The following is a 144,179-nucleotide window of genomic DNA, read 5'->3' as shown; positions in this document are numbered from 1 at the left end:
AGAGACAGTATAATACTTGGTATATCAGATAAATCACTCCAAGAAAGGATGCTTAGAGAAATAGACTTAAGCCTAGAAAAGATGATCAAGCTGTGCAGAGCTACGGAGATGGGCCGGGAGCAAGCTAAGGAACAACAAGGAGGTGGAAAAACAGTTGCAGTGGATTGTCATCAAGGTCAGATTGACACAGTGGATCAAGTGTATCGTCACCAAGGACAATCGTCCAACTGGAAAACAAGTAGGCCTAGAATCAAGATCTTTATTAGTCTTTAAACACAGTACACATATGCAATTGACTTCGTCAAAATACTTATCAGTAATAATTACAGTTATTTTATACAACCACTCTAAAGTTTAAAATATTAACAAAATAAAAGATTTAACAAGGATAATAAATTAATAAATAATTAACAACAAATACATTACAAATAACAATAACAAGAGAATAAAAACAACGAAAGAATGAAACGTGTCTAAAAACTTATATCACTAGTATCACAGGCAAAGTATTCATTGACACAATAAAATGCTTTTTCTTTTAACCAGCTATTAATTACAGACTTAAACCTACCAGTACTAACTAACCAAGCTCCTTCTGGCAATTTAATAAAAAGTTTTATTTCCATATAAATGTGACTTTTCTTAGTTTTTTCTAGTCTAATTGGTGGTAAGTCAAGCTTATATAAGTTTCTTGTATTATAATCGTGAGTATTTCCTCTGATTTGATATTCATTTAAATTTTCTTTAACTTTTATGAGACAATAAAAAATATATATACAAGGCAATGTCATAATGTGAAATTCTTTAAAAATTGGCAAACACGTCTCTCTGTCTGGTACTCCTTTAATTATTCTAAGAGCTTTCTTCTGCCATATAAAAGCTTTATTAGATACTCTACTGTTACCCCATAAATTGACACCATATATCAAATGTGTGTGAAAAAAAGCATAGTAAGATATAATGAGCATTTCATTACTAACACAGAACTTAAGCTTACGAAGTAAAAATACAACTCTTGCTAACTTTTTACAAACATTTTGTACATGGCAATCCCAATTTAACTTACTATCTAAATAAATACCAAGCAGTTTAACAGTTTTAAAATTTTCAAACATATTATTCATTGTAAAACAAATTTTTTCAGTTTTATTTTCATTTACTACTAAAAAGTTAGCTTGAAACCACTTAGCAGCCATTTTTAACATTGCATCTTGTTCTAATAAAAGATTTTCAATAACATAATTACTATGTAAAAGTGTGGTGTCGTCAGCATAAAGGACAGATTTACATGGAACATTACAGGAAAAGTCATTGACAGCTATAGTAAAAAGAAATGGGCCAAGTATTGAACCTTGAGGCACTCCATTTTTAGTTTCATTAAAGTTAGACTTATCATCACCTTGAACAACCATCTGTTTCCTACAGCTAAGATATGATGATAAAAGATTCAGTTCAATTCCTGTAATACCATAACGAGTCAGTTTATCCAAGATCAAAGTATGTGAAATACAATCGAAAGCCTTGGACAAATCAATTAAAGTTGCAGACTGTACAGCTTTATTTTCAAAACTTAAGATTATGTCATTAACGACAGATTCAACTGCCATTACAGTGTTACAACCAGGCATGAAACCAAACTGTTCATTACACAAAAGATAATTAAGTGAGAAATAATCATACAGTTGCTCCTTAATACAATACTCGAAGATTTTACCAATGATGGGTACCAAAGATATGGGGCGGTAGCTAGATGGATCTAACCTGTCTCCCTTTTTATATATAGGAATTATTTTTACCAGCTTGAGAGCATTTGGAAAAACACCTTGTTCTAACATCTTATTATATAAATATACTAGAGGATCTATAATAACAAAAATGATTTTTGTATCCAAAAAATTAGAAAACCCATAAAAATCTTCACTCTTGGATGAACTAAGTTTAGATATACACAGTTTAATGTCCTGTTTTACAATTTTTCTCCATGTAAATTTTTCTCTTAAAAAACACTTATCAAGAAAATTATTTAATAGTTGTAAAGCCTCACCATTATTTTTAGTAATATTCTTATTGAGCTCATCTGACACACCCACAAAATAGTCATTAAACTTTTGAGAATTTATATTAGGTTGCTGACTCAGGGTCAAACTCTCTAAATTAGTTTTTATAATACTCCATGTAGCTTTACACTTAGTTTTGGAATTTTTAATGAAATTATCATTTGCAGTTTTTTTAGCTTGGTCTATTTTGTATCTATATATTTTCTTAGCATGGATATAATCTTTTTTGTATGTAGCTTTATTTTCTACATTTACACAGTTCTTAAAATTATCATATATAACCATTAAAATATCTCTCATTTGCTTTAGTTCTGGAGTAAACCAGTTTATTTTTTTTCCAGATTTGGTTGATTTTCTTTTTACAAGTTTAGTAGGACAATGCAAATTAAATGTATCTGTTAAATATTCTATAAATAAAGTAAATGCATCATCTATATTTGAGAATTCTGTTAAATAATTCCAATCAGTTAAAAATAATTCATCCTTAAAATTATTAACATTATCTAACCTTAGGGTTCTAACAGTACTAAAGTATACATTGTCATTCTTGACACCACTATTGTCAATAAATTTTGCCAAAATTCCAGCATGGTCTGATAAGTTTGGCTGATATATAATACAATCCCTGTTCTCCACTCCATGGTTAGTGATTACATTATCCAGACACGCACTCTTTCGAGTCGAATGTGAATTGAGACAAAATAAATCATGAGACCTCAATAAATTTTGAAAACTTTCGGCTTGCTGAGTATTTTATTGATATCAATATTAAAATCGCCACAGATAATTAGTTTACCCTTATGTTTATTTTTCGCAAATTTAATAAAATGTTCAAGTTGATAAAGAAAAAACATACATCAGAGTCAGGAGTACGATAGATGCTAGCAATAACAGTACTATTATTAATCACAGCTGCAGTAATTTCAAATACTTTTTCCATACAAAAACTATTTACATTGAAACTTTTAAATTCTATACTATCCTTCACAAATATACAAGAACCCCCTCTAGTTAGGGCAGGACATCTACAATAAATGTCGGCTATTTTGTAACCAGTCGGAACATATAATAAACTTTCATCTTGGTGCAACCAATGTTCATTTAAGGTTATGACATCACAATTTAACTTACCTAATATTAGTTCTAAGGGTAAAATTTTACTTCTCAAGGACTGAATGTTGAGATGAAACACTTTCAGGAGCCTGAAGTCTTCTGTGATGACTGATGGTGGTTTGCCACAGTCGTCAGCTGATCGTTTCCCGCAGGTGTAGCTACACTTGCAGGTTGACCTTCACCAACATCCAGTGCTTCGCAGATCCTCTCCGCCAGCCACCGTTTACCATTCAGATTGAAATGCATTCCATGAGCAGTATGCAAATGTCGTTCCGCACTACTGGATTCCACAAAGATCACGTTTGAGTAGTCCTTGCTCATGATTTTTAGGGCAGTATTTGTTTTTCTTATCTCAACATTAATACAAGACCATTCTAATAAATCATACCTGTTTGGGATGTCGACCAGTACTACTCTTTTGTCCCTAACTTGGTCTAAAGTTGTTTTAATACCTGAAAGAGCCTTGTCTGCCTCATTCTTCGACACGTCATTTGTGCCACAAATTATGACCAGAACATCCTGATTTTGTGTTAGTTCTTCTTTAATGTTTCTTTCATTTAATACACGATCCGTTCTGCCACCCGGATTCACAAAACCGACTGGTGTAAATTTCTTAGAGTTTTTTTTTGAGTTCCGCAATTTCTGCCTTAGATACCAGGCCAAGTCTCTACCATGGCTATCTGCGCATATTAACAATTTGTTTTCCTCTTGCTCTTCATTTTGGCATTCATTGCTTTTATCTTCCTCCTCGTTGTCAACAGGTCTTAAGACTTGATAAGGATTGTTACAAATAAAACTATTTTGTATTGTAGGCCTATGTTGAGCACAAGGAGTTGGTATAGGTGTAGGCAGTTGTTTGGATTTTCCAAGAACTACAGATGAAAATAGTCTTTCTTGGGTTGTTTTTAATGTTGAATGCTTAGCCCTTGATATGTTGCTATTGATTGGTGTAGAGTAAAGAGGTAAGCTAATCTGGTGGCGCGATCTCTTATGTGAGACAGTGATAAAAGAAGAGTCAGTTTCCTTTTTATTGTTTTTGTATTTCTCAAGTTCTTCTCTAAGGTTAATGATTTCTTCTTCCTTTTTCAATACTATTGTTTCTAGGTTTATTTTTTGATTCCGTAAATTTTTAATTTCTTCACGAGCTTCAGACAGATCTTTATCTAATGTACTTAAGATGTAGTTGACATTTTCAAGTTGTTCTCTTAAAATCTCTTGATTACTTGTATTAATATCAGATTCATCATCACTGCAATCTAAGTAATTTATTGAGCTACATATGTCCTTTTCATCAATTTTTGTCATACATGTATTGCAAGACCATTGTACGTTTGATTTGTCAAGTTTATTAAATTCTTTAGCAGTGAGGGTTGTACATCGAAGATGAAACCAAAACGAACAATTTTTACACTGTACTGCTTTAGAATTACCAGTACTCTTTTTACATTTCCCACAAGGATATTTACCCTTCACCATAATAAGAAAGGATCAGAAAAATACTTAAATATTATTCAAAAAATAACAGTTCACTTTTTATAAATATTTAATAAATACCCTTTTTTATAATTTCCAATTAAAATTTGTTCATACAGAAGAGTCCTAATAATATGAGAAGAGAAAAAAAACCAAATAAATAAAAAGTTTTTATGCAGCAAAAATATTAAGTCTCTGTCAGGATTTGAACCACTGATCCTTGACTTATGAGGAAGTCACCTTATCCACTTAGCTATCAGAACTGTTGAATAAAGAGTTCAAAGAGCAGTTCATACATGGTCACTGCCTAGTATGAAAATAGCAAACTTTCAGTTCTCAGCAGGAAACAGTAAAACATGTACCATAAAAATATAAAACTTTGTGTAACTGATAAAAGCTTCCTCGAGATTTATTGCTAATATATTAATTAAATTTAGTTCTCTAATAAACAAGCTTTTATCATTATTTTCTAATTAAAGTTCATTAGTGTTTATTAAAAATATAGGTTATGGTAACTGCAAAAATGTTTTTTTTAAGTTACAATTTAATTTTACTTTAGAAAAGATAAACTTCAAAGTTTTTTGGGCTAACTATGTATTTATAATTACCACTGGATGTAACTTTCACCTCACACTACTATAAAATCAAACATCCAAGGTGCTAGCTTTCATAGTAAGTAACAGTCTAATTTTAAGTATGAAAAGGACAAGTTTAATAATGTAAATAAAGATAATAAGTACTCATGTAAAAAATGTGGAAAAACACATGGCAAAAAAGAATGTCCAGCCTATGGAAAGAAATGTAATGTCTGTAGTAACATGAATCATTTTGCTATAGGATGTAAACATAGGTCTAAAGCTAATCATGTGGCCAGTGTAGGTTCAAGAAAATCAAGTAGGCCAAGATACTAAAAGTAATGAAAAATGTTATAAGCTGTATTTTTTAGATACAATTCAAAATTCTAAGCATATTCCAAAAGCCAATCAATGGTACGAGACACTTGTTCTCAATGATAGGGAAAAAGTTTTGTTTAAATTAGACTCTGGAGCAGAGGTAAAAAAAATACATGCTCTCTTGAATTATTTGAAAAGTTAAAGCGTAATGATATATCAGTTAAGCTTGAAAGAACCTCTGTAATTCTTGAAGCTTATGGTGGCTCTAAAATAGACTGTGAAGGGGTAGTAAAACTAAAATGTAGGCCTATAACCAGAAATAATGAAATTGTAGAGTTTGTTGTAACTAAAACCAAAAGTGACAGAGGTATTTTAGGCCTAGATAGCTGCAAAAGGTTTGATTTGATTAAAAAAGTAGATGATGTTTCAGTAAATAAAATTCAGACTGATCTGACCAAACAAGAGTTTGTTAATTCTAATATTGATGTGTTTGATGACACTGGAAAGTTCAAGGTTAAATATCATTTTGATATCGATCCTAGTGTTAAGGTAACAGTTAAGCCACTTAAACGAATCCCTTTGACAATTCAGCCCAAAGTACAATATGCTCTAAATGAACTAAAAAAAACAAAATATTATTTGTAAGTTAGATAATCCTAAAAGCTTTGTAAGTAATCTTGTGGTGGTTGAGGAACCTAATGGAAATATTAGGCTATGTATTGACCCGACTGATCTAAATCAAGCAACTAAAAGATTGCCACACTTAATACCGTCTATGGTAGACATTTCTCATAAACTGAGTAATAAGTCTGTCTTTTCAGTACTTGATCTTAAAGAAGGTTTTTATAACATTGAGTTGGATGAAGAATCCTCTCAACACTGTGCTTTTAGTACGCCCTTTGGTACATATAAATTCTTACGTTTACCATTCAAATTGAATCTGGCACCTGAAATTTTTAAAAAATTTACTCAGCAGATTTTTGAAAATATTAAAGGTGTTATGGTATACTTTGATGATATCTTAATTGCTGGTAAGGTGGTGAAAAAGAACATGATGAAATACTCAAGCAAGTAATTGAGAAGGCTAGGGAAAGTAATGACAAGTTTAATAAATCTAAGTTCCAATACAAAGTTAAAAGTTTAAATACTTTGGTGAAATTTATTCACAAGAAGGACACACTTCTGACCCGGACTGTGTTAAGAGCTATCAGTGGGCTTCAAAACCCCAAAAACAAAAATTAATTGTAAAGATTATTGGGGCTTTTCAATTTTGTTCGTGATTTTATTCCAAACATGGCAGAAGTAACGAGTCCTCTAAGAGAGTTACTAAGGAAAGATGTTGCGTTTTTGTGGATGCCGAAGCATCAAAAAGCTTTGAATAACTTAAAAGTACTGATCAGTAGTGCACCGGTACTAGCCCATTTTGATGAAAACAAACCAATTGTGTTACAATGCGATAGCTCAAAAGACGGAATGGGTTTCGCTCTTATGCAAAACTAGCAGAATACCCATGCTTCACTACCGGAAAATTATTGATGAATCTTACTGCAGGATTTCAGGAGTTCTATAAATGCAATTTAATTAAATGAGTTTTCATATTATTAACTCGCCGATTTTCTCATTACTTTTGCTTCAATGTTTTCAACTCCTCCTTTTTAAATTTTCTTGTACTGATTTTACCTAATTCAATACTTTAACAGTCACTGGATTATATCACAACAGTTATTAAATCATAAGCTGGATTGCTTTACGGAACTTACAATACTTCTTTGTAGACAACATTCTTTGTTTTTCCACGAGGCTGAAGGATAGTTAAACTATCAGCAGAGCTAACTCGTGAGCAAGCGACATATAACTGACCATGAGAGAAGCAGTCTTCCCTTAGATCAACACCGGCCATTTTTAAGGACTGCCCTTGCGATTTATTTATCGTCATAGCAAAGCAGAGTTTGACAGGGAACTGTAGTCTTTTAAACTGAAAATGGTAATCCGATGGAATTAAGGGAATGCTTAAGATAAAAACCTCTTCCCCCTGGCCGCATCCAGTGTATATTACGGCTTGTATAACGTGTCTGCGCAACGCTTTGATTTGTAGCCTAGTTCCGTTGCAGAGCTTAGGTGGAACCAGGTTCCTAAGCAACATTATTGGAGCTCCAACTTTGAGGTAAATATGATGTGGTGGAATGCCTGGAGGATTAAGCGTGTGCAAGAACTCTACTGGGTAGTGTACCGCATCTTCTATTTCCACCACAAAATCTATCGACTGGTAATGGACAATCTCAGATACATAGCCATCCTGTCGTACCTCCACCCCAACCCCCCTGTCAGATCACTGATTGTGTTCAAAAGTCACCTTTGATTTGGTCCGCTCTGTTAAAATGAGACTTCCTTGCCATTTAATTTGGTACCTTTATGAAAACCAGGATTATTAAGCATTTATAGATTATAGAAAGGTAAATTTCAATAGTAAACTGTGTAAAGGTCGTGAATGAGAGCATTGTTATTGGACGGTTTTTTAAGCAAATAGTCATAACTATGACTTATTTCTTAGTACTTTATATATTATCGAATGAATCTAATTTATTCCGATAGAGATGTCAATTTCATAATGCAATGGGCCCAGACAAATTTATTTTCAGAGGGTATAAAGTAGCATATTTTAACAGAGCGTATCGGGCGAACATGTTTATTTTGCCACACTTATCGATATTTTACAACATAATTAAAATCCAAAAACCCTGATGAGCTTACTTTCAGAGGCCAAAAAGTACAACATTCAAATAAAGCGTATTCAACTAACATTTTATTTGGCAGCATTCAGTTATCTACATCAACATAAATAGCATTCTTATTAACATATTTTCTAAAATTTCCCATCTATAATATAAAAATGAAACTGTTCGTGTGTAACAGCATCACTCACAAACGGCTGGACGGATTCGCCTAATTTTTTTTTTTTAATTTGTTCGTCTTGATCTGTAGAAGGTTATAGGATACTTTTTATCCCTTTCCCGATTCAGGATTCCGCCCCACTGGTTACAGAAATACCCGTAAGAAATGCATTGCAGCAAACATATGTTATTAAGTGAAAGAGTCTTTTCAAATTTTTACTCAGCTGTTCTTTGTAAACATATATAATGCGACAAAAAATATATTTATATATAAATTTCTTTACACTTATAGTTTTAAAGCATAGAGTAAGCTTAAGAGAAACGACAAATTTTGTTTAAACTGTTTCTGCAATCATAATATATAAAAATGAATGTTTGTGTGTTTGTCCTTTATAGACTCAGAAACTATTGGACCGATCACTATGAAAATTTGTATTTTTCTATGTAGAAGGTTTATACGCAATGCCCATTGATGTAACTAACCACCAGGCTGTACTGCAAGATATAAAAGTTATCAAAGCGCCTGCACATTATAAACTGCAATTACAACACAGTAGTTACGTATATTAAAAATATCCAAACACTATTTGAAGGCAAAGAAATATACGGGCAAAGCTTAAGAGACGCGTGCGAAGCCGCGGGAAACAGCTAGTGGCTTCCTATTTATTCTAGTAGATTTTAAAGTTGCATGGTAAAAAATAGCCACACCAATATTATCCAACTAACGTTTATTTGGCTACTTTTAGCGATGTTTTACAACACTAATATTGCCTTTCCTAAGTATTTCTTTAACTTTTACTGTAGTATACTGTTTATTTTAGTAGGTTTTACAGTTCCAAACTCGAGAAATAACTATAAAAGTACTTTGGAAGTGCTCAAAGTGGCTAAATAGAGTCCAAAAATTCGTTTGCAAACTATCCACGTTTAAACCATTTAAAAGACGAATTTTTTAAAACCCAGCCTTAATGCACATCTACATCATAAGTACGACCACCATGCCAAATTTCAGGATTCTGGGTCTTGTCGTTGTTGAGATAGAGCGATGAGTGAGTGAGTGGATCAGTCAGTGGTATTTGGATTTTATAGGTATAGAAGATAGCAAACCGATAATGTACGGTTCAAAAAGTTTAACGGATACTCAAATAATAAGTTATTGTCAAACTGAGAAAGAAATGTTGGCAATTTGTGAAGCTGTGAAAAAGTATCACCATTTTCTCTATGGTAGGTCTGAGATTGAAGTACAAACGGACCACAAGCCGTTAGTGTCAATACTGTCAAAGAATGTTGCAAACATTCACAATAATAGATTGCAAAGAATGAGACTTAAGTAATTTATGTTCCTGGTAAACATATGTATGTTTCTGATTGTCTCTCTAGGTCATATTTAAAAGATAAAGTTTATGATGATCCTGAATTAGTACAAGTAGTTCACACGTTAAGTAAAAATGACCGAGCTTCAGAAAGTAGGAAATCTGAAATCCGCAATGAAACTAAAAATGATGAAACTCTAAAAGATGTAATTAAGTTTATTCAAGAAGGTTGGCCTAGCAAACAATGTACACCTAACCATGTAAAATTTTACTATCAGTTGCAAGATAGGCTATCTGTTGATGATGGTTTATTGTTTTTAGATCATCGAATTGTGATACCTATGTCATTAAGGAGTAAAATGTTAAGTCCTTTACATGAATCACATATGGGTATAGAAAAAAACTAAAAATAAAGCAAGAATGACTGTTTATTGGCCAAATATAAATGTGGATATCAAACAAGTTATAAATAAGTGTACAGTGTGTGAAAAAAAAGGCTAATAACATTAAAGGACCTATGATGTGTCATTTAATACCTGATTTGCCATTTGAAAAAGTTGCTATAGATCTTTTAGATTGTAAAGGTAGACCCTACCTTGTTTTAATTGACTATTACTCTAAATGGCTAGAATTTAAGTCGCTTAAAAACAAGCAAGCATCTGAAGTTGTCTTAAAGTTAAAGTCTATATTTTCAGTTCATGGTGTTCCAAAACAAATCTATAGTGACAACATGCCGTTTAACTCCTATGAGTTTATAAAGTTCATTAAAGAATGGGACATAGAATGTATTTATAGTAGTCCTAGGTATCCTAGATCCAATGGTATGGCTGAACGAGCAGTTCAGATAGCTAGGAGCATTCTCAAAAAATCAAATAATGAAAGTGAAGTATTTGTTTCACTCCTAGAGTATAGATCTACTCCTGTAAAAGGAACAGGTCTAGCACCTTGTCAAGTTTTAATGAGTAGAGTATTAATATAAAAAATTCCAGTAAGTACAGATGTTTTGAAACCAGAAGTTCAAATTGATGTTAAAGGAAGAATTGTAAAATCACAAAATAAATCTAAAAGTTACTATGATAAGAGTTCTAAAGAAAGACATAGTTTCATAAGTCCAAATGTAGTATATAGAAAAGATGGTGTTTGGAAACCTGCTAAAATTCTGGGTAAAGCTAAAGGTCCGAGGTCTTACTTAATAAGAGATGAAGATGGTAGAATTCTAACAAGAAATTCTATTCATCTTAGACAATCATTCAATGTACCTGTTTGTAGGTATGATTATAATGATCTTTTTGATGAAGAAATTGTAGGCCTAAACCAAAATGTTAATAGGCCTAACCCAGCTCAACCAAATGTAAATAACCAGCCTAACCCAAATGTACAAAACCAACCCAATCCAATCCCACAAAATGTAATAAATCCAAACGATGAAAACATTATCTATCATTCAAGAAGTGGTAGACCAATCAGGCTTCCAGAAAGGTACCAATAGGCTAAGATCTTTGATAAGTAAGACAAACAGAATTTGAAATTCAATTAAAATTAAAGGAAAAGGGAGATGTTGTATATTTAATATAATAAAATATTTGTAAACCCTAGTTAATTAAGGTATCACGTTGGTATCACTGACATACTAACAGATATGAAAAGGACTGTTAGAAGAGATCTGGTTGTCGATGCACAAGTGTGAGATATACAATATGTAGTGTGCTATCCTAATAAATCAGTTATTCTTAAATGTGTGTGTTATTTAATAAATCGTTAATCCCATAATAGAAGAAGGAATCTAACAATATTTATCTTAAGGCCAACATAATAAGAAATCTATGGATGGTTCCATAGCTAAAACACATGAATTGGCCTTGATAAAACCTTGCACACACATTCTAGACATAGTCTACTATACTGAAATAAAATCAAATAATATTTTATTGCATTTACACAATTATACATTCCATCACAAACATCAGTAAAGATGAAATGAAATGAAAGAAAGTTTTTTTCTGTTATAATTACAATACTATTACAGTTATTATTAATATATAAATTGATAATTAATATATGTACAATAAATTACTAAAAGTATTATATATAGCGTTTGGAAATTAGCCTACATGGGCAAGCTGTAGCAGACCCGATTCACTCAGCCTAGGGCGGGGTCTATAAATCTTACCAAACAGATCAGAATCTCTGGGGAACCTTTATTCATTAAAAAAAAGAAAAAAGGGGCCCCACTGTTTTCCTCAATTTGGGGTAAAAGACCCGTTACTGAATTTGCCGAGATGGGATGTTAAAGACCAACCAACATGAAATGAAAAAAAAAAAATATAATAGGTATAACCATTAATAATAATTACTAACATGAACTATAAGCATAAAAAAATTAATTAATAAATACTAAGTTAAACTATTAACCTTTAAGTAAAATTACGAACAAATGCATTGGCTGATAAATGAAAGGCGACGTATAACGAGCTTGGTTTATTATCCCCAACAGGAAACTCAGTGTTCCAACAAGTACAAGACAAATCAAATGCGAGACAATAAATTTCTTAATACTAAACCAGATCTGAAGAATAGAATATAAATAGTAATACCTTGGCCGGCCGCTAAAGCTATTGAAATGGTTACACAATTACAAATAAGTCAATAACTACACATACATAACAGATGTAATATATATAAAGGTAAACCTGAATGGCATTAACTAATTATTAAAAAACTACGCCTGCGCAAAAGCTCCTTGTAGCCGAAGTCCAGTTATGCACAAATATGTCCTTCACCAACGCTAACACTGTACAATAAAGTTTGTAGCGACAATTTTGCAAAGACAGGTTTGTGTTGCCTCAATTATATAATCAAGAAAAACATCCTTGAGGTAGTGCCTAAATTCGAGCTCAGATCACCTCAGTACCTACCCAAAATTCGCTAATCGTAACCGACAGAAAAGTAGCTACACGGGTGCCAACTAGCCAACACAAGAATTAAGTAATAAAATTTCAAACTAAATAAAAATATTTAATGAAAAGATGGATACAACTTCTCAGATGCTCTGGGAAAGTTATGAAGCTGGCCTAAAACAACGAAATGACTGTGCATCCTCAGGAGAATGGCCACCACATCTATCACACATAGAAAACCCGGGTATCAATTTACAAAATCGTGACCATGGAAAGGTATGTTCATTTTTTTTTCCTGAAAACTACAATTTTTCCTGAAAACAATAGTGAAGAAAAAATTCGTCGGCAACGAAAATCAAAGGAGTTACGATTTTTTGAAATCCTCTGAAAACTCTGTTTTTGACAGTACCTCTGGCAATTTTACTGAAATGATGACGTTAATCCTGTCAACGATGCCTGCCCGCTGCGCAGTGCTGCGCACTGCTTGCTCTTTTAGAAAAAAAATTACCTCGAGCTTGCAAAAGTCGAATCCCAGATCACGTGATGCCCCTGATCCTTAACCCTTCAAGTGTTGTTCGACAAAATTTTGTCGGTTATTTTCCATCTTTAATGCAATAATGCCCGAAAGGCATCAATATAATACAATGATATACTTTCCCCCCGGTTTATATGCACCTGTGATAATAACACTTGGCTATAAATGCCCAACCCATGAAAAAAAAGTCCATTTTTCATGGTCACGGTATTGTAAATAAATACCAAAACCCGTTTAAAACTCAATGTTGGATCAAAAAGGAAACAATTTCAGAATTATCCATCGTAGTGCTGTCGAACAACTAAGGGAATAGTGGCAGTAAAGTAAAGGGAATACTCACTGCGACTCGTTGACGGTAAATCCATTGTTCCAGGAGAAGTGAAGGAAGTGAAAATGGCTGATGTTTGGGCGTTAACATTTTTTTTTCTTCTGGTTTGTTTAAAAGAGCAGGCTTCGTAAAAAATATGCAACCTCGTAGTTCCATAATATATGTTATGTCCAATTTTTTCAATGTTAATGGAGTGGGATTTCCATTAATGTTGTGTGTTTGTTAGTTTTAAAAGAGGAATGTGATAATTAAGGGAGTGGTTTTACAGGACAGGGCTTCTTTTGGAATCTTCATGGCCAGGGGTCCATCAGGCCAGCTTCCTAATCCGAAAAGATTTGGACCTCGGTTTTTTTTAACTCCCAGGTAGGGTAACAATTATGTGACAGAATGGAAGAGATGATTGTTTTTATGTTTAAATGTCTTTTTTAATTTTAACAAAAAATGTTGCTAGTTCCTTTTATATATATATATATATATATATATATATATATATATATATATATATATATATATATATATATTCAAATCATCGGTTTTAAAAACATCCCTTATGTCATAGTCTACATGTTTGAACTTACCTGATATTAGTTTAAAACATTCTTTTCTGGTACATTCATAATGTGGACATTGTATTACTACATAGTTTATTGTTTCTTCTACACCTAAAGAACAGTTTAAGCATAATGGAGTAAAGTATTTTTTAATTGCAAACAACTTACTGTTAACTCTGGCATGACCCAGTCTCAAACGAGATATTGTGACGATTTCCTTTCTTAATATTTTACTATTTTTAAACCAAGGAACATAACTGACCTTTTTACAATATTTTTATACCAGTGAGCTTTTGGAGTGTTCCATCCCCTTTCTTTTTTTTGCTACTTTAGTCCTCCAAAGGGACATTAATTTCTGGAATTTTTACACCTGTCGTTATTGCATCCCTGGCTAAATTGTCTACTCTTTCATTAAAGTCCAGTGAGACATGTCCTGGAATCTATACGAATACTATATTTTTATTCAAGGCTTTCAACTCGTATACTATGCTTATAATTAATTGGTTTTTACTCTTACCTTTGCTATAATTATACATTGCTGTAACAGCAGCTTGAGAATCTGTACATATAACTACGTTATCATATAGGGTTTTATTGATAAATTGCACTGCTATATATATAGCTATTAATTCGGAACTATAACTAGACATATATTTGCTAAAAGAATACAACGCAGTGGTATTGGTCCGAGGAATCAGGAAGGCAGCGCCACAACCATCGTCAGTTTTGGATCTATATAAACATAACCTAAATATGATAGTGACATTTTTTCTACGCTGTGGCTATATGGCCGGCTACTGTCTGTAGATTAGACAGACGGACGATGAGTGGTGACGTCAACCGTGACGTAACGAAAGGGCAACCATAACTGTCACCTTTACACCACTGCCTTAGAAATATAAAAAAACACAATTTGTAGACTATTTTATTAATTGCATAATTGCATTGGTAATGTATTGAACGGTAATGTAATAAAAGTGTACGCTTAAATAAATTAAAAAGAAGAAACATACAACTAAAAAAATTATGGTTGCCTGTAAAGTCGGTTTTACGGGCGAAGATTTTACGTGACAACGTCTTTTTCTCGGTAGAATATTTATTGATATGAATATTATTAAATTGAACAATAGGAACAAGGAATTGAATGAAAATAAGAATTGCACAAATTTTAACTATAGAAATATATTTTGTTTACTAAAACATTGTACATAATTTGAAATTAATTAAAATTTGTTATTGTAAATGGTAAAGTTGAATAAAACATTTACTAAAATTGGAATTTGAAATTCTTGCTAAACACAGTTAAATTCTAACTCCGCGCGTGGTGATTGGTCGGTTTAGTTCGTTTGTTTGGTCGCACTGTTATGACAGGTTAGAGGTTATAATTTGTTATTTTAAATGTTTGACTAGCAATACGCGCTGTTTCTTCTCAATCGACTGAATTACGATTGATTGCAGAGTGATTTAAACTAATAATTTACTTAACACTATCAACATTTGTCAATAGTATGACATAACCTATAGACTCAGTTTCTCAACTTTTGTGTCAATCTAACAATTAATCAATCAATCATAGTTTACGATAATGAAATATCAGTGTACAATTATTTACCTTTATTGTTGTAGTTGTTGTAAATGACGAATCTAAGCACTCCACATTTTCACGAATAAACATAGTTATCTGCTTTATCCCGTGCGGCGGACCCACAGTTATCTGCTTTATCCCGTGCGGATCCCGTGCGGCGGACCCACTGGACGGGCATCGTAACGTTACCGGGCGTTACACTTTTTCATGAGTGACTCCGAGCCGCAACCTAATTTAAGACGTTGTCACGTCAAAATGAACCATGTACAGTACCAGAATCTACACTTCGTACTAGTTTATTAAGATATAGTTTTGTTTCTCTCAATTTTACTGGAATGTTTCAATTAATAGTCATTAAGAGAAATCATAATTAATTATAAATAATTGTTTTCATATTAAATATGTATGTCATTTAATAGCATAAAATAACTGGAACATTTGTTTTATTTACTAATAACACTCAAATGGTTATGATTTCATTGTATATTGTATGTAAGTGGTAAGAGGGAAATTAGTCTCTCGTCTTGAGATATTTGACAATAAATTCTTCCATTATTTACCGATTAAAAATAGTTTTATTATTAATCACTTGTGTATTATCGGACTTTAGCAGGACTATAAGTTCTTATAAAAGGGATATTGGTACAGTTTAAAGTATATAGCATATCTCGAATCACTTATTCTTAATTGAATATGGTCCGTATTTTCTTTATTATTGATAAAAATTTTCAACTGGTCAAAAGAACTAAACTTTCTACAACCCGCCATTTTAATAACAATGCACAGTGCTAGAGCTACTGTACTTCAAAACCTTTGGCGTCACAGTCTGTGACGTCATAGTCTTTCCCGTTCTTTGAAACCAAGACCAGTGACCGGGCATATAGCCACTCCGTTTTTCCTAACCACAATTGTCTTAGAGTTTCTTTACTCGTATTCTTTTTACTTACTTCTAAATTTGTTAATCTAGTATCGCCTTTTATACTATTTTCTTCCATAAATAAAGGTAATTCAAAATCCCAGTCATTTTAAAATCCTTTAGTTTCCATAATGTTAGGCATCATTTTAGTTACATTATTGAATGACTTTATAAATAAGGGTAACTTTTTCTTTTGCCAATAATCATTATTTTGACTTATCATATTTAAGTAACACATATCTCTAAATACTGGATGACTGTTTTCTAAGAGTATCTTATATACTAAGTTATCTGTAAGAATACTTCTTCTGATTCCCAATGGCATCACAGCGGCTTCAGCTTGTAGGGCTATAACTGGTGTGGAGCAAAAGGAGCCTAAGGCAAGTCTGAGTGTCTGATTTTGAATTAAATCTAGTTTACCCAAATTACTTTTTGATACATGACCAAACAATGCACAACAATAATCTAATTTTGATTTTATTAGGCTTTTATATACTTGTATGGCGAAATTAGGGTTGCACCCCTTTGTTCCACAAATAATAGACTTAATAATATTAAGATCTTTAGAGCCTCTATTTACTACGTCCATAATATGTTGTTTAAAGGTTAATTTATGATCCAGTATAACCCCTAAGATCCTAACGTTATCTCTAATTGGAACCAGGTGACCATCAATTGTAACTTGTTCAATATTGTCTTGTCTTTTCCTTGAAAAACATATAGTGTTGCATTTTGATTCAATCTATATGTTACGAGTAATAAATATATGAAATTACATTTTTAAATTACTCACAATAAAGGAGAGGGGCTTTTATCTTTTAGCTAAAAGTAGTTCAAGATTTTGTCAAATCTTGACCACAGTAGGAAACAGTAGACTTTTTTTTATGTCAAGACAAAAAGTCGATTAGTTTTCACGACTAGTCTAGTCGGCTAATCACTAGTCGGTTGTCAAAAGTAGTTAACAGTCGCATCACTAAAACGAGATGGGGTGATCTTTTTTTCCGAAGGCTAAAAGGCTTCGGGGAAACTCATGCCTCGTAGCACAGATATTTTATTGTGGTTGTCCCTTTATTATTACACAGTCACTGAACATTTTATTTATTTAATAAAATATTTAATTTTTTAAAAGATTAGTGGTATGTACATATATGTTTTGAATATTCTAAATGTTTTGTATTTTATGTTAATTAGATTAAAAAAGGAATAAGATTAAATGGTTATAGGCGGGATAAAGGATATTGTGAAGGTGTTTGGTTGCTTTCTCGCCAGGGGCCTTTCAGGCATTCCTATCCCGAAAAGGAGGGCCTCGGATGTACATAAACAACCCATTTCCAGGATACATACATGTATAGTGTAGTGTTAGATAGGCTTAAGTTTAAATGTGTTTTTTAATTAGGTTTAAAAATTTATTAATTTCTTTAAATACTTGAATATTGTTGGATTGTAAAATTTTGATCAAATTCTGCTCTCTGTTTTCAAAATTGTTTAAAATTTTAATTTCTTGCATATTCGTATTCGGGGCAAATAAAAAATATGTATTCTAATGTTTCTTCCTGACCTAGAGTACATTTCAAACATAGAGGTGTGAAGTATTGTCCTATTCTAAAAAGATTACTATTTGTTTTTGCATGACCTAATCTTATTCTACATATATTTTTTATTTCTAGTCTTTTGAATTTTACATGTTTTAAACCAAGGATATTTTGGTATTGAATGTACAATATTTTGTACCATTTAGTTTTATTTTGATTCAGAAAGAAAGCATTAAATTTTGAGAAATAAATTTGTTTTTGATATGTTTAAAATCGTCTAATGGAATGTGTAACTGTTCATGTTTCGTAACCTTCCAGAATAGCTTCTTTGGCAAACTTGTCCACTTTTTCGTTGCCCGCAATGCCTATGTGTCCTGGAATCCATTGTAAAATTGTATTTTTATTCGATAAAGCTAGTTCGAAGGCTATTGATAAAACAATACTCTGAGTTGCCAAACCTTCATAGCTATTCTCAATAGTTATTATTGATGCCTGAGAGTCTGTAAAAATAACAAAATCCGAATAACTGTCTAGTTTGTTAATACATTATATACATTTTAATATTGTAAACAATTCTGCAGTATAGCTTGAGTTAAATTTATTCAAAGAGTATTTTGAGACGATGTTGTGTTGAGGTATATAGAAGGCAGCGCCAACTCCATTTGTTGATTTAGAACCGTCTGTATAAGCATGTGTCCAAGTTGCGAGTGCGTGCTGATAGAGTTAACAGTGTTTCGTTGTAAACTTTCTAGTTTCGTTGCAGTCTCGTGTTTTTTCAAATTTTATTTTCCTGGCAAATGTGGTAAACTTGTCATTATGTAAATAACAATTAACCTTTTTTCATACTTGTTACATTAGATTTACTTGTATACCCTAACATTAATTATTAATTAACTGTGAACAAATTAATATTGTAACTTTTGTCCATTACCTTACATGTTTCGGCTGGACCTGACATGGCTTCAGGTCTAGCCAACCCTGAAAGCATGGAGAGTAGGCCTACTCAACATCAAACTGATGAAACTGCGGCTGCAGTTTCCTCTATATTAGATCATTCCTATGCGGATAATAACATGGAAACTAATGAAATCAGACATAAACGCAATAGGGAGGAAATGGAATCTCTCGCTGATCCTAGTAATAATACCCTAGATGAGATAGAAAAATTACAATACCCATCTGAACATAAGAAACCACACATAGTTAGATTATATAGTGAATGGAATGAAGGACCCTTTGAAGTCATTGTACAGGATAAAAATAAACAAAAAATAAATCCTTTTAGGGTTGGTAAACTGTTACACAGTCACCACACTGATGTAGAATTCATCACTAGAGCAGGTAAGAACCTAGTAGTAAACTGTAAATCTTACACAGCAGCTAATAACCTAGTAACTTCATCCCATTTAACTCAATACAATGTCTTTGTGCCAACCATCAGAATACACTCAGTAGGCGTAGCCTATGTAGAAAGTGAGATTTCCCAAGAAGAGATCCTGGCGGAAGCGTCATGTGAGTATCCAATATTAGAGGTAAATAGAATTAAAAAAATGGTAAAAAACACACTAGTAGACACTCAATTTGTAAAGATGACTTTTGAGTCAGACAAGTTACCTAAAGTAGTCTATTTGAATTATATAAGATTGCCAATAGAACCATACATGATCCCGGTGAAGCAGTGTTTCCGCTGTTTTTCATTCGGGCATGTCATGAATTCTCCGTGTAACAAAACCCGGATATGTAGAGACTGTGGAGAAAATTATCACTCTGAGGAGTGTTCTAAACCTAAAAAATGTGTCCATTGTTACGCGTCACATAGCAGTAACTCCAGACAGTGTCCTGAATACCTCAGACAAAAATCAATTAAAGAACGCATGAGCCTAATGAGGGAAGATTACTTTACAGCATGTAAATACTTCCCCATTACTTACAAAAAACAAAAGTTCTCTAAAATTCAAACATACACTGAGGAAGCTAAAACCAATTTAAATTTAAGTAATGAAACCATTTATCCGAGTTTGCAAACTCCCGAAAAGAGACATTCATATAGTAAGTACAATACTATAACTAATAATAAATTTAGTATCTTGAGGGAAATGGCCGATCTTGAGGACAACACTTCATATAGAAGTTCCCCAGAATATCCCGGCCCTAAACAGGTCACAGGTACTGGTAGTTTCAGACCCACTAAAGTCAACACCAATGGAACACCTGCTTATAAACAATTACAAGGTAAGTCTAGTAATTCTGGAAATAGACAAACACATACCCCCTTCTCATCTAATCGGGATCTTGCGCCCAGGTTAAATTTGCAAGAACAAACTAAGCTAAAAGCAGCAGTACGTGAAAAAATACTTGAAATCAGGAAAAAAATTCAAAGTGTAGAGATAAAAACAAAGGGGCAAATAGACGAGGTCCTGATGTCATTTCTAAGTGATGATGTGTCCTCCAAAACAAAAATTACTCGTAAATCTAACACATCTACAGATAAACAAGGAAGTAGTGCCCACCTCACAACCCAAGTAGTGCTATTAAAAAATCTAGCAGTACATAACAAGTAAAGAGATAGGCCACACATTATAATGTCCATAGAAGTAATTGGTAATGAGTTAAAAATAATACAATTCAACGTTAGATCTCTGAAGCCTAAATGGCCAGAGATCATGCATTATTTTAATAATAACAAAATCCATATAGGTATTTTACAGGAAACTTGGTTACAGGATAAAGATATAGTAATAGACAAGAACTATAACATTATTAGAGTTGACAGACATGATGGCTATGGAGGTGTCGCTTTTGTCCTCCACAAGTCTATACTATTCAAAGAAGTGGTTAGATATAACAGTAGTAGCACTCAGGTACATGCAATAATTATAAATAATTTTAATGTTCCCATAACTATATACAATATTTATTGTACAAAAGCTAAAATTGACAAAATGTTTTGGCAAAACATATTTTCAAATGAACCTGGATTGTTTCTAATGTGTGGCGACTGGAATGCACACCACCCATACTGGGGAGCTACCAATGCCGACACAAGAGGTAACGATATTTTTAAGGCCTACTCTGATTCCGAATATATCTTATTAAATGACAATAAAGCTACTACCGTCCCGACACTTTTTCACCAGCCATCCACTATAGACTTATCTTTTGCAACACCAAGTCTCCATAATCTGCTTACATCTTGGGAGGTAAGTGAAGATTGTATGGGTAGTGACCACTTACCTATTTATATAACATTTGACACCAGTAGTATTAACAAAGAATCTTATCTAGGTATCAATTTTAATCAGGATAGTTTTATTGGAAGAAATTATAAAAAGCAAATTGGTCACAATATACTTCTTTAATAGAGAAAAAATTAAACTCAACACAGTTATTAACAACAGAAAGTAAAATTAAAGTATTATATAATGCTATAGGTTTAGCAATAGATGGTGCAATACCTAAGTATAAGTTACCAGGTAAGAATGTAACAGGCTTTACTCCCAAAACCTGGTGGTCTGAAAATTGTTCAAGAGCTGTAGCTTATCGTCGGCTGGCTTTTACTAAATTTAAACACCATATGACTGCTGAAAATTATCATGCTTTTCAACAGGCCCAGTTTAAAGCTAGAAATGTAATTCTTTTAGCTAAAAAACAAGGTTGGGAATCTTTGTGTAATGAAATAGACAATAAGAACAATACTAGTTTTGCATGGAGAGTTATAAAAAAAATGCGTAATAATAATTGTTTGACAGAAAAAAATGAGATACAAAATAATAATGAACTCTGTGAGAAATTTATGAAACAAATAGTTCCTGATTATGTGCCTCACACGAATGAAATACTTAGACCTTCCATACCATTGACAAATAGTCCACTAGAAAAAGATTTCTCCATGAAAGAACTCAAATTAGTAATAAAATCCAAAACAAAAAATACATCTCCTGGTTTGGACGGTATAACATATAATATGATTAAATATTTACCAGAATGTGCATTAGAACTTATGTTAAGCATTTACAATGACATTTGGAATGGTGTCTCAGATATTCCGGACGAGTGGAAAAATGTTAAGGTAATTGCTCTGCTTAAGCCAAATAAGGATAAAGAAAACGAAACATCATATAGGCCTATCTCTCTAATTAGTTGCATTGTTAAGGTTATGAATTCCATGATCAAAAATAGGTTGGAATGGATTATTGAAAGCCAGCAGTTAATTCCAGCAACACAGTACGGATTTAGGAGTAAGCGTGGATGCAATGATTATTTAGTAAATTTTTTATCTGATATTTTTACAGCTATCTCCTACAATGAAACGGCTATGGTTGCATCACTCGATATTACAGGTGCTTATGATAATGTGTATATTCCTGAACTGTGCAAAAAAATGGTTAATCTCAAAATTCCCAGTAAATTTATTATTTACCTTCCCAGGTGGCTCACTAATAGGCACCTTACTATGTCAAATAGGCAAATATCTATAACAAGAACCACAACAAGAGGTATTCCGCAAGGAAGTGTTTTATCGCCACTATTATTTGCTATTTACATATCACAAATAAATTTAACTTTGCCTTTGCAAATTAAATCCTTGCAATATGCAGATGATATTGTAGTGTATCATTCTGATAAAAATCTTAATGTATTAAGTCATAAATTACAGGCAGCACTAAACAATCTCATAACAACATTTAATATTCTCCAGCTACAGCTAAATGAAAACAAATGCAATACAATTATCTTTTCAAGAAAAAGACAAGTAAACATGAATCCGTTATCAATCAGTGGACAGGTACACTCTCTCAAAGATAATATAAAGATTTTAGGGGTAATACTAGATAATAAGCTAACATTTAAGACTCACATCAATAACCTGGTAAGTAGATGTACTAAAGATCTCAATATTATCAAATCAATCACTTGTGGGAGTAAAGGTTGTAACCCACAATTTGCCATACAAATTTACAAAAGCTTAATAAGATCTAAGTTGGATTACTGCTGTGCAATCTATGGCCATGTCTCAAAAAATGATTTGGGTAAATTGGATTTAATCCAAAATCAGGCGTTAAGGTTAGCCTTGGGTTCCTTTTGTAGTACACCAGTGATAGCCCTACAAGCCGAAGCTGCAGTACTGCCACTGCGGGTTAGGAGAAGTATTCTAACAAACAACCTAGTCTACAAGATATTGTTAGAAAATAATCACCCTGCTTTTAAAAATCTTAGCTATTTTAATTTTGTTTGTGAAAATATTAAATACTGGCAAAATAGGAAGTTACCATTATTTGTTAAGGCATACAATAATATATATAATATATTAGGACCAGTCTTGATATTTTTTCTGTCCGAGCTCTGAACATCCTCTACGTCCACCTTGTTCGACCCATACTTGAATATTCTTCTACTGTCTGGAACCCTTACCTTGTTGGTCACATTGATAGGCTTGAGAACATACAGAACCGCTTCATTCGTTTGATTGGGCTGCGGCTGGGCTTTGAGTACCGTAATGTGCCGATTGATGACCTTCGAGTTCAGTTTAACTTGGAACCTCTCCATTCAAGACGTATAGTTCATGATCTGCTTTTCTTGAAGAAGTTGATCTGCTCTGTCATTGATGCACCTGATCTGCTCGAATTGCTGGACTTCCGGGCATCACGTTATCTTCGTCACCCCCAGCTGTTTGCAAGGCGGCACTACACCACACAGTACATGTTCCACAGTGCTTTTCCACGTCTTCAACGCCTGGCAAACAACCTCCCCAGACATCTGGAGTTCTTTGGTATGAGCTGTGATGCCTTCAGGAGAGAGTTGAGACTAGCCTGTCATGACTTGCATATCGTCTGATAACTTTTCTCCCATTATTCTTGTTGTGTTACTCTGTTATTGTTTCTATATATATATTTTACTCTTGTTATTTATTTACAGTATTTTCCCCATTGTTATTTACTTTATATAGTTTATTTGCACTGTTATTATTTATCTCTTTATTTATTCATATGTCAGGTCTTAGACAGTAATGTGCATGCATTTAAGTTAAATATTTTGTATTTTTTCAGTGTTTTATTTACCACTACCAGTCATTAAAGTTAATATTTTTTTACTCTTGTTATTCATTTAAAGTTTATCTTTCATTGTTGTTGATTATTGTATAGTTTATTTGCATTGTTATCATTTGTCTGTTTGTTTCTCCATATTGTATCACACCTTACAGTAGTGTATTAAGTTAATATTATCACTAATTTATTATATACTTTCACTAATTTTTAATATAATTTATACTTTCTTATTACATTATTTATACGTTAACTATGCCTAAATCTGATTTAGAGTCCAGTTGCATGTTTGGTTTGGCCCTTTTGTTTAAGTATGTTTTAATCATCTATTATAAGTTAATAAATGTAAATTGGTTTTTGACCGTTGGAAGGAAATAAATAAATAAATATAATTGAAGTAATGCCTAACCTGTTGGAAAACGCTGGTTATAAAAGCCATTGGGATTTTGACCTACCCGTGTTTATTAAAGACACCGGTATTAAATGTACTACACATCTCACAAATTACCCATTTACAAAAAAGAATACAAATAATAGTATTCTAAGACAAATATGGCTAAACAATCTGTCGCAAACATACTCAGGTTATGTTTATGTTTACACTGACGGATCGAAAACAAACCAAGGGTGTGGCGCTGCCTTCTTGATTCCTCAGACTAACACAGCTGGCCATTTCTCTTCTCTCTTAGTAAGTATTTCTCTAGTTATAGTGCAGAACTTATAGCCATATACAAAACAGTTAAGTACGTAAATAATACTAATTTAAACAATGTACTCATATGCACGGACTCCCAAGCGGCTGTGAAGGCAATATACAATTTTGACACCGGTAAAAAAGCACACCAGTTAATAGTAAGTATAGTCTATGAAATCTTAGCTTCAAATAAGAATATTGCATTTACTTGGATTCCAGGATATATTTCACTTCAACACAATGAAACAGTCGACAAAATGGCGAGAGATGCCATTCTTTCTGGTGTAAGTACAGCTGATATAAATATTCCTCTAGAAGATTTTAATAGCCCAAAAAAGAAAGGGTCTCAAAGAGTTTCAGGATGTTTTTCAATCAGCTTAATTCAGTTTTTCAATTTTAGCTTAATTAAGTTATTTGACGATTGCATAACATGTAATATGTTCACGCAATAAAACATTATTATAATCAACCCCCAAAGCTCAGTGGTATAAGCAAATCGTAGATAAGGTATCAACAATTCCTTGGTTTCAGAATTCTAATTTAAAACGAAAAGAAATTATGACGATCTCACGGATGAGAGTGGGACATGCAAAGGTAAACAGCAAGCTATTCATGATCAAACGATTTTTCACACCTCTATGTCTTAATTGCACATTAGGTGTGAATGAAAGTATAAATCACATCTTTTTACAGTGCCCGAATTATGAATATGCTAGATGTCAGTGTTTTAAAGAAATTACAGGTAAGTTCAAGAACGGAGATTATGATATAAGAGACATTTTGAAGACAACAGATTTAACATTGTATAAAGAACTTCTCAATTTTCTCTCTACAATTAAGAAAGACTTATAAACAAAAACAAACTATTTCTTCCCACTCTATCAACATTAATGTTACCTTTCTTGGGAGTGTTAACAAAATAAATCCGTGGCCCATACCTTTTCGGGTTAGGAAGTTGGCCTGACGGGTCCTTGGCCATGAAGACAGTAAACCCTACCTTGATCCTATTCGCATCCTGCCATTATTTTACAATCCTAATCCTCTTTAATTTAACAATACACAATCATATTTGTTTCCCCCGATTCCACTAACAAAATTAGGGAAAATTTTTATAGAATATTGAACAACGAGGCTGCATGTTATACGAAGCCTGCTTTAAAAAGCTAAACTAGAAGGAAAAAAAAGAAAAACAAGCATGTGTATGCAATTTTAGGTTATGTTCATGTTTTCTATTACATTTAGTTTTATTATGTCAATGTTTTGGGATTTCTTAGACATTTCAGTATTAGCCTACCTATATCTGATATGCAAATTGGTTTATTTCTGTCACTAATAAGAAAAGGTGGTTCTTTAAACTCCCATTGATTTTTGGGTTCAGAACTATTAGCAAAGTTAGGATTCATATGAGTTATAGTTTTAAAAGCTTCTAGAAATAAAGGTTTATTCCTATGTTTCCAATATTGCATATCGTTGTATATTGAATTGAGATACATTAAACTTAAAAAAGCTGGGTGATTACTTTGGGTAGCTATTTTATATACTAATCTTTCTGTTATTAAGTTTCTTCTTAAATTTAAGGGCATAATTGATGTTTCTGCATGTAGAGCAACTATAATAGGAGTTGATCTAAAGGCTCCCAGGGAAATTCTTAAAGCTTGATTTTGGATATAGTCAATTTTCTTTATGTTAATCTTTGTACAGTGTCCATACAGAAAACAACCATAATCTAATTTACTTCTTATGAGACTTTTGTAAATTTGTAAAATAAAATCTGGATGTGCTCCTTTATTTCTACAACTTAGAGATTTTAGGATATTTAAATCCTTTATACATTGTTGCAATATATAGTTAATATAATGTTTTATAATGTTTAAATGTTAACTTATTATATATATATATATATGTATATATATATTATAATAATATATATAATTATATTATATATATATATTTATATATATATATATATATATATATATATATATATATATATATATATATATATATATATATAATTTCAATAAACATTGAATCACAAAAAGTACTTGCTCCGCCGGGAGCAATGTATGTATATATATGTATACCTATTACTCTAACTATATCTACAATAGGTAAACTTTGGTTATGCATATAGTATTGAAAGTTAGGTTCGATATGTCTTTTCCTAGAGAATATTATTATATTACTCTTGCTAGGATTTAATTCTAAGTGTAGAAGTTGAAGAGAATTAACTAATTTATTAATAGCTTGTTGCATGTCTTTGTGCACTGTTTCATAGTTTTTATGTGCGGAATATAAAAGTATGTCATCTGCATATTGTACAGATTTTATTTGAGGTGGTAGGATATGCTGTATATTATATATATTTAGTGAAAATAATATAGGACTGAGAATACAGCCTTGAGATAAGCCCCTGTTGGTTATTCTTGTGATGGTATCCTTTAGATGAACAAAACTTAATTTCTTATTAATAAGCTAGTTATGGCAATAGGCTATGACTTTAGTTGGGATGCCTAAGCTAGACATTCTATCCATTAGAACTGGTATTGAAACATTTTCATAAGCACTGGAGATATCTAATGTTGTAGTAACTGTTGTTTTATTGTAAGTTAAGGCAGTTAAGGTGTCAGTTATAAAGTTCATGAGATAATCATTACATCCTTTCATTTTTCTGAATCCATATTGAGTGTCTGGAATTAAACTAAATTTCTCTACCATCCATTCTAACCTATTTTCAACCATACAATTCATAACCTTGGCAAGACAAGGTATCAGTGATATTGGTCTGTAAGATTCTTGTAAATGTTTATCTTTAGTTGGTTTGAGTAGTGCAATACTCCGGAAATATTTCCATGTTAATGGTATGTCAGTGTACCGATTCCAAATATTATTAAAAATTTCCAGGATCATATTTAGAGCATTTGCAGGAAGGTATTTGATCATTTTATAAGTTATACCAATGAGGCCAGGGAATGTATCTTTTTTTTTTAATAGCAATTATTAATTCCTTAAAGTAAAGTTTTGTTCTATCGGATCCTTTACAGGTTCATGTTTTATGTTTATACATTCTACTTCATTAGCCTGAGGTACATAGTCTGGTATTATATGTTTCATGAAATTTTCACTTAATTCCTTGTTATTTATAAATGTTTCATTACCATTAGTGTAATGATTGCCTTTCAATTTTCTTACTATGTTCCAAGCATATGAACTAAAATTTTTGTGTCCTATATCCTGACATGTTTTTTCCCAACCTAATTTTTTTGCTAACTGAATTTCTTTTCTTGCTTTTTCTGCGGTTATTTGATATGTCCGGTAGTTTACTGCACTCATATGTTTTTTAAAATAGGTAAATGATAGTCTTCTTTCTGCTATAACTCGAGAACAGTTATTTGTCCACCATATTTTTGGAGAAAACCCTTTTTTATAATTTAATGGTGCTTTAATTTTAGGTATTGATAGCTCACAGGGGAAAGTAATAGCAACACAGAACACCTGCAACCGCACAATGGTCTAAAATCCACTGAAGTAACCTGCATCTTGGATCTCACTTCAAGCTCCGAGCCACTACCAGTTGAAGAGAAGGAGAAACAAACATCTTCGGATAGGCTCTCTAGTGTCAGTGATATCAATCAAACCAACCCTTTAAACCTAAATGTTTGGCCCCCTTTAAAACAAAAATGATGAGTAGCGATAGTAATAAAATTATTTTAAATAGTATTACAGAGTTGAAGTTGGTTTTAGACAAAATGTATAATGTAGATGATTATGAGAATTATATTGATAACTTAGACATATTAGAAAATACTTTTGTTAATAGAAATAACTGGTTACTTCATTACAATGTTCAAGGTCTTCTGTCCTTTACAAAGTTAACAGAATTACAAATGTTTGTAAATAAATTTCCCATTAAAGTCATTAGTCTCAATGAGCACTGGTTGAACAGCTCTCAGCTATCAAATTTGAATACTTTTGAATGTTTTGTATTGGCTTCTCACTATATTAGGGTAAGTAGTACTAGAGGAGGTTCCTGTATTTTAGTTAAAAAAGGTACACAGTTTATTGAAAGAAATGATTTGATTGTTTCTCTCAAAGAAGATTTCGTTTTTGAGAGTTGTTGTATAGCAATCCCTAATGAGAGCCAACTTGTTATTTCAATTTATCATAACACAAATAAGTCCAATGTAGATGGCTTTTTGATTAAACTTGAAAAACTATTTAAGGCACTAAAAAGAGAATCTAAAAGAAACCATGTTTATATAACATCAGACTTTAATATTGATATTTTGGAGTCATGCAGAGATTACAATTTACGAAATAGGTTTTTAAATTTACTGATTTCATATGGGTATACTTACAATTTTAAAATGCCAACTAGAGTAACTAAAGAAACTATGTCATGTATAGACAACATTATTACCAATAATAGAGTTAAGCAAAGTAAACTATTAAATATTGAGCTAGGTTTATCTGACCATAGAGCCTTATTAATATCAGTTGATTGTAAGAATGATTTTACAGCACAAAAAGGTTCCACTAGAAAAAGGATATTTACAGCTCAGAATATTGCTGGTATGGTTGACTGTATTAGTAATACATCATGGAATGTTTGTCAATTAAGCACTGTGCAGGAAAATTTCAATAGTTTTCTTAGCAGTTTTAAGACATGTTTTGAATCTTCTTTCCCTTATAAATCTGTCAAAGCTAAATGTGGATCTAAAAATATTTTAAAAAACAAGAGATGGATTACAAATGGTATAATCGAGTCAAGTAAGAAAAAAAGGGAACTACATAAAATAGCAAAATCTAGCAATGATGTAAATTTTATTCAGTATGTAAAAGATTACAAACACATTTTTAAAAAAGTTTGTACTGCTGCTAAAAGAATGTATAACTGTAAATATATCAGTGATTCCAAAAACAAAAGTAAAGCTGTGTGGCATGTAGTGAAGTCAGAGTTAGGTATTAGTACGACTAAAAAACAAGACTGTACAAGACTCAAAATAAAAGATGAAATTTGTGTAGACACTAAGCACATTGCTCATCACCTCAATATTATGTTTGTAAATACTACTTATAAAATTAGTGCAAACCCACAGATCAACTCTGCGATTCAACTTTTAAGTAACTTTAATTGTAATAAGCAAGCCTCATTTGTCTTTAAAAATGTTAGTGCACAAGAAGTCCATAGAGTAATAATGAGTCTGAGGAACACAAAATCCGTTGCGTGGGATGAGATCCCAGTGCAAGTGCTGAAGGCTTCTGCGCTTTACATCTCACAACCTCTGGCTTTAATTGTTAACCACTCTTTCATGTGCGGTCAATTTCCCTCGCAACTTAAATATGCAGATGTAATACCAGTTTTTAAAAAAGGGGAAAGGCAAGACCCTAACAACTACAGGCCAGTGTCAATATTACCTAGCATATCAAAAGTCTTTGAAAAGATAGCCCACAAGCAATTATGTACATATTTAGAAAACAATGGTTTCCTCTGTAAAAATCAGTATGGCTTTCGCTCTGGCCACAGCACTATTGAGGCAGCATCTGAAATGATTGAGCAGATTCTAGAGGCCTTGGATGGGTCGCAGGATACTGCTGGTATTTTCTGTGACCTATCCAAGGCCTTTGACTGTGTAAATCACTCATTACTTGTAAGTAAACTTAAATTTTATGGAATCTTAGGTAAGCCTTTGGAATGGTTCCAATCATTCCTTACTGATAGGAAGCAAAGAATATTACTCAACAATAATGGCATAAACATACATCATCATGGGCAAACATATGTAGTGGTGTACCACAAGGATCTATTTTGGGTCCTTTATTATTTATTATTTTTAAAAATGATCTGCCTTATAATGTTAAAAATAATTTGATATTGTATGCAGATGATACTACATCCCTAGTAAAATGTAACCGAGGACAACATATTAAATCAGAAATTGTTAATTCGCTCATAGATTTAGAAAAATGGTTTACATATAATGGGCTTGTACTAAATAGTGATAAAACTCAAATTGTAAAATTCCAAACATTGCAAAGCAAGACCCTGTCAAATTTTCAGATAAATTTCAGGAATACAACTCTGACTGCTGTAGATTTTAGTAAATTTTTGGGGCTCCTTATTGATAAAAATTTGTCCTGGAGACCATACATAGATGTCTTAAACAAAAAACTGAGTTCAGCTTGCTACCAAATGTTTACATTAAGGGAGTTGGTAGACATTAAGACTAGGATTATAGTTTATTATTCTTGCTTTTATTCACTAGCACAGTATGGAATACAAATATGGGGCAGCTGCTCTGGCATTATCTCTGTCCTCAAAATTCAAAAGAGATACATAAGAACCATGTATCTCTTGAATATAAGAACCTCATGTAAAAAAATATTTACAGATTTAGAAATATTGACAATTCCATCATTGTATATTTATAGTTGTTTAATTTTTATTCATAATCGTCTAAATTCAGGAAATATAAAGCAACATGAGCACCAGTATAACACCCGTTTTAAAGATAGACTGCAATTTCCTGTACACAAATTAACATTATTTGAAAGTTCACCAAGTTATATGGGAACTAAATTTTATAATAAGCTTCCTCCTCATTTAAAACAGCTTAAAATGTCTTGTTTTAAGAACTCAGTTAAAAGTCTACTAATTAGTAAAGCTTACTATAGCATAACTGAGTTTTTACATGACAGTCTTTACGATCACATGTTTTAATGTTTGTAATATTTTAGTGTAATGTAAGTTTTATTCTGATGTAATTGTATTACAGATTTAGTATTTATTATTGACAAGCAACCTGTTCACACAACATCTGAAGTTGTAAAATCTGTGAATGTTTTGTTGCAATAAACTTCTTGATTCTTGATTCACAGGCCTCTGTGATTATTCTATATAGTGCCTATAGTTTATTTTGGGGGTTAATGTTTTGTGACATACGTATTTTGCTTTCTATGTTACTAGTATATAATGGCCAGTTGGCATTTTTAAGGTTTAATTTATTGTTATTAATGTTAATAAAATCTAGGTTGGTATTATGCATTAGGCTTGTAATATTAAGCTTTATATAAATAAGTAAATGATCACTTCCCATAGCATCCATACCTACTTCCCACGATTGTAATAATGAGTGGATATTGGGTGTAACAAAAGACAAATCAATGGCTGATGATTGTTGATACAGAGTAGGTATTGTGGTGTGGCTATAATCATTGATTAAGATAAATGAAAATCCCTGCAGCTGTTTCCATCTCGCTGGTAGGAGTTCACGAAGAACCCTAAGTTCAGAAAAAGTTAATTTAAACAAATATCCTTTTCTTCAAAACTTTGTAACGATTAACTAGTTCTTTACACGTTCGAAACAATTTGTCTTCTTTTACTGCTTTTAGCTCTTTGACATGATACAAAAAACCAAACATAGAATCGTAATTGGCAATTTGTTCAAACCTTCTTTTCAAGGACTGTGCTGCAGTATCTGCTGTAACAAAAAAAACACTCCAACCTTAAACGTTTGCTCTGCAGATTCTGCTGTAGGATCATCTTCTCCCTCGTTCTCAAACATTTGTCTTTTCTTTCTCTGCCTTACTTCTTTGAAATTTGTAACCGAGGACAACATATTAAATCAGAAATTGTTAATTCGCTCATAGATTTAGAAAAATGGTTTACATATAATGGGCTTGTACTAAATAGTGATAAAACTCAAATTGTAAAATTCCAAACATTGCAAAGCAAGACCCTGTCAAATTTTCAGATAAATTTCAGGAATACAACTCTGACTGCTGTAGATTTTAGTAAATTTTTGGGGCTCCTTATTGATAAAAATTTGTCCTGGAGACCATACATAGATGTCTTAAACAAAAAACTGAGTTCAGCTTGCTACCAAATGTTTACATTAAGGGAGTTGGTAGACATTAAGACTAGGATTATAGTTTATTATTCTTGCTTTTATTCACTAGCACAGTATGGAATACAAATATGGGGCAGCTGCTCTGGCATTATCTCTGTCCTCAAAATTCAAAAGAGATACATAAGAACCATGTATCTCTTGAATATAAGAACCTCATGTAAAAAAATATTTACAGATTTAGAAATATTGACAATTCCATCATTGTATATTTATAGTTGTTTAATTTTTATTCATAATCGTCTAAATTCAGGAAATATAAAGCAACATGAGCACCAGTATAACACCCGTTTTAAAGATAGACTGCAATTTCCTGTACACAAATTAACATTATTTGAAAGTTCACCAAGTTATATGGGAACTAAATTTTATAATAAGCTTCCTCCTCATTTAAAACAGCTTAAAATGTCTTGTTTTAAGAACTCAGTTAAAAGTCTACTAATTAGTAAAGCTTACTATAGCATAACTGAGTTTTTACATGACAGTCTTTACGATCACATGTTTTAATGTTTGTAATATTTTAGTGTAATGTAAGTTTTATTCTGATGTAATTGTATTACAGATTTAGTATTTATTATTGACAAGCAACCTGTTCACACAACATCTGAAGTTGTAAAATCTGTGAATGTTTTGTTGCAATAAACTTCTTGATTCACAGGCCTCTGTGATTATTCTATATAGTGCCTATAGTTTATTTTGGGGGTTAATGTTTTGTGACATACGTATTTTGCTTTCTATGTTACTAGTATATAATGGCCAGTTGGCATTTTTAAGGTTTAATTTATTGTTATTAATGTTAATAAAATCTAGGTTGGTATTATGCATTAGGCTTGTAATATTAAGCTTTATATAAATAAGTAAATGATCACTTCCCATAGCATCCATACCTACTTCCCACGATTGTAATAATGAGTGGATATTGGGTGTAACAAAAGACAAATCAATGGCTGATGATTGTTGATACAGAGTAGGTATTGTGGTGTGGCTATAATCATTGATTAAGATAAATGAAAATCCCTGCAGCTGTTTCCATCTCGCTGGTAGGAGTTCACGAAGAACCCTAAGTTCAGAAAAAGTTAATTTAAACAAATATCCTTTTCTTCAAAACTTTGTAACGATTAACTAGTTCTTTACACGTTCGAAACAATTTGTCTTCTTTTACTGCTTTTAGCTCTTTGACATGATACAAAAAACCAAACATAGAATCGTAATTGGCAATTTGTTCAAACCTTCTTTTCAAGGACTGTGCTGCAGTATCTGCTGTAACAAAAAAACACTCCAACCTTAAACGTTTGCTCTGCAGATTCTGCTGTAGGATCATCTTCTCCCTCGTACTCAAACATTTGTCTTTTCTTTCTCTGCCTTACTTCTTTGAAATTTGGCTCTATACCCAGAGTTTCACTAAGTTCTCCTGCTATTAATGTTGCCACCACAAAACCTTTAGCTGTACACTTCTGAAAAAAGTGAACTTGCCCTTGGAGTAACTGCAATGCAACTCCAAGGTGCATTTTTTTCTGAGTCTGTAGGCTTTTGCTAACACTGTTAACTGCAGAAAGCACATCATACCAAATAAATAGGGTTAGTAAGAACTCATAGCTAATTATTTCATTTATAACCGATCGTACTTCACTATTGGATTTTGGATCCTTAGTGACTTCAATTAATGCAGTATTAACTTCCTTAATTTGATATCGAAGTGCTATTACACTCTTCCAGTTTACCTATCAACAAGTGTTTTTTTTTATTTGTTTCATTTTTGGTTTTTGGTCTTTAGGGACAAAAATGTATTATATCTGCACTGTCACGAACCAGGAAAGTAAAAAACACTCACCAGCAACGAGAACCATGCCGGTGTTGTTATGGCATGTCCTCACCCAAACCACATCCCATTATTTGGTCTTACACACTGCAACCGAAGTTGACAGTAAAAGTGCACAGCTCTTCGGGTATGCGGTAAACTACAATATTTGAGTGCAAGAAGTTTAAACAAGTAACGACATTTGTTACGTAAGACATGTGCTTCATGTAACTTTATATTTATTTACAGAAGTTAAACCATTTGAAAAAGACACATGACACAAAACTCCCATATTTACACCCTCTGTTTTAATGGAATAGAATAGAATATATTTATTGTCTTTAAGCCTTGTGAGCAATGGACATTGTCAATAACAAACATATGGCATTATAATGAGATAAAAAAAAAAACAAACAGAGATTGTCCTACTGAGCCACCAACAACATCAACATGATCCATTTAGTAAATAACAAATAACAAGGATGTTTAAAACATAACAATAAAAACAGCTGATTTTGAATTATTAGGGAGAAAAGAAAATAAAAATTAACAATAATTATAAAACTCTACAACATAAATAACAAGATAAAATTTAGATTAAAAACATTATTAATTAGGCCTATTTAAAACTTACAGTCTACATTATTACAGTTCAGGTACTCATTGATTGAATAGAAAGGATTTATTACCAGCCAGTTGAAAACAACACGTTTAAACTGTTTCAGGTGTACTGTATTTGCCTTGCGATCAAGTTTATTAAACAAAGTAATAGACATACATTCAAAATTCTTTTGGGTTTTACTTAACCTACAGTAATTTGTATCTATTAAATTCCTGTTCCTTGTATTGTAAGATTGTACATGACTTCTGAGAACATAAACATTTGACTTTGTCTTTACATAAACTAAACAAGTGTATACATACAGATTTATTATAGTAAGAATCGATTCTTGAATAAATAAAGGTCTACAGTTTGTATTTCTTTCTGAGTTTGTTAAAATTCTTATTGCTTTCATTTGTATTATAAGAACTCTATCAATACCAATTCCATTTCCCCAAAAGAGTAAGCCATATAAAAGTATGCTATTGAAAAAAGCAAAATAGGAAATTTTTAAGTATTCTTTAGGTACAAAATTCTTTAGTTGTCTCAGCAAAAATACCACTCTAGATAATCTAGCACAAACTCAGATACCAAGTTTACAGTCTAAAACAATTCCCAACAGTTTTACATTTGGAAAAAAATTGTACTGGTTAGGTTGTAAAGTAAATAAAATATGTTGTGTTTTACTTTCATTTAGAGCCAGTTTCGTTAGACTGAAACCAAGTCTTAGCCTCAAGACATGCCTCATCTACAAAACTACACAAGTTATTAATATTACTATCGGAGCTAAACAATGTAGAGTCATCAGCATAAAGGATAACATTGGCCTTAACATTACAGGGAAGATCATTAATGCTTATTAAAAACAACAAAGGCCCAAGACCCGATCCCTGTGGTACGCCAAACTCAACTGAGCGATAAGCAGAAAGACTCCCACCAACACAAACTCTCTGCCCTCGCTCAGTCAGGTAAGATTTTAAAAGAGCCAATTCAGAATTCTGTATGCCATAATATGATAATTTAGAGAGCAGAATTTCTCTCGGGACACAGTCAAAAGCTCTGATGAGGTCGAAAAGGGTTGCCATAGTGGCAGATTTGGCCTCAAAGCCATCAACAATCGACCCAACCAAAGCTCCAACCACATCCAGAGTACTTCTTCCTGCTCGAAAACCGAATTGTGAATTTTGAAAAAGATTGAAAGTCCCAAAGTACTTACTCAGTTGTTCATTCATGATGGATTTCAGAATTTTTGAAAAAATGGGCACCACAGAGATCGGTCTATAGGAACCTGGTAAATCTTTGGAACCCTTCTTATAGATAGGCACAATTTTTGATATTTTTTAAGATTTTGGGAAAACTCCTATTAAAAAGCACTGATTTATACACCAAGTGAGTGGCAATATGAAAGAGAAACAAATTTTCTTTAAAAGAACACTTGATAAGCCATATATATCTTTACTATTAGAAGATTTAATCTTATTCACTATTTTAGAGATCTCCTCACAGGTCACTGGGTTCCACTTAAAGCTGTTGGTAGTACGGGGAGCACGACCAAGTAGGTCGTCAGCAGATGAATTACTAGGAGTGATGTTCCGTCTTACTTCTTTCATGGTGTCAACAAAGAAATCAGAGAATGCCTCAGGTGAATTGTCGGGGATAGATGAAGTAGTAGGGCTTCTGATAGTAGCAATAATGGACCATGCAGCTTTCCAGGGGTTTGACCCAGAGTTGATCAAAGTCTCATTGGCTCTAAGCTTCGCCTTCTTCAGTTCACTTTTATATATGTTTCTTCCACTGATTTAGGCTCTTTGTGCAAGATCAGTTTTGGTATGACAATAAATTGTATAAACTGCCATAACTCGCTCCTTTAGATCTCTTAAGTGATCGGTATACCATTTGAGTTTAACATTTTTTAGCTTAGAATTATTAACAGTTCTGGTTTTAAAAGAGCAGCACAGATCAAAGCAGTTAAAAATCTTTCCATAAAAATGGCAAATAATATAGTGTTATCACTATTTGCAAATATGGCTGGCCAATTAGTAAATGTTAAATAAGAGATTAAACTTTCAATGTTACTAGGAGCTAGACATCTCACCTCAATCTGCTTTTCCCGAGAATTCTTTGTGAATTGCAATTCAAGGATAAGAGATATTTCAATCATGTTATGATTAGACAAACATTCACTTAAGACCTTGGCCTGAAAACAATTATCACCCAAATTGGTCTCAACATTGTCGAGGCAGACATTGCCTCTTGTCGGGAGATTTACCGTCAATTTACAATCCACAGATCTTAAAAAGTCCTTTAAATTATTAACACTAGAATGTTAGTCTTCAAAAAGTCAATGTTGAAATCCCCGCACAAAATAATAGAACATTTAAACTCAATTAGGTGATCAAACAAACGTTTAAAAGAGACCCATAAAGATGTCCATATTCCCTCCTGGAGGCCTATATAGTGCTAATAAAATTATGTTATACTCAGTCAACAGGACTGCCGCCACTTCAATGTTCATCTCGCTGCAAAATTCATCAACACCAATGACGTTGAACCTGATACCCTGCCTTCGTAGAATACCCGAGCCCCCATGTTGATTAATAGATCGGCAGTACATACTAGCTGATAGAAAGCCCTGGATACTAACCACATCAGAAGTCAGTCCAGAGCACCAATGTTCGCTGACACAGAGTCCAAGATAACAAGATTCAGATAACAAAACCTCCAGCATGTCACGTTTGTCCATTAAAGACTGAGCATTTAAATACAGTATCTTAGCATTAAAAGTGTCAACAGACTTGAAGTCAATGATGTTGGAAACATCACTCAAAGACTTTGAAAAGTTAGGTGAAGCCAAACCTAACTTCTCTGCTGGACTAAAAAATCCTTTTGATAACGTTTAGGAAAAACAAACTCCTTTACCAAAATTCCGTCCTCCCAAACTCTGGATTCGAGATGATATTAGCAGTCTCCTCACTCACACCTATTCTGAAAGACTTATAGTCATCAAACTTCGGTTTTAGTTCAACACAAGCAAACTCAGTCACATTATAGTCTTTGAGATATTGCTCCATAACTTCTAGTGTTACACTGAAATCCAATCTAGACACAAACACCCACTTCTTCTTAAAGCTGGCAACAGTTAGTTTTCTTTCACCAGTGGTTTTAGTACCCAAATTTTTGAGATGGCTGGGCAAGGCCTAATAGTTTTCTGAAACCTATTTAAGGCCACCTTTGACTTTCTTGACAAAACTTTTTGGAAATTGTCGTTGGTATCCCCATCGTCACTAGATTGAGTCTCAACTAGACCAGTTTCATCGCTTTGTCTGACAGATTTTAATACTGCACCTGAATAGGTTATGTCACCTTGTACACTGTGAACATGATTGAGACTAGCTTCACTCACTGGGTGGCTCAATGTTCTGATCATTACCTCCAGCATAAATGATGTAAATCCAATAATAGTATTGGATAATAGTATAATATAAATGATAGTATAACTAATAGTATAAATGATGACAATATCCAATGTAAATAGTATGATGTACATAATTAAAAATATGAATAAATATTATCGGGCAAATTCAAAATGAATAATTATTTTAATAATTCAAAAATGATGATATAAAATAAGTAATGTACTAACTGTATTTACAGTGGTTGACAAATACTTTTACAAAAGCATTAAAATGTGTCTATCAGTACAGTCCTTGATTATGGATTCTCAGAAGGATTGGTACAGACCAAGTGATCAACAATTAGGAATTTTTTATCAGTCTTTATTAAGGCCTAAGTTCATTTTAATCAGGTAAAATAAAAATTACTTTTCACAACTATTTTGCTAAGTGCATAAGTACTACTGTACTATAATAACTTTCTCTGATATATAGAGGAACATTTGCAATAGTTAGATAAACTCAAGAGCTGATAGTAATATCAGCAGATTAAGAGGTAAAACGCCCAGTTTTGTTAAAGATAGGTGAACACCTCAATGCAATGCTGTAAGTATTTAATAAATTGCTTATTTTTTAAAAACTTTTTCCTAGAATTAACTTTTTAACAAATTAATAAATAACATTAAGTGTACAATATAAATGATACACAAAATGAAACAGCAACTCTTTAACAGTTTTTGCCTACAATTTTTTAATGTTAGCAGTATTTGTTGCATTACACACATCCAAATGAGTACTTTACATACATTGTTAAAAGTAAGTGGAGAAATGAATACATACACACATTTATAAAGCTTAAAAAGTAGAAATGTCGTTGCATCAGATATGGCGGACGTGGAGGTCATGCGAAACAAAGCATGTGATATGTTCTCAATGACGGGGAAACCCAGTCTCTGGGTTTAATGTTTTTTAATGAATGGCTCGATTTGTTCAACTTTTGAGATGGTACCAGTACGCGACATTGTTGCCAAATGAAGTTCTCCGTTTCGACTTCTTTCGACTAAAGAAAGAGCAATAGTTTTAGTACATTATAATTGCTTGAAAAAAAAAGTCATGTGGAGTGATTAACACTAGTTATTCTTCACTCACTGAATATGAGTTGATCAAGAGTCTCTACCGACAAGCAGCAATATGACCTACAAGTGTTAAGAATGTTATACTTTGCACTAGTCGATTCTCGTTTGCAGTTACGGTGTTCATTGTTGAGGAGGAACTTATAAAAGCTACATTCAAAGACTAAGAATCACTCAAAACCATATTATTAGAATTATCCTTCAGAAATATAAACATGGCAGTTTATATCCTCTATTTTTCGAACTAAGATTACTGAAGGAAACAGGATTTTTCCGGACATTTGCCATCGTTCAGTGAAACAAGAAAACAGTAACACTACGTTTCGAGATCTGCAATCTGATCTCTTCTTCAGGTAAAGAACTAACCTAATACATAATTACAAACTAAGTTAAAATAAACAAATCTTACTAAAGCGTTGTGGCACGCCTAAGTCAGGAATCACAACCTACATGTTGTCGTCAACTTCACTAACACTAAAGACATGCACTTAATTACTACCACTAAGATTACTACCAATCCAGCATATGTTTATTTATAAAGTCTTGAAGGTATTTTACATTAGAAGCGGAAATACTGGAACAAATTACCTTTTCAACAAAACAAGAAGTTGCTATAAACGAGTTTTTAGAGTACCTAAAGGAAATAAATCGTTATTTAAGCATTCGTATCAATACATTGGGCCCAAATTGGTCAACTGTTTGCCTTTCAACATAGAAAATTGTAAAAATTTAAAGTTTGGCTTTCTTGTATTGATGATGCGGATCTATTAAAACTTAAATTGTAAAGATATTATTAATTGTCAAATGTCAGCAGAATATATTAACATTACTATTGCAATTTAAATTAACTGTTTATCATGTAGTTTTGTGCTATGATTTAAGTTATTTCTTATTTCTGTAATTGTTCATGTTTTTAATTTTTACAAATTTATATTCAGAATATGTTATTATGAAGGCTAAAAGTGCCAGTTTGCATTCTTTGTACATTTATAAGATGGGTTAGTAATTTACTATAAAAATACTTCTTCTTATTATAATATATTATTAAATTTGGCTGATAACTACTGTAATTAATGCCGGCAGTGATAAAGTATATACAGAGTTTCAATTTGTTTTTCTCTATGAAATAATTGTTTCTTGCAAGCGCCACAGATAGCGAGTTTTTTTTCTAAGGTGACTAGACTCTTTGGTTTTTAAGTGAATTTTGTTTTTAGGTTAGAGTTGGCCACACATACTTGTACTGGTGGCGAGAGAAAAGAAGAGACCTGGCCCGTGCCGGCGCACAGCTGTGTACTAGTGTGTTGCCGCGCGGTAATTTCAGGCGCTTCTCCCACAGCCAACCCTGCGAATTGTTTATCCTAGCAATGGAACAGTGAAACAATAATGGAATTACGAAACGAGGCGCGGCAACATACTAGTAGTAGCGCCTGCAAATTTCAGATAGGCCAGAATCCAGGTCTCTTCTTTTCTCTCGCCATCAGTAATTGTGGTCAACTAATATTCCTGTTTGTTAATTTTTTTCTCATTATACTGTATGTTGTGATTTTAAAGGAATAAATTTCATTATTTCATATTTATTTGCGAAGTTTTCAAGTAGGCCTAAACTATAGCCTGTAGGGCTTGTTGGCTGACCGTTAATTGAAACCTCTCCTGCCTGTTGCTGATGAACAAAATCGGATTTTTTTCATGTCTATAAATGTGGAACGAGTTGACCAAGAGGGTTGAAAATTAGTGTAAAACAACTTCCACTGCTTTTGAAAATGAAAACGTGATATATGAGACCCATTGTAACATTGTCAATTCAAACTAAACTGTTTATTTATTTATTACATGAACATTAAGAACAGTAATTTGTCAAGTTACAATAAGTAGAATTAAGGAGATGTGTTCATTAATTCCAGGAACTCTTCTATCTTGTACACAGGATTCTTCAACAGGAATTCTTTAAGCAAGCTCTTCAGTCTGTTGCCAGTCAGGGTCCGGAGGTGGTCTGGAAGGAGGTTTTTCAGTTTTTGGCCTACGTATGACGGTTTTTTCTCGAAGAGGGCTGTTCTATGTTGGGGTAGGACGAATCTAGAGGCATGGCGTGTGGGGTAGCTGTGAAGGTCCATGTGAGTCTGCAGGTTTAGTGTGTCTGCATATAAAATGGCTTCATAGATGTAGAGCGCAGATACTGTTAGTATGCCTAGGGTCTGATAGGCTTGACGACAGCTTTGCTGGGACTCCAGGTTTGCAATTGTCCTAATTGCCTTTTTTTGTAGTACAAGTACTTTCTTCAGATTTCCCGAGGAGCTTCCCCAGATTGTAAGACCATATCTAATACATGAGATTCTACTAGAGCGTAGTATGCCATTTTTGCCGCTTCCTGAGTGCCAACCCATTTAATTGCGTTTAACAACATAGACGCCAGTGCTGATTTTATTGCAGATGTTGTTTACATGGTTTGCCCATGTGAGTCCATTATCTAGAGTTATTCCTAGAAACTTAATCTGATCAGCCACTGCTACATTGGGGATACTAGTGGGTAGAATTTTTTTTCTGCTAAAATGTACTTGTGTTGTCTTGTCAGGGTTTATTGCTAAATATTGTTAATACATTGCTCAACTTTTATGTTATATTATATATTGGTGTATAAAAATAAAAAAGGCCTAGGGAATTACAAATTTAATAAAAAATTTACAACTTCACTATACTTCATTAATTAGGAAACATTTTTACTGTTCACTAGTTTGTTTAGTACACTTAGGTAGTGTGACATCACTATTTACTGTTACATGAGTTTCTACTAGAATCTCTGGTAGGTTTTCAGTATCTGTAGCCTCTGTAACACTGCAGTCCACGTCCATGTCTGAAGCATCTGTAACACTGGCGTCCACAGCCATGTCTGAAGCATCTGTAACACTGGCGTCCACGGCCCTGTCTGTAGCATCTGTAACACTGGAGTCCACGTCCCTGTCTGTAGCATCTGTAACACTGGAGTCCACGTCCATGTCTGTAGCCTCGGGAAAACTGTAGTCCACGTCCATGGTTGTAGCCTCTGTGTAGTCCACGTCCATGTCTGTAGCCTCTGTAACACTGGGGTCCACGTCCATGTCTGTAGCCTCTGTAACACTGGGGTCCACGTCCATGTCTGTAGCATCTGTAACATGGTAGTTCACATTCATATACAGCTAGGAATATTGTAAAACTGTCCATATATTCCATCCATAGAAAAAACTAATCTTAAGACACGAATCCTGACCTAGTTCCTGAACTAATTTCTTAACCAATTCGTACACAAAACTACATTAATTTTACGATTTGAAGGCAAATAGGGAAAATAAAAAACAAGATCTACTTTATATTTTTATAACTAATATTCTAAGAAGATATTTTTGGGACTATATTTGTTGTATATTTAATATAATAAAATATTTGTAAACCCTAGTTAATTAGGGTATCACTAAAGATAATAAAATATTTGTAAACCCTAGTTAATTAAGGTATCACTGAGATACTAACGGATATGAAAAGGACAGTTAGAAGAGATCTGGTTGTCGATGTATCAGTGTGAGATATACAATATGTAGTGTGCTAAACTATCCTAATAAATCAGTTATTCTTAAATGTGTATGTTATTTAATAAATCGTTAATCCCATAATAGAAGAAGGAATCTAACATGGTGCTGCGGGAAAACTCAGAAGAACAATGCTGAACGGATTAAGAAGAGTGAAAACAACTTAACCTATTTTAGAGGTTATCGGAAATGTGACTGTAGTGAATAAAGCAAAATAAAGCTAGTGAATTCTACATTTAACGACTTAACCTAGTTTAGAGGTTATCGGCAGTGTGACTGTAGTGAATTCTATATTTAAAAAACGACTTAACCTAGTTTAGAGGTTATCATCAATGTGACTGTATGTTGTGAATTCTACATTTAAGCTAGAAGCTCTTAAAGAGTTAAAGTGAATCATGTAAGTGAAACTTTTCAAGTGACATCTAAGATCACAAAGGATTAAACCTTAATAATAAGCATAGGCTAGGATGGAGTTCAAACCACCGAACCCATTGCCCCTTAATGGGAACCTAAATGAAAATTTTAAGCGGTTCAAACAGAGCTTCTTAATATTTATGAAAGCGTCTGGACATGAAACCAAAGGCTCTGAAATAAAATGTGCTATGCTGTTAAATCTCATTGGGGAAGAAGCGGTCGACCTATTCTACACTTTTGATCTTTCGGAAGAGGATAAGAAAGACTATGAGAAGGTCCTTAAAGCTTTCGAGGACTATGCCAGCCCTAAGACTAATGTCGTAATGGAGAGATTCAAGTTTAATATAAGAAACCAGCTTCCAGAAGAAACCTTTACCAACTTCTTAACCGACCTCATTAAATCTTGTGAGTTTGGAGACCAACAAGATAGCCTATTAAGAGACAGAATAATACTTGGTATATCAGATAAATCACTCCAAGAAAGGATGCTTAGAGAAATAGACTTAAGCCTAGAAAAGATGATCAAGCTGTGCAGAGCTACGGAGATGGGCCGGGAGCAAGCTAAGGAACTACAAGGAGGTGGAAAAACAGTTGCAGTGGATTGTCATCAAGGACAGATTGACACAGTGGATCAAGTGTATCGTCACCAAGGACAATCGTCAAACTGGAAAACAAGTAGGCCTAGTGCTAGCTTTCATACTGAGTAACAGTCTAATTTTAAGTATGAAAAGGACAAGTTTAATAATGTAAATAAAAATAATAAGTACTCATGTAAAAAATGTGGAAAAACACATGGCAAAAAAGAATGTCCAGCCTATGGAAAGAAATGTAATGTCTGTAATAAGATGAATCATTTTGCTATAGGATGTAAACATAGGTCTAAAGCTAATCAAGTGGCCAGTGTAGGTTCAGTCCCTGTAGAAAATCAAGTAAGCCAAGATACTAAAAGTAATGAAAAATGTGATAAGCTGTATTTTTTTTAGATACAATTCAAAATTCTAAGCATATTCCAAAAACCAATCTATATTACGAGACACTTGTTCTCAATGATAGGGAAAAAGTTTTGTTTAAATTAGACTCTGGAGCAGATGTAAATACATGCCCTCTTGAATTATTTGAAAAGTTAAAGCGTAATGATATATCAGTTAAGCTTGAAAGAACCTCTGTAGTTCTTGAAGCTTATGGTGGCTCTAAAATAGACTGTGAAGAGGTAGTAAAATTAAAATGTAGGCGTATAACCAGAAATAATGAAATTGTAGAGTTTGTTGTAGCTAAAACCAAAAGTGACATAGGTATTTTAGGCCTAGATAGCTGCAAAAGGTTTGATTTGATTAAAAAAAGTAGATGATGTTTCAGTAAATAAAATTCAGACTGATCTGACCAAACAAGAGTTTGTTAATTCTAATATTGATGTGTTTGATGGCATTGGAAAGTTCAAGGTTAAATGTCATTTTGATATCGATCCTAGTGTTAAGGTAACAGTCAAGCCACCTAGACGAATCCCTTTGACAATTCAGCCCAAAGTACAATATGCTCTAAATGAACTAGAAAAACAAAATATTATTTGTAAGTTAGATAACCCTTAAAGCTTTGTAAGTAATCTTGTGGTGGTTGAGAAACCTAATGGAAATATTAGGCTATGTATTGACCCGACTGATCTAAATCAAGCAACTAAAAGATTGCCACACTTAATTCCGTCTATGGTAGACATTTCTCATAAATTGAGTAATAAGTCTGTCTTTTCAGTACTTGATCTTAAAGATGGTTTTTATAACATTGAGTTGGATGAAGAATCCTCTCAACACTGTGCTTTTAGTACGCCCTTTGGTACATATAAATTCTTACGTTTACCATTCGGATTGAATCTGGCACCTGAAATTTTTCAAAAATTTACTGAGCAGATTTTTGGAAATATTAAAGATGTTATGGTATACTTTGATGATATCTTAATTGCTGGTAAGGTGGTGAAAAAGGACATGATGAAATACTCAAGCAAGTCATTGAGAAGGCTAGGGAAAGTAATGTCAAGTTTAATAAATCTAAGTTTCAATACAAAGTTAAAAGTGTAAAATACTTTGGTGAAATTTATTCAAAAGGACACACTTCTGACCCGGACCGTGTTAAGAGCTATCAGTGGGCTTCAAAACCCCAAAAACAAAAAAGAATTGTAAAGATTATTGGGGCTTTTCAATTTTGTTCGTGATTTTATTCCAAACATGGCAGAAGTAAAAGAGTCCTCTAAGAGAGTTACTAAGGAAAGATGTTGCGTTTTTGTGGATGCCGAAGCATCAAAAAGCTTTGAATAACTTAAAAGTACTGATCAGTAGTGCACCGGTACTAGCTCATTTTGATGAAAACAAACCAATTGTGTTACAATGCGATAGCTCAAAAGACGGAATGGGTTTCGCTCTTATGCAAAACTAGCAGAATACCCATGCTTCGCTACGGGAAAATTATTGATGAATCTTACTGCAGGATTTCAGGAGTTCTATAAATGCAAATTAATTAAATGAGTTTTCATATTATTAACTCGCCGTTTTTCTCATTACTTTTGCTTCAATGTTTTCAACTCCTCCTTTTTAAATTTTCTTGTACTGATTTTACCTAACTCAATACTTTAACAGTCACTGGATTATATCACAACAGTTATTAAATCATAAGCTGGATTGCTTTACGGAACTTACAATACTTCTTTGTAGACAACATTCTTTGTTTTTCCACGAGGCTGAAGGATAGTTAAACTATCAGCAGAGCTAACTCGTGAGCAAGCGACATATAACTGGCCATGAGAGAAGCAGTCTTCCCTTAGATCAACACCGGCCATTTTTAAGGACTGCCCTTGCGATTTATTTATCGTCATAGCAAAGCAGAGTTTGACAGGGAACTGTACTAGTCTTTTAAACTGAAAATGGTAATCCGATGGAATTAAGGGAATGCGTGGGATAAAAACCTCTTCCCCCTGGCCACATCCAGTGTATATTATGGCTTGTATAACGTGTCTGCGCAACGCTTTGATTTGTAGCCTAGTTCCGTTGCAGAGCTTAGGTGGAACCAGGTTCCTAAGCAACATTATTGGAGCTCCAACTTTGAGGTAAAGATGATGTGGTGGAATGCCTGGAGGATTACGCGTGTGCAAGAACTCTACTGGGTAGTGTACCGCATCTTCTATTTCCACCACAGAGTCCACCGACTGGTAATGGACAATCTCAGATACCTAGCCATCCTGTCATACCTCCACCCCACCCCCCCCTGTCAGACCACTGGTTGTGTTCAAAAGTCACCTTTGATTTGGTCCGCTCTGTTAAAATGAGACTTCCTTGCCATTTAATTTGGTACCTTTATGAAAACCAGATTTATTAAGCATTTATAGATTATAGAAAGGTAAATTTCAATAGTAAACTGTGTAAAGGTCGTGAATGAGAGCATTGTTATTGGACGGTTTTTTAAGCAAATAGTCATAACTATGACTTATTTCTTAGTACTTTATATATTATCGAATGAATCTAATTTATTCTGATAGAGATGTCAATTTCATAATGCAATGAGCCCAGACAAATTTATTTTCAGAGGGTATAAAGTAGCATATTTTAACAGAGCGTATCGGGCGAACATGTTTATTTTGCCACACTTATCGATATTTTACAACATAATTAAAATCCAAGAACCCTGATGAGCTTACTTTCAAAGGGCAAAAAGTACACCATTCAAATAGAGCGTATTCAACTAACGTTTTATTTGGCAGCATTCAGTGATCTACATCAACATAAATAGCATTCTTATTAACATATTTTATAAAATTTCCCATGGATTCCTATTTATTCTAGTAGATTTTAAAGTTGCATGGTAAAAAATAGCCACACCAATATTATCCAACTAATGTTTATTTGGCTACTTTTAGCGATGTTTTACAACACTAATATTGCCTTTCCTAAGTATTTCTTTAACTTTTACTGTAGTATACTGTTTATTTTAGTAGGTTTTACAGTTCCAAACTCGAGAAATAACTATAAAAGTACTTTGGGAGTGCTCAAAGTGGCTAAATTGAGTCCAAAAATTCGTTTGCAAACTATCCACGTTTACACCAAATAAAAGACGAATTTTTTAAAACCCAGCCTTATTGCACATCTACATCATAAGTACGACCACCATGCCAAATTTCAGGATTCTGGGTCTTGTCGTTGTTGAGATAGAGCGATGAGTGAGTGAGTGGATCAGTCAGTGGTATTTGGATTTTATAGGTATAGAAGATAGCAAACCGATAATGTACGGTTCAAAAAGTTTAACGGATACTCAAATAATAAGTTATTGTCAAACTGAGAAAGAAATGTTGGCAATGATGATCCTGAGATCCTGAATTAGTAGAAGTAGTTCACACGTTAAGTAAAAATGACCAAGCTTCAGAAAGTAGGAAATCTGAAATCCGCAATGAAACTAAAAATGATGAAACTCTTAAAAGATGTAATTAAGTTTATTCAAGAAGGTTGGCCTAGCAAACAATGTACACCTAACCATGTAAAATTTTACTATCAGTTGCAAGATAGGCTATCTGTTGATGATGGTTTATTGTTTTTAGATCACCGAATTGTGATACCTATGTCATTAAGGAGTAAAATTTTAAGTCTTTTACATGAATCACATATGGGTATAGAAAAAAACTAAAAATAAAGCAAGAATGACTGTTTATTGGCCAAACATAAATGTGGATATCAAACAAGTTGTAAATAAGTGTACAGTGTGTGAAAAAAATAAGGCTAATAACATTAAAGAACCTATGATATGTCATTTAATACCTGATTTGCCATTTGAAAAAGTTGCTATTGATCTTTTAGATTGTAAAGGTAGGCCCTACCTTGTTTTAATTGACTATTACTCTAAATGGCTAGAATTTAAGTCGCTTAAAAACAAGCAAACATCTGAAGTTGTCTTAAAGTTAAAGTCTATATTTTCAGTTCATGGTGTTCCAAAACAAATCTATAGTGACAACATGCCGTTTAACTCCTATGAGTTTATAAAGTCCATTAAAGAATGGGACATAGAATGTATTTATAGTAGTCCTAGGTATCCTAGATCCAATGGTATGGCTGAACGAGCAGTTCAGATAGCTAAGAGCATTCTCAAAAAATCAAATAATGAAAGTGAAGTATTTGTTTCACTCCTAGAGTATAGATCTACTCCTGTAAAAGGAACAGGTCTAGCACCTTGTCAAGTTTTAATGAGTAGAGTATTAAGATCAAAAATTCCAGTAAGTACAGATGTTTTGAAACCAGAAGTTCAAATTGATGTTAAAGGAAGAATTGTAAAATCACAAAATAAATCTAAAAGTTACTATGATAAGAGTTCTATAGAAAGACATAGTTTCATAAGTCCAAATGTAGTATATAGAAAAGATGCTGTTTGGAAACCTGCTAAAATTCTGGGTAAAGCTAAAGGTCCGAGGTCTTACTTAATAAGAGATGAAAATGGTAGAATTCTAACAAGAAATTCTATTCATCTTAGACAATCATTCAATGTACCTGTTTGTAGGTATGATTATAATAATGATCTTTTTGATGAAGAAATTGTAGGCCTAAACCAAAATGTTAATAGGCCTAACCCAGCTCAACCAAATGTAAATAACCAGCCTAACCCAAATGTACAAAACCAACCCAACCCAATCCCACAAAATGTAATAAATCCAAACGATGAAAACATTATCTATCATTCAAGAAGTGGTAGACCAATCAGGCTTCCAGAAAGGTACCGATAGGCTAAGATCTTTGATAAGTAAGACAAACAGAATTTGAAATTCAATTAAAATTAAGGGAAAAGGGAGATGTTGTATATTTAATATAATAAAATATTTGTAAACCCTAGTTAATTAAGGTATCACGTTGGTATCACTGAGATACTAACGGATATGAAAAGGACTGTTAGAAGAGATCCGGTTGTCGATGTATCAGTGTGAGATATACAATACGTAGTGTGCTAAACTATCCTAAAAAAATCAGTCATTCTTAAATGTGTGTGTTATTTAATAAATCGTTAATCCCATAATAGAAGAAGGAATCTAAACAATATTTTATCTTAAGGCCAACATAATAAGAAATCTATGGATGGTTCCATAGCTAAAACACATGAATTGGCCTTGATAAAACCTTGCACACACATTCTAGACATAGTCTACTATACTGAAATAAAATCAAATAATATTTTATTGCATTTACACAATTATACATTCCATCGCAAACATCAGTAAAGATGAAATGAAATTAAAGAAAGTTTATTTTCCGTTATAATTACAATACTATTACAATTAGTATTAATATATAAATTGATAATTAATATATATATATATAATATATTAATATGTGTATATATATATATATATATATATATATATATATATATCGTATGGGGGACAAAGGCAGCTATCCATAAATAAATAAATTAAAAATTACAATTATTAAAAAGTACGCTATAATAATTAATATAGCCTATGTACAATAAATCACTAAAAGTATTATACATAGCGTTTGGAAATTAGCCTACATGGGCAAGCTGTAGCAGACCCGATTCACTCATCCTAGGGCGGAGTCTATAAATCTTACCAAACAGATCAGAATCTCTGGGGAACCTTTATTCATTAAAAAAAAAGAAAAAAGGGCGCCACCTTGTTTTCCTCAATTTGGGGTACTAGGGCCAGAACAAGGAAAAGACCCGTTACTGAATTTGCCGAGATGGGATGTTAAAGACCAACCAACATGAAATGAAAAAAAAAATTATAATAGGTATATAACCATTAATAATAATTACTAACATTAACTATAAACATAAAAAAATCAATTAATAAATACTAGGTAAGTTAAACTATTAACCTTTAAGTAAAATTACGAACAAATGCATTGGCTGTTAAATGAAAGGCGACGTATTATAACGAGCTTGGTTTATTATCCCCAACAGGAAACTCAGTGTTGCAACAAGTACAAGACAAATCAAATGCGAGACAATAAATTTCTTAATACTAAACCAGATCTGAAGAATAGAATATAAATAGTTAATACCTTGGCCGGCCGCTAAAGCTATTGAAATGGTTACACAATACACAATAACAAATAAGTCAATAACTACACATACATAACAGATGTAATATATATAAAGGTAAACCTAAATGGCATTAACTAATTATTAAAAAACTACGCCTGCCTGCGCAAAAGCTCCTTGTAGGCTAGCCGAAGTCCAGTTATGCACAAATATGTCCTTCACCAACGGCTAACACTGTACAATAAAGTTCGTAGCGACAATTTTGCAAAGACAGGTTTGTGTTGCCTCAATTATATAATCAAGAAAAACATCCTTGAGGTAGTGCCTAAATTCGAGCTCAGATCACCTCAGTACCCGTTTCCGCCCTACCCAAAATTCGCTAATCGTAACCGACAGAAAAGTAGCTACACGGGTGCCAACTAGCCAACACAAGAATTAAGTAATAAAATTTCAAACTAAATAAAAATAAAAATATTTAATGAAAAGGAGGATACAACTTCTCAGATGCTCTGGGAAAGTTATGAAGCCGGCCTAAAACAACGAAATGACTGTGCATCCTCAGGACAATGGTCACCACATCTATCACACATAGAAAACCCGTTCAAAACTCAATGTTGGATCAAAAAGGAAACAATTTCAGAATTATCCATCGTAGTGCTGTCAAACAACTAAGGGAATAAACAGTAAAGTAAACATATAAGTAAACTAATAAACAGTAAAGTAAAGGGAATACTCACTGCGACTCGTTGACGGTAAATCCATTGTTCCACGAGAAGTGAAGAAAGTGAAAGAAAATGGCTGATGTTTGGGCGTTAACATTTTTTTTGTTTTTTTTTCTTCTGGTTTGCTCAAAAGAGCAGGCTTCGTAAAAAATATGCAACCTCGTAGTTCCATAATATACGTTATGTCCAATTTTTTTCAACGTTAATGGAGTGGGATTTACATTAATGTTGTGTGTTTTGTTAGTTTTAAAAGAGGAATGTGATAATTAAGGGAGTGGATTTACAGGACAGGGCTTCTTTTGGAATCTTCATGGCCAGGGGTCCATCAGGCCAGCTTCCTAATCAGAAAAGATTTGGACCTCGGTTTTTTTTTAACTCCCAGGTAGGGTAACAATTATGTGACAGAATGGAAGAGATGATTGTTTTTATGTTTAAATGTCTTTTTTAATTTTAACAAAAAATGTTGCTAGTTCCTTATATATATATTCAAATCATCGGTTTTAAGAACATCCCTTATGTCATAGTCTACATGTTTGAACTTGCCTGATATTAGTTTAAAACATTCTTTTCTGGTATATTCATAATGTGGACATTGTATTACTACATGGTTTATTGTTTCTTCTACACCTAAAGAACAGTTTAAGCATAATGGAGTAAAGTATTTTTTAATTGCAAACAACTTACTGTTAACTCGGGCATGGCCCAGTCTCAAACGAGATATTGTGACGATTTCCTTTCTTAATATTTTACTATTTTTAAATCAAGGAACATAACTGACCTTTTTTACAATATTTTTATACCAGTGAGCTTTTGGGGTTAATTCAAAGATTACCTGATAGTGTTCCATCCCCTTTCTTTTTCTTGCTACTTTAGTCCTCCAAAGGGACATTAATTTCTGGAATTTTTACACCTGTCGTTATTGCATCCCTGGCTAAATTGTCTACTCTTTCATTAAAGTCCAGTGAGACATGTCCTGGAATCCATACGAATACTGTATTTTTATTCAAGGCTTTCAACTCGTATACTATGCTTATAATTAATTGGTTTTTACTCTTATCTTTGCTATAATTAGATATTGCTGTAACAGCAGCTTGAGAATCTGTACATATAACTACGTTATCATATTTATTTTTTTCAACGGGAGGGACCCAATACATCAAAAAATATACAATGAAAAAATTTACAAGTGGTGGCTAACATGCATAAACTGATGAATGAATAGGAGCTACGTATTACTTACAAACAAGCACATAATTAATTGATATCAAAACAAACATCCGTAAGTTACCAGTCAACAACAAAAGAAAAAATAAAATATTTAGAAGAAAAAAAGATACAGAATTAATATCTATGAAAGGGATAACAATTTATATAAAATATGAAAAGTTATAGAAAACGAATAATAAATACATTTCCAAAGAAATCAGTGCATCTACATATATACATACACACACACACATAGATAAAAAATAATAATAACAATAATAATATCTATAACAAATGTCGCTAATAATATATAATTCAACAAAAATCAATAACCATAAATGACGCTTGCAGTTTCTATAATACCAAGGCATTTTCAGTTTTCTTCTTGACCACAGTGACACTATCAGCGAAGAAGTTCCACGTGAGGAGATACTATGTTTCCTAGAAGTTGGATACGTATGAGGGTACTATTGGCTTCATAGTTCGAACCAACGTGACGTCTGCCGAATAGTTCTGAAGATCTCGTACCCATTGGACAGCGAAAGAAAACTCCTCTTAAGATCTCTGGACAAACAATGCCGCCAGTGATAAGTTTGTGCAGAAACATAACCCCTGGATATACTCCTTCTGGTTTTCAGAGAACAAAGTCCCAATTCTTCCTCGATAAGCCGCAGCGGTACGTCTCTGTAGGCGAATCCCAGCCTAACCAACCAAATAGACGGATGAAATTTGTCCTGTATAGATTGAATCTGGCGCACCAAAGTTACTTGATGAGGAGACCACATGACACAACTATACTCAAGCAGAGGTCGAACTAGTGTGTGCAGTATAGGGTCCCGAGTACAGAAGGATCATGAAAGTCTCTGGAAGAGCGAGTTATAAAAAACAAGTGCCTTAGCAGCTCTAGCACAAATGTTGTTAATATGTTCGTGGGGGGGTTAAGTCTTCACTCAGAACTATGCCAAGATCTCGGACAATGTTGCTTCTTGATAATAGAGCACCGTCAAGCGTATAATTGAAATATATGGGAGACTTGGTTCGATGAAATGTGATACAAGAGCTTTTATTTATATTAAGCGTCATATCATTTTTTACGACACCAACTCTTGACTGCATCCAGGCCACACTGAAGATTCAAGCAATCGACTTCACTTTCTATGGAACTGTATAGCTTAATGTCGTCGGCGAAAAGAAGAAAAGTCCACCTTAATGATGTCAACAATGTCATTGATGAAGATGTTAAATAAAAGGGGTCCCAAATGCGAGCCTTGAGGTACTCTAGATGTAACGACGAAACTCAGAAGAAAGGGATCCAAAAGATTTTACCACAAGTCTTCGATTAGACAGATAACTGCCAATCCATTCAAGAAGGTACCCGGACAACACCGTAAGCTTCCCAATTTGGCCAGAAGATGGGAAGACTAACTATGTCAAAGGCCTTCGAAAAGTCAAGATAGATGGCATCGGGTTGTTTGCGGTTGCTAAAGGCCTCAACAATGTTCGTTTCCAATACAATCAGATTAGTAGTTGTAGATTTTCCTCTGCAGAAACCAAGTTTGTTATGGTGAGATGACATTAAGAAAGAGAGGGTTGAGTTTCTTCACAACGAGCTTTTCGAAAATTTTTGACAACAGCTGACTGGATTACTATCGGACGATAGTTTTGTAGCATCTTCCTTAGATCCACCTTTATGTATTGGTACGACATAGCTCAGCTTGAGGACGTCTGGAAAGATTCCATCATGGAGTGACTTATTGAAGAGAGCTTGCAGAGGGGTTACAAAGCAGTAACCCTACAGTATCGAAGGACACTCGATGGAATAAGATCAGGGCCGCATCCCTTGGTAACACCTTGGGTTTTATTGATAAATTGCACTGCTTTATATATAGCTATTAATTCGGAACTATAACTAGACATATATTTGCTAAGAGAATACAACGCAGTGGTATTGGTCCGAGGAATCAGGAAGGCAGCGCCACAACCATCGTCACTCGTCAGTTTTGGATCCATCAGTATAAATATAAACATAACCTAAATATGATAGTGACATTTTTTCTAACCACAATTGTTTTAGAGTTTCTTTACTCGTATTCTTTTTACTTACTTCTAAATTTGTTAATCTAGTATCGCCTTTTATACTATTTTCTTCCATAAATAAAGGTAATTCAAAATCCCAGTCATTTTTAAATCCTCCAGTTTCCATAATGTTAGGCATCATTTCAGTTACATTATTAAATGACTTTATAAATAAGGGTAACTTTTTCTTTTGCCAATAATCATTATTTTGACTTATCATATTTAAGTAACACATATTTCTAAATGCTGGATGACTGTTTTCTAAGAGTATCTTATATACTAAGTTATCTGTAAGAATACTTCTTCTGATTCCCAATGGCATCACAGGGGCTTCAGCTTGTAGGGCTATAACTGGTGTGGAGCAAAAGGAGCCTAAGGCAAGTCTGAGTGCCTGATTTTGAATTAAATCTAGTTTACCCAAATTACTTTTTGATACATGACCAAACAATGCACAACAATAATCTAATTTTGATCTTATTAGGCTTTTATATACTTGTATGGCGAAATTAGGGTTGCAGCCCTTTGTTCCACAAATAATAGACTTAATAATATTAAGATCTTTAGAGCCTCTATTTACTAGGTCCATAATATGTTGTTTAAAGGTTAATTTATGATCCAGTATAACCCCTAAGATCCTAACGTTATCTCTAATTGGAACCAGGTGACCATTAATTGTAACTTGTTCAATATTGTCTTGTCTTTTCCTTGAAAAACATATAGTGTTGCATTTTGATTCAATCTATATGTTTCGAGTAATAAATATATGAAATTACATTTTTAAATCACTCACAATAAAGGAGAGGGGCTTTTATCTTTTAGCTAAAAGTAGTTCAAGATTTTGTCAAATTATGACCACAGTAGGAAACAGTAGACTTCTTTTCATGTCAAGACAAAAAGTCGATTAGTTTTCACGACTAGTCTAGTCGGCGTTTTAATTTAGTCGGCTTGTCACTAGTCGGTTGTCAAAAGTAGTTAACAGTCGCATCACTAAAACGAGATGGGGTGATTTTTTTTTCTTTTTTCTCGATTTAGCTCAGAAGGCTAAAAGGCTTCAGGGAAAACCCATGCCTCGTAGTACAGATATTTTATTGTGGTTGTCCCTTTATTATTACAAAGTTACTGAACATTTTATTTATTTAATAAAATATTTAATTTTTTAAAAGATTAGTGGTATGTACATATGTTTTGACTATTCTAAATGTTTTGTATTTTATGTTAATTAGATTAAAAAAGGAATAAGATTAAATGGTTATAGGCGGTATAAAGGATATTGTGAAGGTGTTTGGTTGCTTCTCGCCAGGGGCCTTTCAGGCATTCCTATCCCGAAAAGGAGGGCCTCGGATGTAGGCCTACATAAACAACCCATTTCCAGGATACATACATGTATAGTGTAGTGTTAGATAGGCTTAAATTTAAATGTATTTAGGTATTAAAATGTATTTTAATTAGGTTTAAAAATTTATTAATTTCTTTAAATACTTGAATATTGTTGGATTGTAAAATTTTGATCAAATTCTGCTCTCTGTTTTCAAAATTGTTTAAAATTTTGATTTCTTGCATATTCGTATTCGGGGCAAATAAAAAATATGTGTTCTAATGTTTCTTCCTGACCTAGAGTACATTTCAAACATAGAGGTGTGAAATATTGTCCGATTCTAAAAAGATTACTATTTGTTTTTGCATGACCTAATTTTATTCTACATATATTTTTTATTTCTAGTCTTTTGAATTTTACATGTTTTAAACCAAGGATATTTTGGTATTGAATTTATTTTTTTTTTTTGTACCATTTAGTTTTATTTTGATTTAGAAAGAAAGCATTAAATTTTGAGAAATAAATTTGTTTTTGATATGCTTTAAAATCGTCCAATGGAATGTGTAACTGTTCATGTTCGCAACCTTCCAGAATAGCTTCTTTGGCAAACTTGTCCACTTTTTCGTTGCCCGCAATGCCTATGTGTCCTGGAATCCATTGTAAAATTGTATTTTTATTCGATAAAGCTAGTTCGAAGGCTATTGATAAAACAATACTCTGAGTTGCCAAACCTTCATAGCTATTCTCAATAGTTTATTATTGATGCCTGAGAGTCTGTAAAAATAACAAAATCCGAATAACTGTCTAGTTTGTTAATACATTGTATACATTTGAATATTACAAAACAAATCTGCAGTATAGCTTGAGTTAAATTTATTCAAAGAGTACTTTGAGACGATGTTGTGTTGAGGTATATAGAAGGCAGCGCCAACTCCATTTGTTGATTTAGAACCGTCTGTATAAGCATGTGTATGCAATTTTAGGTTATGTTCATGTTTTCTATTACATTTAGTTTTATTATGTCAATGTTTTGGGATTTCTTAGACATTTCAGTATTAGCCTACCTATATCTGATTTATTTCTGTCACTAATAAGAAAAGGTAGTTCTTTAAACTCCCATTGATTTTTGGGTTCAGAACTATTAGCAAAGTTAGGATTCATCTGAGTTATAGTTTTTAAAAGCTTCTAGAAATAAAGGTTTATTCCTATGTTTCCAATATTGCATATCGTTGTATATTGAATTGAGATACATTAAACTTAAAAAAGCTGGGTGATTACTTTGGGTAGCTATTTTATATACTAATCTTTCTGTTATTAAGTTTCTTCTTAAATTTAAGGGCATAATTGATGTTTCTGCATGTAGAGCAACTATAATAGGAGTTGATCTAAAGGCTCCCAGGGAAATTCTTAAAGCTTGATTTTGGATATAGTCAATTTTCTTTATGTTAATCTTTGTACAGTGTCCATACAGAAAACAACCATAATCTAATTTACTTCTTATGAGACTTTTGTAAATTTGTAAAATAAAATCTGGATGTGCTCCTTTATTTCTACAACTTAGAGATTTTAGGATATTTAAATCCCTTTTACATTGTTGCAATATATAGTTAATATAATGTTTAAATGTTAACTTATTATCTATATATATATATATATATATATATATATATATATATATATATATATATATAATTTCAATAAACATTGAATCACAAAAAGTACTTGCTCCGCCGGGAGCAATGTATGTATATATATGTATACCTAGTACTCTAACTATATCTACAATAGGTAAACTTTGGTTATGCATATACTTAGTATTGAAAGTTAGGTTCGATATGTCTTTTCCTAGAGAATATTATTATATTACTCTTGCTAGGATTTAATACTAAGTGTAGAAGTTCAAGAGAATTAACTAATTTATTAATAGCTTGTTGCATGTCTTTGTGCACTGTTTCATAGTTTTTATGTGCGGAATATAAAAGTATGTCATCCGCATATTGTACAGATTTTATTTGAGGTGGTAGGATATGCTGTATATTATATATATATATATATATATATATCTATAATTTCAATAAACATTGAATCGCAAAAAGTACTTGCTCCGCCGGGAGTCGAACCCGGATCTCTCACTTGCCGGGTGAATGTGCTACCATTACACCACAAAGCGCTTACTTTTTCCGATTCAATTATTTTGTATTTGGCCGTATCTGTCACATATGCGTTTAAATAAGCAAACTAACATATGATCGGAAGACCAAATACCTGTCAAACGACTTTTATTTACATTAAATTGTATAAATGGCAATAGCCTTATTTAATTTCAATAAACATTGAATCGCAAAAAGTACTTGCTCCGCCGGGAGTCGAACCCGGATCTCTCACTTGCCGGGTGAATGTGCTACCATTACACCACAAAGCGCTTACTTTTTCCGATTCAATTATTTTGTATTTGGCCGTATCTGTCACATATGCGTTTAAATAAGCAAACTAACATATGATCGGAAGACCAAATACCTGTCAAACGACTTTTATTTACATTAAATTGTATAAATGGCAATAGCCTTATTTAATTTCAATAAACATTGAATCGCAAAAAGTACTTGCTCCGCCGGGAGTCGAACCCGGATCTCTCACTTGCCGGGTGAATGTGCTACCATTACACCACAGAGCGCTTACTTTTTCCGATTCAATTATTTTGTATTTGGCCGTATCTGTCACATATGCGTTTAAATAAGCAAACTAACATATGATCGGAAGACCAAATACCTGTCAAACGACTTTTATTTACATTAAATTGTATAAATGGCAATAGCCTTATTTAATTTCAATAAACATTGAATCGCAAAAAGTACTTGCTCCGCCGGGAGTCGAACCCGGATCTCTCACTTGCCGGGTGAATGTGCTACCATTACACCACAGAGCGCTTACTTTTTCCGATTCTATATATATATATTTAGTGAAAATAATATAGGACTGAGAAACCAGCCTTGAGATAAGCCCCTGTTGGTTATTCTTGTGATGGTATCCTTTAGATTAACAAAACTTAATTTCCTATTAATAAGCCAGTTATGGCAATAGGCTATGACTTTAGTTGGGATGCCTAAGCTAGACATTCTATCCATTAGAACTGGTATTGAAACATTTTCATAAGCACTGGAGATATCTAATGTTGTAGTAACTGTTGTTTCATTATAAGTTAAGGCAGTTAAAGTGTCAGTTATAAAGTTCATGAGATAATCATTACATCCTTTCATTTTTCTGAATCCATATTGAGTGTCTGGAATTAAATTAAATTTCTCTACCATCCATTCTAACCTATTTTCAACCATACAATTCATAACCTTGGCAAGACAAGGTATCAGTGATATTGGTCTGTAAGATTCTTGTAAATGTTTATCTTTAGTTGGTTTGAGTAGTGCAATACTCCGAAAATATTTCCATGTTAATGGTATGTCAGTGTACCGATTCCAAATATTATTAAAAATTTCCAGGATCATATTTAGAGCATTTGCAGGAAGGTATTTGATCATTTTATAAGTTATACCATCGAGGCCAGGGGATGTATCTTTTTTTTTTAAATAGCAATTATTAATTCCTTAAAGTAAAGTTTTGTTCTATCGGATCCTTTACAGGTTCATGTTTTATGTTTATACATTCTACTTCATTAGCCTGAGGTACATAGTCTGGTATTATATGTTTCATGAAATTTTCACTTAATTCCTTGTTATTTATAAATGTTTCATTACCATTAGTGTAATGATTGCCTTTCAATTTTCTTACTATGTTCAAAGCATATGAACTAAATTTTTTTTGTCCTATATCCTGACATGTTTTTTCCCAACCTATTTTTTTTGCTAACTGAATTTCTTTTCTTGCTTTTTCTGCGGTTATTTGATATGTCCGGTAGTTTACTGCACTCATATGTTTTTTAAAAATAGGTAAATGATAGTCTTCTTTCTGCTATAGCTCGAGAACAGTTATTTGTCCACCATATTTTTGGAGAAACCCCTTTTTTATAATTTAATGGTGCTTTAATTTTAGGTATTGATAGCTCACAGGCCTCTGTGATTATTCTATATAGTGCCTATAGTTTATTTTGGGGGTTAATGTTTTGTGACATACGTATTTTGCTTTCTATGTTACTAGTATATAATGGCCAGTTGGCATTTTTAAGGTTTAATTTATTGTTATTAATGTTAATAAAATCTAGGTTGGTATTATGCATTAGGCTTGTAATATTAAGCTTTATATAAATAGGTAAATGATCACTTCCCATAGCATCCTTACCTACTTCCCACGATTGTAATAATGAGTGGATATTGGGTGTAACAAAAGACAAATCAATGGCTGATGATTGTTGATACAGAGTAGGTATTGTGGTGTGGCTATAATCATTGAGTAAGATAAGTGAAAATCCCTGCAGCTGTTTCCATCTCAGCTGGTAGGAGTTCACGAAGAACCCTAAGTTCAGAAAAAGTTAATTTAAACAAATATCCTTTTCTTCAAAACTTTGTAACGATTAACTAGTTCTTTACACGTTCGAAACAATTTGTCTTCTTTTACTGCTTTTAGCTCTTTGACATGATACAAAAAACCAAACATAGAATCGTAATTGGCAATTTGTTCAAACCTTCTTTTCAAGGAATGTGCTGCAGTATCTGCTGTAACAAAAAAACACTCCAACCTTAAACGTTTGCTCTGCAGATTCTGCTGTAGGATCATCTTCTCCCTCGTACTCAAACATTTGTCTTTTCTTTCTCTGCCTTACTTCTTTAAAATTTGGCTCTATACCCAGAGTTTCACTAAGTTCTCCTGCTATTAATGTTGCCACCACAAAACCTTTAGCTGTACACTTCTGAAAAAAGTGAACTTGCCCTTGGAGTAACTGCAACGCAACTCCAAGGTGCATTTTTTTCTGAGTCTGTAGGCTTTTGCTAACACTGTTAACTGCAGAAAGCACATCATACCAAATAAATAGGGTTAGTAAGAACTCATAGCTAAAATTATTTCATTTATAACCGATCGTGTTTTACTATTGGATTTTGGATCCTTAGTGACTTCAATTAATGCAGTATTAACTTCCTTAATTTGATATCGAAGTGCTATTACACTCTTCCAGTTTACCTATCAACAAGTGTTTTTTTATTTGTTTCATTTTTGGTTTTTGGTCTTTAGGGACAAAAATGTATTATATCTGCACTGTCACGAACCAGGAAAGTAAAAAAACACTCACCAGCAACGAGAACCATGCCGGTGTTGCTATGGCATGTCCTCACCCAAACCACATCCCATTATTTGGTCTTACACACTGCAACCGAAGTTGACAGTAAAAGTGCACAGCTCCTCGGGTATGCGGTAAACTACAATATTTGAGTGCAAGAAGTTTAAACAAGTAACGACATTTGTTACGTAAGACATGTGCTTCATGTAACTTTATATTTATTTACAGAAGTAAAACCATTTGAAAAAGACACAAAACTCCCATATTTACACCCTCTGTTTTAATGGAATAGAATAGAATATATTTATTGTCTTTAAGCCTTGTGAGCAATGGACATTGTCAATAACAAACATATGGCATTATAATGAGATAAAAAAAAAACAAAAACAGATTGTCCTACTGAGCCACCAACAACATCAACATGATCCATTTAGTAAATAACAAATAACAAGGATGTTTAAAACATAACAATAAAAACAGCTGATTTTGAATTATTATGGAGAAAAGAAAAAAAATAATTAACAATAATTATAAAACTCTACAACATAAATAACAAGATAAAATTTAGATTAAAAACATTATTAATTAGGCCTATTTAAAACTTACAGTCTACATTATTACAGTTCAGGTACTCATTGATTGAATAGAAAGGATTTATTACCAGCCAGTTGAAAACAACACGTTTAAACTGTTTCAGGTCTACTGTATTTGCCTTGCGATCAAGTTTATTAAACAAAGTAATAGACATACATTCAAAATTCTTTTGGGTTTTACTTTACCTACAGTAATTTGTATCTATTAAATTCCTGTTCCTTGTATTGTAAGAGTGTACATGACTTCTGAGAACATAAACATTTGACTTTGTCTTTACATAAACTAAACAAGTGTATACATACAGATTTATTATAGTAAGAATCGATTCTTGAATAAATAAAGGTCTACAGTTTGTATTTCTTTCTGAGTTTGTTAAAATTCTTATTGCTTTCATTTGTATTATAAGAACTCTATCAATACCAATTCCATTTCCCCAAAAGAGTAAGCCATATAAAAGTATGCTATTGAAAAAATCAAAATAGGACATTTTAAAGTATTCTTTAGGTACAAAATTCTTTAGTTGTCTCAGCAAAATACCACTCTAGATAATCTAACCTGGTAAATCTTTGGAACCCATTTCATAGATAGGCACAATTTTTGATATTTTTTAAGATTTTGGGAAAACTCCTATTAAAAAGCACTGATTTATACACCAAGTGAGTGGCAATATGAGAGAGAAACAAATTTTCTTTAAAAGAACACTTGATAAGCCATATATATCTTTACTACTAGAAGATTTAATCTTATTCACTATTTTAGAGATCTCCTCACAGGTCACTGGGTTCCACTTAAAGCTGTTGGTAGTACGGGGAGCACGACCAAGTAGGTCGTCAGCAGATGAATTACTAGGAGTGATGTTCCGTCTTACTTCTTTCATGGTGTCAACAAAGAAATCAGAGAATGCCTCAGGTGAATTGTCGGGGGTAGATGAAGTAGTAGGGCTTCTGATAGTAGCAATAATGGACCATGCAGCTTTCCAGGGGTTTGACCCAGAGTTGATCAAAGTCTCATTGGCTCTAAGCTTCGCCTTCTTCAGTTCACTTTTATATATATTTCTTCCACTGATTTAGGCTCTTTGTGCAAGATCAGTTTTGGTATGACAATAAATTGTATAAACTGCCATAACTCGCTCCTTTAGATCTCTTAAGTGATCGGTATACCATTTGAGTTTAACATTTTTTAGCTTAGAATTATTAACAGTTCTGGTTTTAAAAGAGCAGCACAGATCAAAGCAGTTAAAAATCTTTCCATAAAAATGGCAAATAATATAGTGTTATCACTATTTGCAAATATGGCTGGCCAATTAGTAAATGTTAAATAAGAGATTAAACTTTCAATGTTACTAGGAGCTAGACATCTCACCTCAATCTGCTTTTCCCGAGAATTCTTTGTGAATTGCAATTCAAGGATAAGAGATATTTCAATCATGTTATGATTAGACAAACATTCACTTAAGACCTTGGCCTGAAAACAATTATCACCCAAATTGGTCTCAACATTGTCGAGGCAGACATTGCCTCTTGTCGGGAGATTTACCGTCAATTTACAATCCACAGATCTTAAAAAGTCCTTTAAATTATTAACACTAGATGTTAGTCTTCAAAAAGTCAATGTTGAAATCCCCGCAGAAAATAATAGAACTTCATTTAAACTCAATTAGGTGATCAAACAAACGTTTAAAAGAGACCCATAAAGATGTCCATATTCCCTCCTGGAGGCCTATATAGTGCTAATAAAATTATGTTATACTCAGTCAACAGGACTGCCGCCACTTCAATGTTCATCTCGCTGCAAAATTCATCAACACCAATGACGTTGAACCTGATACCCTGCCTTCGTAGAATACCCGAGCCCCCATGTTGATTAATAGATCGGCAGTACATACTAGCTGAAACCTGCAGCATGTCACGTTTGTCCATTAAAGACTGAGCATTTAAATACAGTATCTTAGCATTAAAAGTGTCAACAGACTTGAAGTCAATGATGTTGGAAACATCACTCAAAGACTTGGAAAGGTTAGGTGAAGCCAAACCTAACCTCTCTGCTGGACTAAAAAATCCTTTTGATAACGTTTAGGAAAAACAAACTCCTTTACCAAAATTCTGTCCTCCCAAACTCTGGATTCGAGATGATATTGGCAGTCTCCTCACTCACACCTATTCTGAAAGACTTATAGTCATCAAACTTCGGTTTTAGTTCAACACAAGCAAACTCAGTCACATTATAGTCTTTGAGATATTGCTCCATAACTTCTAGTGTTACACTGACATATAATCTAGACACAAACACCCACTTCTTCTTAAAGCTGGCAACAGTTAGTTTTCTTTCACCAGTGGTTTTAGTACCCAAAACAGCCTTCTTTTTTGAGATGGCTGGGCAAGGCCTAATAGTTTTCTGAAGCCTATTTAAGGCCACCTTTGACTTTCTTGACAAAACTTTTTGGAAATTGTCGTTGGTATCCCCATCGTCACTAGATTCAGTCTCAACTAGACCAGTTTCATCGCTTTGTCTGACAGATTTTAATACTGCACCTGAATAGGTTATGTCACCTTGTACACTGTGAACATGATTGAGACTAGCTTCACTCACTGGGTGGCTCAATGTTCTGATCATTACCTCCAGCATAAATGATGATCCAATGTAAATAGGATGATGCACATAATTAAAAATATGAATAAATATTATCGGGCAAATTAAAAATGAATAATTATTTTAATAATTCAAAAATGATGATATAAAATAAGTAATGTACTAACTGTATTTACAGTGGTTGATAAATACTTTTACAAAAGCATTAAAATGTGTCTATCAGTACAGTCCTTGATTATGGATTCTCAGAAGGATTGGTACAGACCAAGTGATCAACAATTAGGAATTTTTTATCAGTCTTTATTAAGGCCTAAGTTCATTTTAATCAGGTAAAATAAAAATTACTTTTCACAACTATTTTGCTAAGTGCATAAGTACTACTGTACTATAATAACTTTCTCTGATATATAGAGGAACATTTGCAATAGTTAGATAAACTCAAGACCTGATAGTAATATCAGCAGATTAAAAGGTAAAACGCCCAGTTTTGTTAAAGATAGGTGAACACCTCAATGCAATGCTGTAAGTATTTAATAAATTGCTTATTTTTTTAAAACTTTTTCCTAGAATTAACTTTTTAACAAATTAATAAATAACATTAAGTGTACAATATAAATGATACACAAAATGAAACAGCAACTCTTTAACAGTTTTTTGCCTACAATTTTTTTTATGTTAGCAGTATTTGTTGCATTACACACATCCAAATGAGTACTTTACATACATTGTTAAAAGTAAGTGGAGGAATGAATACATACACACATTTATAAAGCTTAAAAAGTAGAAATGTCGTTGCATCAGATATGGCGGACGTGGAGGTCATGCGAAACAAAGCATGTGATATGTTCTCAATGACGGGGAAACCCAGTCTCTGGGTTTAATGTTTTTTAATGAATGGCTCAATTTGTTCAACTTTTGAGATGGTACCAGTACGCGACATTGTTGCCAAATGAAGTTCTCCGTTTCGACTAAAGAAAGAGCAATAGTTTTAGTACATTATAATTGCTTTGAAAAAAAAGTCATGTGGAGTGATTAACACTAGTTATTCTTCACTCACTGAATATGAGTTGATCAAGAGTCTCTACCGACAAGCAGCAATACGACCTACAAGTGTTAAGAATGTTATACTTTGCACTAGTCGATTCTCGTTTGCAGTTACAGTGTTCATTGTTAGGGAGGAACTTATAAAAGCTACATTCAAAGACTAAGAATCACTCAAAACCATATTATTAGAATTATCCTTCAAAATATAAACATGACAGTTCATATCCTCTATTTTTCGAACTAAGATTACTACCAATACAGCATATGTTTATTTATAAAGTCTTGAAGGTATTTTACATTAGAAGCGGAAATACTGGAACAAATTACCTTTTCAACAAAACAAGAAGTTGCTATAAACGAGTTTTTAGAGTACCTAAAGGAAATAAATCGTTTATTTAAGCATTCGTATCAATACATTGGGCCCAAATTGTTCAACTGTTTGCCTTTCAACATAGAAAATTGTAAAAATTTAAAGTTTGGCTTTCTTGTATTGATGATGCGGATCTATTAAAACTTAAATTGTAAAGATATTATTAATTGTCAAATGTCAGCAGAATATATTAACATTACTATTGCAATTTAAATTAACTGTTTATCATGTAGTTTTGTGCTATGATTTAAGTTATTTCTGTAATTGTTTCATGTTTTTAAATTTTACAAATTTATATTCAGAATATGTTATTATGAAGGCTAAAAGTGCCAGTTTGCATTCTTTGTACATTTATAAGATGGGTTAGTAATTTACTATAAAAATACTTCTTCTTATTATAATATATTATTAAATTTGGCTGATAACTATTGTAATTAATGCCGTTAATGCCGGTAGTGATAAAGTATATACAGAGTTTCAATTTGTTTTTCTCTATGAAATAATTGTTTCTTGCAAGCGCCACAGATAGCGAGTTTTTTTTCTAAGGTGACTAGACTCTTTGGTTTTTAAGTGAATTTTGTTTTTAGGTTAGAGTTGGCCACACATACTTGTAATTGTGGTCAACTAATATTCCTGTTTGTTAATTATTTTTCTCATTATACTGTATGTTGTGATTTTAAAGGAATAAATTTCATTATTTCATATTTATTTTGCAAAGTTTTCAAGTAGGCCTAAACTATAGCCTGTAGGGCTTGTTGGCTGACCGTTAACTGAAACCTCTCCTGCCTGTTGCTGATGAACAAAATCGGATTTTTGTCATGTCTATAAATGTGGAACGAGTTGACCAAGAGGGTAGAAAATTAGTGTAAAACAACTTCCACTGCTTTTGAAAATGAAAACCTGATATATGAGACCCATGGTAACATTGTCAATTCAAACTAAACTGTTTATTTATTTATTACATGAACATTAAGAACAGTAATTTGTCAAGTTACAATAAGTAGAATTAAGGAGATGTGTTCATTAATTCCAGGAACTCTTCTATCTTGTACACAGGATTCTTCAACAGGAATTCTTTAAGCAAGCTCTTCAGTCTGTTGCCAGTCAGGGTCCGGAGGTGGTCTGGAAGGAGGTTTTTCAGTTTTTGGCCTACGTATGACGGTTTTTTCTCGAAGAGGGCTGATCTATGTTGGGGTAGGACGAATCTAGAGGCATGGCGTGTGGGGTAGTTGTGAAGGTCCATGTGAGTCTGCAGGTTTAGTGTGTCTGCATATAAAATGGCTTTACAGATGTAGGGTTTATTGCTAAATATTGTTAATACATTACTCAACTTTTATGTTATATTAAATATGGGTGTAAAAAAATGAAAGAGGCCTAGGGAATTACAAATTTAATAAAAAATTTACAACTTCACTATACTTCATTAATTAGGAAATATTTTTACTGTTCACTAGTTTGTTTAGTACACTTAGGAAGTGTGACATCACTATTTACTGTTACATGAGTTTCTACTGGAATCTCTGGTAGGTTTTCAGTATCTGTAGCCTCTGTAACACTACAGTCCACGTCCATGTCTGTAGCATCTGTAGCACTGGCGTCCACGGCCCTGTCTGTAGCATCTGTAACACTGGCGTCCACGTCCCTGTCTGTAGCATCTGTAACACTGGAGTCCACGTCCATGCCTGTAGCCTCTGTAACACTGGAGTCCACGTCCATGCCTGTAGCCACTGTAGTCCACGTCCATTTCTGTAGCCTCAGTAACACTGGAGTCCACGTCCATGTCTGTAGCCTCTGTAACACTGCAGTCCACGTCCATTGCTGTAGCATCTGTAACATGGTAGTTCACATTCATATACAGCTAGGGTTATTGTAAAACTGTCCATATATTCCATCCATAGAAAAAACTAATCTTAAGACACGAATCCTGACCTAGTTCCTGAACTAATTTCTTAACCAATTCGTACACAAAACTACATTAATTTTTACGATTTGAAGGCAAATAGGGAAAATAAAAAACAAGATCTACTTTATATTTTATAACTAATATTCTAAGAAGATATTTTTGGGACTATATTTGTTGTATATTTAATATAATAAAATATTTGTAAACCCTAGTTAATTAGGGTATCACTAAAGATAATAAAATATTTGTAAACCCTAGTTAATTAAGGTATCACTGAGATACTAACGTATATGAAAAGGACAGTTAGAAGAGATCTGGTTGTCGATGTATCAGTGTGAGATATACAATATGTAGTGTGCTAAACTATCCTAATAAATCAGTTATTCTTTCGTTAATCCCATAATAGAAGAAGGAATCTAACATGGTGCTGCGGGAAAACTCAGAAGAACAATGCTGAACGGATTAAGAAGAGTGAAAACAACTTAACCTATTTTAGAGGTTATCGGAAATGTGACTGTAGTGAATAAAGCAAATAAAGCTAGTGAATTCTACATTTAACGGTTTAGAATCGGATGTGACTGTAGTGAATTCTATATTTAAAAACCGACTTAACCTAGTTTAGAGGTTATCATCAATGTGACTGTATGTTGTGAATTCTACATTTAAGCTAGAAGCTCTTAAAGAGTTAAAGTGAATCATGTAAGTGAAATTCTCAAGTGACATCTAAGATCACAAAGGATTAAACCTTAATAATAAGCATAGGCTAGGATGGAGTTCAAACCACTGAACCCATTGCCCCTTAATGGGAACCTAAATGAAAATTTTAAGCGGTTCAAACAGAGCTTCTTAATATTTATGAAAGCGTCTGGACATGAAACCAAAGGCTCTGAAATAAAATGTGCTATGCTGTTAAATCTCATTGGGGAAGAAGCGGTCGACCTATTCTACACTTTTGATCTTTCGGAAGAGGATAAGAAAGACTATGAGAAGGTCCTTCAAGCTTTCGAGGACTATGCCAGCCCTAAGACTAATGTCGTAATGGAGAGATTCAAGTTTAATATAAGAAACCAGCTTCCAGAAGAAACCTTTACCAACTTCTTAACCGACCTCATTAAATCTTGTGAGTTTGGAGACCAACAAGATAGCCTATTAAGAGACAGAATAATACTTGGTATGCAGATAAATCACTCCAAGAAAGGATGATCAAGCTGTGCAGAGCTACGGAGATGGGCCGGGAGCAAGCTAAGGAACTACAAGGAGGTGGAAAAACAGTTGCAGTGGATTGTCATCAAGGACAGATTGACACAGTGGATCAAGTGTATCGTCACCAAGGACAATCGTCAAACTGGAAAACAAGTAGGCCTAGTGCTAGCTTTCATAGTAAGTAACAGCCTAATTTTAAGTATGAAAAGGACAAGTTTAATAATGTAAATAAAGATAATAAGTACTCATGTAAAAAATGTGGAAACACATGGCAAAAAAGAATGTCCAGCCTATGGAAAGAAATGTAATGTCTGTAGTAAGATGAATCATTTTGCTATAGGATGTAAACATAGGTCTAAAGCTAATCAAGTGGCCAGTGTAGGTTCAGTCCCTGTAGAAAATCAAGTAGGCCAAGATACTAAAAGTAATGAAAAAATGTGATAAGCTGTATTTTTTTTAGATACAATTCAAAATTCTAAGCATATTCCAAAAACCAATCTATATTACGAGACACTTGTTCTCAATGATAGGGAAAAAGTTTTGTTTAAATTAGACTCTGGAGCAGATGTAAATACATGCCCTCTTGAATTATTTGAAAAGTTAAAGCGTAATGATATATCAGTTAAGCTTGAAAGAACCTCTGTAGATCTTGAAGCTTATGGTGGCTCTAAAATAGACTGTGAAGAGGTAGTAAAACTAAAATGTAGGCCTATAACCAGAAATAATGAAATTGTAGAGTTTGTTGTAGCTAAAACCAAAAGTGACATAGGTATTTTAGGCCTAGATAGCTGCAAAAGGTTTGATTTGATTAAAAAAGTAGATGATGTTTCAATAAATAAAATTCAGACTGATCTGACCAGGGCCGCATTTACAAATTCGGCGCCCCTAGGCCTACAGACCAAAGAGCGCCCCCCCCCCCCCCCAGAGGACTCTGATTACACTGACGTAGAAATCCAGTAAATTTCTTAATTACGTAATTTTGATGAAAGATAATTACAATAGTATATATATATGTATATATATAATAGTATATATACATATATAGGAGTGTTTTGAATAAATAAAAAAGCAATGAACCAATGAATGAGTCAACGTCGCACCCCGGACCTAGTTGACCTTGGCCACCCGCCCCGCCGAGCGCCAACACCACCCGCCGCCGCAATTTTTTTCTTTTGTGTACTTTAAAATTTATGCGCCCCCTAAAATTTTGCGCCCTAGGCCTGGGCCTAGTGGGCCTATAGGGAAATGCGGCACTGGAATCTGACCAAACAAGAGTTTGTTAATTCTAATATTGATGTGTTTGATGGCATTGGAAAGTTCAAGGTTAAATGTCATTTTGATTTGTGTTAAGGTAACAGTCAAGCCACCTAGACGAATCCCTTTGACAATTCAGCCCAAAGTACAATATGCTCTAAATGAACTAGAAAAACAAAATATTATTTGTAAGTTAGATAACCCTTAAAGCTTTGTAAGTAATCTTGTGGTGGTTGAGAAACCTAATGGAAATATTAGGCTATGTATTGACCCGACTGATCTAAATCAAGCAACTAAAAGATTGCCACACTTAATTCCGTCTATGGTAGACATTTCTCATAAAATTGAGTAATAAGTCTGTCTTTTCAGTACTTGATCTTAAAGATGGTTTTTATATAACATTGAGTTCTAAACCCCAAAAACAAAAAAGAATTGTAAAGATTATTGAGGCTTTTCAATTTTATTCGTGATTTTATTCCAAACATGGCAGAAGTAAAAGAGTCCTCTAAGAGAGTTACTAAGGAAAGATGTTGCGTTTTTGTGGATGCCGAAGCATCAAAAAGCTTTGAATAACTTAAAAGTACTGATCAGTAGTGCACCGGTACTAGCTCATTTTGATGAAAACAAACCAATTGTGTTACAATGCGATAGCTCAAAAGACGGAATGGGTTTCGCTCTTATGCAAAACTAGCAGAATACCCATGCTTCGCTACGGGAAAATTATTGATGAATCTTACTGCAGGATTTCAGGAGTTCTATAAATGCAAATTAATTAAATGAGTTTTCATATTATTAACTCGCCGTTTTTCTCATTACTTTTGCTTCAATGTTTTCAACTCCTCCTTTTTAAATTTTCTTGTACTGATTTTACCTAACTCAATACTTTAACAGTCACTGGATTATATCACAACAGTTATTAAATCATAAGCTGGATTGCTTTACGGAACTTACAATACTTCTTTGTAGACAACATTCTTTGTTTTTCCACGAGGCTGAAGGATAGTTAAATCAGCAGAGCTAACTCGTGAGCAAGCGACATATAACTGACCATGAGAGAAGCAGTCTTCCCTTAGATCAACACCGGCCATTTTTAAGGACTGCCCTTGCGATTTATTTATCGTCATAGCAAAGCAGAGTTTGACAGGGAACTGTAGTCTTTTAAACTGAAAATGGTAATCCGATGGAATTAAGGGAATGCTTAAGATAAAAACCTCTTCCCCCTGGCCACATCCAGTGTATATTACGGCTTGTATAACGTGTCTGCGCAACGCTTTGATTTGTAGCCTAGTTCCGTTGCAGAGCTTAGGTGGAACCAGGTTCCTAAGCAACATTATTGGAGCTCCAACTTTGAGGTAAAGATGATGTGGTGGAATGCCTGGAGGATTAAGCGTGTGCAAGAACTCTACTGGGTAGTGTACCGCATCTTCTATTTCCACCACAAAATCCATCGACTGGTAATGGACAATCTCAGATACCTAGCCATCCTGTCATACCTCCACCCCTCCCCCCCCTGTCAGACCACTGGTTGTGTTCAAAAGTCACCTTTGATTTGGTCCGCTCTGTTAAAATGAGACTTCCTTGCCATTTAATTTGGTACCTTTATGAAAACCAGGTTTATTAAGCATTTATAGATTATAGAAAGGTAAATTTCAATAGTAAACTGTGTAAAGGTCGTGAATGAGAGCATTGTTATTGGACGGTTTTTTAAGCAAATAGTCATAACTATGACTTATTTCTTAGTACTTTATATATTATCGAATGAATCTAATTTATTCTGGTAGAGATGTCAAATTCATAATGCAATGAGCCCAGACAAATTTATTTTCAGAGGGTATAAAGTAGCATATATGAGTAAGTGGATCAGTCAGTGGTATTTGGATTTTATAGGTATAGAAGATAGCAAACCGATAATGTACGGTTCAAAAAGTTTAACGGATACTCAAATAATAAGTTATTGTCAAACTGAGAAAGAAATGTTGGCAATTTGTGAAGTTGTGAAAAAGTATCACCATTTTCTCTATGGTAGGTCTGAACTTGAAGTACAAACGGACAACAACCCATTAAGGTCAATAATGTCAAAGAATGTTGCAAACATTCACAATAATAGATTGCAAAGAATGAGACTTAAGTAATTTATGTTCCTGGTAAACATATGTATGTTACTGATTGTCTCTCTAGGTCATATTTAAAAGATGATGATCCTGAATTAGTAGAAGTAGTTCACACGTTAAGTAAAAATGACCAAGCTTCAGAAAGTAGGAAATTTGAAATCCGCAATGAAACTAAAAATGATGAAACTCTAAAAGATGTAATTAAGTTTATTCAAGAAGGTTGGCCTAGCAAACAATGTACACCTAACCATGTAAAATTTTACTATCAGTTGCAAGATAGGCTATCTGTTGATAATGGTTTATTGTTTTTAGATCACCGAATTGTGATACCTATGTCATTAAGGAGTAAAATTTTAAGTCTTTTACTTGAATCACATATGGGTATAGAAAAAAACTAAAAATAAAGCAAGAATGATTGTTTATTGGCCAAACATAAATGTGGATATCAAACAAGTTGTAAATAAGTGTACAGTGTGTGAAAAAGATAAGGCTAATAACATTAAAGAACCTATGATATGTCATTTAATACCTGATTTGCCATTTGAAAAAGTTGCTATAGATCTTTTAGATTGTAAAGGTAGACCCTACCTTGTTTTAATTGACTATTACTCTAAATGGCTAGAATTTAAGTCGCTTAAAAACAAGCAAACATCTGAAGTTGTCTTAAAGTTAAAGTCTATATTTTCAGTTCATGGTGTTCCAAAACAAATCTATAGTGACAACATGCCGTTTAACTCCTATGAGTTTATAAAGTCCATTAAAGAATGGGACATAGAATGTATTTTCAGTAGTCCTAGGTATCCTAGATCCAATGGTATGGCTGAACGAGCAGTTCTGATAGCTAAGAGCATTCTCAAAAAATCAAATAATGAAAGTGAAGTATTTGTATCACTCCTAGAGTATAGAACTACTCCTGTAAAAGGAACAGTTCTACCACCTTGTCAAGTTTTAATGAGTAGAGTATTAAGATCAAAAATTCCAGTAAGTACAGATGTTTTGAAACCAGAAGTTCAAATTGATGTTAAAGGAAGAATTGTAAAATCACAAAATAAATCTAAAAGTTACTATGATAAGAGTTCTATAGAAAGACATAGTTTCATAAGTCCAAATGTAATATACAGAAAAGATGCTGTTTGGAAACCTGCTAAAATTCTGGGTAAAGCTAAAGGTCCGAGGTCTTACTTAATAAGAGATGAAAATGGTAGAATTCTAACAAGAAATTATATTCATCTTAGACAATCATTCAATGTACCTGTTTGTAGGTATGATTATAATAATGATGTTTTTGATGAAGAAATTGTAGGCCTAAACCAAAATGTTAATAGGCCCAACCCATCTCAACCAAATGTAAATAACCAGCCTAACCCAAATGTACAAAACTAACCCAACCCAATCCCACAAAATGTAATAAATCCAAACGATGATAACATTATCTATCATTCAAGAAGTGGTAGACCAATCAGGCTTCCAGAAAGGTACCGATAGGCTAAGATCTTTGATAAGTAAGACAAACAGAATTTGAAATTCAATTAAAATTAAGGGAAAAGGGGGTTGTATATTTAATATAATACAATATTTGTAAACCCTAGTTAATTAAGGTATCACGTTGGTATCACTGAGATACTAACGGATATAAAAAGGACTGTTAGAAGAGATCCGGTTGTCGATGTATCAGTGTGAGATATACAATACGTAGTGTGCTAAACTATCCTAAAAAATCAGTCATTCTTAAATGAGTGTGTTATTTAATAAATCGTTAATCCCATAATAGAAGAAGGAATCTAACAATATTTATCTTAAGGCCAACATAATAAGAAATCTATGGATGGTTCCATAGCTAAAACACATGAATTGGCCTTGATAAAACCTTGCACACACATTCTAGACATAGTCTACTATACTGAAATAAAATCAAATAATATTTTATTGCATTTACACAATTATACATTCCATCGCAAACATCAGTAAAAATGAAATGAAATTAAAGAAAGTTTATTTCCGTTATAATTACAATACTATTACAATTAGTATTAATATATAAATTGATAATTAATATATATATATATATAATATATTAATATGTGTATATATATATATATATCGTATGGGGGACAAAGGCAGCTATCCATAAATAAATAAATTAAAAATTACAATTATTAAAAAGTACGCTATAATAATTAATATAGCCTATGTACAATACATCACTAAAAGTATTATACATAGCGTTTGGAAATTAGCCTACATGGGCAAGCTGTAGCAGACCCGATTCACTCATCCTAGGGCGGAGTCTATAAATCTTACCAAACAGATCAGAATCTCTGGGGAACCTTTATTCATTGAAAAAAAAGAAAAAGGGCGCCACCTTGTTTTCCTCAATTTGGGGTACTAGGGCCAGAACAAGGAAAAGACCCGTTACTGAATTTGCCGAGATGGGATGTTAAAGACCAACCAACATGAAACAAACAAAAAAATTATAATAGGTATATAACCATTAATAATTTCCAACATTAACTATAAACATAAAAAAATCAATTAATAAATACTAGGTAAGTTAAACTATTAACCTTTAAGTAAAAATTACGAACAAATGCATTGGCTGTTAAATGAAAGGCGACGTATTATAACGAGCTTGGTTTATTATCCCCAACAGGAAACTCAGTGTTGCAACAAGTACAAGACAAATCAAATGCGAGACAATAAATTTCTTAATACTAAACCAGATCTGAAGAATAGAATATAAATAGTTAATACCTTGGCCGGCCGCTAAAGCTATTGAAATGGTTACACAATACACAATAACAAATAAGTCAATAACTACACATACATAACAGATGTAATATATATAAAGGTAAACCTAAATGGCATTAACTAATTATTAAAAAACTACGCCTGCCTGCGCAAAAGCTCCTTGTAGGCTAGCCGAAGTCCAGTTATGCACAAATATGTCCTTCACCAACGCTAACACTGTACAATAAAGTTCCTAGCGACAATTTTGCAAAGACAGGTTTGTGTTGCCTCAATTATATAATCAAGAAAAACATCCTTGAGGTAGTGCCTAAATTCGAGCTCAGATCACCTCAGTACCCGTTTCCGCCCTACCCAAAATTCGCTAATCGTAACCGACAGAAAAGTAGCTACACGGGTGCCAACTAGCCAACACAAGAATTAAGTAATAAAATTTCAAACTAAATAAAAATATTTAATGAAAAGGAGGATACAACTTCTCAGATGCTCTGGGAAAGTTATGAAGCCGGCCTAAAACAACGAAATGACTGTGCATCCTCAGGACAATGGTCACCACATCTATCACACATAGAAAATCCGGTCAAAACTCAATGTTGGATCAAATAGGAAACAATTTCAGAATTATCCATCGTAGTGCTGTCAAACAACTAAGGGAATAGTGGCAGTAAAGTAAAGGGAATACTCACTGCGACTCGTTGACGGTAAATCCATTGTTCCAGAAGTGAAGAAAGTGAAAGAAAATGGCTGATGTTTGGGCGTTAACATTTTTTTTTCTGGTTTGCTCAAAAGAGCAGGCTTCGTAAAAAATATGCAACCTCGTAGTTCCATAATATACGTTATGTCCAATTTTTTTCAACGTTAATGGAGTGGGATTTACATTAATGTTGTGTGTTTGTTAGTTTTAAAAGAGGAATGTGATAATTAAGGGAGTGGATTTACAGGACAGGGCTTCTTTTGGAATCTTCATGGCCAGGGGTCCATCAGGCCAGCTTCCTAATCAGAAAAGATTTGGACCTCGGTTTTTTTTTTAACTCCCAGGTAGGGTAACAATTATGTGACAGAATGGAAGAGATGATTGTTTTTATGTTTAAATGTCTTTTTTAATTTTAACAAAAAATGTTGCTAGTTCCTTATATATATATTCAAATCATCGGTTTTAAGAACATCCCTTATGTCATAGTCTACATGTTTGAACTTGCCTGATATTAGTTTAAAACATTCTTTTCTGGTATATTCATAATGTGGACATTGTATTACTACATGGTTTATTGTTTCTTCTACACCTAAAGAACAGTTTAAGCATAATGGAGTAAAGTATTTTTTAATTGCAAACAACTTACTGTTAACTCGGGCATGGCCCAGTCTCAAACGAGATATTGTGACGATTTCCTTTCTTAATATTTTACTATTTTTAAATCAAGGAACATAACTGACCTTTTTTACAATATTTTTATACCAGTGAGCTTTTGGGGTTAATTCAAAGATTACCTGATAGTGTTCCATCCCCTTTCTTTTTCTTGCTACTTTAGTCCTCCAAAGGGACATTAATTTCTGGAATTTTTTACACCTGTCGTTATTGCATCCCTGGCTAAATTGTCTACTCTTTCATTAAAGTCCAGTGAGACATGTCCTGGAATCCATACGAATACTACATTTTTATTCAAGGCTTTCAACTCGTATACTATGCTTATAATTAATTGGTTTTTACTCTTATCTTTGCTATAATTAGATATTGCTGTAACAGCAGCTTGAGAATCTGTACATATAACTACGTTATCATATAGGGTTTTATTGATAAATTGCACTGCTTTATATATAGCTATTAATTCGGAACTATAACTAGACATATATTTGCTAAGAGAATACAACGCAGTGGTATTGGTCCGAGGAATCAGGAAGGCAGCGCCACAACCATCGTCACTCGTCAGTTTTGGATCTATATAAAACATAACCTAAATATGATAGTGACATTTTTTCTAACCACAATTGTCTTAGAGTTTCTTTACTCGTATTCTTTTTACTTACTTCTAAATTTGTTAATCTAGTATCGCCTTTTATACTATTTTCTTCCATAAATAAAGGTAATTCAAAATCCCAGTCATTTTTAAATCCTTTAGTTTCCATTATGTTAGGCATCATTTCAGTTACATTATTAAATGACTTTATAAATAAGGGTAACTTTTTCTTTTGCCAATAATCATTATTTTGACTTATCATATTTAAGTAACACATATTTCTAAATGCTGGATGACTGTTTTCTAAGAGTATCTTATATACTAAGTTATCTGTAAGAATACTTCTTCTGATTCCCAATGGCATCACAGGGGCTTCAGCTTGTAGGGCTATAACTGGTGTGGAGCAAAAGGAGCCTAAGGCAAGTCTGAGTGCCTGATTTTGAATTAAATCTAGTTTACCCAAATTACTTTTTGATACATGACCAAACAATGCACAACAATAATCTAATTTTTATCTTATTAGGCTTTTATATACTTGTATGGCGAAATTAGGGTTGCAGCCCTTTGTTCCACAAATAATAGACTTAATAATATTAAGATCTTTAGAGCCTCTATTTACTAGGTCCATAATATGTTGTTTAAAGGTTAATTTATGATCCAGTATAACCCCTAAGATCCTAACGTTATCTCTAATTGGAACCAGATGACCATTAATTGTAACTTGTTCAATATTGTCTTGTCTTTTCCTTGAAAAAACATATAGTGTTGCATTTTGATTCAATCTATATGTTTCGAGTAATAAATATATGAAATTACATTTTTAAATTACTCACAATAAAGGAGAGGGGCTTTAGTTCAAGATTTTGTCAAATCTTGACCACAGTAGGAAACAGTAGACTTCTTTTCATGTCAAGACAAAAAGTCGATTAGTTTTCACGACTAGTCTAGTCGGCTAATCACTAGTCGGTTGTCAAAAGTAGTTAACAGTCGCATCACTAAAACGAGATGGGGTGATTTTTTTTTTCTCGATTTAGCTCAGAAGGCTAAAAGGCTTCGGGGAAACCCATGCCTCGTAGTACAGATATTTTATTGTGGTTGTCCCTTTATTATTACAAAGTTACTGAACATTTTATTTATTTAATAAAATATTTAATTTTTTAAAAGATTAGTGGTATGTACATATGTTTTGACTATTCTAAATGTTTTGTGTTTTATGTTAATTAGATTAAAAAAGGAATAAGATTAAATGGTTATAGGCGGTATAAAGGATATTGTGAAGGTGTTTGTTTGCTTCTCGCCAGGGGCCTTTCAGGCATTCCTATCCCGAAAAGGAGGGCCTCGGATGTAGGCCTACATAAACAACCCATTTCCAGGATACATACATGTATAGTGTAGTGTTAGATAGGCTTAAATTTAAATGTATTTAGGTATTAAAATGTATTTTAATTAGGTTTAAAAATTTATTAATTTCTTTAAATACTTGAATATTGTTGGATTGTAAAATTTTGATCAAATTCTGCTCTCTGTTTTCAAAATTGTTTAAAATTTTGATTTCTTGCATATTCGTATTCGGGGCAAATAAAAAATGTGTTCTAATGTTTCTTCCTGACCTAGAGTACATTTCAAACATAGAGGTGTGAAGTATTGTCCGATTCTAAAAAGATTACTATTTGTTTTTGCATGACCTAATTTTATTCTACATATATTTTTTATTTCTAGTCTTTTGAATTTTACATGTTTTAAACCAAGGATATTTTGGTATTGAATTTACAATTTTTTTGTACCATTTAGTTTTATTTTGATTTAGAAAGAAAGCATTAAATTTTGAGAAATAAATTTGTTTTTGATATGCTTTAAAATCGTCCAATGGAATGTGTAACTGTTCATGTTCGCAACCTTCCAGAATAGCTTCTTTGGCAAACTTGTCCACTTTTTCGTTGCCCGCAATGCCTATGTGTCCTGGAATCCATTGTAAAATTGTATTTTTATTCGATAAAGCTAGTTCGAAGGCTATTGATAAAACAATACTCTGCGTTGCCAAACCTTCATAGCTATTCTCAATAGTTATTATTGATGCCTGAGAGTCTGTAAAAATAACAAAATCCGAATAACTGTCTAGTTTGTTAATACATTGTATACATTTGAATATTACAAACAAATCTGCAGTATAGCTTGAGTTAAATTTATTCAAAGAGTACTTTGAGACGATGTTGTGTTGAGGTATATAGAAGGCAGCGCCAACTCCATTTGTTGATTTAGAACCGTCTGTATAAGCATGTGTATGCAATTTTAGGTTATGTTCATGTTTTCTATTACATTTAGTTTTATTATGTCAATGTTTTAGGATTTCTTAGACATTTCAGTATTAGCCTACCTATATCTGATTTATTTCTGTCACTAATAAGAAAAGGTAGTTCGTTAAACTCCCATTGATTTTTGGGTTCAGAACTATTAGCAAGGTTAGGATTCATCTGAGTTATAGTTTTAAAAGCTTCTAGAAATAAAGGTTTATTCCTATGTTTCCAATATTGCATATCGTTGTATATTGAATTGAGATACATTAAACTTAAAAAAGCTGGGTGATTACTTTGGGTAGCTATTTTATATACTAATCTTTCTGTTATTAAGTTTCTTCTTAAATTTAAGGGCATAATTGATGTTTCTGAATGTAGAGCAACTATAATAGGAGTTGATCTAAAGGCTCCCAGGGAAATTCTTAAAGCTTGATTTTGGATATAGTCAATTTTCTTTATGTTAATCTTTGTACAGTGTCCATACAGAAAACAACCATAATCTAATTTACTTCTTATGAGACTTTTGTAAATTTGTAAAATAAAATCTGGATGTGCTCCTTTATTTCTACAACTTAGAGATTTTAGGATATTTAAATCCTTTATACATTGTTGCAATATATAGTTAATATAATGTTTAAATGTTAACTTATTATCTATATATATATATATATATATATAATTTCAATAAACATTGAATCACAAAAAGTACTTGCTCCGCCGGGAGCAATGTATGTATATATATGTATACCTAGTACTCTAACTATATCTACAATAGGTAAACTTTGGTTATGCATATAGTATTGAAAGTTAGGTTCGATATGTCTTTTCCTAGAGAATATTATTATATTACTCTTGCTAGGATTTAATACTAAGTGTAGAAGTTCAAGAGAATTAACTAATTTATTAATAGCTTGTTGCATGTCTTTGTGCACTGTTTCATAGTTTTTATGTGCGGAATATAAAAGTATGTCATCCGCATATTGTACAGATTTTATTTGAGGTGGTAGGATATGCTGTATATTATATATATATTTAGTGAAAATAATATAGGACTGAGAATACAGCCTTGAGATAAGCCCCTGTTGGTTATTCTTGTGATGGTATCCTTTAGATGAACAAAACTTAATTTCCTATTAATAAGCCAGTTATGGCAATAGGCTATGACTTTAGTTGGGATGCCTAAGCTAGACATTCTATCCATTAGAACTGGTATTGAAACATTTTCATAAGCACTGGAGATATCTAATGTTGTAGTAACTGTTGTTTCATTATAAGTTAAGGCAGTTAAGGTGTCAGTTATAAAGTTCATGAGATAATCATTACATCCTTCCATTTTTCTGAATCCATATTGAGTGTCTGGAATTAAATTAAATTTCTCTACCATCTATTCTAACCTATTTTCAAGCATACAATTCATAACCTTGGCAAGGACAATTCAGTGATATTGGTCTGTAAGATTCTTGTAAATGTTTATCTTTAGTTGGTTTGAGTAGTGCAATACTCCGAAAATATTTCCATGTTAATGGTATGTCAGTGTACCCATTCCAAATATTATTAAAAATTTCCAGGATCATATTTAGAGCATTTGCAGGAAGGTATTTGATCATTTTATAAGTTTATACCATCGAGGCCAGGGGATGTATCTTTAATATTTTTTTTAATAGCAATTATTAATTTCTTAAAAGTAAAGTTTTGTTCTATCGGATCCTTTACAGGTTCATATTTTATGTTTATACATTCTACTTCATTAGCCTGAGGTACATAGTCTGGTATTATATGTTTCATGACATTTTCACTTAATTCCTTGTTGTCATTTATAAATGTTTCATTACCATTAGTGTAATGACTGCCTTTCAATTTTCTTACTATGTTCCAAGCAGAATGATCTAGATTTTTTTTGTCCTATATCCTGACATGTTTTTTCCCAACCTAATTTTTTTGCTAACTGAATTTCTTTTCTTGCTTTTTCTGCGGTTATTTGATATGTCCGGTAGTTTACTGCACTCATGTTTTTTAAAATAGGTAAATGATAGTCTTCTTTATGCTATAACTCTAGAACAGTTATTTGTCCACCATATTTTTGGAGAAAAGAAAACCCTTTTTTATAATTTAATGGTGCTTTAATTTTAGGTATTGGTAGCTCACAGGCCTCTGTGATTATTCTATATAGTGCCTATAGTTTATTTTGGGGGTTAATGTTTTGTGACATATGTATTTTGCTTTCTATGTTACTAGTATATAATGGCCAGTTGGCATTTTTAAGGTTTAATTTATTGTTATTAATGTTAATAAAATCTAGGTTGGTATTATGCATTAGGCTTGTAATATTAAGCTTTATATAAATAGGTAAATGATCACTTCCCATAGCATCCTTACCTACTTCCCACGATTGTAATAATGAGTGCATATTGGGTGTAACAAAAGACAAATCAATGGCTGATGATTGTTGATACAGAGTAGGTATTGTGGTGTGGCTATAATCATTGAGTAAGATAAGTGAAAATCCCTGCAGCTGTTTCCATCTCAGCTGGTAGGAGTTCACGAAGAACCCTAAGTTCAGAAAAAGTTAATTTAAACAAATATCCTTTTCTTCAAAACTTTGTAACGATTAACTAGTTCTTTACACGTTCGAAACAGTTTGTCTTCTTTTACTGCTTTTAGCTCTTTGACATGATACAAAAAACCAAACATAGAATCGTAATTGGCAATTTGTTCAAACCTTCTTTTCAAGGACTGTGCTGCAGTATCTGCTGTAACAAAAAAACACTCCAACCTTAAACGTTTGCTCTGCAGATTCTGCTGTAGGATCATCTTCTCCCTCGTTCTCAAACATTTGTCTTTTCTTTCTCTGCCTTACTTCTTTGAAATTTGGCTCTATACCCAGAGTTTCACTAAGTTCTCCTGCTATTAATGTTGCCACCACAAAACCTTTAGCTGTTACACTTCTGAAAAAAGTGAACTTGCCCTTGGAGTAACTGCAATGCAACTCCAAGGTGCATTTTTTTCTGAGCCTGTAGGCTTTTACTAACACTGTTAACTGCAGAAAGCACATCATACTAAATAAATAGGGTTAGTAAGAACTCATAGCTAATTATTTCATTTATAACCGATCGTACTTCACTATTGGATTGTGGATCCTTAGTGACTTCAATTAATGCAGTATTAAGTTCCTTAATTTGATATCTAAGTGCTATTACACCCTTCTAGTTTACCTATCAACAAGTGTTTTTTTTTATTTGTTTCATTTTTGGTTTTTGGTCTTTAGGGACAAAAATGTATTATATCTGCACTGTCACGAACCAGGAAAGTAAAAAAACACTCACCAGCAACGAGAACCATGCCGGTGTTGTTATGGCATGTCCTCACCCAAACCACATCCCATTATTTGGTCTTACACACTGCAACCGAAGTTGACAGTAAAAGTGCACAGCTCCTCGGGTATGCGGTAAACTACAATATTTGAGTGCAAGAAGTTTAAACAAGTAACGGTACATTTGTTACGTAAGACATGTGCTTCATGTAACTTTATATTTATTTACAGAAGTTAAACCATTTGAAAAAGACACAAAACTCCCATATTTACACCCTCTGTTTTAATGGAATAGAATAGAATATATTTATTGTCTTTAAGCCTTGTGAGCAATGGACATTGTCAATAACAAACATATGGCATTATAATGAGATAAAAAAAAAAACAAACAGAGATTGTCCTACTGAGCCACCAACAACATCAACATGATCCATTTAGTAAATAACAAATAACAAGGATGTTTAAAACATAACAATAAAAACAGCTGATTTTGAATTATTAGGGAGAAAAGAAAAAAAAAAATTAACAATAATTATAAAACTCTACAACATAAATAACAAGATAAAATTTAGATTAAAAACATTATTAATTAGGTCTATTTAAAACTTACAGTCTACATTATTACAGTGCAGGTACTCATTGATTGAATAGAAAGGATTTATTGCCAGCCAGTCGAAAACAACACATTTAAACTGTTTCAGGTCTACTGTATTTGCCTTGCGATCAAGTTTATTAAACAAAGTAATAGACATACATTCAAAATTCTTTTGGGTTTTACTTAACCTACAGTAATTTGTATCTATTAAATTCCTGTTCCTTGTATTGTAAGATTGTACATGACTTCTGAGAACATAAACATTTGACTTTGTCTTTACATAAACTAAACAAGTGTATACATACAGATTTATTATAGTAAGAATCAATTCTTGAATAAATAAAGGTCTACAGTTTGTATTTCTTTCTGAGTTTGTTAAAATTCTTATTGCTTTCATTTGTATTATAAGAACTCTATCAATACCAATTCCATTTCCCCAAAAGAGTAAGCCATATAAAAGTATGCTATTGAAAAAAGCAAAATAGGAAATTTTTAAGTATTCTTTAGGTACAAAATTCTTTAGTTGTCTCAGCAAAAATACCACTCTAGATAATCTAGTACAAACTTGATTAATGTGATCTGACCAAGTTTACAGTCTAAAAACAATTCCCAACAGTTTTACATTTGGAAAAAAATTGTACTGGTTAGGTTGTAAAGTAAATAAAATATGTTGTGTTTTACTTTCATTTAGAGCCAGTTCGTTAGACTGAAACCAAGTCTTAGCCTCAAGACATGCCTCATCTACAAAACTACACAAGTTATTAATATTACTATCGGAGCTAAACAATGTAGAGTCATCAGCATAAAGGATAACATTGGCCTTAACATTACAGGGAAGATCATTAATGCTTATTAAAAACAACAAAGACCCAAGACCCGATCCCTGTGGTACGCCAAACTCAACTGAGCGATAAGCAGAAAGACTCCCACCAACACAAACTCTCTGCCCTCGCTCAGTCAGGTAAGATTTTAAAAGAGCCAATTCAGAATTCTGTATGCCATAATATGATAATTTAGAGAGCAGAATTTCTCTCGGGACACAGTCAAAAGCTCTGATGAGGTCGAAAAGGGTTGCCATAGTGGCAGATTTGGCCTCAAAGCCATCAACAATCGACCAAAGCTCCAACCACATCCAGAGTACTTCTTCCTGCTCGAAAACCGAATTGTGAATTTTGAAAAAGATTGAAAGTCCCAAAGTACTTACTCAGTTGTTCATTCATGATGGATTTCAGAATTTTTGAAAAAATGGGCACCACAGAGATCGGTCTATAGGAACCTGGTAAATCTTTGGAACCCTTCTTATAGATAGGCACAATTTTTGATATTTTTTAAGATTTTGGGAAATCTCCTATTAAAAAGCACTGATTTATACACTAAGTGAGTGGCAATATGAAAGAGAAACAAATTTTCTTTAAAAGAACACTTGATAAGCCATATATATCTTTAGTATTAGAAGATTTCATCTTATTCACTAGAGATCTCCTCACAGGTCACTGGGTTCCATTTAAAGCTGTTGGTAGTGAGGGGAGGTTGACCAAGTAGGTCGTCAGCAGATGAATTACTAGGAGTGATGTTCTGTCTTACTTCTTTCATGGTGTCAACAAAGAAATCAGAGAATGCCTCAGGTGAAATGTCGGGGATAGATGAAGTAGTAGGGCTTCTGACATCAGCAATAATGGACCATGCAACTTTGCAGGGATTTGACGCAGAGTTGATCAAAGTCTCATTGGCTCTAAGTTTCGCCTTCTTCAGTTCACTTTTATACATGTTTCTTACACTGATATAGGCTCTTCGTGCAAGATCAGTTTTGGTTTGACAATAAATTGTATAAACTGCCATAACTCGCTCCGTTAGATCTCTTAAGTGATCGGTATACCATTTGAGTTTAACATTTTTTAGCTTAGAATTATTAACAGTTCTGGTTTTAAAAGGGCAGCACAGATCAAAAACAGTTAAAAATCTTTCCATAAAAATGTCAAATAATATAGTGTTATCACTATTTGCAAATATAACTGGCCAATTAGTAAATGTTAAATAAGAGATTAAACTTGCAATGTTACTAGGAGCTAGACATCTCACCTCAATCTGCTTTTTCCCGAGAATTCTTTGTGAATTGCAATTCAAGGATAAGAGATATTTCAATCATGTTATGATTAGACAAACATTCACTTAAGACCTTGGCCTGAAAACAATTATCGCCCAAATTGGTCACAACATTGTCGAGGCAGGCATTGCCTCTTGTCGGGAGATTTACAGTCAATTTACAATCCACTGATCTTAAAATGTCCTTTAAATTATTAACACTAGATAAGTTAGTCTTCAAAAAGTCAATGTTGAAATCCCCGCACAAAATAATAGAACATTTAAACTCAATTAGGTGATCAAGCAAACATTTAAAGAGACCTATAAAGATGTCCATATTCCCTCCAGGAGGCCTATATAGTGCTAATAGAATTATTTTATACTCAGTCAACAGGACTGCCGCCACTTCAATGTTCATCTCGCTGCAAAAATTCATCAACATCAATGACGTTGAACCTGATACCCTGCCTTCGTAGGATACCCGAGCCCCCATGTTGATTAATAGATTAGCAGTACATACTAGCTGATAGAAAGCCCTGGATACTAACCACATCAGAAGTCAGTCCAGAGCACCAATGTTCGCTGACACAGAGTCCAAGATAACAAGATTCAGATACAGTATCTTAGCATTAAAAGTGTCAACAGACTTGAAGTCAATGATGTTGGAAACATCACTCAAAGACTTTGAAAGGTTAGGTTTAAAGCCAAACCTAACCTCTCTGCTGGACTAAAAAATCCTTTTGATAACGTTTAGGAAAAACAAACTCCTTTACCAAAATTCTGTCCTCCCAAACTCTGGATTCGAGATGATATTGGCAGTCTCCTCACTCACACCTATTCTGAAAGACTTATAGTCATCAAACTTCGGTTTTAGTTCAACACAAGCAAACTCAGTCACATTATAGTCTTTGAGATATTGCTCCATAACTTCTTGTGTTACACTGACATCCAATCTAGACACAAACACCCACTTCTTCTTAAAGCTGGCAACAGTTAGTTTTCTTTCACCAGTGGTTTTAGTACCCAAAACAGCCTTCTTTTTTGAGATGGCTGGGCAAGGCCTAATAGTTTTCTGAAGCCTATTAAGGCCACCTTTGACTTTCTTGACAAAACTTTTTGGAAATTGTCGTTGGTATCCCCATCGTCATTAGATTGAGTCTCAACTAGACCAGTTTCATCGCTTTGTCTGACAGATTTTAATACTGCACCCGAATAGGTTATGTCACCTTGTACACTGTGAACATGATTGAGACTAGCTTCACTCACTGGGTGGCTCAATGTTCTGATCATTACCTCCAGCATAAATGATGATCCAATGTAAATAGGATGATGTACATAATTAAAAATATGAATAAATATTATCGGGCAAATTAAAAATGAATAATTATTTTAATAATTCAAAAATGATGATATAAAATAAGTAATGTACTAACTGTATTTACAGTGGTTGATAAATACTTTTACAAAAGCATTAAAATGTGTCTATCAGTACAGTCCTTGATTATGGATTCTCAGAAGGATTGGTACAGACCAAGTGATCAACAATTAGGAATTTTTTATCAGTCTTTATTAAGGCCTAAGTTCATTTTAATCAGGTAAAATAAAAATTACTTCTCACAACTATTTTGCTAAGTGCATAAGTACTACTGTACTATAATAACTTTCTCTGATATATAGAGGAACATTTGCAATAGTTAGATAAACTCAAGAGCTGATAGTAATATCAGCAGATTAAGAGGTAAAACGCCCAGTTTTGTTATAGATAGGTGAACGCCTCAATGCAATGCTGTAAGTATTTAATAAATTGCTTATTTTTTAAAAACTTTTTCCTAGAATTAACTTTTTAACAAATTAATAAATAACATTAAGTGTACAATATAAATGATACACAAAATGAAACAGCAACTCTTTAACAGTTTTTGCCTACAATTTTTTTATGTTAGCAGTATTTGTTGCATTACACACATCCAAATGAGTACTTTACATACATTGTTAAAAGTAAGTGGAGGAATGAATACATACACACATTTATAAAGCTTAAAAAGTAGAAATGTCGTTGCATCAGATATGGCGGACATGGAGGTCATGCGAAACAAAGCATGTGATCTGTTCTCAATGACGGGGAAACCCAGTCTCTGGGTTTAATGTTTTTTAATGAATGGCTCACTTTGTTCAACTTTTGAGATAGTACCAGTACGCGACATTGTTGCCAAATGAAGTTCTCCGTTTCGACTTCTTTCGACTAAAGAAAGAGCAATAGTTTTAGTACATTAAGTTATAATTGCTTATAAAAAAAGTTCGTAACTTTACAGTGAATATAGTATGTAGCCCAAAAAAAAAACCATTAAATTTTGGAGTATTGTTGCAACTGTACCAGGTCATGTGGAGTGATTAACACTAGTTATTCTTCACTCATTGAATATGTTGATTCAACTGTTTAATTGTATAAATTTAACAGCATTAAAAAAAATTAAAGTTTGGCTTTCTTGTAATGATGATGCGGATCTATTAAAACTTAAATTGTAAAGATATTATTAATTGTCAAATGTCAGCAGAATATATTAACATTACTATTGCAATTTAAATTAACTGTTTATCATGTAGTTTTGTACTATGATTTAAGTTATTTCTTATTTCTGTAATTGTTCATGTTTTTAATTTTTACAAATTTATATTCAGGATATGTGATTATTAAGGCTAAAAGTGCCAGTTTGCATTCTTTGTACATTTATAAGATGGGTTAGTAATTTACTATAAAAATACTTCTTCTTATTATATTATTAATTATTATTTTGCTGATAACTATTGTAATTAATGCTGGTAGTGATAAAGTATATACAGAGTTTCAATTTGTTTTTCTCTATGAAATAATTGTTTCTTGCAAGCGCCACAGATAGCGAGTTTTTTTTCTAAGGTGACTAGACTCTTTGGTTTTTAAGTGAATTTTGTTTTTAGGTTAGTGTTGGCCACACATACTTGTACTGGTGGCGAGAGAAAAGAAGAGACCTGGCCCGTGCCGGCGCACAGCTGTGTACTAGTGTGTTGCCGCGCGGTAATTTCAGGCGCTTCGCCCCACAGCCAACCCTGCGAATTGTTTATCCTAGCAATGGAACAGTGAAACAATAATGGAATTACGAAACGAGGCGCGGCAACATACTAGTAGTAGCGCCTGCAAATTTCAGATAGGCCAGAATCCAGGTCTCTTCTTTTCTCTCGCCATCAGTAATTGTGGTCAACTAATATTCCTTGTTGTTAATTTTTTTTCTCATTATACTGTATGTTGTGATTTTAAAGGAATAAATTTCATTATTTCATATTTATTTGCGAAGTTTTCAAGTAGGCCTAAACTTTAGCCTGTAGGGCTTGTTGGCTGACCGTTAATTGAAACCTCTCCTGCCTGTTGCTGATGAACAAAATCGGATTTTTGTCATGTCTATAAATGTGGAACAAGTTGACCAAGAGGGTTGAAAATTAGTGTAAAACAACTTCCACTGCTTTTGAAAATGAAAACCTGATATATGAGACCCATTGTAACATTGTCAATTCAAACTAAACTGTTTATTTATTTATTACATGAACATTAAGAACAGTAATTTGTCAAGTTACAATAAGTAGAATTAAGGAGATGTGTTCATTAATTCCAGGAACTCTTCTATCTTGTACACAGGATTCTTCAACAGGAATTCTTTAAGCAAGCTCTTCAGTCTGTTGCCAGTCAGGGTCCGGAGGTGGTCTGGAAGGAGGTTTTTCAGTTTTTGGCCTACGTATGACGGTTTTTTCTCGAAGAGGGCTGTTCTATGTTGGGGTAGGACGAATCTAGAGGCATGGCGTGTGGGGTAGCTGTGAAGGTCCATGTGAGTCTGCAGGTTTAGTGTGTCTGCATATAAAATGGCTTCATAGATGTAGAGCGCAGGTACTGTTAGTATGCCTAGGGTCTGATAGGCTTGACGACAGCTTTGCTGGGACTCCAGGTTTGCAATTGTCCTAATTGCCTTTTTTTGTAGTACAAGTACTCTCTTCAGATTTCCCGAGGAGCTTCCTCAGATTGTAAGACCATATCTAATACATGAGATTCTACTAGAGCGTAGTATGCCATTTTTGCTGCTTCCTGAGTGCCAACCCATTTAATGCGTTTAACAACATAGACGCCAGTGCAGATTTTATTGCAGATGTTGTTTACATGGTTGCCCATGTGAGTCCATTATCTAGAGTTATTCCTAGAAACTTAATCTGATCAGCCACTGCTACATTGGGGATACTAGTGGGTAGAATTTTTTTTCTGCTAAAATGTACTTGTGTTGTCTTGTCAGGGTTTATTGCTAAATATTGTTAATACATTGCTCAACTTTTATGTTATACTATATATTGGTGTATAAAAATAAAAAAGGCCTAGGAATTACAAATTTAATAAAAAATTTACAACTTCACTATACTTCATTAATTAGGAAACATATGAGTTTCTACTAGAATCTCTGGTAGGCTTTCAGTATCTGTAGCCTCTGTAACACTGCAGTCCACGTCCATGTCTGTAGCATCTGTAACACTGGCTTCCACGGCCCTGTCTGTAGCATCTGTAACACTGGCGTCCACGTCCCTGTCTATAGCCTCTGTAACACTGGCGTCCACGGCCCTGTCTGTAGCATCTGTAACACTGGAGTCCACGTCCATGTCTGTAGCGTCTGCAACACTGGAGTCCACGTCCCATGTCTGTAGCCTCTGTAACACTGGAGTCCCCGTCCATGTCTGTAGCCTCTGTAATACTGGAGTCCACGTCCATGTCTGTAGCCTCCGTAGTCCACGTCCATATCTGTAGCCTCTGTATCACTGGAGTCCACGTCCATGTCTGTAGCCTCTGTAACACTGCAGTCCACGTCCATGTCTGTAGCCTCTGTATCACTGGAGTCCACGTCCATGTTTGTAGCCTCTGTAACACTGCAGTCCACATCCATTGCTGTAGCATCTGTAACATGGTAGTTCACATTCATATTCATATAACGGATACTCAAATAATAAGTTATTGTCAAACTGAGAAAGAAATGTTGGCAATGATGATCCTGAATTAGTAGAAGTAGTTCACACGTTAAGTAAAAATGACCAAGCTTCAGAAAGTAGGAAATCTGAAATCCGCAATGAAACTAAAAATGATGAAACTCTTAAAAGATGTAATTAAGTTTATTCAAGAAGGTTGGCCTAGCAAACAATGTACACCTAACCATGTAAAATTTTACTATCAGTTGCAAGATAGGCTATCTGTTGATGATGGTTTATTGTTTTTAGATCGCCGAATTGTGATACCTATGTCATTAAGGAGTAAAATTTTAAGTCCTTTACATGAATCACATATGGGTATAGAAAAAAAACTAAAAATAAAGCAAGAATGACTGTTTATTGGCCAAACATAAATGTGGATATCAAACAAGTTGTAAATAAGTGTACAGTGTGTGAAAAAAATAAGGCTAATAACATTAAAGAACCTATGATATGTTATTTAATACCTGATTTGCCATTTTGAAAAAGTTGCTATTGATCTTTTAGATTGTAAAGGTAGGCCCTACCTTGTTTTAATTGACTATTACTCTAAATGGCTAGAATTTAAGTCGCTTAAAAACAAGCAAACATCTGAAGTTGTCTTAAAGTTAAAGTCTATATTTTCAGTTCATGGTGTTCCAAAACAAATCTATAGTGACAACATGCCGTTTAACTCCTATGAGTTTATAAAGTTCATTAAAGAATGGGACATAGAATGTATTTATAGTAGTCCTAGGTATCCTAGATCCAATGGTATGGCTGAACGAGCAGTTCAGATAGCTAAGAGCATTCTCAAAAAATCAAATAATGAAAGTGAAGTATTTGTTTCACTCCTAGAGTATAGAACTACTCCTGTAAAAGGAACAGTTCTAGCACCTTGTCAAGTTTTAATGAGTAGAGTATTAAGATCAAAAATTCCAGTAAGTACAGATGTTTTGAAACCAGAAGTTCAAATTGATGTTAAAGGAAGAATTGTAAAATCACAAAATAAATTTAAAAGTTACTATGATAAGAGTTCTATAGAAAGACATAGTTTCATAAGTCCAAATGTAATATACAGAAAAGATGCTGTTTGGAAACCTGCTAAAATTCTGGGTAAAGCTAAAGGTCCGAGGTCTTACTTAATAAGAGATGAAAATGGTAGAATTCTAACAAGAAATTCTATTCATCTTAGACAATCATTCAATGTACCTGTTTGTAGGTATGATTATAATAATGATCTTTTTGATGAAGAAATTGTAGGCCTAAACCAAAATGTTAATAGGCCTAACCCATCTCAACCAAATGTAAATAACCAGCCTAACCCAAATGTACAAAACTAACCCAACCCAATCCCACAAAATGTAATAAATCCAAACGATGAAAACATTATTTATCATTCAAGAAGTGGTAGACCACTTCTTGAAGGTATCACGTTGGTATCACTGAGATACTAACGGATATAAAAAGGACTGTTAGAAGAGATCCGGTTGTCGATGTATCAGTGTGAGATAAACAATACGTAGTGTGCTAAACTATCCTAAAAAATCAGTCATTCTTAAATGTGTGTGTTATTTAATAAATCGTTAATCCCATAATAGAAGAAGGAATCTAACAATATTTATCTTAAGGCCAACATAATAAGAAATCTATGGATGGTTCCATAGCTAAAACACATGAATTGGCCTTGATAAAACCTTGCACACACATTCTAGACATAGTCTACTATACTGAAATAAAATCAAATAATATTTTATTGCATTCACACAATTATACATTCCATCGCAAACATTAGTAAAGATGAAATGAAATTAAAGAAAGTTTATTTCCGTTATAATTACAATACTATTACAATTAGTATTAATATATAAATTGATAATTAATATATATATATATATATATATCGTATGGGGGACAAAGGCAGCTATCCATAAATAAATAAATTAAAAATTACAATTATTAAAAAGTACGCTATAATAATTAATATAGCCTATGTACAATAAATCACTAAAAGTATTATACATAGCGTTTGGAAATTAGCCTACATGGGCAAGCTGTAGCAGACCCGATTCACTCATCCTAGGGCGGAGTCTATAAATCTTACCAAACAGATCAGAATCTCTGGGGAACCTTTATTCATTAAAAAAAAAGAAAAAGGGCGCCACCTTGTTTTCCTCAATTTGGGGTACTAGGGCCAGAACAAGGAAAAGACCCGTTACTGAATTTGCCGAGATGGGATGTTAAAGACCAACCAACATGAAACAAAAAAAAAAAATTATAATAGGTATATAACCATTAATAATTTCCAACATTAACTATAAACATAAAAAAATCAATTAATAAATACTAGGTAAGTTAAACTATTAACCTTTAAGTAAAATTACGAACAAACGCATTGGCTGTTAAATGAAAGGCGACGTATTATAACGAGCTTGGTTTATTATCCCCAACAGGAAACTCGGGTAGGGTCCAATAAGCGGACCCGGTTTTTTATATCGAAATTGGCAAACGATATTACTTAATCATAACCATCGATATAATCAATCGATACTGATGAATTATTTTTAACAACTTAAATAATCTATATGAACAGCTGTAAACACTTTCAAATAATACAATTAAGGTAATATTTTAAATTTCACGTAACATTGTGTATTAAAATGGCCGTCAATCTTAGGAAGCTTCACGAAATTGCTTTAAAAGACGATAAAATATGTTTTTTATGGCTTCAGGATGTTGGGTTAGTACCTAAGAATCCATTATGTGATATTTGTGGAAAGGTAACAAATGTAACTGTCAGAGGAGCTAACATGGTCGTCTTCAGACGCAAAAAAAGAAGGTAATGGTGGACACAACTTTAGTAAAAACGTTTTCGTTATGTTTCATTTAGTTAAAGTTATGAGTTTCCCTGATTTTGGTTATGTTCATTTATTATCATTAAATTCACATTTTAATTTAAACATATGCTTGTTATTACTTTTATATCGATTGATAGTCTATGATTCAATATGCGAATATTAGGTATCGATGATTATATTCTTCGATATAAAATACCGGGTCCGCTTGTTGGACCGTACCCGGAAACTCAGTGTTCCAACAAGTACAAGACAAATCAAATGCGAGACAATAAGTTAAATTTCTTAATACTAAACCAGATCTGAAGAAAAGAATATAAATAGTTAATACCTTGGCCGGCCGCTAAAGCTATTGAAATGGTTACACAATACACAATAACAAATAAGTCAATAACTACACATACATAACAGATGTAATATATATAAAGGTAAACCTAAATGGCATTAACTAATTATTAAAAAACTACGCCTGTGCGCAAAAGCTCCTTGTAGGCTAGCCGAAGTCCAGTTATGCACAAATATGTCCTTTTCACTAACGCTAACACTGTACAATAAAGTTCGTAGCAACAATTTTGCAAAGACAGGTTTGTGTTGCCTCAATTATATAATCAAGAAAAACATCCTTGAGGTAGTGCCTAAATTCGAGCTCAGATCACCTCAGTACCCGTTTCCGCCCTACCCAAAATTCGCTAATCGTAACCGACAGAAAAGTAGCTACACGGGTGCCAACTAGCCAACACAAGAATTAAGTAATAAAATTTCAAACTAAATAAAAATATTTAATGAAAAGGAGGGGTAGGGTCCAATAAGCGGACCCGGTTTTTTATATCGAAGAATATAATCATCGATACCTAATATTCGCATATCGAATCATAGACTATCAATCGATATGAAAGTAATAACAATCATATGTTTAAATTAAAATGTGAATTTAATGATAACAAATAATAAATGAACATAACCAAAATCAGGGAAACTCATAACTTTAACTAAATGAAACATAACGAAAACGTTTTTACTAAAGTTGTGTCCACCATTACCTTCTTTTTTTGCATCTGAAGACGACCATGTTAGCTCCTCTGACAGTTACATTTGTTACCTTTCCACAAATATCACATAATGGATTCTTAGGTACTAACCCAACATCCTGAAGCCATAAAAAACATATTTTATCGTCTTTTAAAGCAATTTCGTGAAGCTTCCTAAGATTGACGGCCATTTTAATACACAATGTTACGTGAAATTTAAAATATTACCTTAATTGTATTATTTGAAAGTGTTTACAGCTGTTCATATAGATTATTTAAGTTGTTAAAAATAATTCATCAGTATCGATTGATTATATCGATGGTTATGATTAAGTAATATCGTTTGCCAATTTCGATATAAAAAACCGGGTCCGCTTATTGGACCCTACCCGAGTTTCCTGTTGGGGATAATAAACCAAGCTCGTTATAATACGTCGCCTTTCATTTAACAGCCAATGCGTTTGTTCGTAATTTTACTTAAAGGTTAATAGTTTAACTTACCTAGTATTTATTAATTGATTTTTTTATGTTTATAGTTAATGTTGGAAATTATTAATGGTTATATACCTATTATAATTTTTTTTTTTTGTTTCATGTTGGTTGGTCTTTAACATCCCATCTCGGCAAATTCAGTAACGGGTCTTTTCCTTGTTCTGGCCCTAGTACCCCAAATTGAGGAAAACAAGGTGGCGCCCTTTTTCTTTTTTTTTAATGAATAAAGGTTCCCCAGAGATTCTGATCTGTTTGGTAAGATTTATAGACCCCGCCCTAGGATGAGTGAATCGGGTCTGCTACAGCTTGCCCATGTAGGCTAAATGAAACAGAACGAAAACGTTTTTACTAAAGTTGTGTCCACCATTACCTTCTTTTTTTTTGCATCTGAAGACGACCATGTTAGCTCCTCTAACAGTTACATTTGTTACCTTTCCACAAATATCACATAATGGATTCTTAGGTACTAACCCAACATCCTGAAGCCATAAAAAACATATTTTATCGTCTTTTAAAGCAATTTCGTGAAGCTTCCTAAGATTGACGGCCATTTTAATACACAATGTTACGTGAAATTTAAAATATTACCTTGTATTATTTGAAAGTGTTTACAGCTGTTCATATAGATTATTTAAGTTGTTAAAAATAATTCATCAGTATCGATTGATTATATCGATGGTTATGATTAAGTAATATCGTTTGCCAATTTCGATATAAAAAACCGGGTCCGCTTATTGGACCGTACCCAAAAGGAGGATACAACTTCTCAGATGCTCTGGGAAAGTTATGAAGCCGGCCTAAAACAACGAAATGACTGTGCATCCTCAGGACAATGGTCACCTAATCTATCACACATAGAAAACCCGTTCAAAACTCAATGTTGGATCAAAAAGGAAACAATTTCAGAATTATCCATCGTAGTACTGTCAAACAACTAAGGGAATAGTGGCAGTAAAGTAAAGGGAATACTCACTGCGACTCGTTGACGGTAAATCCATTGTTCCAGAAGTGAAGAAAGTGAAAGAAAATGGCTGATGTTTGGGCGTTAACATTTTTTTTTTCTTCTGGTTTCCTCAAAAGAGCAGGCTTCGTAAAAAATATGCAACCTTGTAGTTCCATAATATATGTTATGTCCAATTTTTTTCAACGTTAATGGAGTGGGATTTACATTAATGTTGTGTGTTTGTTAGTTTTAAAAGAGGAATGTGATAATTAAGGGAGTGGATTTACAGGACAGGGCTTCTTTTGGAATCTTCATGGCCAGGGGTCCATCAGGCCAGCTTCCTAATCAGAAAAGATTTGGACCTCGGTTTTTTTTTAACTCCCAGGTAGGGTAACAATTATGTGACAGAATGGAAGAGATGATTGTTTTTATGTTTAAATGTCTTTTTTAATTTTAACAAAAAATGTTGCTAGTTCCTTATATATATATATATTCAAATCATCGGTTTTAAGAACATCCCTTATGTCATAGTCTACATGTTTGAACTTGCCTGATATTAGTTTAAAACATTCTTTTCTGGTATATTCATAATGTGGACATTGTATTACTACATGGTTTATTGTTTCTTCTACACCTAAAGAACAGTTTAAGCATAATGGAGTAAAGTATTTTTTAATTGCAAACAACTTACTGTTAACTCGGGCATGGCCCAGTCTCAAACGAGATATTGTGACGATTTCCTTTCTTAATATTTTACTATTTTTAAATCAAGAAACATAACTGACCTTTTTTACAATATTTTTATACCAGTGAGCTTTTGGGGTTAATTCAAAGATTACCTGATAGTGTTCCATCCCCTTTCTTTTTCTTGCTACTTTAGTCCTCCAAAGGGACATTAATTTCTGGAATTTTTACACCTGTCTTTATTGCATCCCTGGCTAAATTGTCTACTCTTTCATTAAAGTCCAGTGAGACATGTCCTGGAATCCATACGAATACTATATTTTTATTCAAGGCTTTCAACTCGTATACTATGCTTATAATTAATTGGTTTTTACTCTTATCTTTGCTATAATTAGATATTGCTGTAACAGCAGCTTGAGAATCTGTACATATAACTACGTTATCATATAGGGTTTTATTGATAAATTGCACTGCTTTATATATAGCTATTAATTCGGAACTATAACTAGACATATATTTGCTAAGAGAATACAACGCAGTGGTATTGGTCCGAGGAATCAGGAAGGCAGCGCCACAACCATCGTCACTCGTCAGTTTTGGATCTATATAAACATAACCTAAATATGATAGTGACATTTTTTCTAACCACAATTGTCTTAGAGTTTCTTTACTCGTATTCTTTTTACTTACTTCTAAATTTGTTAATCTAGTATCGCCTTTTATACTATTTTCTTCCATAAATAAAGGTAATTCAAAATCCCAGTCATTTTTAAATCCTTCAGTTTCCATAATGTTAGGCATCATTTCAGTTACATTATTAAATGACTTTATAAATAAGGGTAACTTTTTCTTTTGCCAATAATCATTATTTTGACTTATCATATTTAAGTAACACATATTTCTAAATGCTGGATGACTGTTTTCTAAGAGTATCTTATATACTAAGTTATCTGTAAGAATACTTCTTCTGATTCCCAATGGCATCACAGGGGCTTCAGCTTGTAGGGCTATAACTGGTGTGGAGCAAAAGGAGCCTAAGGCAAGTCTGAGTGCCTGATTTTGAATTAAATCTAGTTTACCCAAATTACTTTTTGATACATGACCAAACAATGCACAACAATAATCTAATTTTGATTTTATTAGGCTTTTATATACTTGTATGGCGAAATTAGGGTTGCAGCCCTTTGTTCCACAAATAATAGACTTAATAATATTAAGATCTTTAGAGCCTCTATTTACTAGGTCCATAATATGTTGTTTAAAGGTTAATTTATGATCCAGTATAACCCCTAAGATCCTAATGTTATCTCTAATTGGAACCAGGTGACCATCAATTGTAACTTGTTCAATATTGTCTTGTCTTTTCCTTGAAAAACATATAGTGTTGCATTTTGATTCAATCTATATGTTTCGAGTAATAAATATATGAAATTACAGGTACTTTGGGATTATACCGACCACACCCAGACATGAATCGTTATTTCACATTTCGTTTCTACTGATTACTAGATTAGCGTAGAACAATATTTCGTCAATATAAAACAGGAATTGTCTTATCGCAAACACCTCCCCATCCTCAGACAGAGGTCAAAGTCTAGCGTCTAGTAGATAACGTGATTGCAGTCTCGCCGCCCGTTCAGCTGGTGCATCGCTTTGTTGTACTTCCGTGTTTTACCTCTACATTTCTCCAAACACAAAAATTCAACAAAAACAAACATTTACCAAACTAAACTTTTTATTAAAAAAACACTCAAAACTTGTTTTTATTCTTGATCACATTCCGCCACCCAAAATGCGAGTGCCTCCGGCCATCAGCGCGGGCTTCGGCAGCACCTTCGGTGCTGCCCCGCGCTGATGTCGACGAAAGAAAAACATCCCTCGAGATAGTACCTATCAGTAAAATATCAAATTCTAGAGGGGCTAATCAGAAATATAAATTGAATTGTAATGGAAAGGCAATGATGTACCGTGCAAATCACGTGATGCCGCGCGGCCTACCGTAATCAGGATTCTCGAGAAAGATAAGATAACAGCGACAACAATACCGATCACAATACCTGGAAATGCTTGTAAGTTTGTAATTTTGTAATTGAAGAGTTGTTTTTTTCGTTCTATCATGTTTGTTTCTATATATTTCTATTTTTGTGTTCTTCATACTGGTGTGGTCGGTATAATCCCAAAGTACCAAATTACATTTTTAAATTACTCACAATAATGGAGAGGGGCTTTTATCTTTTAGCTAAAAGTAGTTCAAGATTTTGTCAAATCTTGACCACAGTAGGAAACAGTAGACTTCTTTTCATGTCAAGACAAAAAGTCGATTAGTTTTCACGACTAGTCTAGTCGGCTAATCACTAGTCGGTTGTCAAAAGTAGTTAACAGTCGCATCACTAAAACGAGATGGGGTGATTTTTTTTTTCTCGATTTAGCTCAGAAGGCTAAAAGGCTTCGGGGAAACCCATGCCTCGTAGTACAGATATTTTATTGTGGTTGTCCCTTTATTATTACAAAGTTACTGAACATTTTATTTATTTAATAAAATATTTAATTTTTTAAAAGATTAGTGGTATGTACATATGTTTTGACTATTCTAAATGTTTTGTATTTTATGTTAATTAGATTAAAAAAGGAATAAGATTAAATGGTTATAGGCGGGATAAAGGATATTGTGAAGGTGTTTGGTTGCTTCTCGCCAGGGGCCTTTCAGGCATTCCTATCCCGAAAAGGAGGGCCTCGGATGTAGGCCTACATAAACAACCCATTTCCAGGATACATACATGTATAGTGTAATGTTAGATAAGCTTAAATTTAAATGTATTTAGGTATTAAAATGTATTTAATTAGGTTTAAAAATTTATTAATTTCTTTAAATACTTGAATATTGTTGAATTGTAAAATTTTGATCAAATTCTGCTCTCTGTTTTCAAAATTGTTTAAAATTTTGATTACTTGCATATTCGTATTCGGGGCAAATAAAAAATGTGTTCTAATGTTTCTTCCTGACCTAGAGTACATTTCAAACATAGAGGTGAGAAGTATTGTCCGATTCTAAAAAGATTACTATTTGTTTTTGCATGACCTAATCTTATTCTACATATATTTTTTTATTTCTAGTCTTTTGAATTTTACATGTTTTAAACCAAGGATATTTTGGTATTGAATTTACAATTTTTTTGTACCATTTAGTTTTATTTTGATTTAGAAAGAAAGCATTAAATTTTGAGAAATAAATTTGTTTTTGATATGCTTTAAAATCGTCCAATGGAATGTGTAACTGTTCATGTTCGCAACCTTCCAGAATAGCTTCTTTGGCAAACTTGTCCACTTTTTCGTTGCCCGCAATGCCTATGTGTCCTGGAATCCATTGTAAAATTGTATTTTTATTCGATAAAGCTAGTTCGAAGGCTATTGATAAAACAATACTCTGAGTTGCCAAACCTTCATAGCTATTCTCAATAGTTATTATTGATGCCTGAGAGTCTGTAAAAATAACAAAATCCGAATAACTGTCTAGTTTCTTAATACATTGTATACATTTGAATATTGCAAACAATTCTGCAGTATAGCTCGAGTTAAATTTATTCAAAGAGTACTTTGAGGCGATGTTGTGTTGAGGTATATAGAAGGCAACGCCAACTCCATTTTGTTGATTTAGAACCGTCTGTATAAGCATGTGTATGCAAGTTTAGGTTATGTTTATGTTTTCTATTACATTTAGTTTTATTATGTCAATGTTTTGGGATTTCTTAGACATTTCAGATATAGGTATCAGCTACCTATATCTGATATGCAAATGAGTTTATTTCTGTCACTAATAAGAAAAGGTGGTTCGTTAAACTCCCATTGATTTTTGGGTTCAGAACTATTAGTAAAGTTAGGATTCATCTGAGTTATAGTTTTAAAAGCTTCTAGAAATAAAGGTTTATTCCTATGTTTCCAATATTGCATATCGTTGTATATTGAATTGAGATACATTAAACTTAAAAAAAGCTGGGTGATTACTTTGGGTAGCTATTTTATATACTAATCTTTCTGTTATTAAGTTTCTTCTTAAATTTAAGGGCATAATTGATGTTTCTGCATGTAGAGCAACTATAATAGGAGTTGATCTAAAGGCTCCCAGGGCAATTCTTAAAGCTTGATTTTTGATATAGTCAATTTTCTTTATGTTAATCTTTGTACAGTGTCCATACAGAAAACAACCATAATCTAATTTTACTTCTTATGAGACTTTTGTAAATGTGTAAAATAAAATTTGGATATGCTCCTTTATTTCTACAACTTATGAGATTTTAGGATATTTAAATCGTTTATAAATTGTTGCAATATATAGTTAATATGATGTTTAAATGTTAACTTATTATCTATATATATAATATATATATATATATATATATATATATATATATATATATATAAATAATTTCAATAAACATTGAATCACAAAAAGTACTTGCTCCGGGTACTCTAGTACTCTAACTATATCTACAATAGGTAAACTTTGGTTATGCATATAGTATTGAAAGTTAGGTTCGATATGTCTTTTCCTAGAGAATATTATTATATTACTCTTGCTAGGATTTAATACTAAGTGTAGAAGTTCAAGAGAATTAACTAATTTATTAATAGCTTGTTGCATGTCTTTGTGCACTGTTTCATAGTTTTTATGTGCGGAATATAAAAGTATGTCATCCGCATATTGTACAGATTTTATATGAGGTGGTAGGATATGCTGTATATTATATATATATTTAGTGAAAATAATATAGGACTGAGAATACAGCCTTGAGATAAGCCCCTGTTGGTTATTCTTGTGATGGTATCCTTTAGATGAACAAAACTTAATTTCCTATTAATAAGCCAGTTATGGCAATAGGCTATGACTTTAGTTGGGATGCCTAAGCTAGACATTCTATCCATTAGAACTGGTATTGAAACATTTTCATAAGCACTGGAGATATCTAATGTTGTAGTAACTGTTGTTTCATTATAAGTTAAGGCAGTTAAGGTGTCAGTTATAAAGTTCATGAGATAATCATTACATCCTTTCATTTTTCTGAATCCATATTGAGTGTCTGGAATTAAATTAAATTTCTCTACCATCCATTCTAACCTATTTTCAACCATACAATTCATAACCTTGGCAAGACAAGATATCAGTGATATTGGTCTGTAAGATTCTTGTAAATGTTTATCTTTAGTTGGTTTGAGTAGTGCAATAATCCGAAAATGTTTCCATGTTAATGGTATGTCAGTGTACCCATTCCAAATATTATTAAAAATTTCCAGGATCATATTTAGAGCATTTGCAGGAAGGTATTTGATCATTTTATAAGTTATCCCATCGAGGCCAGGGGATGTATCTTTTTTTTAATAGCAATTATTAATTCCTTAAAGTAAAGTTTTGTTCTATCGGATCCTTTACAGGTTCATGTTTTATGTTTATACATTCTACTTCATTAGCCTGAGGTACATAGTCTGGTATTATATGTTTCATGAAATTTTCACTTAATTCCTTGTTGTTATTTATAAATGTTTCATTACCATTAGTGTAATGACTGCCTTTCAATTTTCTTACTATGTTCCAAGCAGAATGATCTAGATTTTTTTTGTCCTATATCCTGACATGTTTTTTCCCAACCTATTTTTTTTGCTAACTGAATTTCTTTTTTTGCTTTTTCTGCGGTTATTTGATATGTCCGGTAGTTTACTGCACTCATGTTTTTTAAAATAGGTAAATGATAGTCTTCTTTATGCTATAACTCTAGAACAGTTATTTGTCCACCATATTTTTGGAGAAAACCCTTTTTTATAATTTAATGGTGCTTTAATTTTAGGTATTGGTAGCTCACAGGCCTCTGTGATTATTCTATATAGTGCCTATAGTTTATTTTGGGGGTTAATGTTTTGTGACATACGTATTTTGCTTTCTATGTTACTAGTATATAATGGCCAGTTGGCATTTTTAAGGTTTAATTTATTGTTATTAATGTTAATAAAATCTAGGTTGGTATTATGCATTAGGCTTGTAATATTAAGCTTTATATAAATAGGTAAATGATCACTTCCCATAGCATCCTTACCTACTTCCCACGATTGTAATAATGAGTGCATATTGGGTGTAACAAAAGACAAATCAATGGCTGATGATTGTTGATACAGAGTAGGTATTGTGGTGTGGCTATAATCATTGAGTAAGATAAGTGAAAATCCCTGCAGCTGTTTCCATCTCAGCTGGTAGGAGTTCATGAAGAACCCTAAGTTCAGAAAAAGTTAATTTAAACAAATATCCTTTTCTTCAAAACTTTGTAACGATTAACTAGTTCTTTACACGTTCGAAACAATTTGTCTTCTTTTACTGCTTTTAGCTCTTTGACATGATACATAAAACCAAACATAGAATCGTAATTGGCAATTTGTTCAAACCTTCTTTTCAAGGACTGTGCTGCAGTATCTGCTGTAACAAAAAAACACTCCAACCTTAAACGTTTGCTCTGCAGATTCTGCTGTAGGATCATCTTCTCCCTCGTACTCAAACATTTGTCTTTTCTTTCTCTGCCTTACTTCTTTGAAATTTGGCTCTATACCCAGAGTTTCACTAAGTTCTCCTGCTATTAATGTTGCCACCACAAAACCTTTAGCTGTACACTTCTGAAAAAAGTGAACTTGCCCTTGGAGTAACTGCAATGCAACTCCAAGGTGCATTTTTTTCTGAGCCTGTAGGCTTTTACTAACACTGTTAACTGCAGAAAGCACATCATACTAAATAAATAGGGTTAGTAAGAACTCATAGCTAATTATTTCATTTATAACCGATCGTACTTCACTATTGGATTTTGGATCCTTAGTGACTTCAATTAATGCAGTATTAACTTCCTTAATTTGATATCGAAGTGCTATTACATTCTTCCAGTTTACCTATCAACAAGTGTTTTTTTTTTATTTGTTTCATTTTTGGTTTTTGGTCTTTAGGGACAAAAATGTATTATATCTGCACTGTCACGAACCAGGAAAGTAAAAAACACTCACCAGCAACGAGAACCATGCCGGTGTTGTTATGGCATGTCCTCACCCAAACCACATCCCATTATTTGGTCTTACACACTGCAACCGAAGTTGACAGTAAAAGTGCACAGCTCCTCGGGTATGCGGTAAACTACAATATTTGAGTGCAAGAAGTTTAAACAAGTAACGACATTTGTTACGTAAGACATGTGCTTCATGTAACTTTATATTTATTTACAGAAGTTAAACCATTTGAAAAAGAAAAAAAACTCCCATATTTAAACCCTCTGTTTTAATGGAATAGAATAGAATATATTTATTGTCTTTAAGCCTTGTGAGCAATGGACATTGTCAATAACAAACATATGGCATTATAATGAGATAAAAAAAGCAAAAACAAACAGAGATTGTCCTACTGAGCCACCAACAACATCAACATGATCCATTTAGTAAATAACAAATAACAAGGATGTTTAAAACATAACAATAAAAACAGCTGATTTTGAATTATTAGGGACTAAAGAAAAAAAATAATTAACAATAATTATAAAACTCTACAACATAAATAACAAGATAAAATTTAGATTAAAAACATTATTAATTAGGCCTATTTAAAACTTACAGTCTACATTATTACAGTTCAGGTACTCAGTGATTGAATAGAAAGGATTTATTGCCAGCCAGTTGAAAACAACACGTTTAAAACTGTTTCAGGTCTACTGTATTTGCCTTGCGATCAAGTTTATTAAACAAAGTAATAGACATACATTCAAAATTCTTTTGGGTTTTACTTAACCTACAGTAATTTGTATCTATTAAATTCCTGTTCCTTGTATTGTAAGATTGTACATGACTTCTGAGAACATAAACATTTGACTTTGTCTTTACATAAACTAAACAAGTGTATACATACAGATTTATTATAGTAAGAATCAATTCTTGAATAAATAAAGGTCTACAGTTTGTATTTCTTTCTGAGTTTGTTAAAATTCTTATTGCTTTTATTTGTATTATAAGAACTCTATCAATACCAATTCCATTTCCCCAAAAGAGTAAGCCATATAAAAGTATGCTATTGAAAAAAGCAAAATATGAAATTTTTAAGTATTCTTTAGGTACAAAATTCTTTAGTTGTCTCAGCAAAAATACCACTCTAGATAATCTAGCACAAACTTGATTAATGTGATGTGACCAAGTTTACAGTCTAAAACAATTCCCAACAGTTTTACATTTGGAAAAAAATTGTACTGGTTAGGTTGTAAAGTAAATAAAATATGTTGTGTTTTACTTTCATTTAGAGCCAGTTCGTTAGACTGAAACCAAGTCTTAGCCTCAAGACATGCCTCATCTACAAAACTACACAAGTTATTAATATTACTATCGGAGCTAAACAATGTAGAGTCATCAGCATAAAGGATAACATTGGCCTTAACATTACAGGGAAGATCATTAATGCTTATTAAAAACAACAAAGACCCAAGACCCGATCCCTGTGGTACGCCAAACTCAACTGAGCGATAAGTAGAAAGACTCCCACCAACACAAACTCTCTGCCCTCGCTCAGTCAGGTAAGATTTTAAAAGAGCCAATTCAGAATTCTGTATGCCATAATATGATAATTTAGAGAGCAGAATTTCTCTCGGGACACAGTCAAAAGCTCTGATGAGGTCGAAAAGGGTTGCCATAGTGGCAGATTTGGCCTCAAAGCCATCAACAATCGACCCAACCAAAGCTCCAACCACATCCAGAGTACTTCTTCCTGCTCAAAAACCGAATTGAGAATTTTGAAAAAGATTGAAAGTCCCAAAGTACTTACTCAGTTGTTCATTCATGATGGATTTCAGAATTTTTGAAAAAATGGGCACCACAGAGATCGGTCTATAGGAACCTGGTAAATCTTTGGAACCCTTCTTATAGATAGGCACAATTTTTGATATTTTTTAAGATTTTGGGAAATCTCCTATTAAAAAGCACTGATTTATACACTAAGTGAGTGGCAATATGAAAGAGAAACAAATTTTCTTTAAAAGAACACTTGATAAGCCATATATATCTTTAGTATTAGAAGATTTCATCTTATTCACTAGAGATCTCCTCACAGGTCACTGGGTTCCATTTAAAGCTGTTGGTAGTACGGGGAGCTTGACCAAGTAGGTCGTCAGCAGATGAATTACTAGGAGTGATGTTCCGTCTTACTTCTTTCATGGTGTCAACAAAGAAATCAGAGAATGCCTCAGGTGAATTGTCGGGGGTAGATGAAGTAGTAGGGCTTCTGATAGTAGCAATAATGGACCATGCAGCTTTCCAGGGGTTTGACCCAGAGTTGATCAAAGTCTCATTGGCTCTAAGCTTCGCCTTCTTCAGTTCACTTTTATATATATTTCTTCCACTGATTTAGGCTCTTTGTGCAAGATCAGTTTTGGTATGACAATAAATTGTATAAACTGCCATAACTCGCTCCTTTAGATCTCTTAAGTGATCGGTATACCATTTGAGTTTAACATTTTTTAGCTTAGAATTATTAACAGTTCTGGTTTTAAAAGAGCAGCACAGATCAAAGCAGTTAAAAATCTTTCCATAAAAATGGCAAATAATATAGTGTTATCACTATTTGCAAATATGGCTGGCCAATTAGTAAATGTTAAATAAGAGATTAAACTTTCAATGTTACTAGGAGCTAGACATCTCACCTCAATCTGCTTTTCCCGAGAATTCTTTGTGAATTGCAATTCAAGGATAAGAGATATTTCAATCATGTTATGATTAGACAAACATTCACTTAAGACCTTGGCCTGAAAACAATTATCACCCAAATTGGTCTCAACATTGTCGAGGCAGACATTGCCTCTTGTCGGGAGATTTACCGTCAATTTACAATCCACAGATCTTAAAAAGTCCTTTAAATTATTAACACTAGATGTTAGTCTTCAAAAAGTCAATGTTGAAATCCCCGCACAAAATAATAGAACATTTAAACTCAATTAGGTGATCAAACAAACGTTTAAAAGAGACCCATAAAGATGTCCATATTCCCTCCTGGAGGCCTATATAGTGCTAATAAAATTATGTTATACTCAGTCAACAGGACTGCCGCCACTTCAATGTTCATCTCGCTGCAAAATTCATCAACACCAATGACGTTGAACCTGATACCCTGCCTTCGTAGAATACCCGAGCCCCCATGTTGATTAATAGATCGGCAGTACATACTAGCTGAAACCTGCAGCATGTCACGTTTGTCCATTAAAGACTGAGCATTTAAATACAGTATCTTAGCATTAAAAGTGTCAACAGACTTGAAGTCAATGATGTTGGAAACATCACTCAAAGACTTTGAAAAGTTAGGTGAAGCCAAACCTAACTTCTCTGCTGGACTAAAAAATCCTTATGATAACGTTTAGGAAAAACAAACTCCTTTACCAAAATTCCGTCCTCCCAAACTCTGGATTCGAGATGATATTAGCAGTCTCCTCACTCACACCTATTCTGAAAGACTTATAGTCATCAAACTTCGGTTTTAGTTCAACACAAGCAAACTCAGTCACATTATAGTCTTTGAGATATTGCTCCATAACTTCTAGTGTTACACTGAAATCCAATCTAGACACAAACACCCACTTCTTCTTAAAGCTGGCAACAGTTAGTTTTCTTTCACCAGTAGTTTTAGTACCCAAATTTTTGAGATGGCTGGGCAAGGCCTAATAGTTTTCTGAAACCTATTTAAGGCCACCTTTGACTTTCTTGACAAAACTTTTTGGAAATTGTCGTTGGTATCCCCATCGTCACTAGATTGAGTCTCAACTAGACCAGTTTCATCGCTTTGTCTGACAGATTTTAATACTGCACCTGAATAGGTTATGTCACCTTGTACACTGTGAACATGATTGAGACTAGCTTCACTCACTGGGTGGCTCAATGTTCTGATCATTACCTCCAGCATAAATGATGATCCAATGTAAATAGTATGATGTACATAATTAAAAATATGAATAAATATTATCGGGCAAATTCAAAATGAATAATTATTTTAATAATTCAAAAATGATGATATAAAATAAGTAATGTACTAACTGTATTTACAGTGGTTGATAAATACTTTTACAAAAGCATTAAAATGTGTCTATCAGTACAGTCCTTGATTATGGATTCTCAGAAGGATTGGTACAGACCAAGTAATCAACAATTAGGAATTTTTTATCAGTCTTTATTAAGGCCTAAGTTCATTTTAATCAGGTAAAATAAAAATTACTTTTCACAACTATTTTGCTAAGTGCATAAGTACTACTGTACTATAATAACTTTCTCTGATATGTAGAGGAACATTTGCAATAGTTAGATAAACTCAAGAGCTGATAGTTTAGATAAACTCAAGAGCTGATAGTAATATCAGCAGATTAAGAGGTAAAACGCCTAGTTTTGTTAAAGATAGGTGAACACCTCAATGCAATGCTGTAAGTATTTTTTAATAAATTGCTTATTTTTTAAAAACTTTTTCCTAGAATTAACAACAAATTAATATATAACATTAAGTGTACAATATAAATGATACACAAAATGAAACAGCAACTCTTTAATAGTTTTTGCCTACAATTTTTTAATGTTAGCAGTATTTGTTGCACTACACACATCCAAATGAGTACTTTACATACATTGTTAAAAGTAAGTGGAGAAATGAATACATACACACATTTATAAAGCTTAAAAAGTAGAAATGTCGTTGCATCAGATATGGCAGACGTGGAGGTCATGCGAAACAAAGCATGTGATATGTTCTCAATGACGGGGAAACCCAGTCTCTGGGTTTAATGTTTTTTAATGAATGGCTCACTTTGTTCAACTTTTGAGATGGTACCAGTACGCGACATTGTTGCCAAATGAAGTTCTCCGTTTCGACTTCTTTCGACTAAAGAAAGAGCAATAGTTTTAGTACATTAAGTTATAATTGCTTGAAAAAAAAAGTCATGTGGAGTGATTAACACTAGTTATTCTTCACTCACTGAATATGAGTTGATCAAGAGTCTCTACCGACAAGCAGCAATATGACCTACAAGTGTTAAGAATGTTATACTTTGCACTAGTTGATTCTCGTTTGCAGTTACAGTGTTCATTGTTAGGGAGGAACTTATAAAAGCTACATTCAAAGACTAAGAATCACTCAAAACCATATTATTAGAATTATCCTTCAGAAATATAAACATGACAGTTCATATCCTCTATTTTTCGAACTAAGATTACTACCAATCCAGCATATGTTTATTTATAAAGTCTTGAAGGTATTTTACATTAGAAGCGGAAATACTGGAACAAATTACCTTTTCTACAAAACAAGAAGTTGCTATAAACGAGTTTTTAGAGTACCTAAAGTAAATAAATCGTTATTTAAGCATTCATATCAATAAATTGGGCCCAAATTGTTCAACTGCTTGCCTTTCAACATAGAAAATTGTAAAAATTTAAAAGCATTAAAAAAAAATTAAAAGTATGGCTTTCTTGTATTGATGATGCAGATCTAATAAAACTTCAATCGTAAAGATATCATTAATTGTCAAATGTCAGCAGAATATATTAACATTACTATAGCAATTTAAATTAACTGTTTACCATGTAGTTTTGTGCTATGATTTAAGTTATTTCTTATTTCTGTAATTGTTCATGTTTTTAATTTTTACAAATTTATATTCAGAATATGTTATTATTAAGGCTAAAAGTGCCAGTTTGCATTCTTTGTACATTTATAAGATGGGTTAGTAATTTACTATAAAAATACTTCTTCTTATTATAATAATATATTATTAAATTTGGCTGATAACTACTGTAATTAATGCCGGCAGTGATAAAGTATATACAGAGTTTCAATTTGTTTTTCTCTATGAAATAATTGTTTCTTGCAAGCGCCACAGATAGCGAGTTTTTTTTCTAAGGTGACTAGACTCTTTGGTTTTTAAGTGAATTTTGTTTTTAGGTTAGCGTTGGCCACACATACTTGTACTGGTGGCGAGAGAAAAGAAGAGACCTGGCCCGTGCCGGCGCACAGCTGTGTACTAGTGTGTTGCCGCGCGGTAATTTCAGGCGCTTCGCCCCACAGCCAACCCTGCGAATTGTTTATCCTAGCAATGGAACAGTGAAACAATAATGGAATTACGAAACGAGGCGCGGCAACATACTAGTAGTAGCGCCTGCAAATTTCAGATAGGCCAGAATCCAGGTCTCTTCTTTTCTCTCGCCATCAGTAATTGAGGTCAACTAATATTCCTTGTTGTTAATTTTTTTTCTCATTATACTGTATGTTGTGATTTTAAAGGAATAAATTTCATTATTTCATATTTATTTGCGAAGTTTTCAAGTAGGCCTAAACTATAGCCTGTAGGGCTTGTTGGCTGACCGTTAATTGAAACCTCTCCTGCCTGTTGCTGATGAACAAAATCGGATTTTTGTCATGTCTATAAATGTGGAACGAGTTGACCAAGAGGGTTGAAAATTAGTGTAAAACAACTTCCACTGCTTTTGAAAAAGAAAACCTGATATATGAGACACATTGTAACATTGTCAAATCAAACTAAACTGTTTATTTATTTATTTATTACATGAACATTAAGAACAGTAATTTGTCAAGTTACAATAAGTAGAATTAAGGAGATGTGTTCATTAATTCCAGGAACTCTTCTATCTTGTACACAGGATTCTTCAACAGGAATTCTTTAAGCAAGCTCTTCAGTCTGTTGCCAGTCAGGGTCCGGAGGTGGTCTGGAAGGAGGTTTTTCAGTTTTTGGCCTACGTATGACGGTTTTTTCTCGAAGAGGGCTGTTCTATGTTGGGGTAGGACGAATCTAGAGGCATGGCGTGTGGGGTAGCTGTGAAGGTCCATGTGAGTCTGCAGGTTTAGTGTGTCTGCATATAAAATGGCTTCATAGATGTAGAGCGCAGGTACTGTTAGTATGCCTAGGGTCTGATAGGCTTGACGACAGCTTTGCTGGGACTCCAGGTTTGCAATTGTCCTAATTGCCTTTTTTTTGTAGTACAAGTACTCTCTTCAGATTTCCCGAGGAGCTTCCCCAGATTGTAAGACCATATCTAATATATGAGATTCTACTAGAGCGTAGTATGCCATTTTTGCCGCTTCCTGAGTGCCAACCCATTTAATGCGTTTAACAACATAGACGCCAGTGCAGATTTTATTGCAGATGTTGTTTACATGGTTGCCCATGTGAGTCCATTATCTAGAGTTATTCCTAGAAACTTAATCTGATCAGCCACTGCTACATTGGGGATACTAGTGGGTAGAATTTTTTTTCTGCTAAAATGTACTTGTGTTGTCTTGTCAGGGTTTATTGCTAAATATTGTTAATACATTGCTCAACTTTTATGTTATATTATATATGGGTGTAAAAAAATAAAAAAAGGCCTAGGGAATTACAAATTTAATAAAAAAATTACAACTTCACTATACTTCATTAATTAGGAAACATTTTTACTGTTCACTAGTTTGTTTAGTACACTTAGGTAGTGTGACATCACTATTTACTGTTACATGAGTTTCTACTAGAATCTCTGGTAGGCTTTCAGTATCTGTAGCCTCTGTAACACTGGCGTCCACGTCCCTGTCTGTAGCATCTGTAACACTGGCGCCCACGCCCCTGCCTATAGCCTCTGTAACACTGGAGTCCACGTCCATGTCTGTAGCCTCTGTAACACTGGAGTCCACGTCCATGTCTGTAGCCTCTGTAACACTGGAGTCCCCGTCCATGTCTGTAACCTCTGTAACACTGGAGTCCACGTCCATGTCTGTAGCCTCTGTAACACTGGAGTCCCCGTCCATGTCTGTAGCCTCTGTAACACTGGAGTCCACGTCCATGTCTGTAGCATCTGTAACACTGGAGTCCACGTCCATGTCTGTAGCCTCTGTAACACTGGAGTCCACGTCCATGTCTGTAGCCTCTGTATCACTGGAGTCCACGTCCATGTCTGTAGCCTCTGTAACACTGGAGTCCACGTCCATGTCTGTAGCCTCTGTAACACTGGAGTCCCCGTCCATGTCTGTAGCCTCTGTAATACTGGAGTCCACGTCCATGTCTGTAGCCTCCGTAGTCCACGTCCATGTCTGTAGCCTCTGTATCACTGGAGTCCACGTCCATGTCTGTAGCCTCTGTAACACTGGAGTCCACGTCCATGTCTGTAGCCTCTGTAACACTGGAGTCCCCGTCCATGTCTGTAGCCTCTGTAATACTGGAGTCCACGTCCATGTCTGTAGCCTCCGTAGTCCACGTCCATGTCTGTAGCCTCTGTATCACTGGAGTCCACGTCCATGTCTGTAGCCTCTGTAACACTGGAGTCCACGTCCATGTCTGTAGCCTCTGTAACACTGGAGTCCCCGTCCATGTCTGTAGCCTCTGTAATACTGGAGTCCACGTCCATGTCTGTAGCCTCCGTAGTCCACGTCCATGTCTGTAGCCTCTGTAACACTGGAGTCCATGTCCATGTTTGTAGCCTCTGTAACACTGCAGTCCACGTCCATTGCTGTAGCATCTGTAACATGGTAGTTCACATTCATATACAGCTAGGGATATTGTAAAACTGTCCATATATTCCATCCATAGAAAAAACTAATCTTAAGACACGAATCCTGACCTAGTTCGTGAACTAATTTCTTAACCAATTCGTACACAAAACTACATTAATTTTACGATTTGAAGGCAAATAGGGGAAATAAAAAACAAGATCTACTTTATATTTTTATAAATAATATTCTAAGAAGATATTTTTGGGAATATATTTGTTGTATATTTAATATAATAAAATATTTGTAAACCCTAGTTAATTAAGGTATCACTGAGATACTAACGGATATGAAAAGGACTGTTAGAAGAGATCCGGTTGTCGATGTATCAGTGTGAGATATACAATATGTAGTGTGCTAAACTATCCTAATAAATCAGTTATTCTTAAATGTGTATGTTATTTAATAAATCATTAATCCCATAATAGAAGAAGGAATCTAACATGGCGCTGCGGGAAAACTCAGAAGAACAATGCTGAACGGATTAAGAAGAGCGAAAACAACTTAACCTATTTTAGAGGTTATCGGAAATGTGACTGTAGTGAATAAAGCAAAATAAAGCTAGTGAATTCTACATTTAACGACTTAACCTAGTTTAGAGGTTATCGGCAGTGTGATTGTAGTGAATTCTATATTTAAAAAACGACTTAACCTAGTTTAGAGGTTATCATCAATGTGACTGTATGTTGTGAATTCTACATTTAAGCTAGAAGCTCTTAAGAGTTAAAGTGAATCATGTAAGTGAAACCTTTCAAGTGACATCTAAGATCACAAAGGATTAAACCTTAATAATAAGCATAGGCTAGGATGGAGTTCAAACCACCGAACCCATTGTCCCTTAATGGGAACCTAAATGAAAATTTTAAGCGGTTCAAACAGAGCTTCTTAATATTTATGAAAGCGTCTGGACATGAAACCAAAGGCTCTGAAATAAAATGTGTTATGCTGTTAAATCTCATTGGGGAAGAAGCGGTCGACCTATTCTACATTTTTTATCTTTCGGAAGAGGATAAGAAAGACTAGGAGAAGGTCCTTAAAGCTTTCAAGGACTATGCCAGCCCTAAGACTAATGTCGTAATGGAGAGATTCAAGTTTAATATGAGAAACCAGCTTCCAGAAGAAACCTTTACCAACTTCTTAAGCGACCTCATTAAATCTTGTGAGTTTGGAGACCAACAAGATAGCCTATTAAGAGACAGAATAATACTTGGTATATCAGATAAATCACTGCAACAAAGGATGCTTAGAGAAATAGACTTAAGCCTAGAAAAGATGATCAAGCTGTGCAGAGCTACGGAGATGGGCCGGGAGCAAGCTAAGGAACTACAAGGAGGTGGAAAAACAGTTGCAGTGGATTGTCATCAAGGTCAGATTGACACAGTGGATCAAGTGTATCGTCACCAAGGACAATCGTCAAACTGGAAAACAAGTAGGCCTAGTGCTAGCTTTCATAGTAAGTCACAGCCTAATTTTAAGTATGAAAAGCACAAGTTTAATAATGTAAATAAAAATAGTAAGTACTCATGTAAAAAATGTGGAAAAACACATGGCAAAAAAGAATGTCCAGCCTATGGAAAGAAATGTAATGTCTGTAATAAGATGAATCATTTTGCTATATTATGTAAACATAGGTCTAAAGCTAATCAAGTGGCCAGTGTAGGTTCAGTCCCTGTAGAAAATCAAGTAGGCCAAGATACTAAAAGTAATAAAAAATGTGATAAGCTGTTTTTTTAGATACAATTCAAAATATAAGCATATTCCAAAAACCAATCAATATTACGAGACACTTGATCTCAATGATAGGGAAAAAGTTTTGTTTAAATTAGACTCTGGAGCAGAGGTAAATACATGCCCTCTTGAATTATTTGAAAAGTTAAAGCGTAATGATATATCAGTTAAGCTTGAAAGAACCTCTGTAGTTCTTGAAGCTTATGGTGGCTCTAAAATAGACTGTGAAGGGGTAGTTAAATTAAAATGTAGGCCTATAACCAGAAATAATGAAATTGTAGAGTTTGTTTTAGCTAAAACCAAAAGTGACATAGGTATTTTAGGCCTAGATAGCTGCAAAAGGTTTGATTTGATTAAAAAAGTAGATGATGTTTCAGTAAATAAAATTCAGACTGATCTGACCAAACAAGAGTTTGTTAATTCTAATATTGATGTGTTTGATGGCATTGGAAAGTTCAAGGTTAAATGTCATTTTGATATCGATCCTAGTGTTAAGGTAACAGTTAAGCCACCTAGACGAATCCCTTTGACAATTCAGCCCAAAGTACAATATGCTCTAAATGAACTAGAAAAACAAAATATTATTTGTAAGTTAGATAACCCTAACAGCTTTGTAAGTAATCTTGTGGTGGTTGAGAAACCTAATGGAAATATTAGGCCATGTATTGACCCGACTGATCTAAATCAAGCAACTAAAGATTGCCACACTTAATTCCGTCTATGGTAGACATTTCTCATAAACTGAGTAATAAGTCTGCCTTTTCAGTACTTGATCTTAAAGATGGTTTTTATAGCATTGAGTTGGATGAAGAATCCTCTCAACACTGTGCTTTTAGTACGCCCTTTGGTACATATAAATTCTTACGTTTACCATTCGGATTGAATCTGGCACCTGAAATTTTTTAAAAATTTACTGAGCAGATTTTTGGAAATATTAAAGGTGTTATGGTATACTTTGATGATATCTTAATTGCTGGTAAGGTGGTGAAAAAGAACATGATGAAATACCCAAGCAAGTCATTGAGAAGGCTAGGGAAAGTAATGTCAAGTTAAATAAATCTAAATTCCAATAAAAAGTTAAAAGTGTAAAATACTTTGGTGAAATTTATTCACAAGAAGGACACATTTCTGACTTAGACTGTGTTAAGAGCTATCAGTGGGCTTCAAAACCCCAAAAACAAAAAAAAATTGTAAAGATTATTGTGGCTTTTCAATTTTGTTCGTGATTTTATTCCAAACATGGCAGAAGTAACGAGTCCTCTAAGAGAGTTACTAAGGAAAGATGTTGCGTTTTTGTGGATGCCGAAGAATCAAAAAGCTTTGAATAACTTAAAAGTACTGATCAGTAGTGCACCGGTACTAGCTCATTTTGATGAAAACAAACAAATTGTGTTACAATGCGATAGCTCAAAAGACGGAATGGGTTTCGCTCTAATGCAAAACTAGCAGAATACCCATGCTTCGCTACGGGAAAATTATTGATGAATCTTACTGCAGGATTTCAGGAGTTCTATAAATGTAAAGGTACTTTGGGATTATAGCGACCACACCAGTATGAAGAACACAAAAATAGAAATTTATAGAAACAAACATGATAGAATGAAATAACAACTCTTCAATTACAAAATTACAAACTTACAAGCATTTCCAGGTATTGTTGTCGCTGTTATCTTATCTTTCTCGAGAATCCTGATTACGGCAGGCCGCGCGGCATCACGTGATTTGCACGGTACATAATTGCCTTTCCATTACAATTCAATTTATATTTCTGATTAGCCCCTCTAGAATTTGATATTCTACTGATAGGTACTATCTCGAGGGATGTTTTTCTTTCGTCGACATCAGCGCGGGCTTCAGCAGCACCTTTGGTGCTGCTGAAGCCCGCGCTGATGGCCTGAGGCACTTGCATTTTGGGTGGCGGAATGTGATCAAGAATAAAAACAAGTTTTGAGTGTTTTTTTAATAAAGAGTTTAGTTTGGTAAATGTTTGTTTTTGTTGAATTTTTGTGTTTGGAGAAATGTAGAGGTAAAACACGGAAGTACAACAAAGCGATGCACCAGCTGAACGGGCGGCGAGACTCTGCAATCACGTTATCTACTAGACGCTCGACTTTGACCTCAGTCTGAGGATGGGGAGGGGTTTGCGATAAGACAATTCCTGTTTTATATTGACGAAATATTGTTCTACGCTAATCTAGTGATCAGTAGAAACGAAATGTGAAATAACGATTCATGTCTGGGTGTGGTCGGTATAATCCCAAAGTACCAATGTAAATTAATTAAATGAGTTTTCATATTATTAACTCACCGTTTTTCTCATTACTTTTGCTTCAATGTTTTCAACTCCTCATTTTTAAATTTTCTTGTACTGATTTTACCTAACTCAATACTTTAACAGTCACTGGATTATATCACAACAGTTATTAAATCATAAGCTGGATTGCTTTACGGAACTTACAATACTTCTTTGTAGACAACATTCTTTGTTTTTCCACGAGGCTGAAGGATAGTTAAACTATCAGCAGAGCTAACTCGTGAGCAAGCGACATATAACTGGCCATGAGAGAAGCAGTCTTCCCTTGGATCAACACCGGCCATTTTTAAGGACTGCCCTTGCGATTTATTTATTGTCATAGCAAAGCAGAGTCTGACAGGAAACTGTAGTCTTTTAAACTGAAAATGGTAATCTGATGGAATTAAGGGAATGCGTGGGATAAAAACCTCTTCCCCCTGGCCACATCCAGTGTATATTACGGCTTGTATAACGTGTCTGTGCAACGCTTTGATTTGTAGCCTAGTTCCGTTGCAGAGCTTAGGTGGAACCAGGTTCCTAAGCAACATTATTGGAGCTCCAACTTTGAGGTAAAGATGATGTGGTGGAATGCCTGGAGGATTAAGCGTGTGCAAGAACTCTACTGGGTAGTGTACCGCATCTTCTATTTCCACCACAAAATCCATCGACTGGTAATGGACAATCTCAGATACATAGCCATCCTGTCGTACCTCCACCCCACCCCCCACTGTCAGACCACTGGTTGTGTTCAAAAGTCACCTTTGATTTGGTCCGCTCTGTTAAAATGAGACTTCCTTGCCATTTAATTTGGTACCTTTATGAAAACCAGGTTTATTAAGCATTTATAGATTATAGAAAGGTAAATTTCAATAGTAAACTGTGTAAAGGTCGTGAATGAGAGCATTGTTATTGGACAGTTTTTTAAGCAAATAGTCATAACTATGACTTATTTCTTAGTACTTTATATATTATCGAATGAATCTAATTTATTCTGATAGAGATGTCAATTTCATAATGCAATGAGCCCAGACAAATTTATTTTCAGAGGGTACAAAGTAGCATATTTTAACGGAGCGTATCGGGCGAACATGTTTATTTTGCCACACTTATCGATATTTTACAACATAATTAAAATCCAAGAACCCTGATGAGCTTACTTTCAAAGGGCAAAAAGTACACCATTCAAATAGAGCGTATTCAACTAACGTTTTATTTGGCAGCATTCAGTGATCTACATCAACATAAATAGCATTCTTATTAACATATTTTATAAAATTTCCTATGGATTCCTATTTATTGTAGTAGATTTTAAAGTTGCATGGTAAAAATAGCCACACCAATATTATCCAACTAACGTTTATTTGGCTACTTTTAGCGATGTTTTACAACACTAATATTGCCTTTCCTAAGTATTTCTTTAACTTTTACTGTAGTATACTGTTTATTTTAGTAGGTTTTACAGTTCCAAACTCGAGAAATAACTACAAAAGTACTTTGGGAGTGCTCAAAGTGGCTAAATTGAGTCCAAAAATTCGTTTGCAAACTATCCACGTTTAAACCAAATAAAAGACGAATTTTTTAAAACCCAGCCTTATTGCATATCTACATCATAAGTACGACCACCATGCCAAATTTCAGGATTCTGGGTCTTGTCGTTGTTGAGATAGAACGATGAGTGAGTGAGTGGATCAGTCAGTGGTATTTGGATTTTATAGGTATAGAAGATAGCAAACCGATAATGTACGGTTCAAAAAGTTTAACGGATACTCAAATAATAAGTTATTGTCAAACTGAGAAAGAAATGTTGGCAATTTGTGAAGCTGTGAAAAAGTATCACCATTTTCTCTATGGTAGGTCTGAGATTGAAGTACAAACGGACCACAAGCAGTTAGTGTCAATAATGTCAAAGAATGTTGCAAACATTCACAATAATAGATTGCAAAGAATGAGACTTAAGTAATTTATGTTCCTGGTAAACATATGTATGTTTCTGATTGTCTCTCTAGGTCATATTTAAAAGATAAAGTTTATGATGATCCTGAATGAGTAGAAGTAGTTCACACATTAAGTAAAAATGACCAAGCTTCAGAAAGTAGGAAATCTGAAATCCGCAATGAAACTAAAAATGATGAAACTCTAAAAGATGTAATTAAGTTTATTCAAGAAGGTTGGCCTAGCAAACAATGTACACCTAACCATGTAAAATTTTACTATCAGTTGCAAGATAGGCTATCTGTTGATGATGGTTTATTGTTTTTAGATCACCGAATTGTGATACCTATGTCATTAAGGAGTAAAATTTTAAGTCTTTTACATGAATCACATATGGGTATAGAAAAAAACTAAAAATAAAGCAAGAATGACTGTTTATTGGCCAAACATAAATGTGGATATCAAACAAGTTGTAAATAAGTGTACAGTGTGTGAAAAAAATAAGGCTAATAACATTAAAGGCCCTATGATATGTCATTTAATACCTGATTTGCCATTTGAAAAAATTGCTATAGATCTTTTAGATTGTAAAGGTAGGCCCTACCTTGTTTTAATTGACTATTACTCTAAATGGCTAGAATTTAAGTCGCTTAAAAACAAGCATCTGAAGTTGTCTTGAAGTTAAAAAAGTCTATATTTTCAGTTCATGGTGTTCCAAAACAAATCTATAGTGACAACATGCCGTTTAACTCCCATGAGTTTATAAAAGTCATTAAAGAAATAGAAATAGAAATATATAGAAATAGAAATAATTTTTTTCCCATTACCATACAACATTCAAATCATATAATACATTGTATATAATTTAACATTTCATCCAGCATCAAGAAATCAACCACAGACGCATACCCCTAGAAACTAATCTAAATAACAATACAAGGATAAATAGATAAATAATCTTAACAGTATAAATAAATAACAATACTTATAACAAAGCAAGATACAATTCTTTTAGGTACTTCAGAACATATTTAGATGCTTAGATACAACAGTCATATTCAGCCATAAATTAAAAAAAAAAAATTTGTAATGGTTAGGAAATTTAGGACCTCATAGGTAATACCTGCTTTGAGGTTCCCTCAAAAATTAGTTAATTTCTTTTATCAGTACTTTACTTTTATAACAAATTTTTTTAAGTTAGTAAAAAACAAAATATAGATTATTCCATAAAATTTCCATGTTATTCGTTATTTACTCAATAAAATTTGATTTGATCCCCTTAATGTATAAAAATATGATATGCATAGCAATTTAATATAGTACAGCATAATATAGGAACAATATATGTCTCAATGTATCCTAGAATATATTAGACCCTCAATATCATCCTGCAAGAATAGCCATTTCTTAAGTTCTGTTTTAAATCTCCTACTAGCCTTAATTCTTTTTCAAAGGTTCGGGTAATATGTTAAAAATCTTTGGTGCTACATAAAAGTACGTTCTCTGGAAAAAGGTTAAAAACGGTCTTGGAGTTTTTGCAACAGATTTGGCCTTCTTAGTCTAGATCGATAAGTTCCATCATTACTGGGTAAATTTCCACTCTGCATATAACACATAATTAACACCTTAAATACAAACAAATATCTAACTGGTAATATTTTCATGCTCAAAAAGAGAGGAAAGGACGGTTCATATCTATTTTTCCCTAGAATAATTCTTATTAGCTGCTTCTGCTGAGTGACAATTCGGATAAATATTTGAATAGTACGAGCTTCCCCAACAAACAATGCCATACTCCCAGCCTACTATTAACTAGGGAAAAGTATTACAGTTCTCAATACGTCAACTGGGCATATATCTCTAATATGATACATAAGTCTAATAACTGTGTTAAACTTTGATTTCAGCTTATTTATATGTTTCTTCCAATTTAACTCCCTATCCAATACTACACCAAGATACTTAATCTCATCACCTTTACACACTGTCACACAATTATCATCACACACACCTTCCTTACACAGACATTCTAAACATACATACTTTATAGAGTTGTGAGACACATTAAGATCCCTCAGCGAAAAATTAATATAGACAGTTTTCTCTGGACTCAGGATTATTTATTTTGTGTGAACCACCATCTTAATGATTTTAAATCCTGACCAATGAGCAATTTCCACCTCATCCCAATTATCACCAACAATAGCATAATGCTGTGTCATCAGCAAATGATGTGATCATTCCATTTAGTCGGGCCAAACATAGATCATTTATATAGATTAAGAAGAGTATTGCTCCCAACACTGAACCCTGTGGAACTCCAGATTTAATTTCTCCCATAATTACTCAAAACGCTATGTATTCTTACACATTGACTTCCTTTGAGGTAGATAACTCTTAAACCACATAAAAGCATTCCCCCTAATACCACAATTATAAATCTTATTTAGTAGTAAATTGTGATCCACAGTGTCAAAAGCTTTTTTTATATCAATGAACAGCCCACTTATCCTTTTACCGGTATTAATATTATTAGTAACTTGCTCCATAAAATTTAACAGAGCATTTTCCGTACTAATACCAGTCTGAAAAACCAAACTGATTTTTTGAAAAAATTTTTGTTTTGAGTAGAAAGGACATTACTCTCTGCTTCATAATTTTTTCTATAACCTTTGAGAAGGTTGATAACAATGGATATAGGCCTATAATTGTTACAGTCAAATTTAGAACCCTTTTTTATGAATTGGTATTACAACTGCTTCTTTTAGTTTACTTGGAAACACCCCTGTTGAAAAGCTTAAATTAATTATGTGTGTTAAAACCTTTGCAATAACATGACCAATTCTTTTCACTAAGGTAGAGCCTATCCCATCAATTCCAGGAGCTTTACCACTCTTTAAACCTTGTATACATCTTATTACCTCCCCTTCAGAAACATGCTGCATAAACAAAGAAGAAACTTCATTGTTGGAGCAAAATTTCTCTTTATATTTCAGGTTATAAAAATTATCTGGCTTACCTTCTGCAATAGATAAATCATTTACAATATTCAAGAAAAAAGTTATTAAAGAATGGGACATAGAATGTATTTATAGTAGTCCTAGGTATCCTAGATCCAATGGTATGGCTGAACGAGCAGTTCAGATAGCTAAGAGCATTCTCAAAAAATCAAATAATAATGAAAGTGAAGTATTTGTTTCACTCCTAGAGTATAGATCTACTCCTGTAAAAGGAACAGGTCTAGCACCTTGTCAAGTTTTAATGAGTAGAGTATTAAGATCAAAACTTCCAGTAAGTACAGATGTTTTGAAACCAGAAGTTCAAATTGATGTTTAAGGAAGAATTGTAAAATCACAAAATAAATCTAAAAGTTACTATGATAAGAGTTCTAAAGAAAGACATAGTTTCATAAGTCCAAATGTAGTATATAGAAAAGATGGTGTTTGGAAACCTGCTAAAATTCTGGGTCCGAGGTCTTACTTAATAAGAGATGAAGAAGGTAGAATTCTAACAAGAAATTCTATTCATCTTAGACAATCATTCAATGTACCTGTTTGTAGGTATGATTATAATGATCTTTTTGATGAAGAAATTGTAGGCCTAAACCAAAATGTTAATAGGCCTAACCCAGCTCAACCAAATGTAAATAACCAGCCTAACCCAAATGTACAAAACCAACCCAACCCAATCCCACAAAATGTAATAAATCCAAACGATGAAAACATTATCTATCATTCAAAAGTGGTAGACCAATCAGGCTTCCAGAAAGGTACCGATAGGCTAAGATCTTTGATAAGTAATACAAACAGAATTTGAAATTCAATTAAAATTAAGGGAAAAGGGAGTAGTTGTATATTTAATATAATAAAATATTTGTAAACCCTAGTTAATTAAGGTATCACAGTGGTATCACTGAGATACTAACGGATATGAAAAGGACTGTTACAAGAGATCCGGTTGTCGATGTATCAATGGTGTGTGAGATATACAATATGTATTGTGCTAAACTATCCTAATAAATCAGTTATTCTTAAATGTGTGTGTTATTTAATAAATCGTTAATCCCATAATAGAAGAAAGAATCTAACAATATTTATCTTAAGGCCAGCATAATAAGAAATCTATGGATGGTTCCATAGCTAAAACACATGAATTGGCCTTGATAAAACCTTGCACACACATTCTAGACATAGTCCACTATACTGAAATAAAATCAAATAATATTTCATTGCATTTACACAATTATACATTCCATCGCAAACATCAGTAAAGATGAAATGAAATGAAAGAAAGTTTATTTCCGTTATAATTACAACACTATTACAATTAGTATTAATATATAAATTGATAATTAATATATGTACAATAAATCACTAAAAGTATTATACATAGCGTTTGGAAATTAGCCTACATGGGCAAGCTGTAGCAGACCTGATTCACTCATCCTAGGGCGGGGTCTATAAATCTTACCAAACAGATCAGAATCTCTGGGGAACCTTTATTCATTAAAAAAAAGAAAAAAGGGCGCCACCTTGTTTTCCTCAATTTGGTGTACTAGGGCCAGAACAAGGAAAAGACCCGTTACTGAATTTGCCGAGATGGGATGTTAAAGACCAACCAACATGAAATGATAAAATAAAATGATAATAGGTATATAACCATTAATAATTACTAACATTAACTATAAACATAAAAAAAATCAATTAATAAATACTAAGTTAAACTATTAACCTTTAAGTAAAATTACGAACAAATGCATTGGCTGTTAAATGAAAGGCGACGTATTATTATATGAGCTTGGTTTATTATCCCCAACAAGAAACTCAGTGTTCCAACAAGTACAAGACAAATCAAATGCGAGACAATAAATTTCTTAATACTAAACCAGATCTGAAGAATAGAATATAAATAGTTAATACCTTGGCTGGCCGCTAAAGCTATTGAAATGGTTACACAATACACAATAACAAATAAGTCAATAACTACACATACATAACAGATGTAATATATATAAAGGTAAACCTGAATGGCATTAACTAATTATTAAAAAACTACGCCTGCGCAAAAGCTCCTTGTAGCCGAAGTCCAGTTATGCACAAATATGTCCTTCACCAATGGCTAACACTGTACAATAAAGTTCGTAGCGACAATTTTGCAAAGACAGGTTTGTGTTGCCTCAATTATATAATCAAGAAAAACATCCTTGAGGTAGTGCATAAATTCGAGCTCAGATCACCTCAGTACCCGTTTCCGCCCTACCCAAAATTCGCTAATCGTAACCGACAGAAAAGTAGCTACACGGGTGCCAACTAGCCAACACAAGAATTAAGTAATAAAATTTCAAACTAAATAAAAATATTTAATGAAAAAGAGGATACAACTTCTCAGATGCTCTGGGAAAGTTATGAAGCCGACCTAAAACAACGAAATGACTGTGCATCCTCAGGACAATGGCCACCACATCTATCACACATAGAAAACCCGTTCAAAACTCAATGTTGGATCAAAAAGGAAACAATTTTAGAATGATCCATCGTAGTGCTGTCAAACAACTAAGGGAATAGTGGCAGTAAAGTAAAGGGAATACTCACTGCGACTTGTTGACGGTAAATCCATTGTTCCCGGAGAACTGAAGAAACTGAAAATGGCTGATGTTTTGGCTTGAGCTAGTGATGGGAGAATCGAATAGTATTCGAATACAGCCAGAGTATTCACATATTCGAATACATCAAAATGGATTCGAATACTTTTGAAATGAATACAATTTCTCTGGATGAATTGAATTCAAACCTGGAGTATTCGTTTATTCTGACAAATAGTATTCAAATAAAATATCCAAGAGCTGTATTCGTATTCATATGAGGTTTAAAATGAATACATATATGGAGACTTTGAAATGAATAATTTAGGGGGGATTCATAATTTGAAAAAAATAATTACAAATTTTAATACTTAAAAAAAGTATAATTAATTGTATAATTATTAAATTTAAAAATACATATTATATCATATAGTATGACACACACACACACACACACACACACACACACACATATATATATATATATATATATATATATATATATTATATGATATATTATAACTGAGTTACAGTTCTAAGCAATAAAAACAAATATGAATATTTATTTTATATAGTTGTGTAAAAACAAAATATTATTGATGTTTTCTGGCTTCAGTTTATTTCTACGGTAATTAGTGACAGGACTTGCTGTGGAAAATAGCCTTTCAGACGAAACTGAAGTAGCAGGTAAACAAAGATATTTCTTCTGAAGTTCGTATATCAAAGAGCGCCCCCCCCCACCCCAGAGGACTCTGATTACACTGACGTAGAAATCCAGTAAATTTCTTAATTACGTAATTTTGATGAAAGATAATTACAATAGTACATATATATATATATATATATATATATATATATATATATATATATATATATATATATATATATATATATATATATATAGGAGTGTTTTGAATAAATCAAAGCAATGAACCAATGAATGAGTCAACGTCGCACCCCGGACCTAGTTAACTTTGGCCACCCGCCCCGCCGAGCGCCAACAGCACCCGCCGCCGCAACTTTTTTCTTTTGTGTACTTTAAAATTTATGCGCCCCCTAAAATTTTGCGCCCTAGGCCTGGGCCTAGTGGGCCTATAGGGAAATGCGGTACTGATCATGGGTATGACTTGTTTATACGAGGCACCAAAAGCCAAAGTATTCGAATACAGTGATGAATTCGTGACAAACAAGTAAGACAGGTCTAGACCTGTCTGTTAAAAACGCTCAGCTGAGCAAAAGTATTCGAATACAAGTATTCGAATACATATTCGAATACAGGGGTGAATTCGAATTCACTGTATTCGATTCTATAAAGTATTCGATTCTCCCATCACTAGCTTGAGCCCTATCCAAAACGAAATGGGCTGATGATGAGATGAGAGGGCCACATGATACTGAACAGTTTTTTTTCGGGACAGTTTCGGGGAGATTTTAATAAGCGGTCTACACTCGTTATTAGATTGTTTTTATCGAACATCTCGATATGTTATCCAACTTCGATGTATTTTAAAATCGTACACAATGAGTTATAATAAATTACAGTAATAATAAGAAATATCTACATTACACTTTTAAATCAATAAATTTTACCATAACATTACAAAACCAACTATGGCCTAGACTTAGATAGCAAATAAACCTTACAATATTTATCATTTTCCCAGCTTGATATCAATAAGTAACAGCTATTGTGTTATAGGCGAAGAATTCACTCCATGTGTTACCAGCAGCCAAAACCACATGTTGAAGCCACATAAACAAATCTCGTCACTTGTGAGAAATATCTGACATATTCATCGCCATTTTCAAAGTCTCAACATATAAATTACTTCTTATTGTTTGTGGTTTACATCAAAATTACTATAACTAATAAGTTGAAATCATATGCTAAGTTAAATAAATTGTAATATCGAATTATACTTCAAATAAAAACAATCGAACCATTCGAAAATAGCAATCGAATAACGAGTGTAGGCCGCTTATTAAAGTAATTAAGTCTGCACTGATGGCCAAGGGCATTTCGGGTTTAGCCTTTCACGTGATCTTAGCTCGAATTTAAGAACTATCACAAGGATGTTTTTCTTTTATTTTGCTAAAAGTGCGGGGTAGAGTACGATAAGTGGATCTGGGTTTTTATATCGAAACTATCAAACGATAGTTATTGATTAATCAACCAATAGTAATTATTTAGAACAATAAATAAACCATCTGCACAGACTGCGTCAGCTATGCCGGCTTCGAAGTGCACTTTTTTTATTAAAGTACAAAGTACATGATTGGACCTCCCCGGGATTTCAACCCGTGATCTCTCGGTTTGAGAGCCAAGAATATAACCATTAGTTTACGGAGGAGGACTAGAGTATCTAGTTCACTCCAACTTGAAGTAATCTCATATAAACAGCTGTTAAGATTCAGATCACCATGATTCAGACCACAACCGCTGTTGATATGAGATTAAGGGCAGTCCGACCTCCATAAGAACATAATGTTAACTTGGGAACCTATATCTCTGTAATGGTTATAGATAGAGTCCTGATTTTTTTTATTTTACTTATTAAATAGCTTATAATCTAGGTCTTATCATGAGGTTTTTAAATTTGAAAAAAAAATTAAAAAGTTATAATTTTTTTATAATTTATTGTTTTTAACTAACTTTTTTATAAGTAAAAAATGTTTACTGTGCCTCATTGACAAGAGATATTTATAAATTCCCATGAGGGGAACTAGGCAATAGTAAAGTAGAATACTGTATAAAAATTTGACTGGGGTAGGCCTAGTAGTTTTTGAGTTATAGGGCCCCAAAGTTAAAAAATAACAAGTTTCGGCAAATCAAGAAAAAGCAAGAAAGGTAGCATATTTTGGACTCATACCTTGGTTTAATGATGGCCTGCACTGTAGGAAGGGTTGTCTGGATCCTCTGCTTCTTGATACCGATCCTCCAGCTTCCTTTTGGCTAAAGTCCTTGATTGCCTGATTTTTTTTTCAATGTCGGGTAGCCGCTTTATCTGCTTTGCGAATCCGCTGGGTGTCGAGACGTTTTAAAGCTAACCGCATATTCAGTCCTGGTTCTAGCCCAATGTGCTCTAAAACTTTCACTTTGGAGCTGTACCCATCATTGAATGATAGGACTGCCTCATAGACACCTAGGCCTAAGAGCACCTAGTGTAACAAAGGTGCGTTTAGGGAGCCGAGCCCAAATGACATTATTCATAGACTCATTAGGATTTTGAGATTTTCCTTTGAGACATTTTCTGAGTAGTTCTAGGCTGCACAAAGATTTAAAAATAGGTTTGATTGCTTTCATTAGAACAGGTGAGAGGTGAAAAATGCTGGCTGTGGTCATTTTAGTTTTTTCTTTGGCGGCTTTGTTATACTTACACCATGTGTCTTCGGTGTCTGGGCATAAAATATGTAAAGGCGTATCGTTAGGTAGACTGAACATGACAGTTACAACGCCCAAACTGCTCGCCTCATGGCTTCCACGCTGTGTGTATTCCTACGGATGGCTAGTCCATAGTATATTTGGATTTGTTGGATCGCCTTCCCTGTTAGCCTACCTTTCCAGAAAGAGATTTTCCGTCAGAAAGCTTCAAGCCTTTTATTTTTCATGATAAAGTCCCTTATTCTTGTCCCCATCCTCTTCTGGGACGTGTCCTACACATTCCAACTTCTGAATGGACACATCTGGGCCATATGGTGCTTCTGCCACAACTGCTGCAATAGCCATTGGAGTCACCATCTCCAAGGTACTCCACATAGCGAACACCGTATTTAGTCTCGGATCTTTTGAACATTGCAGTCGCACCTTCAGCTTCCATTACCTCCACTGCTACCTACATAATTTGCCTTGCATATTTCTAAGTGTTGGTTGCTTGTTCTCTGAGGGCAGTTACAGTATTTTGACATTGAATAAATATCTATTACTTTACCCGTATCTGCTGAGAGTAATTGTGACAACGCCATTTAGCGAGGTGTGGCCTCGCTTTTGCCAGCTTCCGTCAACCGCAACACATAAGTCATTAGAATTTCCATTTTCAATAACTGCTTCTGTCACTGCTCTCTTCATAGAGTTTTCACACACACTTTCTACATGGCTGGACAAAAACTGTTTCATGTTGATTGAACTTGCTGGGCGGAGCGGGTAAATTCATCATGCCGCAAAGAGTTTTGGGCAGCAGTATAGCCCTTTCCTATTACACGCAAGCCGTATACTAACCTTAGGTTCAAGTCATAGTAGCATTGTGAACTTTTGCTTGGTGCCTCAATAGGCCTAGGCCTAATATCTGTTGCTTTGGGACAGTTGTCAAAAGCTTTTGTCATGCCACAGCTACAGGAGACGGAAATTTTGTACTGCGAGCCCTGCTAATGGTTTTCGACTAAATGATAGGTTGCCATGACAAACCCTACACACTGCAAACATCTTTCAAAACTGATTCTAGCTGTACAATGTTTACTATGTCATACTGTAAGGTATCAGTTGAATTATCATAGCAGGCTAGGTTAGGGCTCAATTTCTCATTGGATGTGGAAACAACTTTGGGTGTTCTAGGCCTATCCTCTTCATTACCTGAAGTTTACTACTGTTTTCTTGCTACGAACAACAGTCTTCTTCTTGTAACATAGTTTCTTAGTTCCTACTCTCTTCTTATTACCCATTTTAATCTACATTTCAATTACAATAAACTCCTTTACAAATAAAAACAACAGGGGAAACTTGCAAATCACAAAACACAGTATTTCAAAACTTCACAATAACCTCCAACATAAAAATAATAACAACAGATGACATCTGTCATATTGCTGACAGTGTGTGATATCAGCTAAAACCAGACTAAAAGCAAAACAGTACCAACATAACAAAACCAATTAATATCTATTTTATTAGATTGTTGTTTACTATAAGGAGTGGTGCTCAACGCCAAACAACAGTTGCAAGCCTTTATATATATATTTTTTATATAAGGTTAATATTATAGTAATAAGGTATATTATATACCATTTTAAAGAGAAAATTCTAAAGAATATTAATAAATAAAAAACCAAAATTCCCCAAAAAAAAATTTTTTTTCATGTCAGACTGCCCTTAAGTCAAGTTGGAGTGAGATAACTAATACACTATCAGCACACCGCAGTATAAGACCTACTGGTGCTGTGTTTACAACACACAAAACATATTGTACTTAACCAATTAAACTATAGTAGCCTACATTTAAAATAAACCAAAGTACGGAAGAAATAAGAACTGTAATCAACAGTGGAACTACAATAGTAACTTTTCTACACAAACATTAACTGATCCTAGTTCAGTGCCTTTCTGTTTCAAATAAGTTGTTGCGAACAGCTAGAACAGGAAAATCAGCTCGCTGCATAACCCTCCTTAGCTTGTTATTCCCGAACCAGAAACCCCGATTTCCCTCGGTCCTCTAGATTGTTGAACTATTTGAGGTATAACCTAAAATTTCAAACACATCAGTTATTGTGAAATTATGGATCGCGACCACCTAAAAATTCTTTTTGGGAATGAAAATATACTATTATAAGACATTGATAAAGCCATCGTTATAGGTGACGTGGCTAAAGTAAAGTGCAACCGAAACTTTATGTGTAATACAATGGCCAATAAGAAGAAAATTTGAACTTGATGTTTATCATATAAACGAAAGAAAGTAAGCCGATCTTCAATTTATTTACCATGGACATACATCCAATGTATACAATATTGACAGATGACTTACAGTTAAATAATAACTAGCTACACAGTAGGGCCTATACAGAACTGAACATTGTCAGAAAAAACATAGTTTAGCCTATAGTAAAAGAAACCACATTCAAAGTTTCTTTAGAGAATAATAAATACTAGATAATCCGTGTACAAGAAAGTCACTCAAACTAAATCGGAGTGTTAGTACCTAACAGAGGTAGATAACTGGGATAGATGAACCGGAGAAAAGTTCCAGTTGCGATGTGGTTGCCCAGCAATTGTATCCGTTCCATTGTAGTGTTGAACTCCAGGAAAGATGAATGGGTCCTTCTCTCAAACAACTCTCGGATCTTATACGCCCATGACATATAAAGTAGACATGTTCCAGAAGAAATAGATAATATATCAAATTTGTAATAGGCTTGTAAAGAAACGTGGCATCTGGAACACTTAAAGTTTCCAGGGAGTTCAAATGTAGGTCTTTTTACAAGTATGGAGATTGGTACTTCATTAAAGTCAGTGATGTGACGAGTCAAATAGTTCTACTCGGTCAACTCGAGTGACAATTCCGTTCTATTCGAGTAGAGTCAACTCGCACTTCGTATTCTACTCACTAATCACTATCCCAAACCAAAGAGAACCCGAGATTTGACGACTCGGTACGAACTCGTCCGACTCGGTACGAACTCGTCCGACTCGGTACAAACTCGTCCGACTCGTTACTCCGACTCGGTTTACTGGGTCCGACTTGGTTACTGGATTCGCACCGAACTTTTAGCGCGATCCATCTCTTGTCAGAATAAGTCATTTTGTTCATAACTCTAAGTAATGTTTTGAAAGTGATCTGTAGCCAATTTTCGTTATATCTAACTATGGCTAGGTACAACGAAAATCTGTGGTATGGGAGTATTACAAGACAACTACAGACAGTCGAGTGCAATGTAAGCTGTGTTCATCTTCCTATAAACATTTCGGAAACACATCTAACTTAGTAACACATTTAAAGAATAAACATCCGGTTCAGTATTAGGACAGTTCTGATAGACAGTCATCTCCTAGAATTTCAAGTAAGTCAAGCACGAATCTTTCAGTTGATTCCCTTGGTTGATTCCATAAGTAATGCCGCTTCTACTAGTGGAACACAAAGACAAGATACCAACATATCATGTCGGGATAATTTTGACTCAGAACCTCCACGCCAACGCAATAAACAAATGAAGCTAGTGGCACCTACCAAAATAAACAAAAAATCTGTTGATGATCCTTTGTTAGACATGATAGTTTTAGATTATCAGCCCTTACAAATAGTAGAAAACGTTGGTTTCAAAAACTATACTAAGAAACCCGGACTACACTTTTCCAAGCAGAAAACTGCTATCGACCAAATTACTCAATGAACGGTATAAGGTATGCTCAGAAGCCCTTAAACAAAAACTAGCAGAAGTTGAAAATGTTGCATTGACAACAGATATCTGGGCGTCAGATAGTAATAGAAGTTACATGTCTTTAACATGTCATTTCATCCTTGATGCCAAGTTAAATTCTAATGTGTTATCTACCTCCGAGTTACCCTTGGATCATACATCTGATAACATAACTAACGCTATAAAAAACATTTCAGAAGAGTGGCAAATACATCATAAAATCGTCACTGTTGTTACTGACAATGCCAGCAATGTTAAAAAGGCTGTCAGAGAAAGTTTACATTTGCGCAATCACTACTGTGATGCGCACACATTAAATCTTGCTGTTAATGATTGCACATCGAAGGGCAATGATGAAAATGATAATTTAAAATATGATGAATTGATCAAAATTATCAACAAATGTTGTTCAATTGATTCATTTCAACCATAGCACTAAATCGTCCTATAAATGGAAAGATATTCAAAATCAAATGGGTCTGGAAACGCTTAAATTGAAGCAAGATGTCTCTGCTCGATGGAATGCAACTTTATTTATGTTGAAACTGTTGGTCAAAGTTAAAATTCCTCTTTCAGCTGCTCTACCACTTATACAGTCACCTGTACCATCTCTAAATGCTTCTGAGTGGGATATAATTGACGACTGCATTGCTTTACTCCAGCCTATAGAGAAAATGTCATCATTTTTGTGTGGAGAAGCTTACCCTACACTAAACAGTGTTATACCATTAGTAAGAGAACTTCAAGGTTGAATAATAAAAACGAACCCCCAAACAGATGCAGGTAAACATCTAAAATCATCACTAATTGAAGTCATTGACAAAAGACAGAATGTTTATGAAAGTAACAGGACATTTAGTTTAAACTGTGTAGTGTATAATACAGACTAACTTGTGACAAATCCATCCAATTAAATTTTCCAATAATATAAAAAGACACTGTTTTTTCTGAGATACATTTTTTACGATGTGTATATTCAATTGAAATGTTGTGCAACATACTCATATAGTATAATATTGTAACACAAAAATATATTACGGTACTGCAATCTTATGTGTTTAACTATTCATATACCATTTATAGGGAAGAGAGATAATAGGATGTGTGTATATAATATTTTTTAATTTACATGCAATACCAAGTATTACACCGAAAACCTGTTTTCTTCTATCTTCCAGAAGAATTTTCTTTCTCAAGTATAATCTTTGCCTCTTCAGCCTAGTTGACTTTACTTTCTCAATCTTGTCGCGACGACGTCGATCCCACATCTTGGCAATTCTGCTGGTCTCACTTCCAGGTGACAATGAAGCTTGAACCATACTTGAGACTGTAGCAATATTCCCAAAGTTACACTTACTGCATCTGCCACAGCAGTTTCTACAAGTCTTTTGGAAGCACTTTTTGTCTTGTCCCACTTACACCAAATGTGTCTATGAAGGCTTTAGTTGCTATTTTGGGTCTGGCCTTGAGGCACCTTAGCAACAATTCTTTTTCTGACAACCTTTTATAAATGGGGACTATGTACTTCAAAACTGTATTATTTATAGGTATTTTTATGTCTTGTACATAGTTACCAGGTGTTTCATTATTCCAATATTGCCACCACTAAAACTTTTAATTCACAACAGTTATTTATGGATCTTGTAAATGCTTATGAAATTCCCTAAACTTTTAGTAGGAAAGAGTGTTTTGAATCTTGAATGATTTTCGAGATATCAATTAATTAAATGTAAATCCCATAAGAAATTAGGCGTTTGTGCGTGTGTGTGTGTGTGAGGGCATTTTAAAGATAATTCACTTAATTGTAGACCTGATATTCCGAACTACCTCTATCAATAAGAGTTTGCCTTAAATTTTGAGTGTACACTTGAACATAATCTTCTGTGTGGTATATTTTAGAATAAACATTTTTGTTGGTATTTCTAAATAAAGCTTTTTTACTTTGCACATATTCAAAAGGTACGAGTGGTGGTGTGGGCGGAACTCTCGCCTTTCCTTATAGCAATAATCAGTTGTCTGTAGATATGTGACGAAAATTATCTTTAAAAGTTATTTAGTCTACAAGTCGCATTTAAATTCTGTAAAATTACAGGTGCTCCACAATTTTAACTCTGATTGTCCTGTTTGTTAATTCGACAAATGGGTGGCAATGGCCTCAATTTGGTAGCTGCCCTCAAATGGAGGTCAAAGGAAACTTCAACCTTCAGGATGTAAGAATATGTTCATTATTTATCATTAAAATAAGAGTTACAGATGAGAATATGATCATATATGCTTATGCGAACTTACGTAAATGAGTTATAAATAGTGTTAAGCTCACAGACATAACGACATACGTTTTTTAACTCTAAAATATCGATGATAATATGACAGACAGTAGACAAGTTCTGTATTTACATAATCTTGGAGATTAGTAATGTGTCATGTGGTTACAATAATGGTAATTATATTGTCTTTTTCACATACTCATCCATTGAGTGAAATGGTCTCTTTATCAGCCAGTCCCTTCCTTAGTTGTTGTGCAGGTGTGTTCTTCAGTTCTTCTGGCAGCAGGTTGAACAATTTCGTTCCAGCATATGTTGTTTTTTTGCGAACAGACTTAAGTGATGAGGTTGTAAGACAAAGCATGTTAGGGTGGTGTATATCTTAATTTCTTGGTTTTAGACAAGTAGAGACTGTGTGCAAGATAAGTTCTTGTATATACAGTGCCACCATCTTAGAATTTTAAGTTCGGCAAAATGCTGTTCAACAGCTTTCTCTGTATCCAAGACATCTAACAGCACGCTTTTGTTGTACAAAGACTCTTTCTAAATTTGCAGAAGTTGTTCCACCCCAAGACGCTATACCATATCCTTTGTGAGACTCGAAAAAGGTGAAGTAGGCAGTTCTTGTTACCTCTGGAGTACATAGTTGATTGAACCCAGCAGAAGATAAGTTCCCAAGCAGAGTTTCCTGCACAGTTGGACTACATGTGGCTTCCAACATTTAGAGTCAATGAGACGATTATAGTCAATTGCAATGCCAAAATACTTTGTATTAGTTTTAAGGTCATTACCAGTTATTCCTACATCTACATTCTTGCCTTTGGTTTTGAAAACTACTTGGACAGTTTTTTCTTTGTTAAGGACCAAGTGATTAGGAGCACAGTATTCTTTAGTAGCATTGAAAGCTCTATCTGTGTTAATTAGCGTTTGCTCTTTATTCTTTCCTTCTGTAGTAATGACAGTATCATCTGCATACATTATTGTTTTACAGATTCCTTGCATATGAGTTGGTTGGTAGGTCATTAGTCAGGAGAAGGAATAATACTGGTTCCAACATAGATCTTTGTGGTACTCCTCATTTTACATGGAGTGGCTTTTATTGTACTTTTTCTGTTATGTTACGGTACTGGTTGTGTGCTGCATCTCTATGAGCTGTTCTCAATTACTCAAATAGGTATGGAACCCCTTTACTGATTCTCCTTCTGTACCTAGTGCTTTCAGTTTTCTATTAAGCAGTTGTGATTGAGGCAGTCAATTACTTTACTGAAGTCTACAAACAAGCTGGTTACAACACAGCCCTCTTCTAGTTTGTCTATGATGTGCTCTACAAGTTGTAGGAGAGCAGTTGCAGTTGATCTGCCTTTTAAGAATCACTGCTGTGGATGAGTCATGAGTAAACAAGGATATGTTGCTCATGGTAATGTAGAAGCTGTTCCAAGACTATCTTTTCAATAACTTTTGAGAAAGTAGGTATGAGAGAAATAGGTCGGTAATTATTTGTTTCCTTTTGTACTTTGGATATACTTCAGCGATTTTAAGTTGGACTAGGAAAACTCCTAACTGTAATGATATATTTGTTAGTGGGGCAGTCAATTCTTTTACAGGTTTTTGCAAGGTATCTCTTTAAATTATTTAGGTTTCGGAGTGTCTATTATATTAATAACATCCTTTTCAGTCATTGATCGAAACTGGAATCTGTTCACAGAATATATTGATAAACATTACATTCAAAACCCTCATTATGCATAACTGTTATTTCTGAATTACAACTGTTCTCGCTCAACTGTAGTTGGCCATTTATATTATAAGTTTTTTAAAAAGGTGTTCATAGAAAGCACTCTTTGAGAATTTGAGATATGGTTATTTTTGCTAAAACAACAATATTTGTAGACTCTAGGTGTGGAATATTATAATGTAATCTATTATATTTTATTATTTATCATCACATTTTTTAACCAACTGAATGCATAACAAAAATTATATCAGAAACCATTTTGTTGCAAAATTTATGTGTGACATTTTGAAATGAGAAAATATGTTTTTCCTTAAGAAATACAACATTTTCACAGTACAAATGGGTTTTTTAAATAATGAGCTTTTATTTTAATTACAAATATAGATAATGAAAACTAGATTTATCTTACATGAGTGTTTATTTCTTTATTTTTTCATGAATAATGGTAACATTTTTAAGTAAGTGTTTATGAACATTGTGTCAGCACACCATGTGAGGTATCAAATTATTTGATTTAAAATAAATGTAAATAGTGTTAGTTACAGGGGGTTTTTCAAGCAAATTAGTGATGCTCATCGTTCAATGTGTTGTGGGCATGTCTATTTTACACTGAAAATTGGATCTGCATTTACTCTATCCAAATCAGTATAAGACACATTTGTAAAAAATGTTACTTGTACGTTTCTTAAAGTTAGCGATTAAGGGGAGAGGGGGGATATTTAAAAAATGATCCGAGAGAGTGTTGACAGTTTTTCCTTTCAGAGGAAAAGTCTTCTCTCTAAGAAGATTTCAATTTTATTTCAAACCAATTTCATCAGTCAAATGCCATTTGGTAGAAACGAACACTCCCATCTTTTCCTTTGTAGATAAGTGTTACATGTTGTGTTGCAGTAAATTCATAGAAAAATAGCAAGAAATAGCAAAATTTAACTCTTTGAACTTTTTAATGGAGTTTATAATACTTTTGATACTAACTTAGAAAATCTAAGCCCATACATAACAATAAAACCCTTGCTTTTTTAGTATGCGATGCAGACTTTATGTGGTCTGTTGTATTATTATAAGAATAATCTAGGTTATGCAATAACAATTACAATTAATTGGTTATTGAAAACAACTAAAAGTGGAACATTTCAGTTCTTGGGCATTTGGTACCAGCAAGCCAGTGCCAACATGGAGTTTGAGGGAAGAGGACGGTGTGTAACCGCTAACTACACTAATGGAGAAAAAAGCAATACAGTGGACGTAATCAACTCTATTATCAGAGAACCGTAAGATTATTATTATTATTTGCCCTTAGTATCACTAGTTATTTGGGATTTATTAAATAGGAGAGAATAGTACTGTATGTTATAGCTATAACAATTGTAGTATCCATATAATATGAAGGCAAAAACAATAATTACAACTAATGAATGAAGTACAATTACTCGTAATTACGATCCGGCTGTAGCATAACGACCTTGAATTTTATCCCATAAGAACACTGTTAAATTTCAAACACCTTTTTGTCCTTTTTTGTTTACTTAGGATTTGAATGAGAAACCTCTCATTGCACTTAGCCCTAAAGGATGTTTGCACTTGCTTCTAGAATGACAGGATATTCAGGAGGGGTAAGGTTGGGAGTAGGGGCCGCCTCCTGTCGAAGTCCCAGGAGGATGAATAGCGGATACACTGTACCTGTCATGTCTCCTTGGAAGAAGGGGAGGCAGCTCTGTTTCAGTCCCTCCAGAAAAAGGGGGCGGGGGGCAGCAATCTCTCGTGTCAAAGCCTTTAACACGACTATAATTTGAGATATTATTCTCCCTAAGGAGTAACATATTTTTGAGTCCAAAAATATATGGTGGTAAAATTAACTCGCATTTTTCAAAATAAAATTATGTGAATCCCTCAGGACATATAATACTGTAAAAGTTTCAAATCTTTATCATTAGCAGTTTTCAATTGCACCAGATGTAAAGTAGCCCAAAACCACCACTTCAGATGTCAGTTCCTGGTGAAATGGTCCAAAACTTTTTTTCAACTTTCTCGGCATTCAAGAAGGGTACCTTGAAAGATTATGGCAGTAAAATTAAAAAAAATACTTAACTCAAAATCGATTGCATCACCTTAAGGGGGCTCCACACACTCTGAGAAGTCATCCTCTACAGTAGACTAGACCTATTGATTCTCCCTTTGACCCGAATAGCTCGACATTTGCGATTAGTCATGTACCCCTCCTGGACATCCTTAGGGTTGCCCAAATTTAAGCTACACATCGGTTAATACGTAATGTGAAAAAAATTTTAAATCCACAATTTCAGAATGGATTTCTTCTTTTACTAATGATAGAAAATGAATGGGTATCAAATTAAAAAATGGGTATGAATTTAAAAAATTATGAATTGAAAACCACATTTTTCGATATAATACTTTTATAATTTATTAGCTTTTGGTCTTCACTTATTAGTTTTAAGTTTCTTTCTTTTTTATCATATTTTTTCTATTTTATACGTATGTTTTTCTGTAAACAATAACTGATGATGCCTTAAGCGGCGAAAGCGCTTTTAAATAAATTAAAATTGTGGAAGAATAAAAATTTCTTTAATATTAAAAATATTAAAAACCATAAAAAGCTAATTATATTTTTAAAGTGAGGTATCATCCATAATTCTACGATTAAAAATAAGAGCCCAATTGTTTCAAGTTAACATTGTTGATTGTCATTTATAGTCATGCAGGTTTTGAGTGTTTTTTTTACTGAACATGAAGAAATGAAATGATTGAAATTCGTGTAGAAACGTGCAGCAGCTGGTGCAAATGGATATCTCAAGTAATGGTATTTCACCATCTTCAGCTGTTACTTGTCAGATTTAACCCTGTTATAGTTGTCTTCAAAATCTTCCTCCTCTGTTATCAATTGAATGATTTATTCATTTACCTTAAAAACAATCATGCATTATCACTTTGACTGAACACGATCACCTTACGTTTTCTATTCCTGCTTAACAGATCCAACAAAATTTTCACAATGGATGGTACCATGGTGCTTGAAGATCCAAGCAAGAATGAAGGCAAATTTGAGGTTATTCTTCCAACACACTGTAAGTTTAGTTGTTACTAACATATATAAGGTAGCAATACATTCCCATGGTGATCCATACAAAATGACAAAAATTTAACTTTGGAGAGAAAACTACAGTAAAAAATCAATTAATTACTGATGATTGTGGTTTATAATCCAGTGGCATAGTAGGGAGTGATCGAGGAAACCTTTTTGTGCTTAGTAAAAATAGTAATCCTTTACTGTTATCAAAAAATCATGATTCAGATTCAGATTCAGATTCTTTATTGGCTATTAAGTAACACAAATTACAATAAGCTTCGTCAAGTTAATACAGCTAAGTCATATTATTACAACAATGAATTGTATATTAAAAATTACAACAACATTCAAATTCTTAGATCATTAAAATCACAGTTACGGTAAATATTCTTTAGTGGTATAAAAGCATTTTCTTCTTAACCAACTACATACCACACTTTTGTATTTATTACAAGGTAATTGTCTTACTGCTATAATGGTAACTTGTTAAAAAATATGTACTGTTGAAATTTAAAACTTTTCTGAGTCTTGTCCAACCTAACATTTGGGGTCACTAAATTAAGGCATTGTCTGGTCTCATAATTATGATAAAAAATGTGGTTATTAAACATACCAACATGTTCTTTAATGCAGAAAACCTCTTAATTAGTCCTAATAAAACTAATTACATTAATTTTTCAGCAATGTTGAACTATACAAAAATGTATTTAACATTGCAATTGAAAACAAATCTTAAAAGAAAAGCGATCAACCAGATTTCTAGGAATTAATATTGATAGTTCACTAAGTTATAATCTTCATGTCATCGGTGTCGGTAAAAAAAAAAAAATTCTGGTCTGTATGTATTGAGAAAATGTCAAACATTTTTAGTAAAAAAACCTTGAGGATGATTTATTTGTCCTTAATTAACTCACATATCACTTATTAACTTGTTATCTATGATGCTATTTTGCAAAGCATGTAAAATGAAATACTTGTTTTACAAAAAAAAAGCAATCAGAATCATACTCAATTTACATTGGTTAGATTCTGTAAAGGGCCATTTTTTCTGAATTGGATATTCTAACTCTTTTTGGCCTCTTATATATAACAGTGCTTTATGTAAAACAAATCAGCAGCCAACTACCTAATCTGGGCTCAAACCCATCATTATAATTCCAGAAGCCTTGATAAGCATTCATTTCCCTGTCATAGGCTGGAGCTGTTTGCCAGAGAGAAGCCATTACAGGATTAAAATTCTTCTATCAATTCCCTAGTAATTTAGAAAATGAAAATAATTAAACAAATGTAAACCTATTTAAAAGAATACCTTGTAGATAGATCTTTATATTCAATTGAAGAACGTTTTGAAAAGTTATAACTTAATAGTTATAACTAAATGTAGCAGAAAATGTGAAAAGATTTAATTGTCTAAGAATCTAAGATTTAATTTAAATATCTAAGGGTAAAAATAGCATTTTTAAGTTTAATAATTTCTTCATACAATTTTTTTAAATATTGACACCATTTGAATTGTACCATTTACTTTTATTGAATAATGTTGATTGATTTACAACCATGTGTAATCAATGAAAGCATTTTTACAATAATTGAGTCGTGTTATGTTTTATTTCTGCTAACTACTATTAGTTTGTCATTCAAAAAATTAATTTTTTGCTCAGTTTTAAAGATAAGGGACATAACTTTCAATTTTTATCCCTTAAATACTATGAATACCAAAACCTTACAATGATGTACCACTTGACCTATGTTTACATTGAAATTCTTGACGATTAACTCACCCTTATAGTCCATGACCCTAGAAACAATTTTTATTGTATAAAGCATATAACCTTGATTTTCTTGAAATCTCCCCTAAGAAAGATAATGATAGCAGCTGCACTAGATTTGGAGGTGGTCAAAATAGGATGACATCAAAAGGGTGAAATATAAAATGATATACTTTTACAGATTATATTTTTCTTAGTTTGACGCAATTAAAAAGCAACTATCAGAAAAGTAAATAAATATTAAATTTATGTTAGCTACCTACAGAAAGACCCTTAAAATGGTAATTTCCAGTCTCTGTCTTATTGTCGGACTATAATATAACTATCATTGATATGTCTTATCATCAATTTGCGCTAGAACAAATACAATCTGAGAAAAATGTATCATTTCATTTTTTAATATTTGTTTATAGGTCAATCCCCATCCCCCAACCCCCCACTTAGGTCCCACTTTAACCTCCACCAAAAGTAGCGTGGCTGACATTTAATTTCTTAGGAAACACTCCTCCATAGACTTCAGGAAAAACAGGTTGCAATAGATTTTGGTTTTCGGATCATATTATGCTTCAAATAAACAAAATTATTTTAAGAGTTTTTATGGTCAATCTAACTAGGAAAATATATAAAAACAAATCTATTTTTTGTCAACAATAAACTTTAAACAAAACGATTATACTTGATCTTACACTGAATGTTATTTTTCAAAATATATAAAAATCCTAAGTAAATGTTTTCATCATATCATTGTGCATGTATTAATAGCAAAATGACAAGTAAAGTTATAAAATAGTAATTTTTCTTATTTAGTTTCTTCACAAAAAAATTTCAGTGTCCTTTTTTGACACTTGGTGGTACTTTTGAGACTCAGGCACACAATTTTGGACCTTCAGCACAAGATTACAGTCTTGAGCTAAGATAACCGCAGTTTTTTTGCCTTTAAAATGCTACAGTTTCATTAGTTGGTCAAAAGTAAATAAGATGATTTATATTGTACTCAGTACTATACCTGTAAACTTGAATACTAGTTTTGTTACTGTAAAAGGATTGTGACCAGCTTACCCAGTGGAAGATTATTATCTGTAGAGTCGCAAGATTTATCAACACAATTTTATTGTTTCAGTTATGTGGTGGAACACCGATATTAAAGGATCTTTCTGGGTTTTGGACACGGATTACGAGTCTTACAGTGTTGGTTACAGTTGTGCGCAGTTTTTTCTGGTTCTTCCATGACTGTGAGTATAGAATAAGTTTTTAAAATATCTGGTGCTCAAAATAGTTTATTAATTCAAAAACATTAGGTTTTACCAGTTTCCTCATTTTTGCAATCCATTCGCCAGTTGTTCCCTTTGATACGTCGACTGGCACAATCGTGTAATGCAATCAAACCAACACATTTTCCATGAAAATACTTAAACAAAATTTGATTTAAAAACAACGTATCAAACCATTAAAATTGTGGAGAAACTATGGTGCGTTGTCAGATTAAACTTGATCAGCTTTGATTGAGTTTGATGTAGGATGTTTTGAACTGAATCTTTAACAAAGTAATCCAAATATTTTGATCAAGATCGATTGGTTGTTATTAGTGAATTTCATAGAGTTTGACCAAAAATTTGTTCAAACCTTTATGAAAGGTTTTCTCAAGTCTAGTTTATGAAACACACTTATCTATATAACATGATATAGTAAATATAACAATAACCTTTGTCTCATTTTTGATTTTATTATAATCGATTAGGTGAATAAACAGTATTATATGAAACAAATGGATTTTACATTGTTAAATGCTGAATTTGTTGATGTAGTGGAGAAGATAACTAAGCAGTAAGAACTTCTAATCTTATCTTAAAGTGTTGATTACACAATGTACCTTGACTTTATCCATAATGCTATTTCAATCAACATGAGAAATATTCTGCACAATGTGCTTTCTCTCAATGTACCAAAATCTTATCCAACCACAGTAAAATTGTAATATTTTGCTTATTTTTCACTATATTTACTTAAACAGCATGTCATTGGGTTTCTAATAAAATCTTCTAACTAAAGTTATTCATAAAAGATATTTGTAAAACGCTTGTGCTTTGAGTTATTTTATGTCGAAAATTGTAAATAGTTTCATCTTGAAATGAAATCATTAAAGATTTGCTTTATATATTTTTAAATAGACATTCTAATGTTAACAACTGTTCAAAATTTGGTTAATGTATATGTAAGGGTTTTTTAGAATAGTGTGTTTGAATAAATTCAATATATACATACAAAATAATAAAAACTGTAGTTAAAAATGTATTTACTATAACCATCGGAAAAATCTTCAACGTGTTCTGAAACACCTTGTATATGTTCACTGTTTCAGGATCTTTTGCATGTACCTTTCCATCAAGAGATTGATATGTTAGATAAATGACTCTAAACGTTGTAATCTTTAAACTTAGGAACAGTCACATACTTACTTACTGCCGGGGCGTAACAAATCTCAGTCGATTCTTTGCCTCGTCTATGAGCCTCTTCCACGCCACCCTGTCTTCCGCCAGATCCACAGACCCTCCACACCGGGTCACATCTTCGACCACTTGATCGCACCATCTTATCTTTGGCCTACCCAAAGGGCGCCTTCCTGTCGGTACCGCCTGGTAGACCTCTTTTAACCTTGTGCCCTCCTGTCTCCGATGTACATGTCCTAGCCAGCTAATTCTCTTTGCCTTCACCAAAGCCACAATATCAGGATCTTGGTATACATTGCGTAATTCTCTATTTTTTCTTATTCGCCACACCCCTTCATCACATATTGGTCCAAATATTTTTCGGAGAACTTTATTCTCAAAAACAATCAACCGCCCCTCATTTTTCTTCGTTTAATGTCCATGTTTCACTTCCATACATTAGGACTGGTTGAATGATTGTTTTATAAATTCTTATTTTGGAGCATTGTGACAACAATCTTGACGTAAAGAGTCTTGTACACGCCCCAAGACACCTATTTGCATTAGCTAATTTGCTTTGTATCTCTATATCCTCCACGTTTTTGCTGTTTATTGTTACACCCAAATATTTAAAACTTTCTACACAGTCAATCGAGTAGTTGTCAATGCTTAAGTTTGTTCTCACATTTCCAGCATGTCTTCCAAAATGAATAATTTTAGTTTTATCTTCATTTAGCTCTAAGCCTACTGTTTGACATTCTTTAATAAAACTTTTTGTTAGTGTGGAGAGGTCATCCAAACTTTCTGACAAGATCACTACATCATCCGCAAATGCCATTATGTTCAGGTCCACTCCTAATTTAACCCCTCTTTGTAGTCTTTTAACTTTTTGTAATGCCTCTTCCACAGCCAGGTTGAAGAGAGTGGGAGAAATCCCATCTCCCTGTCTTACTCCAGTGTTGATAAGGAAGTTTTCCGACATTTCTCCATCTATTCTTATTTTGGCCTTTGAGTCACTTATACACATTTTTGACAGTCTTATCAGTTTTTGCGGGATTCCATGTTTTTCCATCTTCTTGAATAGAGCATTCCTATCTATGCTGTCATAAGCTTTCTTGAAGTCTATAAAAATTCCATAGAAGCCTTTGTTGAACTCATAATATTTTGAAATTGCCTGTTTAAGTAGGAAAATTTGATCTATTGTGGACCTGCCTTTCATAAATCCTGATTGCTGTTCATCAATTATTGCTTCAGTATAAGGACTTAATCTTGATAGTAATATTTTTGAAAATATCTTGTAGACGGTGTTCAAAAGAGATATTCCTCTATAATTAGAACATAATTGTTTATCCCCCTTTTTGTGCAGAGGAATTACCACTGCTTCTCTCCATACCTCCGGTATAATTTCCTCTTCCCATACTTTTGTAATAAGTTTATGTATTTCTTTTATCAGGAATTTTTCCTCCACTTTTAATAATCTCACTTGTAATTCCGTCTTCACCAGGAGCCTTATTGCATTTAAGCTTCGCTACTGCGTCTTCTACTTCTTGCGTAGAGGGTGGCATCACCTCCGGTTGTACATGTTGGTAATTTAATTCATCGTCAACGCTTCTGTTTGTACAGTGGTCACAATTCAGGAGTTCTTCAAAGTAGTCTTTCCACACTTTAACCCCTGATTCTTTGTCCATCACTAACTGTCCATTTGGAACAGTCACATAATTTTCAAAATTGTCAATATTGATAACTGAAGTTGAAAAACTCCTGAAACTGGTTAACGTATGCCCAGAAATACGTTGGTTTAGACGTTTTCATATTTAACCAATTGAAGATGTCAAGGGAAAAAGAAGCTCAGGCACATTTTTGAAACTTTTCAGGAAATAGATTTTGAAGTTTAAAGTCAAGTATCTAAGTTTTTTTAAATGCTAATATTAATACTTAACTTTTTTAATTTCACCATTTCATTATTTGTAATACTAGAATTAAATATTAATATCAATGTTTTTAATATGTTTTTGGTTAAAGTACAGTTTTTACAGTGAAAAAACCAGCCTGTTCTTTCCTGTTAAACTAGGACTGCGACTGGGATAGTTTTCACAAACCCAAGTGCAAAATAATATAGACATTTATTTTACATGTAAGACTTAGCATATTGAAGATATAATTCAATTTGGAATGCTTCATTTAACACTTTTACCGTATCATGAAATTACAATCACTTACAGTATCATCCGGTCTCACAAACCTGAGGGAAGTTTTTTTGCTGTTTTTGGGCTATTCTTGTTTTTTTTGTTCAGATTTAAACACAAAATATATTTACAATTATTCCCTGTTGATAACAAAACTAAAATTAATATTTTCTAAATTTACATAATTGCAAAAAATTCTAAAATTTATTAATTTGGGGAATTTAGGATGGAAAATAATATTATAGAATACTGGT

At 33.4% G+C, this 144,179-nt stretch overlaps 7 protein-coding genes across 9 annotated transcripts; 3 read left to right on the top strand and 4 right to left on the bottom strand.

Moving 5' to 3' along the window:
* The first annotated feature begins 26,017 nt into the window (after positions 1-26,017).
* On the top strand, positions 26,018-34,795 carry LOC124364198. The gene is made up of 3 exons (XM_046819489.1): positions 26,018-26,161; positions 28,272-30,743; positions 32,437-34,795. The coding sequence occupies exon 2, from the start codon at positions 28,500-28,502 to the stop codon at positions 30,690-30,692; it is 2,193 nt and encodes a 730-aa protein (XP_046675445.1). The 5' UTR covers positions 26,018-26,161; positions 28,272-28,499; the 3' UTR covers positions 30,693-30,743; positions 32,437-34,795.
* A 6,669-nt stretch (positions 34,796-41,464) lies between these two features.
* On the bottom strand, positions 41,465-43,686 carry LOC124364196 (serine-aspartate repeat-containing protein I-like). The gene is made up of 2 exons (XM_046819488.1): positions 42,284-43,686; positions 41,465-42,226 (listed from the first exon to the last, which is right to left on the bottom strand). Exon 1 carries the CDS (start codon positions 42,812-42,814, stop codon positions 42,365-42,367), a length of 450 nt encoding a protein of 149 aa, XP_046675444.1. The 5' UTR covers positions 42,815-43,686; the 3' UTR covers positions 41,465-42,226; positions 42,284-42,364.
* A 4,291-nt stretch (positions 43,687-47,977) lies between these two features.
* LOC124364195 lies at positions 47,978-49,597 on the top strand. The gene is made up of 2 exons (XM_046819487.1): positions 47,978-49,319; positions 49,362-49,597. Exons 1-2 carry the CDS (start codon positions 48,294-48,296, stop codon positions 49,365-49,367), a joined length of 1,032 nt encoding a protein of 343 aa, XP_046675443.1. The 5' UTR covers positions 47,978-48,293; the 3' UTR covers positions 49,368-49,597.
* Positions 49,598-66,709: 17,112 nt separating this feature from the next.
* Positions 66,710-75,980, bottom strand: LOC124364194. Its single transcript, XM_046819486.1, has 2 exons — positions 75,684-75,980; positions 66,710-67,608 (listed from the first exon to the last, which is right to left on the bottom strand). The coding sequence occupies exon 2, from the start codon at positions 67,606-67,608 to the stop codon at positions 67,222-67,224; it is 387 nt and encodes a 128-aa protein (XP_046675442.1). The 5' UTR covers positions 75,684-75,980; the 3' UTR covers positions 66,710-67,221.
* Positions 75,981-86,634: 10,654 nt separating this feature from the next.
* Positions 86,635-140,543, top strand: LOC124365337 (apolipoprotein D-like). The gene is made up of 5 exons (XM_046821312.1): positions 86,635-87,021; positions 132,553-132,670; positions 135,597-135,730; positions 137,451-137,542; positions 140,434-140,543. The coding sequence occupies exons 1-5, from the start codon at positions 87,017-87,019 to the stop codon at positions 140,541-140,543; spliced, it is 459 nt and encodes a 152-aa protein (XP_046677268.1). The 5' UTR covers positions 86,635-87,016.
* LOC124364193 lies at positions 88,791-123,396 on the bottom strand. Of its 2 annotated transcripts, none has more exons than XM_046819485.1 (2): positions 123,346-123,396; positions 88,791-90,193 (listed from the first exon to the last, which is right to left on the bottom strand). In XM_046819485.1, exons 1-2 carry the CDS (start codon positions 123,368-123,370, stop codon positions 89,832-89,834), a joined length of 387 nt encoding a protein of 128 aa, XP_046675441.1. In that variant the 5' UTR covers positions 123,371-123,396; the 3' UTR covers positions 88,791-89,831. The 2 variants fall into 2 exon arrangements, with proteins under 2 accessions (XP_046675441.1, XP_046675440.1); XM_046819484.1 differs by lacking the exon at positions 123,346-123,396 and adding an exon at positions 95,589-95,684.
* LOC124364192 (surface protein-like) lies at positions 109,816-115,113 on the bottom strand. 2 transcript variants are annotated; one of them, XM_046819482.1, is made up of 2 exons: positions 111,344-115,113; positions 109,816-111,135 (listed from the first exon to the last, which is right to left on the bottom strand). In XM_046819482.1, exons 1-2 carry the CDS (start codon positions 111,833-111,835, stop codon positions 110,716-110,718), a joined length of 912 nt encoding a protein of 303 aa, XP_046675438.1. In that variant the 5' UTR covers positions 111,836-115,113; the 3' UTR covers positions 109,816-110,715. The 2 variants fall into 2 exon arrangements, with proteins under 2 accessions (XP_046675438.1, XP_046675439.1); XM_046819483.1 differs by having other exon boundaries at positions 109,816-111,180; positions 111,389-115,113.
* Positions 140,544-144,179: the final 3,636 nt, after the last annotated feature.

The sequence above is a fragment of the Homalodisca vitripennis genome, chromosome 6 (assembly GCF_021130785.1).
Source record: "Homalodisca vitripennis isolate AUS2020 chromosome 6, UT_GWSS_2.1, whole genome shotgun sequence".
In the NCBI taxonomy this organism is placed as follows: Eukaryota; Metazoa; Arthropoda; class Insecta; order Hemiptera; family Cicadellidae; genus Homalodisca; species Homalodisca vitripennis.
This window is presented reverse-complemented; position numbering and strand designations above follow the sequence as displayed.

Coding starts and splice junctions, on each gene's coding strand:
- LOC124364198 (XM_046819489.1), top strand. CDS start 28,500: ATGATGAGTAGCGATAGTAATAAAATTATTTTAAATAGTATTACAGAG.
- LOC124364196 (XM_046819488.1), bottom strand. CDS start 42,814: ATGAATGTGAACTACCATGTTACAGATGCTACAGACATGGACGTGGAC.
- LOC124364195 (XM_046819487.1), top strand. CDS start 48,294: ATGACTGTTTATTGGCCAAACATAAATGTGGATATCAAACAAGTTGTA.
- LOC124364194 (XM_046819486.1), bottom strand. CDS start 67,608: ATGCTACAGCAATGGACGTGGACTGCAGTGTTACAGAGGCTACAGACA.
- LOC124365337 (XM_046821312.1), top strand. Junction 132,671..135,596: donor GAAACTTCAACCTTCAGGAT/GTAAGAATATGT, acceptor GGAACATTTCAG/TTCTTGGGCATTTGGTACCA. Junction 135,731..137,450: donor AACTCTATTATCAGAGAACC/GTAAGATTATTA, acceptor CCTGCTTAACAG/ATCCAACAAAATTTTCACAA.
- LOC124364193 (XM_046819484.1), bottom strand. CDS start 95,667: ATGTTAACGCCCAAACATCAGCCATTTTCTTTCACTTTCTTCACTTCT. Junction 90,194..95,588: donor TTTACCGTCAACGAGTCGCA/GTGAGTATTCCC, acceptor ACCATGTTACAG/ATGCTACAGCAATGGATGTG.
- LOC124364192 (XM_046819482.1), bottom strand. CDS start 111,835: ATGGAATATATGGACAGTTTTACAATATCCCTAGCTGTATATGAATGT. Junction 111,136..111,343: donor GTGATACAGAGGCTACAGAC/ATGGACGTGGAC, acceptor GAGGCTACAGAC/ATGGACGTGGACTCCAGTGT.